Raw genomic sequence first — 138714 nt, 5'->3', positions numbered from 1 at the left:
TGCCTCGGCTTTCTCTCAGAATCACGATCCTGGAACAGACCTGGAAACCTCTCCTGGAGCCCCTTTAGGTACTCGAAGGGGCTCTGAAGTTTCCCGTGCCTGTCCTTCCCAAAGCCCCTCCATTCCAACACTCCCGGCAGCCATCCCACCGCACCTTCACCATCCCAGTAAAATCAGACTTTTCTTGGAATTAATTTTTCTCCCGTGATAACATGCAGCAGCAGAGCCGTTTGTGTAACAGCAGAAAGTCCAAAGATTTAACTTTTTACGGTTTTTTCCCCTCCATTTCGAGTTCTATCCCACAAAAAAAAAAAAAAACAAAAAACAAAAAAAAAAAAAAAAAAAAAAAAACAAAAAACAAAAAACCACAAACGAGGCGGAATTTCCCCACTTCCCAGCTCAGGGGTGAGACGGCGAGCTTCTGCAAGGCTGCCGTGCTGTGCCTTTGCACCTTGAACCCCACCAGAATCCCGGGATTTCTCACCAGGGCACTGTCCCCTCAACCCCCTTCTCCCGGAACACAAAACCCCCGCGGCTTTGCTCGCTCGAGCCCGATGAGTGATAGGAAAAAAATGCAAAATGGAGGGAGAAGCAACACCCTGAGGAATCATTCCTGAGGGCTCCCGTGTGGTTCAGGAGCTTCGAAAGTGATTTGGTCACTTGAGGGGTGAGCGATAAAACGAGAAAATAAGTGACGCTAAAAACCAAAAGTTCTGTGAAAGCCAGTTCAGCTTCTCGGGCAAACCACACCGCACATGAAAACCTCCTGCGGTTTCGTTCACGCGGAGGCTGCACAGAGGGGACCTGCGCTGGGACAGCCCCTTTTACCTCCTCTTCCTCGGTGTCCCGCCCCGCTGCTATAAAAATTCCCCCTCCTGTCGAGTTCTTCATTCTGCGGACGCCGTGGTTTGGAGCGGCTGTCTCAGAGCCGTGTCGGGACCTGACCCACTCCGTGCCCGCTCCGTGCCCGCTCCGTGCCCGCTCCGTGCCCGCTCCGTGCCCGCTCCGCGCCCGCTCCGCGCCCGCCCTGCGCCTCTGCGCTCTCCGCTGACGATGCGCCGGCCCCGACGGCGCTGCCTCCCTCTGCTGCTGCTGGCCACGGTGAGTGGGGACGGGACTCGTGGGGCCCTGGGGACCCTCCGGGAGCGCGGCCAGGGGGGTCCGGACCCGAGTCGGGGCTGCGCGGTGCTGTCGCGACATGCCCGGGCTTGCAGCGCCGTGAAGGGGCTCGGAGCGGCGGGGTGGGACGGGGTCCGGCGAGGGGCTGGGGGAGGGGGGGGAAAGGTGAGGAGGGGATATCGGGGTGTTTGGGGGCTGCCCTGGTGAGGGTTCATCCAAGCGGCGGGGGCTGTGTGAGTGAGGGGTGCCCCTGGATGGAGGTGGGGGGTGGGGTTACCTGGGGGGCAGCGGCGGATGGGAAGGCGCCTTTCTCAGAGATGGTGGGGGGAAGGGCTCGTGTGAGTCGGGGGAAACTGGAGCGTCGGGGGGCCTCACCTGCTCCGGGGGTCATGGGGGAGCTGGGGGGGGCTCACCTGGTCTGGGGGCGTCAGGGAAAGCAGCGGCGGTGGGGCTCACCTGGCCCGGGGGGATGGGGGGGTTGAGGCGATGGGGCCAGGGGGGTTCACCTGGGCAGGTGGGCACCAGGGGGGCTCAGCTGGGCCCGGCACAGGGGGGTGGGTTCAGGGTATAGGGAGGACGTGAGGCTGAGGCCGGGGGCGGGGGGAAGCAGCAGCCTGGAGGGGGAATGGGAAGCGATGGGAAAGGCGATCTCACGAGCACACGGCTCGGCGGGGACGGTGATTACAGGCTGCAGGCTGGATCTGGGGCTCGGCTCCCAGGGTAGGGGATTTCCACTCCCTTCGCTCCAAAGCCGAGTTTGCCAGCTCCTGTGGATGTTTTAGCACATCGGGTTGGGATGCGGGCGGCTCGGGGCTGGCCGGTGCAGGAATGCAACTCGCCCGAATGATGACCAAACCCGTGGCACAAAGTTTGAGGATCGCAAACTCCGCCTGGGCATATCATAGCTCCCCGTGGATTGGATGCTGGAGAGTCGGGAAATACCTGAAGTATTCACTTGAAGTCGGGAGGATCCTGCCCTGGGTTTTATCCCAGAGATCTTGCCCTGACTTCTCTCCCGGGGCTGGCCTGTAACCCCACGGCCCTGACGGAGTCCGGCGTGCTCTGCTCCCGCAGCGCTGGAATTACATCAGCACCGCCCATTAACAGGTTTTTAGTGGGAGCTTCTTATCCAATTCCTTCTCTGCATTTTTTAGCGGAGTTTATTTAGACTGGCCTGATAAAGTCAAGCCTTACTAAACCCATCACCGAAGGCCACGCTTGTAACAGCGTCGTTTATTTTACTTTTTATCCTCCTTTTTTAATAAAGGGGGAGGGGAGCTGCTCGGGCTGATGATTCACCGTGTCATGGTACGATATTGCGTCGGTGTGTCCTCTCTCTCTTGCATCACGACCTGGACACAGGCCACAGGTTTCTGAGGATGAGTGCCCTGGATCACTGAGTTTGCTGGAGCTCAAATTCCACATGCAGGAATTCCAGGGGAAAATCCCCGCCTGCATCAGCCCCATGTCCTTGGAGCAGATGACATCAGGTGTCTGCCCAGCATCTCTTTTAGCCCTGGTTCTCTCGTGCTGCCTTCAGGGGCTGCAGGATGTTTCATCCATGTTCATGTCAGGAGCTCAGCGAGGGGTCTGTCCTCGCCTGCAGGGTCCAGCTCCTTTTGGGATCACCTCGGGAGAAAAACAAATTGGGGATGGAAGCAGAGAAAGCTCAAAGCTTGATGCTTTCCCGAGCTGTTTCTCCAGACTTGATCCCCCAGAAGGAAGAGGCTGATGAGGGATTCCCGTGGTGCCTCTTAATTCCTCTGCCTCCAGGCTTTCTTGGGTTGTTTACTGTGGGTGAAAACTCCTGAATTCTACCATGGCTGGCCTGTGATGCCTCAATGTGGCTCCTGAAAACAGAGGCCAGACGAGAGTCAGAGAATAAGAGCAGGGATTGATTTGCGGGGCCTTCAAAGGTACACCCTGGGCAGGCCAAAGGCTCCACCCAAGATGGACTCCGGGTTCCTCAGCCTTTTATAAGTTTGACCCATTTGCATATCAGGGTTAATTCTCCAATTCTAACCTCCGTTAATGATGTAATTACCCCAAGTTTGCCTCTCCTCTTCAGAGGCTTTTAGTTCACACATTTTGGGGGCTGGGACAATGGAGGTGTCCTTGGAGAGCAAACCTAGCGAGGGTTTGTTATGTGTGACCAGCACGAGAGAGCAGCAGCTGAGAGGCCACAGGAAACCTCAGAGTGACCCAGCAGGCAGCGCAGGATTGGAGAAATGTAAAAGTTCAAACCGAAGGCATCACCCACAGCTGGATTTTCCAACCGGTGGTTTGGTCAGGGATGGCAGCAGTGGTGGGTGCTGTGGGCTGATAACTTTATCGTGCACTTGTTGCTGCTCCCTGTAGAGCCGTGAGATCCCACGGCCGAGGGGCCTTTCCAAACTGCCGAGAGCGCCGTGCTGTCGCTGTGATCACCCTCACAGCGTGGCACGGTTCAACAGGCAACAAACATGGATTTTTTCCCCTTGGGGACAGCATGGAAGTGGGACAAATTGTCCCTTCGCTCCCAGGATTTCCAAGACCAGACTGGGTGAAGCCCTTGTGGCTGAAGCTCCTCAAGTGGATAAAAAAAAGCACTTTACAAACTTGCAAACGTTCCTAGCTGGGGAAAGAGAAGCAGAGCCAGGACCTGGGAGATGTAGAGCCAGAAGGCGTTGGAGGGACATGGATTTGATCCCTCCAAGTCAGAGTCCAGAGCTGGCCCCGTTCCCGGGCTGGCCGGGGCGCGGGGGCTCTGTGGTGGGCTTTGTCCTCGCCGTGGCCTGGCCGGTGTCACTGGTGGCTTTGTGGCTCTGTGTCACCCTCTGCAGCCCCGTGACCGTCCCCGACCTGCCGCAGCCAGTTTTGCCTTGTCCTGGCGCGGGAAGTGTCCGGAGAGGAGGCGGGACCGGTGCTGGGACAGGGGACAGGACGGCGTCTCTATTGTTTGAGCCATTCCAGGCAGCTCCTGACTCACGGGGGAAATATTTGCTTTAAAAGGCAGATTTTACCCTCCGTGTTGGGGAGGGGATGGGGGGGAGGGGAAGTACCTCCTGCAGCCCATGTCAGTCCCTGCCACCCGGGGTGGAGGGGCAGGTGCTGGAGGGCAGGTTTATATCCATGGATATCCGTGGGGCAGGATCATATCCATGGAAATCCGTGGGGCAGGTTTATATCCATGGATATCCATGGGGCAGGTTCATATCCATGGATATCCGTGGGGCAGGTTCATATCCATGGATATCCGTGGGGCAGGTTCATATCCATGGATATCCGTGGGGCAGGTTTATATCCATGGATATCCATGGGGCAGGTTCATATCCATGGATATCCGTGGGGCAGGTTTATATCCATGGATATCTGTGGGGCAGGTTCATATCCATGGATATCCATGGGGCAGGTGCTGTAGGGCAGGATCATATCCATGGACATCTGTGGGGCGGGTTTATATCCATGGAAATCCATGGGGCAGGTCCATATCCATGGATATCCATGGGGCAGGTTTATATCCATGGATATCCGTGGGGCAGGTTTATATCCATGGATATCCGTGGGGCAGTGCTGTGGGGCAGGATCATATCCGTGGGGCAGGTCCATATCCATGGATATCCATGGGGCAGGTCGATATCCATGAATATCCGTGGGGCAGTGCTGTGGGGCAGGATCATATCCGTGGGGCAGGTCCATATCCATGGATATCCATGGGGCAGTGCTGTGGGGCAGGATCATATCCATGGATATCCATGGGGCAGGTTCATATCCATGGATATCCGTGGGGCAGGTTTATATCCATGGATATCCGTGGGGCAGGTTTATATCCACGGATATCCGTGGGGCAGGTTTATATCCACAGATATCCATGGGGCAGGTTTATATCCACAGATATCCATGGGGCAGGTTTATATCCATGGATATCCGTGGGGCAGGTTTATATCCACGGATATCCATGGGGCAGGTTTATATCCATGGATATCCGTGGGGCAGGTTTATATCCATGGATATCCATGGGGCAGGTTTATATCCATGGATATCCATGGGGCAGGTTTATATCCATGGATATCCGTGGGGCAGGTTTATATCCATGGATATCCGTGGGGCAGGTTTATATCCATGGATATCCATGGGGCAGGTTTATATCCATGGATATCTGTGGGGCAGCCCTGTGCTGGCTCAGACACCAGTGGCATTGTCCCCGTTGGGGACACTGAGGTGCCCAAAACCCCCCCAAAGCCTGAGGGGACAAATGCTGGCATCGTCCCCCCGCAGTGACCCGGCCAGGGCGGAAGGAGCTGAGGCAGCAGAAAAAGGGCGTGGAGAGCTGGCGGAAATGTGCCTTTTCTTCCTGATCCATGGCAGGATCAGAGGGAAAACGCAGGAACACGAGGCCGTGCTGTCCCCTGGGAGCCCAGAGTGACAACCCAGGGGTTTCTTGTGGGCACCTTCCAGCCTTGACACGGGGCCGGTTTCCTCCCACAAACCCGTTCCTCTTCCCGACTCTCCCCTTCCACTCAGGGCTGTTGGTGCGCTCAGAAATTGGGGAAGGAAAAGGGGTCATCAGCGCCTCTTTGCCCTGCTGATAACCTGGCACCTGGAATTCCCCTGCAATCCTCCCAACCTCCTCCGGAGGCTTTGCCAAGGAAAAACCGGCCCTGGTTTGGAGGAAGTGCCTTTGGCTGAGTCAAGGGGAGGTTTGGCCGCTGGCTCCGGCAGCTCTGAGCCATCCCGGAGCTCCTCTCCCACTTCACTGGGCACAGCAGCTCTCACCCTTCCCTTTCTCCCCTTGCCCCGTGGATTGGGGTGGTTTTTAACCCAAGTTTTTTCTGTATTTTTGAACAGGCGGCTACATTGGGAACCAGTGCTGTCACACCGAGGAGCAGGGACAGCTTGGATCTCCTGGATCAAGGCTGGGGAGGGAAGGACGATTACTACCTGGCGGCCAATGGCCTCTCTTGCCAGAAGTGCCCTCCAGGTGAGGTGGTCCCAGCGCTGATCCCACCTCTGCAGCCTCTCTGTGCTCCTGTTCCGTGTCCTCGCTCCTCCTGAGGGGCAGCACAGCTCCAGCTCCCCCCTGCTCCACTGTCAGGGATCTCGGCACTCATTTTGGGAATATTTTCCTTTTGTTGGCTCCTCATTTGCCTCCGAGCTTTGCTGGTGGTGGAATCACAGAATCCTTCAGCTTGGAAAAGCCCTCCAAGGCCACCAAATCCAGCCTGTGCCCGATCCCCACCTTGTCACTGCCACTTCCATCATTCCTTGGACACTCCCAGGGATGGGCACTCCAAACCTCCCTGGGCAATTCCAAGGCCTGAGCACCCTTTCCATGAGGAAATTCCCGCTGCTGTCCACCCTGAGCCTCCCCTGGCCCAGCCTGAGGCCGTTCCCTCTCCTCCTGTCCCTGTTCCCTGGGAGCAGAGCCCGACCCCCCCGGCTGCCCCCTCCTGTCAGGGACTTGTGCAGAGCCACAAGGTCCCCCCTGATCCTCCTTTGCTCCAGGCTGAGCCCCTTCCCAGCTCCCTCAGCCTCTCCTGGGGCTCCAGCTCCTTCCCCATGTGCTCAGAGTTGCCCTTTCTCCTCAGGCACCTACGTTGCAGAGGAGTGTAAAGAGCAGAACAGCTCTGGCAGGTGTGTGCCCTGCGAAGATGGGGAGTACATGGAATATCCAAACGCCCTCCGGCAGTGCCGGGACTGCAGGAAGTGCAGGGAAGGTACGAGCTGGAGGGGGGGAGGTGGGACCAGGGCTGATGGCTCAGGCTGGGTCCAGCTGAGCTCTCTAAGAGCACAGTGTCACCTGCAGTGTCCCCAGAGAGTGGCTGGGGCTGGAATTTGTGCAGACCTCCTACATCTGTTGTGCAAAGCTTGGACACGAGACCTCCGCAAGGAGCAGGAGGACGAGGCTCCCAGCAGCACTGGAAGCTGCTGGTGGAGTTTGATCCAGGCACTGCTTTTCCCTTGGTACGGGCAGCTGTGGGGCAGGAAAGGCTGAAACTCAACAGCAGGGAGTGACCTGCTCCTGCCCGGCCCTGCGGCTCAGCTGGGGTCGGAGCGGAGGAGCCGGGATGGAGCCGTGTCCCCTCTGTCCCCCAGATCAGCTGGAGGTGAATGGCTGCCAGCCCGTCAGGAACACGGTGTGTGCCTGCAGGAACGGCACCTTCTGCCCGCCCGACCACCCCTGCGAGATGTGCCAGAAGTGCCAGCCCAGGTGGGTCGGGTGACGCGGTGGCTGTCGGGTGACGCGGTGGCTGTCGGGTGACGCGGTGGCTGTTTGGTGACGGGGTGGCCATCAGGTGACATGGTGGCCATCGGGTGACGCGGTGGCTGTCGGGTGACGCGGTGGCTGTCGGGTGATGCGGTGGCTGTTGGGTGATGTGGTGGCTGTCGAGTGATGCGGTGGCTGTCGGGTGACGCGGTGGCTGTCGGGTGACACGGTGGCTGTCGGGTGACACGGTGGCTGTGGGGTGACACGGTGGCCGTCGGGTGACAGGGTGGCTGTCGGGTGACACGGTGGCTGTGGGGTGACACGGTGGCCGTCGGGTGACACGGTGGCTGTCGGGTGACGGGGTGGCTCCCATGTGACGGGGTCCGTGCTGGAGCGTTGCCTTTTTGCCAGCCTGGGAATGAACCTCTGGGTGATTTTAGTGAGGAGATATTATAAAAATGGGTCTTTATTTGGAGGCCTCCAGGGGCAGTTATGGAGGAGCTCCACAAAAGTCTGCTCACACGGGGCGAATACAGTTTTTATAGGTTTTAGGAAATTAGTGTAATTGATAAAAAAGCACCAATTAGGAGGACGGGTGGTGGTGCAATTCCCCCTCAGGTCAAGCGTCTTCTCTGGAGCCCCCCCTCAGCACTGGCTGTACTTTGTCAATGAAATGTATCCCCAAGAGTTGTTCTCAACCTTGGTAGCCAGGAAGAACCAGGATAGGATAAAGGCCTTGTGCTCTGCGGGGCTCGGAGCTCTGGAATTCGTTTTGTCTTTTTGCTTAGGGAAAGGCCATGGAAAATTCCTGGGAAAACTGGCCACTGATACAATGATCCACAAACACACGTGTAAAGAACACAGGGAATATATCAGGAAAAAAAAGCAAAAACCAAAATGGCATCAGAGCTGCAGCTGCTGAGCCCGCCCTGTCTCCCCCTCTCCCAGGTGTCCCGAGGGTCAAGTGGTGCTGAAACCCTGCACACCCTACAGTGACCTCCAGTGCGGTCCTGCCACCGACACCGGCTCCGCCCGTGAGTGGGGGAATGCTGGGGGAGGCCAGACGGGCTGAGGGGTGGAGGTGGCAGCTGCTGCTGAGGGGAAACCCCGAGCAAGCTGCCCACACCCCTGTTTTATCTGCTTTAGACTCCTGGACCATCCCAGTGGTGCTCACGGTTGCGATCCTGCTTCTGGCTGCAATCTGCTCCTGGTGGTGCTGCTGCCGCTCCCCAGGTGGGTGCAGGGGACCCCTGGAGCACCCGCCTGGGCCGGGGGCTCTGCACCGGTGTGGGCTGGGTGGGAAGAGGGCCCTGCCTGGGGGAAGAGGGATCACAGCCCTGTTTCCATCTTCCAGGGGATGGGAGACGCTCGAGCAGGAGGCCCTACGAAATGGTGGTGAGTTCCCGGGGTGGCAGTGGGGGATGGCTCTGCCTGTGGGGTGGGGTGAGGTCCCCCTTGCCCTCTGCTCCCCATGTGGCCAGCAGCTCCTGGGAGGGCTGGAGGAGCAGGGGATGAGGCTCATCCAGGAATTCCTGGGAGGGCTGGAGGAGCAGGGGATGAGGCTCATCCAGGAATTCCTGGGAGGGCTGGAGGAGCAGGGGATGAGGCTCATTCACAGCTCCTGGGAGGGCTGGAGGAGCAGGGGATGAGGCTCATCCAGGAATTCCTAGGAAGGCTGGAGGAGCAGGGGATGAGTCTCTTCCAGCTGTTTCTGGGAAGGCTAGAGGAGCAGAGGATGAGGCTCATTCACAGCTCCTGGGAAGGCTGGAGGAGCAGGGGACGAGGCTCCTCCCTGTAGGGTTGTGGGAGAGCTGGGCCAAGCAGAGGAGGCTCTCTGGGAGTGCCCTGGGTGCTTCCAGCCTCCTCCTCAGAGCCATTAACCCTTCCCTGGCGGCAGTGCTGGCACATGTAGGGTCTCCAGTGGAGATCCCAGGGTAGGGGAGGGCTTCAAGCTCGGGATGAGCGGGCAATCCATGCCCTTGGATCCCAGGGTCCTGCCTTCCCTGGGTCACCCACCACGGTTTGTGCTTCTCCCCTGGCACAGACCTCCATGTTCCGGAAGCTGCCGTGGTACACGGGGACAGAGGACAATTCCATCAACGAGCGCCGGCAGAGCCAGCAGCAGCACCCGGTGGCAGAGCCCTTGGTACGTGAATGGCACCCTCTGCCCCTTCGTGCTCGGCCACGATCTGATCAGCCTGGGGGGCTTCCAGGGCTGGACCACTCAGGGAGGTGGTGAAGGCTCTCTTGGTGGAATGAGGGTGGTGAAATCCGCTCGTTGCAGTCGAGTGCCAGAGCCCTCGGAGGGTTTAACGCTGATGCTGAGCAAACGCAGCTCGTGTGTCCCCCATCTCGGGGCCTGCTGCCGTCCCAGAGCCAGGAAACACGGATGTCCTGGGGGTGGGGGGGTGGTGGTGTCCTGCCCCAACAGCCCCAGGAGAGAGGGAGAGGGTCTCCAATCCCCACAGATCACACACTGGTGCTGGGGCTTGGTGGGTGCTGCAAGACATCGCCATTCCGGGAGTGACATCGCCATTCCGGGAGTGACATCGCCATTCCGGGAGTGACATCGCCATTCCAGGAGTGACATCATCATTCCAGGAGTGCCATTGTCATTCCAGGTGCCGCAGAGCGGGAATGAGAGACCCCAGAGGAAGCTGGTTCCAGCGCCAGAGACTGACCCCCTTCACGGTAAGTGCTGGGGCCCAAGGGATGTGTGTGGGGCTGAGATTCCTGCCCCGGCTTGGCCCCTTCTGAGCTGTCCCCTTTCCCTGCAGTGCTGCGGCTCTCCTTTTACACCTTCGCCAAAAAGATCCCCATAGACAACTGGAGGAGATTTGGCCGCAACCTGCACCTGGAGGAGAACGACATCGTCCTGGACAGGACAGAGGAAGCCTTCTACCAGATGCTCTACAAGTGGCAGAATAGGGAAGGCACCAAGGCCTCTGTGAACACGCTGCTGGAGACCCTGGACCGGCTGCACCTGGGTGGGGTGGCAGAGAACATCTCCTCCACGCTGGTCAACAGTGGGAACTTTCAGTACGAAACGAACTGAAGGGAGCGGGGCGGAACCTGCGCCTCCCTCCTTAGAGTTAAATCCATGAAATACCTCCCAGAACACTTGAATTTTAGCTGTTGATAGCTCTGCTGTGGCTCCTCTCCTTCTGAAGCCATCACAGAGTTCAGCTGAGCCAGGAGGAGCTGATCCCCACACCAAGTACGAGCCTCGGGGTCCCCCCTCTGCTGGAGTTACAGGTTCGACGTTGGTGCTTCCTTGGTGATATCCAAGCTGGTTTCTGGATTTCACTGGGTCAGAGCGAAGAGTCTCAAACCATTTCAAGCTGCTCCTGGGACCACCTCGCTTGGAAGCACCGGTACTACCCGGATATCCTCGGGATCAGCGCAGAGAAGGACTTCGGCAGGGTTTGAGGCAATCCCTGCGCTTTTTAAACTGGATCATCCTCGTTCCTCAAAGGATTCCTGGCATTATGAAATGGCTTCTGCTTCTAGAACGTCTCTGAGTAAGCTTCATTCTGCATGCTTGGTGGTTCTGCAAGCTCAGCTGGGGCCTCGAGTTACTTTCTGTGGACTAAGCTGTGTTTTACGTGGTTCTGATTGCTCTTAGGAACCAGTTTGAAACTGGACTTGGAGGGGAGAGTGGGAGCGATTGACTTGCACTATGATCACTGGGGTTGCCTGAGGAAAGGGACAGCGCAGGGACGGTCCAGCCCAGCCCCTGCCAGGAGCAGGGACGTCTTCCACTCCACCAGGTTGCTCCAAGCCCCGTCCAGCCTGACCGTGAATGTTTCCTGGGATGGGGCAGCTTATCTGGGCAGCCTCTCTGCCAGTGTTTACCCACCCACAACGATTTCGTTGTGAAATCGTTCTTCCAAATATTTAATCTAATGTGACCCTCATTCCGTTTGAAGCCATTCCCGTGTCCTGGCACTCCAGGCCCTTGTCCAGAGTCCCTCTCCAGCTCTTCTGGAGCTCCTTTAGGCACTGGAAAGGGCTTGAAGGTCTCCCAGAGCCTTCTCTTCTCCAAGCTGGACAATCCCAGCTCTCTCAGCCTGGCTCCAGAGCAGAGAGGCTCCATCCCTTGGAGCATCTCCGTGGCCTCCTCTGGCTTTGCTCCAACACCTCCACATCCTTGTGATGTTGGAAGCTCCAGAGCTGCAGGTGGGGTCTCACCAGAGCTGAGGAGAGGGGAAAAATCCCCTCGTGGCCCTGCTGCTCCCGGGTTAGTTCGGGTTGGTTCCGTGGCCGTGCTGTCCCTGTGTCCCCAGGCAGCGTGGAGGGGTGAATGCACTGAGGTCCGAGCGTGACCGTGGGTACCTGCTGCCCATCCCAGCCCCGTGGGCAGCTTCTCAAAACACTTCTCACCCAGAGCTCAGGGACAACTTACAAATGGAAAAATTACTTGAGCTGCCACCCCAGCCCACCAGGACCTTCCCCAGTGTGGTGGGAGGGTGCCCAGCACCCCTCCTGCTGCCCTCCAACGCTTCAAAAATCCCACACCCACAAGCAGTTTTGTACTTATTTATTTAGCAACCGTAAACATTACATATATTAACTTAAAAGTTATATAAAAATATCGGTTTTTTGTTATGCATGGTTGTGTGGTTTTGTACAGAGCTCTGGCCCAGCCAGTTTGCTATTTCCAGTTTTTTACATTTCTCTGTTTATGAAGGAAGAAGTTAACTTTTAAAAAAAAACAAAACCAAAAAAATCCTCCTGGTTTGATTTTTTTTTTATTCCCCCCCCCCCCCCCCAAACTCTGGTGAGGGTCCCAGAGGACACCAAGGTCCAGGGTCCCAGTGGACACCAAGGTCCAGGGTCCCAGTGGACACCAGGTGCTCCATGTGGCACTGAGGACTCAGCCCATGGAATCAATGCTCAGCCACCCTGGAATCCCACCAGGAATGGTCCCCCAACAGTCCCCAAGGGTCCCTTCTGCCAGGAAAAGCCCTCAGCAGCCACCCTGGCCTTTATTTACCCCACACCAGAGTCCCGTGCTTTGTCCCCTGCCATAGCAGGAGGTGACACCTGTCCCTGTGTCCCTCTGTCCCTCTGTCCCTCGTGCCGGGGGTGGGAGCAGCAGCGCTGACCCGGAGCTGCTCTGGGGGGCTCCGGCCCACCCGGCCAGGGCTCTGTGTGCTGCAGTAGCTGTGGTGCAAATCCATGCAGTGCTCAGTGAGAAAAGGGCTCTGCTCACCCCCCAAAAAAGCCCCTGGAGCTGCTCCCCAGCCCTTGCACTGCGGAGGGGATTTATCAGAGCGCGGGGCCGGGCTGAAAAGCAGGAGCTGGCGCTGACCTGCCCGGAGGATTCGTGCCCGGGGGCCTCTCCCGGGGGTTCCCCCGTGCCCCCCGAGCGTGCAAAGCCGGGCAGGAGCTCCCACAGAGCCAGGCACATGCAGGGCTCAGTGCCAGGCTCGGGTCCTGGCCCGGGGAGGACGAACAGGACTCGGAAGCAGCGGTGAGTGCCCGGATCGTTGGAAAGGGAAAGAAAGCCGTGGTCCTACCTGCTCGCTGGGGCTGCCAAGGGGGAGAACACCGAGGGTGAGGACACCGAGGGTGAGCTCGCTGGAGCTGCCACCTCGCTCCTGCATCCGTGGCTGAGGGCGGGCGTGCGGAATGAGAGGCTCCAAGGCGCTCCACGGGGCCAGCTGGGAAGAGGAGCAGTGTGGAGTGGGACACCGGGAGCATCCCCAGGTGCTCCTCCAGCAGCAGCCTCTGCCAGGGATGGGCTCTGAGGAGTTTTCCCCATCGCAGCTGGGGAGGGCTGGGGAGGTTTGGGTGCCTCCTGCCCTGCCTGGCAGCCCTGCAGGGACACAGGTGGGACATGCAGAGTCAGTCCGATGGAAAAGCCACCTCGTGTCGTACCAGGGGTTTGGGTCCTGCAAGGCCTCGCTGTCCCTGCCCGTCCCAGGAGCGCTGGCAGGGGGTGATGGCATCACCCCAAGCCTGGCACAAGGATGTGCCGTGTCCAGCTGCTCCCCCCACACACACAGGGACCACGCCGGGCTTTTAAAACACCATTTATTACAATGGAGCCTTCCAGGCTAAAATCCCAAGCAGAGGGCTCGGGGTTGGTTTCTGCTGTGGCAGGTTGAGGGATTGGGATTGGGGTTGGGATTGGGTCAGGGTTTTTTGCTTTAAATTTTCTGTCTAAACAAAACTGAAGAGTTAAGAACAGGCAGGAGAGGACTCCGGTCCCCTCCGTGCCCTGAATTAGGACAGACCCCTCTTGTAGGGGAGATGCTGCAGTGCCTGGGGGCATTTGGGGACTGGGGTCCCCTGCCCTGTGCCTGACCCTGCTGTGAGTCGAGGGGGGTGGCAGGACCCCCACGGTGGCTCCGGGTGGCGAGATGCCATCAGACACCCAAACCACATCGCAGAGCTTCTGGTTCCAAATCAAAGTGGAAGCGGGATTGCGCTTCTTCTTCTTCTCCTTCTCCTTCTCTCCTTCTCCTCCTTCTTCCTCATGCTGCTGATGTTCCAAAAAAAAGAGACAAATTTTCCAACAAAAATTCCAAAATGAAACCACAACACAGCCCTCGTGCTCCTGTAAACGCGAGTTCCTCCTGCTGCTCGGGCTCTGCCGCGGGGAGAGCAGCGCTCCAGGAGCGCCGGGGGCTGGCCCCGAGCCCCTCCCCAGGGACCGCCCCTGCGGTGCCGCGTCTGCTCCGGGGCTTGTGCCGCTCCTCGCATGGCGCTGGGGCAGGGCATCCCCCCCTTCCTCCTCCTCCTCCTCCTCCTCCTCCTCCCCGTCTCCTCCCAGGGACGCTGGAGCCAGGGCAAGGACGGGCTTTCAAACCACAGCCGAGGAGGAGGAGGAGGAGGAGGAGGAAGAGGAGGCTGTGGCTGCCGACGATGAAGGAGAGGAAGAAGGGGAGGAGGAGGCGTTCCAGAAGAGCCACCGCCTCTTGGGCTGCCGTTTGAGGTGGAGGTAGTCTTCCTTCTCCCGCTCCTTCTTCGCCCGCTGGTAGTGATCCTCCTCCTTCAGGTACCACACCGGCGGCCAGCGGTGCTTCTCGAAGTACTCCTGGTTTTCTGTGGGCACACGGGGGAGGTGAGGGCGGTGCCAGGACCGCCGGGACCCCCTGTCCCCTCACCCCGGCTGCCACTCACCTCCTGACATGGCCTTCATGTCCCGCGGGAACTTGCGGCAGACGTTGTTGTAGTTGGTGCAGATGTGGTGCAGGCACCAGTCGGCGAGCTGGTAGGCGCAGTGGAACTGGGAGAGATGGGACAGCGGTCAGGGCCGCCAGGAATGGGCCAGCACCAGGGATCCACCTCATTTCTCCAGGGACATCCAAGGCCAGACCTGGTTGTCCAGCTCCTGGAGCTGCCAGACCCCTCTGTGTGTCACCCTGAGCACCCCCAGCCCTGCTGAGCCCTCTGTGTGTCACCCTGAGCACCCCCAGCCCTGCTGAGCCCTCTGTGTGTCACCCCCAGCCCTGCTGAGCCCTCTGTGTGTCACCCTGAGCACCCCCAGCCCTGCTGGACCCTCTGTGTGTCACCCTGAGCACCCCCAGCCCTGCTGGACCCTCTGTGTGTCACCCTGAGCACCCCCAGCCCTGCTGAGCCCTCTGTGTGTCACCCTGAGCACCCCCAGCCCTGCTGAGCCCTCTGTGTGTCACCCCCAGCCCTGCTGAGCCCTCTGTGTGTCACCCTGAGCACCCCCAGCCCTGCTGAGCCCTCTGTGTGTCACCCTGAGCACCCCCAGCCCTGCTGAGCCCTCTGTGTGTCACCTCGAGCACCCCCAGCCCTGCCAGCACGGGCTCCTGTCCTACCTGAGCCAGCTCCAGGAACACGAGCACGTCCCCATCGATGTCCACCATCATCTGCGCCGCCTCCATCAGGCCGGTGACCGTGTACTGCTCTGTACAGGGGGACACACGGGGCTCAGGGGGCGGCTGGGAGGGGGTGACAGTGCCCCTGCCGTGCTGCAGCCCCCGGGACTGACCTGTCAGAGCCACCAGGTGCGGCAGGCAGAGGCGGTTGGCGAGGATGATGAGCTTCATGTCGTCCAGGTCGGGGCTGGAGCTGAACTGCCCCGTGTACAGGTACTCCAGCACCGCCCGCATGCAGCTCTTGCTGGTGTGAGGAAGTGCCACCTGCCAGACACACACGTTGTCACCTCCTGGCCGTCCCCACGCCTGTCCCACCCTCCCAGGGACCTCTCCTCACCTCGTTGGTGGAGCTCTCCACAAAGGGGCCGCCGAACATAGCGGCCATCCAGTCGCAGCTGGAGATGAGCAGGGGCTTGTGGGCACTGATAGCACCATCATCCAGCACGAAGGTGACATCTGGGGACAAGCAGAGGGGTGCTGGGACCGGCCCTGTCACCTGGGGCTCAGCCACCGCCTGCCACAAAACACCTCACCCCGGGGACAGCAGAGGGAAGGGGATGGAGCCTGGGATATCCTGTATTTTTCCCTAAAATATCTCATTTTTATCCAGCATTCCCTGACAGCTCAGAGGAAAGAGCCTCAGCAGTGCTCTGCCTGTTCCAAGGGGTTTTCCCAGGTCACTCCACAACACATTTGCCAGCGAGGGGAAAGCCTGGGAAGCAAATGTCACACCCAAACTCGAGTCCTTGGAGAGCTGGGAAGGCGGCTGAGGATCTCTCTCTCGGGGTGTGCCGAGGGCCAGCACACATCTGTCCCTCACGGGGACAGCCTGACCGTGTTAGGATCCATCTCCATGACACAAATCCAGCCAGAGGGAGGCTGGGACATTCACGTCCCCCTGGGATGTCACCTCGTACTGGTGGCTCGTGGTGCTCACTGGAAAGCTGGGGAAATCCTACTAAGGGCGCTTGCTGCTCATAAATCAGGATGACCCCGTGAAAATCTGGGCTGGGAGAGAAGGAAGTCGCCTTTGCAGCTCTTCCGTAAATAAACAGAGCTGCTGGGCCAGCTGGGAAGCAGGAAACCCCGGGGAAGGGCTTCACATTGACTTTCTTGGAGGAAAACAAGCAATAAAAATCCCTAAACAGCAAAGTGTGACCAAAACCCCGGGGCAGGCACAGCCACCCCCTCACCCACGGAGCAAAGCCAGGAGCTCCGAGCCCCCATCCACCCTGTGAGCCCCCCACAAGGACCAGGCTGCTGCTGTACCCGAGAAAGTCCCCTTGGCCAGGCATTCCTTCACCCGGTTGGTCCTCCGGACGTGGAAGGCTTTGGTGATCTCCTGGTTCATGAACGCCTCGTTGTTGAGGATGTTGGCCACCATCATGCGCAGGTCGAACACCTCCAGCAGCTCGGCGATGTGAGCGATGTGCATGAGGTCCCGCTCGTTCTCGTCCAGCTCGCCCGTGTACAGGTACTTCAGCACGGCCCGGAAAGGACCCGGCTGGATGGACGCGTCCATCTTCACCACCACCATCAGCTTGGACTTGTAGGTCAGCGGGTCCTCGGCCATCTCCTCCTGGATGCTGGTGAAGGCCCGGCTCCACGAGGAGAGGTTCCGGCCCCGCCGCAGCCCGCGCTCGCCGTTCTCGTAGTGGTTGCCCCGCAGGATCCCGTCACTGGTGGAGGCTCTAAGGCACGGTTTGCGCTGGCCGGGTCCGGCCTCCTCGGCGCTCTCGCAGATGTCGAAGCTGGCGGCCCGCAGGAGGAAATCCCGCCCGTGGTGCCTCTCCTCCTGGTGCAGCATCCGCTCGGCGGCCGCGGTGACGGCCACCCCGAAGCCGTGCCCTGCGGTGCTCTGCTGGTCCTCCTCGCTCAGGTCCATGAGGAACAGGTCGTAAAACTTGGAGGAGGAGGTGGAGAGGTAGATCTTGTGTGCGTAGATTTTGATCTTCTCTTGCAGCACCAGGATGACGTCCGCGCACAGGGGGTCCTCCAGGAGGTGGGCTGGACGCTCCTCGTTGTTGGAAGGGGGGTCCGGGACAATGATGATGGGAGGAGGGGGCTTGGGGGGCAGGAAGGGGGCTTGGAGCAGGGGCCGCTGCACGTTGCGCAGGTGGGACTTCCAGAACTGCAGGTGGCGGCGGGAGATGAGGGCGGCACGGATGGCGTTGTCAAAGACGTCCTTGACGCCGAACTGGGCCACCACGCTCGTCTCGTAATAAGGGATCCCCAGCTCCTTGGCGACTTCCCTGCCCTTCTCCGGGGGAAGGATCTCGTTAGGTTTGATTGGCCTGAAAGAGACGGGAGATAATTAACGAAGAGACCTCTGGAGATAAGGAGGGCAGCCAGGGACATCTCCAGGGCACCAGGGTCCCACCTGGCCAAGGGTCGCCGTGCCCGGTTGACGGCCTCCAGGTCGGCGTAGCGCAGGTCGAGCTGGCAGCCCACCAGGATGACGGGGGCGCGGGGACAGAAGTGTTTGATCTCCGGGTACCACATGGTCTTCACATGGTGCAGGGAGTTGGGGTTGGCGATGGAGAAGCACAAAACCACAACGTCGGACCTGCGAGGGGGACAAGGGGTCAAGGTCCAGTTTGGGTCAAGGACAAGGTCCAGTTTGAGGACTCCCTCCTTGCCCGGAGGAGGAGTAACGCCAGGCTCTGCCTCTCCCTACCTGCCGTAAGCAAAGCGCCTGTCCTTGTGGTGGTCACCAAAGGTGTCCCAGAGGCGCAAGGACACGCTGACATCGTCTACCACATCCCGGGAGCGCTCCAGCACCTGCGGGAACAGAAAACCACCCCACTCCTGAGTCCCTGAGCCTTCCAACAACAACAGGACTGTCCCCGCCGTGGGGAGTAAATCACAACCCCCATGCAGGGAGAGCGCGGCTCCACCTCCTCGGGATTCCCACGGGGTATCCGTGAGCCCCCCCAGCACCCCTCACCTCCTGGCAGACGCGGTACTGGTCGATGGCCCACACCGTGGGCACGTGGGTGGCGAGGAGCTGGTACTGGGTCAAGGTGGCGTTGCAGGCGCGGGCACAGATGAGCCGGGTCTTGCCCACCGCGTTGTCCCCGACCACGACGCACTTGATGGTTTCTACGTTTGGCCTCTCATAATCCATGTCAGAATCCATTAATTGGGACCTGCGGGAGCGGGGAACGAGGGGTCAAACACAGCCAGGACCAGCCGGGGGGTGTCTCCAGGGCACCCAGAGGGGGACAAAGCAGGAGGATGCTGACACTCGCTGGCAGCCCGGGGAAGCTCTGCAGCAGCTGCCCAGCCCTTCCCAGCTCACTGTCCCTGCCAGTCCCCTTTAAAATTTCATGTTCTGGTGGCAGCGTGGCTGCTGTGCCGCGTCAGACACATGGCCTGCGTTGGATTGTGCCCTCCTCCCTCCAGGCTCTCCGGCTCATGCTTGTTCATGTGAGATGAGGCTTTTTTTTTTTTTCCTCTCCCTTCCTCCTCTTCCTTTTCTCCTTCTCCAGCTTTCGCAAGAGAAGCTTCCAGAGCCGCCTGACCGAGCGCACACGCGGGCACTGCCAGGCTCCGCTGCCTGGCGGGGGACACCGACCTGCCCCCCTTTTCCCACCCTGTTCCCGAGGGGATGTTTGCTCCCAGCTAAGAGCAGCAAGAAGAAACTCCTGAGGTTTCCCAGAGGCTCAGCAGCCATCGGGATTGGGAGAGCTCCCAGGAGCAGGTGTGACCCCAGCACTCTCGAGAGAGAGACGTCGCTGCAGTGGGTGCTGCTCGTCAGGTGTGCCCAGGTGTGTCACCCACTCCCTGCTCAAAGCCAGAGCCTAAAGCAGCCAGAATTAACTCATCACAGCACGAACCCAAGGGTCTGTGTGGTTTCCAGGGGGAAAAGCACTGAGGGGATTGAGGGATAGCAAAAAGGACATAAAAACCCCACATCCCAATTTCTCCAAACTTCCCAAGGCCACGGATCTCTTCCCCCTTGTCGCTCCCTCCTGGCAGCGGCCTCCCGAGCTGCTATAATAAACCACCAGCGCAGTGAGCGAAAATACCCGGTAACGATGGCAACCGAGCCCTGCACGTGGGACCACAGCTCCCCAAACCGGCAGCCTGGCAAGGACTTCCCAATGTTAGCACCTCCCTCCGTGCGCAGGCTCCCTGGGCACACCTGGACCCACAGGGCACGACCGAGCCACGAGCCCCGTGGGCAGCTGGAGGCGAAGGCAGGTGGCACAAACCCAGGTTGCTCCGGCTGCCAGCGTTTCCACATCGGGCTGGTCCCAAGGCAGAACTTCTCCGAGTAGTTGTCGCCGCATTCCACGCCCCCTCCATCCTTTGGGATGCAGGGAATTCATCCCGAAGGGCATTGAAAACCAGGAGCAGCAGCCTCCTCGGCGAAAAGGAGGCAGGGCAGGTGGGCTCCTTCCCTGATAACCCCTCGAAATCCATTTCCATCTCAGGCATCCCCATCTGCTGCCATCCCCGGACCCTTGCTCCTCCCAGGGATCAGCTGGGCTCCGTAGGACCAGGAGATCCAGGAGATCTCCGGGGTGAAGGGGTGTGAGTGCTCAGGGAGCGTTGCTGTGGTTATTTTTAGGCCCAGCTGTGCTCCCGAGTCAGCCGAGCTCGTTGGGATGGAGGGGGAAGGCACAGGGAATGGCAACGGCAGCTGGCACTTGGGATGTTTGTCCCTCCTGGGGAGCTCAGCCCACCCCCAGCCCAGCCTGCTCGGAAAGTCCTCATGGGAATTAAGGGCTAAATCCTTGTGGGATCAGCGCCAGCCGTGAGGAGAGGAAGAGGGGGACAGCAGCGGGGACAAAAAGGGGGTTCTCGATAAAGCAGAACCTCATAGGGGGGCTCTGTTGGCCCCACAGAGGGGGGAGTCACAGCCCCTCACCCACGAGAACAACCCCAGGAGGGGCTGAACCTTTTCAAGCCCCCTCCCCACCTTCCCCACCTTCCCCACCATCACTTCTCTCCAGGGAACAGCTCCAAACCCCACCGGAGAGCAAAAATAACCCAAGATGCTGAGAAATTGGAGTTCCCCCCTAAGGAAAAGCTCTTCCCAGAGCCCTCCAGCCCTGCTCTCCCTGCCCGCAGCCTCTCACCCAAACCAGGGGCACCCAATTCACACCCACACCCCCCCCAAGGAGAACCCCAAAATTGTTCCTTTCAAGCTCCCAGCCCGCGGTTGCCAAGGCAACTGCACCATCACCCCGGGAGCCGTCGCTTAGCAACTCCCAGGCTCCAAATCCTCCATCCCGCACCTCGCCAGGGGAGGAGAACCCCCAAACCGGGGCGAAACCGCCCCGAAACGGCGGCGATGCACAAAAATAACGGGGCGCTTGTGGCGGCCGCGGGGTGCGGGAGGAACGGGGCCCGGGCGGCCCCGCGGAGGCACCGGGGCTGTGGAGGCCGCGGCGGGAGGCGGTGCGGGAGAAACGGGGCCCCGAGCGGGGCTGCAGCACGGCCGGGGCCGGGGGATGCGGCGGGCAGGGGGCCCGGAAGGAGCAATTTTGGGAGACCGGGAGCGGGGAGCACCCGGATCGGGGGTGGGGGGCATCTCAAAGGGGTCAGGGAGCACCGGGAGAGGGTGCGGGAGTTTGGGGAGGGAGCGGGGAGCAGCCGGATCGGGGGTGCGGGGAATTGCAAGGGGTCTCGGGGGTGATCGGAGCATCCGGATCGGGGGTGGGGGGCATCGCAAATGGGTCGGGGAGCACCGGGAGCGGGTGCGGGACATCGCAAAGGAGCTGGGGAGGATCCGGAGGGGGTGCGGGCTTTGCAAGGGGTCTCAGGGGTGTTCCGAGCACCCGAATCGGGGGTGTGGGGCATTGCAAGGGAGACGGGCAGCACCGGGACAGGGTGCAGGGCACCGCAAAGAGGTTGGGGAGGAGCCAGGCCAGGCGTGCGGGGCATCACGAGGAGATTGGGGGTGCTCGGAGCACCCAGATCGGGGGTGCGGGACATGGCAAGGAGACCAGGGAGCACCTAGGCCGGGGGTGTGGGGCATCGCGAGCAGTCTCAGGAGAGCTCGGAGCACCCGATCGGGGCTGCGGGGCATCGCAAGGAGCTTGGGGGTGCTCGGAGCACCTGAATCGGGGGTGCGGGGCACTGCGAGGCGGACGGGAAGCACCGGGAGGGGGTGCGGGACACGAGAGAGGGGCTGGAGAGCATCGGGAGCAGGCGTGGGGCATTGCAAGGGGGCTCGGGGCGGCTCGGGCCACCCGGATCGGGGCTGTGGGGCACGGCGAAGGGGCCGGGCCCTCGCCTGTGCCCTGCCCGGCAGCCGGGCCGGGCCGTGCGGCGGGGGCAGGATGCGCGGAGGCGGAGCGGGACGCGGGGCGGAAGCGCGGGGGGGGTGCCCCGGTACTTACACCAACACAGACGAAGCGGCGGCTCCCAGGGGCCGGGGCCGGGCTCGCCCCTCCGGACATGGCCACGGCGCAGCTTGCGCGGCTCGGCTGGGCACGGCTGGGCGCCGCGCTGCGCGGCTCAGGGCCGGGGCCGCGGGGGCCCATGGCGGCACCTCGGCCACCCCGATCTCCGCATCCGCGGCCCGCTGCGCTGCGCGGAGCCCTGCGCGGATCGCGGCCCTCCCTGCGCGCTGCGCCGAGCGGTGCGCGCTGCCCTGCGCGCTGCAGTCGCGGCCGCCCCGCCTTTCATTCACAAAAAACAAGCGGCCCCGGCCGAGCCCCGCCCCCGAGCCCCCCCCGCTGCCGCGCATTGGCTGAGAGGGACTCGGGGGGGGGGCACCCGCGGGGGTACGGGCGCATCCTGCCGCGTATGGGGACCCTCATCGTGTCCCTTGCAGGAGGCTCTGCTGTGCCCCCCCCAGTCCTGCCGTGGGACCCCCATCCTGCCCCTAACCCTCCCTCGCTGGGGGCTCTGTCAGGTCCCCCCCAGTCTGCCTTGGGACCCCCATCCTGCTCCTAATTCTCCCTTGCAGGTGATTCCGCTATGCCCCCCCCCCCCCCGATCCTGCTTTTCATGCGACCCCATCCTGCCGCTAAACCTCCTTCTCAGGCGGCTCTGCTGTGCCCCAAATTCTGCCTTGGGACCCCCATCCTACCCCTGACCGTCCCTCGTAGGGGTCTCCGTCCTGGCCCCCAGTCCCACACTGCATGGGTCCCTATCCCCCCTCTGCATGAGACCCCCACCCTGCCCTGCATCATCTGTGACACCCATGGGGGCAAGGTGACACCCTCATCCCCCCCTACACCTCACCTCCACCCTTCCTCTGCATCCGACCCCCCCGTGCCCCCCAATCCTGATCCAGGGAAGGGGTGCACCCTCTCCTACATCCCTTTGAGCGCCTTTCCCTCTCCCCAAATTTCAGGGAGGTGCCAGCTCCCAGCTGGGCCATGTGTGGTGCTGCTGGTGGAGGAGACCCCTCACAAGCCCCACTTCCCCCCCCCCCCCCCCGAGCACCCCCAAACCCTCGCAGGGCTTCTCCCGGATGGGGGGGGGGGGGGCAGGCAGGAAGGAAGCGAAGCTGCTCCATCCCCCCGCGCCCTCCAAGCACAGGCCACACGCCGCTGTCCTGCCTGGTTCTCGTTCTCTACAGGGCTTATCGCATCCCCCTCCTCACCCCCAGGGCAGCCCCCCGAAATCTGAACCCTCAGGGCGTAAAAAGCTCCGAGTCATCTTTGCAGCGCGGCTGCCGGGAAGGCGCCGGGCAGCGCCGGCCCCGCTGCTCTGACCCCGTACATCCGCATCATGTGATTGATCCTCGCCATCCCTCCCCGAGGCTTTCAGCCGCCCTCCCTCCCCATCGCCGCCGCTGAGCCGCGCTAAGCTCGGCCCCCTGCATGGCCTGATCCCTTCCCGCTTGGAGCAGCCCGTGCCGAGGCTGACACTGCTGCGGCACCGCAGCAAACGGCGTCAAAGCCCAGCGCTGGCCTCGCCCCGGCACAGCCCCCCCGGCCCGGCCGTCGCCCCCCGCCTCACCGAACTCGCAGCACGGGGATCTGTCTCTCCATAGCAGAAGGAGATGGAGCCGCTAATTTGGGGAGGGGAAAGCCCTTTTGGCTTTTGAGCAGGCAAGAGGCGGCTCCCGGTGCTGCCTCGGTGCTCGCACCGGGACCGGGAGCCGGCGGCGGAGCTGTCGAATCCCTGCTTCGGGAGCTGCGAGCAGCCGAGCCGCAGAGCCTGGAGCTTTCTGCTTCTTGGAGTGGGTCACGGGGAAAGAACACGTAAAGCTTGTTTGCCAGCCGCATGATTTGGCTTATTTGCTCTCTTGTAGCAGGTGCTTAATTGTGGCAGAAAGGGTTCCCGGCAGCTTTCTGGGCAGCCAAATTCCCGCCTGCCCCTCGCGCAGCCAGGCAAAACAAAAGCACGATTGTCACTCGCAAGGCAGAACGCTCCGGCTGCGGAGCTCGCACGGGCCTCCTTCCCGGGAGAAAGGGTTTCCCGGGAGGAGAGAGAGCCGGGAATGGAGGCACCGGGGTGGGCACAGGCACGGGGCAGGGGAAGGGGCTCGGGAGCAGCCGTGCAGCACGTGGGTGCTGCTCACAGCCCCTCTCCGCCGTGGGAGGAGGAACACAAAACTCAGCTGACTGTACCCCAGCGAGCCCACGCTGTGGCACAGCTTGGCACGGCATGGAATGGCACAGCATGGGATGGCACAGCTGCCCGTGGCATGGCACGGCTGCCCAGCGACATCCCCGCTCCCTCAGCCCCGCTACCTCCGGCAGGGCTGTAATTAAAAGGCCTTTTCCTCGCCTCTCCCATCTCTCCAATTGGAGCCTCTTGAACCTATCCCAAGGAATTCCATCTGTCCGGCTCCGTGATCACCTTTGCTCCCAGCAAGAGAGCACCAAACCCAAGGCTGAGCTCTGGGGGTCACCCCGCTGGCACCAAACACCCCTTTTCACCCCACAGCATCCTCCTCCCTCCATCTCCCACTCCCCAGCCAGGAATGAAGAAGCTCTCGGGATATCCAAGACATGAGCGGACATTGCTCCAGCCCCAGTAAAATTGGTGACTCTCCAGTTTAATGCCAGGGGTGTTTCCGCCCCTCCCAGGTGCTGCCAGGACCCTGCCCAGCCTCGCTGGGGGCAGGATGCAGCGATCCGAACCCAAACCCATTTTCCTTATGCTCCTTGGAGCAGCAAATGCTCTGCGAGCACTGCAGCTTTCCCGGCTCTGCCCCCCAAACCCAGCATCATTCACCTTGCAGGGGGCTGGAAGGCTGGGACAGACCAAGGCAATGCATCCCTCACCAGAAAAAGTGGATTTGGGATGGGGAGACATCCCCAAAAACCTCTGGCAGCCCCGGACCACACATTCCCAAAGCTGCCAGCGCCAGGACCCTGCTCTGCCTAAACCCTGCCAGGGGTTTTCCACCTCATCCATGGGGAACGGAGGCGTTACCATGGCGCGTGTGGGATGGGAGCAAAGAGCAAAGTCCTGGAGAAAGTGGCCGGAGGAAAAGTGCCAGGAGCAGGAGGCAGGAGGCGGCAGGAGGGTACTTACAGGCTGTGAGCCATGGCAGTCATCTTCCCGGCGGGGCTGCCCTTCCCGGGGCTTTCCATCGCTTTCTCTTGGCGGGCTCTGGAAGGAAAGGGTGCAGGGACTCAGTGAGGACACCCCAAACATGGACTCACATCCTAAAGCCACCCCGAGCTCAGCGTCACCCCCCGGCCCTGGGGACAGGAAGGCTTTGGGAAAGCAAGTCCTGGGCTGGCCAAGCGGCGTCCTGGTGTGGGGACAGAGCTGCCCCTCATCCCCCCACTGTCCCCGTGTCTCGCTGCCAGCTCTGCCCTCCTCGTGCCGCCCTACAAAGCAGCTGAAATAAATCAATCCATGGAGCACACGCAGAACTGTCCCCTGCACAGTTCCACAGTGACAACCTCCCCTCAGCCCCAGCGAGGCTCTCCCAGCTCCCACCCCCCTCTCCAAGCACCTCACCCTTGGGCTAAGAGCCTTCCCTGTGGATCTGAGCCCCCCAGGCAGTGCCTGGCTCCCGGGGTGGCCAGCAGGCCACCGAGTCCCCTGGCATGGTGGCTTTGGCCAAGGCTCTGGAGCTCGGCAGGGCGCGGGGCTGTCCCTCCTTCCCCGTTGCTGGATCAGCAGTGCCTGCACACGTCAGGAGCAGAGTCCAGCCTGGGATTTGCTCCTGGCAAAGCCAGCAGAGTCCTGGCTCCTGGCAGGCAGCGTTCCAGGCACTCGCCGTGGGGCTGGATCCGTCCATGGGTTCACCGGGAAGAGCAGGAAGGGTCACCCCTCTGTTTTGCTGCTCTGAAAATCCCAAATCCTGCAGGTTTTATGGATGGATGGGGCTACTAGGGCTCTCCTTGCTCGGGACAGCTGCTCCAAGCACCCCCAAGGGCCTCCCAGCCCCCTCAGCAGCCAGGGATGGAGGTGGCAGCTCCTAAAAAATGGGATTTATGGGCTCAATATCCAACTGGAGCCAGGAGAAATCCTCAACCAGAACTTTCCAAAAATGGCCAAACCCAACCTTGATGGGGGAACAGTGGGGACGAAGGGACCCACTGGGATGTGCCACCACACTGGTGGGGAGCAGGGCACAGGAAACAGCTGATACCAGAAGGAAAGGCCTAAAACGAGCAAAAAAGAACATTTTTGCACCTTCCATCCCCTGTCCTGCCAAAGCCAAAGAGCCAGGAGTTTTGGGGGGCTCTGGAAATTCCCGGCATGCAGGAATTCTCTGGCCCAGCTGGATCCCATCTCCCAGCCCCGGGAATCAGCCACCTGACACCTGCCGGGTGACAGCTCACCCTGCCATCGATACGGCTGCAGAGCTCCAGGGATTCAGCGCTCAGCTTATAAATATTTAAACCCAGAAGGAGCCGTGTACTCCTGTAAAATGCGACTCCTTGCACAAGCCCAGCATCCCTCTGCCCCGGCGCTGAGCTAATGAACATTTGGGGCTCTCCAGACGGGTCTTTTTTGCAGCTAAAAACCAGGTCAGGGCGAAATTCAAGGTCTCGATCCATCCATGCGGGATTTCTGCACCCTCCAGCTGGGATCTGCTGGATTTACCACCCCGGGGGTGCAGGGAGCGCTGCTGGGATGGAATCACGGCCGAGGCTGCGCTTCCAGCTGCTCGATCCCGACACCCCGGGTGGGTTTTTTGGGGGGCACGGCCGGCCCCACACTCCAGGGAAGGCTGCAGCTGCAGCCTGGAGCACTGACAGGCTCCCGCCGGCTGCTCCAGGCAGGATTCACAGTTTCATACAGCATTAAGAGCTGCTGACGCCTCGTGAAAAAACTGTGAAAAGCTTCTATTTTGGGGAAAGTTCCTCTTATAACGGCGCATCCTGTGGCTTCTCTGTTTCCCTTTTTTCTCCCGGTTTCTCTTGCTACGGAGAGCGGTGCAGGAAATAGGCGGATAATGTTGCCAACCAGCCTGGGCTCTTCGTCAGGAAAGGAAAATAACCCTCCAGGCCACCCCCAGCCAAGGAATTCATTCTCATGCCGCACCTGGGTGGGGGCCTGGGGAGAGAAGGGAGAAAGTGGGACCTTCCTGGGATTTCTTCCTGGGCACGGAGCATGGGGGGCTTGGTGGGGGGCTGGATATTTCTTAATGGGGGAAAAAATGCTGGATTTGCTCGTTTTAGACCTTTCCTGTTGGTGTCAGATCTTCCCTGGACTCTCCTCCCCATTCTGCTCCCTACCAGCGCGGTGGCACCCACTGTGCCTCCTTTTGCCCCCACTGTTCCCCCATTTAAAAAAAAAAAAATACATGGATTAAAACATCAAAGAACCAGGAGTCTGTCTCCAAGCAACTGTCTCCAAGCAGGGATGGAGAGCAGAGAAGGAGAAGAAGCAGCGTTGAGTGGGGAGAAAACTTCTGGAGATCCCAGCGGGGAGAAGGAGGGAGGGAAGAGCAGGAAAAGAGGGACACGGGGGGGAGGTGACAGCCAGCACTGGGAGCAGCCCAGGAGCCCCCGGGGCAGGAGGATCTCCCTCTTTCCTCATCACAGAGCCCGGCCTCAAGTCCGGGCCCGCGGGGGAGCGGCCGCGCCTCTGCCCTGGCTGGTGAGGGAGCTGCCGGCTCCCCAAAGCCGCTTCCCACGCCAGCGGCAAAGGAAGCGCAGCAGCGCGGCCTCTCCCCCTGCCCTGCGGGGCACTCGGGCGGGGAGCTGACGCCAGCATTCGGTGGCTTCACGGCCCTGCTGGTGACTTGCCAGGAGCCACCAACACCCCCCCACCAAGCGAAGCAGCGAGCAGCGGCCGGGGGGAGCCGCCGGTTCCACCTGCGCTGTCCCCGTGGGACATCCCGTGCAATTCCACGCTGGAAAACTCTTTGCCCCCACATCTCGGTGTCTCCTCACGCGTGGCTCTGCTTGAGCCGCCTCCTCTCTGCCCACGGGGCGCTTGTCAAACCCTGAGGGCCACCGAGGCACCCCACACGGGTCCCGCACCCCAATTCTCCACAGCTCCAAGGGAGCTGCGAGTGCCACCCGCTCCGGAGGGGCTGCGCCGCCCCTGGGCGCTGGGAACAATCTCGGAGGCACCTGGAGCTGCTCCTGGGGCAGGATCCAGGCCCTGTTTTCCAACCCTCAAAGCCTTTGCATCCCCCCACAACTTCCCGGCGGACAAACCCTCACCCTCTCCATGCCCCACAGCCGCTCCCTGGGGGAAAATCGGGATAATTTGCTTCGGGCGTGGTTACCTGAGCGCAGTGGCCCCGCTCTGTCCCGCGGCTCTTCCCTCCGGTCCAGCAGCACCTTCCCTTTCCAGGTGCAAACTGGCCTGGACAGGCAGGACCCATTTTTATACGCTCGCCCATGTGATCTGAACAAATGCCCTAGGGATGAGTTTTTGCACTGACACAACTAAAGGGGCTGGGACTAAAAACCTGTTGGACCACAATCCCAGCTCAACGGACAGGAATTTTCCACTCGGAGCCGTTCAGGCCGGCTCTGGGTGCGCCAGCACGCGCCGGGGCCCGCGTCTCCCTGCTCCCCCCCAAAATCCCATTTCCCTGCGCTTCCTGAGCCTTTCAGACTCATTCCTAAATGATTCCTCTACTGCAGCTGGAGAAGACAAACCATGGGATGGTTCCACGATGGAGGAAGGGGTGGATGGGAATTGGAAGGAATATGTTTGAGGCACTGATTGCATCTAAATTCTGCAAATCTTTTATTACTTTTCCCATGGTCTGTGAGAAAAAACCAAAACAAACAAACAAACAACAACAAAAAAAAAAAAACCAGAAAAACACAGCAGAAGATGCCAGCCGGGGTGAGAAATGGGGGGAATCCTTTTGCTCCTGGAAAAGGAAACTCCCTGCAGCCTGGAGGCCTGGGAATAGCACTCCTGCACAGGTTGGAAGGTGATTTTTAGGAGCTGCCCAGCCCGAGGGTCCCGCACTGGGATGCCCCTCAGGGATGCAGGGATGGAAGGCAGGTCCAGGTGAGTCCGAGTGACCAGAAATGCCCGGGATGGGAATTGGAAGAGAGAGGGTGAGCTCTGGATGGGTGAGTCAATGGGAACCGAGGCACCGGGGAAACGGCCACGGGCCACGGAAAGGAGCCACGAGCGTGAGTCAGTGGGATCAGCTGGTGACTCTGTGGGAAAGGAGGGAGGCGATGGGATAATGGGCACCACGAGTCAGGAGGAGCCCCTTGAACGCGCTCCGCTCGGGCCGTTCCCCTTGGAGCAGCGCTGGAGAACGCTGCGGGCGCCGCTGGAGCTGATCCCGCTGGAGCTGATCCCGATGGAGCTGATAAGAGCAGGAACGTGCTGCTCGGCACACACGGGGCCAGCCCAGCGCTTGCTTCACCTCCTCACCGAGGTGCCGCGGTGACCCCGGACACCGAGCGGGGCTGGCAGCGGGGCTCGCTCGCACCCCCAGGATGTCCTGGCCTCGCTGCAGACACAGCCGCTTGCTCCGGCCTGGCTTAGGGAGGGAACTCAGGGGGGTTTCCGCCTGATTTGGTGGCAGGTACTAAAAAGGCGCCGGTTTTGCTGGGTCACAGAGTAAGGGAGATGTTCCCCGCCCGGAGCAAGGGAGGGTTTGGAGCTGCTTTGCCCCGTGCGTCCCTCGGAGCATCTGCAAATGGCCCAAATTGCTCCCAAATGATCACCCTGGGGGGATCTCAGCCCTCGCTGGCTCCAGGCTCAGCCATGCCGAGCCGGCTGGGCACAGGCTCCTCTGGGGATGCTGGTGCTGGGAAGAGGGCCAGGTGGAAAAGGGGGCCCTGGCTGGCCCTGCTGGAGGTCCGAGGCTGTTTTCTGTCACTCTGCAGCTGGCGGGTTTGTTGGGGTGTACGGGCGAGGGATCTGTGACCCTGCTGGTGTGGGGAACTGGAAATAGGGGAAATTTTGGGGTCCCCTTCAGAGTCAGGGTGTCAAAGCGTTGGGAAAAAACACCCGGGCAGAGGAGAAGCTGGAAAATGTTCTGGAAAAGGTGCTCATGCTGAAGGGCTCCCCCCAAATATGGGAAGTGCCCTCAGCTCCTTCCAGCCCCCAAACTGGTTTTGGGGAATCGTGGGGCCGTGATGGGGACTCAGGGCTTCCCAGGAAAGCACCACCGCTGGGACTCGGCTGCGGGCTCGTTAAAGCTCTACCAGCCCCTGCTGCAAACCAGTTAAACCCATTTAGGGAAGGGTTAAGCCAGTTCAGTGTGGTTTGGGAGTCCACTGATGCCGAGGTTAATCTGCTGTAAGTGCATCAACATCGGGGATTTGAACCAATTTAACTGTTCCAGCTCCAGGTTTTCCCTGGAGGACTTCGGCAAGGGTCCAGCCCGCGCTCCCCTTCATCCCAGGCTGCGGAGAGCCTTGGGAAGAGGGAGAAAATAAACCAGTGACTGAAGGGAAGAACTTCATGCAGGCTGAATCTGAAACGCTGCTATTTTTAGCCCATCCCTGCCCAGCCGGCCTGAATTCCATGCGGGTCCCGGTGCCCAGCTGGCACAGGCGAGCGGCAGGGTGGGCAGTGAAACCCTCCCGGTCCATCCCAGCTCGCCGGGGCGGCTCGTGGGACCAGGCTGAGCCCGAGCTGAGTCAGAGCAGAGGATGCTCCTTCCTCATCCCAGCTCCTCATTATCCCGCTGCCCCAGGGCTTTCCCACGAGCCTCATCCAGCCGGGCCGTGGGACCTGGAAGAGGTGATTGTTTATTTTCTGCTGTCATCCCTGAAGGGCTGTAATCACAATTAGAGCGTCCACGAGGCACGGGGCAGAGATTCATCTCCTTCCCGAGGCCTCAGCGCCCAGGAGAGTGGGAGGGAGAGAGGGAAAATGTGGAAATGCTTCCATCACCCAATCCCTGCGCCCACACAGCATCCCCGGGGAGCACGGCGAGGTTGGCAGAGGTCACCCCTGAGGGTTTCTCAATGCTTCCCCTCCACGCCGCCGTCGCGTGTCGATGTTGCAGCAATTCCTGGTGGCTTTTCCCGTCTCCGGGAGCTGGGCTGGGGAGCACTTCATGCAGGAATTCGAGCCAGGAATTTAAAGAGGAGCTAAGCAGCTCCCCAGTGGGGTTCAGCGGGGTGTGAATGGAGGGATGGGAGTGGGATTGGATCCTCCAGCACCTGGAGAGGAGCGGGCTGGGCACCAGGAGCGGGCTGGATCGGGATCGGGAGCTGCCAGGCTGCGGAGCTGCCGGAGGAGAAGCGGCTCCCGCACCGCTCTGCGCTGCCTTGTGACTGCGAAATGAATGCGCTTAATATAGGCCAAGTGAAACCATTCTGCCCGAAATAGAAAATTCTTCCCCAGAAAGCGCCGCAGCCCTGGCAGGAGCGCTCACGAGGAACCTGCCGAGGCAGGAGCGCTGTGCCAGCTGTGCCAGCTGTGCCGCGCTGCGCATCCCGCCCGAGCTGCGGGCCCGGCCGGCGGCCCCCGCCCGTCCCCAGGGTCACCTCCCCCGGGGGCAGCTCCCCCTGAGCCTCACCGAACGTGCCAGAGGGGTTTAGGGATGGGGCAGGCGCCCCTGAAATTGGGATTGGAATTGGGGTGGGGTGAGGGGGTGGGTGGGTGGGTGGCCGCATCCCCAAATCCAGTGATCCCGCGGGTGCTGCGGGCTCGTGCTGGGCTCGGACGTGCTGCAGGGGAGGGATGGGATGGGATGGGATGGGATGGGATGGGATGGGATGGGATGGGATGGGATGGGATGGATGGGATGGTGTGGGATGGGGTGGGATGGATGTGATGGGATGGGATGGGATGGGATGGGATGGGATGGGATGGGATGGGATGGATGGGATGGGATGGGATGGGATGGGATGGGATGGGATGGGATGGATGGGGTGGGATGGGGTGGGATGGATGGGATGGGATGGATGGGATGGGATGGGATGGGATGGGATGGATGGGGTGGGATGGGATGGGATGGGATGGGATAATTCCTGCTCGTGCTGCTGCTGGAGCCGAGGTTTGGGATGGGAAGGGGCTGGAAGGAGACAGAAGGACGTGACCTCCTCTGGGGCTCTGGGGGCTGCTGCCAGGCTCGGGGAGCTTGCTCAGCTGTGTGCTTTTCCCTGGAAAATATTGGAAAATCCCGAGTGCTCCTGGAATACCCAGCTGAGAACCAGGGAGTGGTTCTGGTGCCAGGGGAGGTTTTGGGGTCGCAGCAGCCCCGGCTCTGCTCTGCTCTGGGTTCCTGCTGCTCTGGCAGCTTCTCCCGTTGGGATCCAGGATCCGAGGCGCTGCCAACCCCAAAGGCGAAAAGCATCGCACGTCCTCTCCCTGATCCCACAGAGATCCCTGCTCAGAGGGCGCTGTGAGTCCAACCCCCCTTTTGGGGGCTCTGACCCGTCCCCTGCGGTCACTCGTGACCTTCCCAGCACCGCTGGTGCCGGGCTTTAATCCAGCTTGACCGGCACAGCTGCCGGCCAGGAAAATGGGGCAGGAGGGGGTTCAGCGCTGGAGCTCTGCAGGTGTAAGGAGAAAAGCCAGAAATCCTCCCCTGTTAATCTCAGGCTGCACCAGGGATCTGCATCTGGTGTTTAAAGCTCTGCTGTTCCATCCCGCGGCTCACAGCGAGGTTTAGGGGGGGATAAATTCAACCCCCCTCACTCCATATTTTGCCCCAGCATCTTATTAATGCTGCAAAGACCCAAAAATCCCGGCTCAGCCACTGAACTCTGGCCTTTTACGATGTGAGGTCTTTAACCCCTGACCCCAACGTGGCTCCAGACAGACCCAGGGGAACTCCGGAGCCCAATAAATCTGTCACATCCCCTGAAATCCACTTAAAAATCCCCCAAGGAGCAGAGGCAGCCCCGCGAATCGGTTCAGATGCAAATTTATGGCGTGTCCCGGGACAAGCGGGGGGGTTTTTGATTCACAAAGCTCTTGCCCAGGGGCTCGGCCGGGGCAAGGTGAAGGCGACCTTGCGGTTGTTGGGTTGGAGCAGGGACTGGAGCTGCTGGCCGGGGAAGGAGGGAAACGTGAGGAAAACCCACGGAGAAGGGAGATAAGAGGCACGGCAAGGCCAGGGCACGGCTGGAGCTGCTGGATGGGGAGAGGGGATGTGGGTTTTGTTTCCTTTTCTGATTGCAGAGGAATAAAAGCTGGAAAACGGAGCTTCCTGCAAGGCCAAAGTGGAGGGAATTCCCCCGGCCACCGAGGCCCTGCCAAGTGCTTGGCTTTGTGCTGCCTCGCTGGTTGGTATCAGCCGTGTAAATAGATTTCTGTAGCGATTTTTCAGCCTGTAGGCATTGGATTTTTGGGGTTGCTCGGGTGCTCGGCTCACTGGACCCTCGGGGGAAACTGAGGCATAGAGGTACCACCTATAAATATTTGGATTTTTTCCCAAATCAGAGGGAAATGCTGGATTTTTTTTTGCCCTGCAGGTGTTGGATTTTGGAGTTGCTCGGGTGCTCTGCTCACTGGACCCTCGGGGGAAACTGAGGCACGGGGGTACCACCTATAAATATTCGGATTTTTTCCCAAATCAGAGGGAAATGCTGGATTATTGAAAGAAGAGATGAGCTGGGCTGATGCTTGTGGATCTTGCCGGGAGTGCAGGGAGCATTTTCATCTCTCAGCAATACTTTTGCTGAATAAATCCTTATTTTCCAGAGCTGGCGAGGACAGCCTCGAGTTTTTCATGGCTTCGACGGCGACTTAAAAGTTGTATCCAGCCGCAAACTGGGAGGAAAAAAAAAACCCCAAACCTCCCACGGCTTCCTTGTCACAGGGCTGGGGACACCGGTGTCACCTCGGTGTCCCCGCGGGCCATTCCTGCCTGGGGACAGCTGAGGCCGCTTAGCCAAAAGGGATGGGAGCGAGCTTCAGATTCCAAGGAAAAGGTAAAACGGCCAATTTTGTGCCTCGGGGAAGAGGAATGAAACCCCGAGGCGCGAGCTGAGCACGGCGCTGCTTTATCTGGATTTCACATCAACAGGAAGCCGGCTCCGGGGCGGAGGGGGGTGAAATTCCCAACAATGCTTTCCTGGGAAGTAAAAGCAGGACTGTGAGGAACTTTCCGGGTGAAATTCTGCTCGGGAAGTGACTGCTCCGCGTTAAATAAACAAAGAGCTGGAGGCTCTGCACGTGTGGGGGAGCTCTGAGAGCTCCTCACGCTCAGCTGATGGTCATGGGGAGCCTCGAAAAATTCCTATTTTTGCCTGACCTCTCTCCTAAAACTCCCGGGAGAATATTTGGGCCCCTTGGCAGCGGTTTCTGGGCCACGGGGGAGTGCCCAGGTGGGATGTGCTGAGGGGGTTTTGCCTCCTCTTCCCTCTCAGAGCCGCATTTGTGGCCCCCTGGCTCAGCCCGGGTGGAAGTTGGCTCCCAGCTCGGGTGATTTGGCTTTCGCAGGTGCTTTGTTGCTGTTAAAACGAGCCCCAGGCTTCTCCCTTCCTCCCCTGCCTTTTATTAAGAGCTTCTTCACCTCTGATGTTAACAGGAAAATAATTTCCTCACCTACATCTCGGTTTCGCCAACTCCGAGAGGTATTTCAGCAGCTTTTGGAGCTGTTTGCTGGGGATAAAAATGCAAAATATATTTATTTTTGTATCTCTCTTTAAATATCTGCTCCCAAATGGATTCAGGGGATGTTGGGACTGCAGCACTTTTCTTCCTTGGGATTCACGTTGATTCGATTCATTAAATTCATCTTGTGCCGGGTGCTCTGAAAGCTTGCTTTTATTTCCAGAACATTGGGAAATATTCCTCATGGAGGCTGGGAAGGAGGAGGGGTTTTAAACAGATTTTCAATGATGTTTTTGCCTCCCAAAAAAGTGAAAATTTCGAAGGGCAGGGGCAGCATCGCTTTGTTCTCATCCCACCCTGGAGTGTGTGGGGGGAATTCCTGGAAGACCGCACTTCCCTGGGCTCTGACCCTCACACCCAGCACCGCGCCAGAGGCTTCCCGGCTGGAAAAACGAGATTCCAGCAGTCCCGCAGGGCTTAGTCAGGACAGGGAACCTGGGAACACCCTGGGACGGCCGGGAGAGGACCTGGTTTGACACCACAGCTGCCTTTTCCCACGGGAGGATCCTTCTCCAGAGGGAAAACAGCTGCGTGCGGCCTCTCCTGGGATCTTTTTCCACTTCTCCCCAGCCGGGAGAGCTCCAGGCTCAGGCAGGAGGAGGAGGAGGGTGACGCCCCTGGAAATCGCTCATCCCTGGGGTCGGTTTTCCAGGAATGTGGTAAGGGACAGCAAAGCCAGAGGCTCTGGAGTCACCCTGCTCTGGGTTTAAAAGTGAAATATTCCAGTGGCTCTGGAGCTGCCCTGGTCTGAGTTTAAAAACCTGGTTTGGGTTTAAAAATCTGGTCTGGGTTTAAAAATACAGAGGTTTAAAAGTGAAATATTCAAGTGGCTCTGGAGCCGCCCTGGTCTGAGTTTAAAAACCTGGTTTGGGTTTAAAAGCACCGGGCTTTAAAAATTAAATATTCCAATGGTTTCCTGCCCCTCGGGATCATCACACAGGAGGGAGCGACCGTCTGGCCTTGGCAGCGCTTTTCCAAGGATTTTTTTATCCTGGTAGAAGCTGGACAAGCTTCCCGCTGCCTTTTACACTGTGTCTCCCGAGTAGAGGAAGTGAAATCTTTGCCAAAAAAAGGGAAAACGCTAAAAGTATTATGGTTTACTTTTTTTTTTTTTTTTTTTTTTTTTTTTTTTTTTTTTTTAGGGAGGAAGCCACAGCTCATCTTCCATGGGATGCTGTAAAATCGTTGCTCCCGGGAGTTTTTCTCTCTGGGAGATTCCCCTGCACCTTTTCCATGGGCAAAGCCTTTTTGGGATGATCTTTGAGAGGTCTCCAGGTGAGCGGGGCTGATCTTGGCCCTGCAAAGGGCTTTTCTCAGCCGCTGGGCTTGGAAAAAAAAAAATCCCAGTTCCGAGTTCATCGCATTTCTGGCGTTTGCTGTTGTTTGAGGAACCCCAAAAAAAACCACTGGAAAGGGACTGGGGAGGATCCTGAGCCAGACCTGGGGCCCATGGAGCCGTTCCAAGAGCTGGAGCCCCTCTGGAGCCGGGCTGGGAGAGCTGGGAATGTTCACCTGGAGAAGGGAAGGCTCCAGGAACACCTCAGAGCCCCTTGCAGGGCCTAAAGGGGCTCCAGGAGAGCTGGAGAGGGACTGGGGACAAGGCATGGAGGGACAGGACCCAGGGAATGGCTTCCCAGTGCCAGAGGGCAGGGATGGATGTGATATTGGGAAGGAATTCCTGGCTGGGAGGGTGGTGAGGGGCTGGGATGGAATTCCCAGAGGAGCTGTGGCTGCCCCTGGATCCCTGGCAGTGCCCAAGGCCAGGCTGGAGCCCCCTGGGACAGTGGGAGGTGTCCCTGCCCATGGCTGATCCTTAAGGTCCTTCCCAACCCAAACCATTCCATGTTTTACCAGGAAAAATGTTTCCCTTGTCCCCATCTCCCCCTTTCCCGGTGTCCACCTCCCTGCCCTGCTGCCTCGTTCAACTTTTCAGCCACATCCCCATTTCTCCAAGGAAATTCCTGCTTTTCTCACCATTTCTGGGCATTTCCTGCTCATCAGCAGCTTCACCTGGCGCTGGGGACCCCGAATTTTCAACGCCCCCCCCTCCATGTGACACCGCCAGGCTGCAAACCCCGCTCCGGGCGCTCCTGACTCAGCCAGCGCGGCATTCCTGGGAAAAGCCTGACTCACGTGAGCCCATTTGCCGGCTCAGGGCGCTAATTACGGGCTGTGCCCATCCCGGCAGCGTGGGAACGGGAGCCATTAAGCCCCTAAAAGCTCCCCGATCATTCCCAATCCATTAATGTTCCTAATTAGTTAAGCCCGGCGCCTCTTTCTCTCGCCGGGCTCGCTCGTGTTCACGGAGCGCGCAGCCCCAGCTCCATTATGTAATGATCCCCTCGCTGCTCTCATCCCCGCTCCAAACTCACACCGGGCTTTTTAAATTCGATTTTATTTATTTTTTAAGATATATATTTTATTCGCTCCTCATCCCGGAACCCACGAGGCGATGGAGGCGACGGGCAAATCCAAGTTGGGGTCACATCCTCCTCCCTCGTTAGCCCGGGTGGGTGCGGGGGTTGGGCTGGGCAGGACCCGGCGCCGTTGGGGGCGGGTGGGGGCGGTTGCCGGGGGGGTTAAAAGCCGTTGGCAGCTCCGGAGCACCCGGCTGCCCCTTCCCCGGGCTTCGGCTTTCATTCCCGGTCCCTCCGTCCCTTCCTTCCAAGGAAACCATCTCCACGGCAACCTCAAACCTCCGGGCTCTGCCTCGGAGCTGCTCAGTCGTCCCCAGGACCTTGGTAAGTGGCTCGGCAGGGCCGGCCCTGGTGGCCCCCCCCCCCCCCGGCGGCCGTGGTGGCCCGTGGCTACCGGGTCCAGCGGTAGGTGAGGAGGTGAGGGCTGGCGCTGGGCTTGGCAGGGGGGTGGGGGACCCAACCTTGTGTCCCCGCGTCCTCCTCGAGGCTTTGTGTGACTTCAAAGTGGGCGGCCAGAGTTGTCCCCGTGCGGGAAAAGCGCCGGAGGGGTGGCTGGGTCAAGGTGCTGCTCCCCTGAGAGGACCTTGCCTCGGGTCGGGGACGTGTCCTGGCGTCCTGGCTGGTTGTGAGTCCTTGGTGATGGCCTTGGACAGCCCACGTCCGCTCCTGACCCCGATTTTCCATGGTTTTTGGGAGAGCAGCGGGGCCAGCCCGTGGAGTTGGGGACTGTCCCCACCTGGAGCCGGGTTTGGAGCGCGCTGTCCCCGGGATCGCCGTGGTGGCACCACGTGGGCACATCCCCGGTGCCACGTGGAGGGGGACGAAGCCCCAGCCTGGTGGAAAAGGCTCCTCTGAGCTGTGGGGCCGTGCTGGGGGCTCAGGCCTTCCCAGCAAAGGAAACCCAGCCCATTCCTGGAATAAACGGGATTAAAGTTGCGGAGCTGGAGGAGGAAATGATGGGCAAGGATGGGGATGCTCTGCCTGGAACTGGTTTGGGCTGGGAGCTGAACTGGGCGGTGCTGGGGGGGAAGCGCTGGGTGCCAGTGGGGTGACCCTCGCTGTCCCCGTGTCCCCAGGGCAGGATGAAGCTGCTGGCAGCCGTGCTGGTGGCACTCAGCCTGCTCCTCCCCGGAGCCTGGGCCAGCGAGGCCTCCCGGACCTGCATCTTCCAGACCCTCAGCGAGTCCGACAGCGAATTCTGCAGGTGAGCGACACTCCGTGGCCTCTGCCACCCCCTTGGTGTCCCTTGTGTCACCTCCCGGCACGTCCCAGTGTCGCCTTCGCTGTTTTCCTGCTTCTGCCGGGAATCTGGGATGTCTCTGGAGTTGTTCCCTGTCGTGCAGAGGCTTTGGGGGTGACTTTTGCGGCATCAGGGATGGCTGATGTTTTCCATGGAAAACTTCAGGGGAAGGAGGCTGCTTTTCCACAGAATCCTGGGATGGTTTGAGTGGGGAGGGGCCTTAAAACCCATCCGGTTCCAACCCCAGCACCTCCCACTGTCCCAGGCTGCTCCAAGCCCAGTCCAACCTGGCCTTGGGCACTGCCAGGGATCCAGGGGCAACCACAGCTCCTCTGGGAATTCCATCCCAGCCCCTCCCCAGCTCACAGCCAGGAATTCCTTCCCAAAATCTGCTGAACCCCTTGGCAGAGGGAGCAGAGCCTGAGCTTCTGCTCTTCCACCTCTGCATCCCGCAGCTCCTTCCCAGCACCCCAACCCCATCCCGAGCCTGACCTGGCTCCCACCTGCATTCCCACCTCCTCCTCCTCATTTTGCTCCCTCTTCCCTTTTTCCAGGGGGGATTTGGAAGTCATCTACCCCAAGGTGGGCGACGTGAGCTGCTCCTACATCCCCAAGTGCCACGGGTACCGCCAGCAGCTCAGCCACGAGTGGGGCAAGCCCCGCGTCCGCTACCCCTGGGCTAAGAAGGTGAGGCCCCGCTCCGGCTTCTCCGCGTTCCCAAAGGTGGCACCAGGAATTTCCTGGGATCGGGGTGACATTTTTTAGCTTTTTTTTTTTTTCCCCCCTGCATGTCCTCATGGATTCAGGGGTTTGGTTGGAGGCTGAGCTGTGGATAAATGGGATTGCCTTTTTTTTGCTGACATTTTTGTCATTTATTTTTATTTTTTCCTACACTGTGGCCATTAAATCACCTTTTCCCACATTCAGGTATTTTTTTTTTTACTGCCCTGACACCACTTTTATATCTTTTTTTTTGCTACGTTGGCCATTTACTAAATATTTTTTCCACATTGCACCCATTTTGCAGCTATTCCAGCCATGCTGTAGCCACTTAATAATTTATTTTCACCATATCCCCACTTTTCAATTAAGAATATTTCCTGCATCATAACCATCATTTCCCCTATAAGTGCAGCCGTTTATAATTTTCCCTACATTCACTTTTAAAACAATTAATTAAAAGTTTTTATATACTGTATATATTTTTATATACTGTATATATTTAATTAAGTGGCCAGAAGGTAGCAAAGAAATTAATTTATTTTTTTTCTGCTACACGTGGCCACTTAATCATTTAATTTTTTTTCTATTTGTGGCCTCCTAATGATTTGATTTTTTACTCCATCATGGCTATTTTTACAAAAGGAATTAAATGGCCACAATGAAGGAAAAATAGGAATGAAGTGGCCACATGTGGAGAAAATTTTAATTAATTTTATTTCTACGTTGTGGCCACTGAATATTTTTATTTTTTTCTACCTTTTGGCCATTTCAATTTGGTTTCCTCTATTTCGGCCACTTAATTTTTTGGATATTCTGACCACGGATTTTTCACTCCATTGCGGCCGTTTCATTTTTTACCCCAACTCAGCCCCAAAAAATTTCAATTTAACATTTTTTCCGCTGCGGATTTTATTTTTGCAATTTTTTAGTCATCTTTCCAAAGCCATCCCGCTCTCGGGCCGGGCTCTGGGCTCTCCTGCCGATGGATCCCGATGGAATTTGGGATCGGGGGGGGGAGCTGCTGCTGCTGCTGTTCCCTCCTGTCACCACCAGGTGGCAGCATTGAACCGCCCGAGCTCCAGCGCCGCCCGCACTGGGATGCACTGGGATTCACTGGGATTCACTGGGAACGCCGGCATCTCCCGGGGGCTGTGCTGGCGGTGCCGCAGGCAGGGGGAGGGGACAATAACCGGGGTGACACGGGGATCTTTTGGGGGACACCCTGCGCCGTGCTGTGGTCCCAAAGCCGTCCCGGGATGCGGCGGCGTCTCGTAGCGTGTCCGAATCCCAGTGAAATCCTCGCTGGCACCCCAAAAAGCGCCATATCCCAATCATTTCCATAATTCCCATGGCCAGCTGCAGCACTGGGAGCTGATAAGGGAGGTCTCAGCTCTGGTGGCGTTACCTCGGAGCGGGAGCAATCCGTTTTTCCGGCTCTTCCGCGCCGTCTGGGAAGTCTCTTCCCCCTGCGGATCACATGGTTGGAAGTAGAACTTTTCCTTAAAGACATCTGATTCTTCCAAAATAATCCCCCTTCCCGGCGGAGGCTGCAGCACGCGGACCCATCCCCAGCTTTCCAGGAGTTTGAAGTTTCCTAGGAACGTGGGCAGTTGTTTTTCCTTTAATTTTAGTCCTGGAAAGCCAAACAGGGCCGGGAGAAGGGAAGGGACTCTCCGGGATGGTGCCGTGGGCTGTGGGAAGGATTCTGGGGACAAGAGCCAGACCCTTCCGGGCTGTGCCAGCGGGATGTGGGCTGTGCATCCCGGAATCCGCCCGGAGCAGGGAAGGGAATCCGCCCTGGAGGAGCTGGGGGGTGTCACCTGTTTATTTTGGGGTGGGTTTCCAGCTGTGGCTCAGGGCGGGGGGTGGCAGGTCCCCGGGGAGCCCCTGGCACGGCCGGCGGCTCCCGCTGGCATCGGGAATGGCTCCGCTGATGGATTTGGCAGCGTTTCCTTCCAAGACATCTCGGCACATCTTGCGCTGAGGCGGCATCTGAGGACACGGGGCCCTGCCGCTTCCCGGGCTTTGTGGTGGGATTCTCCTCTGGCCGTCCCCAAAACCAGCTCCACACAGCTGGGAATGACCCAGCTGCAGTATCCAAACTGGGAATTCATCTGGGGAAGGGGCTGGGTCGCCTTAAACCCATCACAGCCAGCTGGCTCTGAATTTCTTCAGGGTTTTTTTTTAAATAGGAATATACAATTTTGATAGGAATATGCAATTTTCTTACTCCTGAACCTCTAAGGATGCTTTGGGATAATATTTTTCCCTCCTAAACTCACCCTAAATTGAGTGGGAACAAGAGCTGTGCCAGGGCTGGGGGGTGAGAGTTGTTTTTATGCTTTATGGGGGTATTTCTAAACCCAGGAAATTTGATTATTCCTCATTTATTCCCAAGTGAGAGCGGGAAACTCTGGCAGAGCGAGGTTCTCTCCATCTCCCTGCGGTGCTCCAGTGGGATGCTCCGGCTCAGTGATCCTGGATGGGGTGGGCAGGGCTGGCTGAAGGGCTGGAGTTGCTTTTCCCAGCCAAATCCGTGGCAGAAAATCTCGGGGTTTGAGGATGCAAACTTGTGTAGGAAGTGTCGGCTCTCTGTGGAACACTTTGTCTCTTCAAGAAAAACAACCACCAAAAAAGCCAAATGCGGAGTGTTTGTTTTTCTCTCCAGAAATATTTATCAGTTTTCTGAAGGTGGGGGGAAGGGGGGGGGGGGGATGGGAGGTTTCCCATCTTCATCCCAGACCTTTGGGGTGGGTTTGGGGGTCACCTTTGTGCCCCAAAGTCCCTCCCCGCAGCCTCGATGCTCCTCATTGAAGGAACATCGATGGTTTGGGGTGAAGGAGTTGAAAGTGGGGTGGCATCTTGCAAAGCTGAGCTCTGATGGCAGCAGAGCCTGGCCTGGGGGACTTTAATGCATCATTTTAGGGTGGATTTTAGTATTTTGTGGTGTTTATCCAGTTTAAACTCCGAGCTGTCTGACCCAGCTTTAGAAAACATCAATTCACTGCTCAAACCCCCATTTTTGGGCAGTTTTTAGTGCTGTGAGGGCACCTGTTGTGTGTGGCTGCACCTCTGCGAGCAACAGGCTCGGGAAAAGGTGTCAGGGATGCACTGCCAGGGATGGGAGAGGGGTTATGGATGGCTTGGATACCCTGGAAAAGCTTTAATTGCTCTGTCCTGGTGGGGAGAGGTCTGGGAATGTCTGGAGATGCAGCCCTGGGGTGTTCAGGATGCTGAATCCATGGGAGATGAGCCCTGGGATGTTCTATCCATGGGAGATGAGCCCTGGGGAGTTCAGGGTCTTTGATCCAAAGATCAGCCCTGGGAAGTTCAGGATGCTCCATCCATGGGAGATCAGCCCTGGGATGTTCCATCTATGGGAGATGCAGCCCTGGAATGATCAGGATATTTTATCCATGGGAGATCAACCCTGGGAAGTTCAGGGTCTTTGATCCACGGGAGATCAGCCCTGGGATGTTCCATCCATCGAAGATCAGACCCGGGAAGTTCAGGATGCTCCATCCATGGGAGATCAGCCCTGGGATGCTCCATCCTCACTGGGAAACTCTCCTGAGCACATCCCAATCCCCCTTTGGGTCCCACTGGACCTCGATACCCCAAACATCCAAGCACACCCACAGCACCTTCCCAAAATCCCCAACCCAGGAGCTGCCGGAGGCCCTTTCCCAGGCCGGGGAAGCGGGACAACATCTGGAGCGACGGGAAGCGCGTCCTCCTCGTCCTGCCTCGATATTGCTTTGCTCAAGCAAAAATAAATTGGAAAAGAAAATTGGGCCCTCGCACCAATTTGGGGCAGTTTCTCGATTGTGCAGCGAAGCAAAGCCCCCAACGGTGATGGATCGCTGCATTAACCCGAGGCCGCGTGCCCTGATTCCCTTTTATTACCACTCATGGTGGCAGACAGAAAAACAGATTACGCCGGAGATCAAATCGATAGGAACTTTATTTGCTGGCCTTTTAAAAACATATTTCGGGGCTTTATAAAAACATACGGCAGATGCCAGGGATGGGCCTTGTCTCCTCGTTAAAAAGCAATTTACCTGCGCTGGAGCCGCTACCTTTTACCTGCTCCTCCAGGTTTGTTTTCATCCTGAGGTTTGACAGCTTCCTTGGAGGCTTCTTTCGGCTGTGCCATCAGTTTTTTAAGGATATGGGAAGGAATTGGATTTTTTTTTTTTTTCCCCCCCGACAAAATCTAGAAATAAAATGGGTTTTTTTAGGGTTCCTACCCCAAACCTGACTTTTTTTAAACTTGGTTTTGGAAGAAACCAATCCGAGCAGCCAATTTGCACAACCCTGAGCTGAGCTCCTTCCTGCTGCTCCACAGCTCACTGGGATAAAAGCATTCCCATGCTGGAATGAGCTGGGGCTGGAGCTGGAAAAGCTCCCCCCAGCTGTGGGAGCCATGGGATGAGACCCTCGAGGGCGGCTTTGAGCTTCACCCAGCAGCTTTTTGGGCCTGGACCCATAACCAGCACCCAGGGCTGCTGCTGTGGGGCTGGAGGGGTCCTCCTGTGCCTTTGGGAATCGGAGCTCAGGGAGGGAAGAGCAGGAGAAGGAGCTGCTCCCAGGAATCCACGGACAGTCCACCCTGGTTCTGTCGCAGCCTTGTCCCCGATTGTCCCCCTTTTGTGAAGCGCTTGGTGGCCTGGCTGGGGACAGGCCTGATTTATGAAGGGTTCTGTGCTCCGGGGGCTGGATCCCATTATTTGGGCAATCACTGGTGTGAGGAAATTCATTAATCTTAACAAAGGCAAGGGCAGCTCTGCTCCATCTCCTCCTCCCCGGGCTGGAGGTGCTGCAGCGGTGGCAGGAGGGGACAAGGCGCAGCTGGCTGGGGAGGGACCTTTCCGTGGCACTCAGGTTCCATCCCAGCCTGGTTTCAGAGGGTGGTTTTGAAGCAGAAGATTCCTGACAGTTTGTGTATCCCTGCTGGCTCGTGGAGCCGTCTGGAGCTGAGGAGCCACCAGCGTGGTTTTCTCCCTCTCTCAATCCTGTCTGGGCTCCTCAGAAACAATGGGCCAACATTCCTTCCCGCTGCTGTCAGCCCGAGATTCCCGGGATTAGCCCAAGCCCCCGGTGATGAGCCCCTCCCTCGCTCTGGCCCCACTGGGCTGGGTTCCCATGGCCCGGGACGGCTCGGTGGCATTCCAGCATCCCGCACTTCAGAGAGGGAATGGTGTGAGGGATCTGAGCTTCCAGAGGGCCTCTCTGAGGGCTTTAGAGTTGGGTGGCAAAGCCAAAATAAATGTGTGTGCCGAGGGCTCTCTGTGCTGCCTCAGCCCTGTCCTCTGCTGAACCCCCCCCCCGCCGCCGCTTCCATGCGGGATTGACTCGGGATGTGACCCCTCTGAGCCAAGCACTGCTTGAATTCCCACCTTTTGGAGAAGCACAGGAGGGTTTTCCCCTCGCTGGCAATGGCCGGAGTGGTTTAACAACATCACAGGAGGTGTCATCCCCCAGCGGGCCCTCGTCCCACCGGAGGGGACCGGCGGGCAGCTGGTGCCGCGCGCCAGGGGAGCCGCGTTCCATGAGCAATCCTGGCAGGAATGTCACTTCTCATCCGTCTCCTGACCTCGCCGTTCGCCGGACCTTTAACCATCCCGGACAAACAACGTTCCCCTGGAGGCAGGAGGGCCGGGAAGCACCTCCAGGTCATCCCCGTGCGCCGGCATCTCCCGCTCGCTCCTCGGTTTTTCGGCAGCAAAAAAACGTTTGAAGGCGCCGCAGATTTTTTTCCCTTTGATCCCTGTAAACACTATACAGTAATCAAAGTTTAAGCTGCTTTGGGTGAAATAATTGCTTAACAATCATATAAGACAAAGTGATTCAACAAATGACAATTAGGACTTGTGATCTACGGAACAGATGCATTCAGTGTAGCATATTATAATGTGCTAATAGGAGATTGACAGCACAATAATAGGAGAGAACAGCCACTCAGCCTATAATTCCCAACCAAATGTGAGGCTGTCCACAGAGCTCAAATCCGAACAGGCTGTAAAATTAGAGGTAAGAAGGCACAAGTTTCACAAAGACTCATTAGCAGGTTGGCTGTGAATTTCCAAGGAAGGGGGGAAAATTCCTGCTGGAGGATTTGCTCGCGAAAGGAAGGAAGGAAGGAAGGGGAGGGAGGGGGGGACCTCAACCTCCGCACATTGGGAATGAGTAACCTGTGTCACACTGGGCTCCAACAGGCTGGAGCTGCCGCTGTTGCCGGATGCCAGCCAGGTTTTGGAGCGGAGGGTGGCTCCCGTGCCGTGGCAGCATCCGGATCCCGCTGCCAGGGGTTGGGAAGCGTCGCTCGGTGTCACCGTTCCGCGGGGGACGCGCGGAGCCGCCGACGGTGTGAAGGACCAAATGAAATTAAGGCTGATATGAGCACGGAGCTCCACCGGGCATTCCCGACGGGAATTGGGCACTTCCCAAGCCTTAAATGATACTGATGGGTGACAGGGGCACCCTTTAGCCCTGTCCATGGGAATTAAGGCTTGTGCTGCTCTTCTCTTTGGGGACATCGGGGGACGGGGACGTGTGCGGGAGTGGAGCTGTCAATCTCCACAGCCCCGGCACATGCAGAGGCAGGAGCTGGGATCCATCCCTGAGCCCCTCCGCACCCTGGGATAACGTTCTCTGTGTGTGCTGCTCTCTCCTCTCTGCTTCCCCAGCAGCTTTGGAGGCAGAGAGATCAAAGGAACTTAAATTTCCAGCTCTGGTGACAAACCAGATTTTTCAGCTTGTCTCGTCCTTCCCGTGCCCCGTGCACGTGTTCCACCAACATGGAATTTGGCCATGGTTTATTATGAAATAAACATGCCAGGAAATGCACTTTTTGTGCATGGGGGAGGATGGGAAGGTTTGGTAATTAAAACTTCCATCCATCAACGCTTTGCTCCCAGAGATAATTGTGCTGCTCCCGCAGATGTATGTTTTGTACGGAATTAACCGGTGGAAATTGGAGCTGGTGTGTCTGAGGGCATGGGATGTGCCACGGGCTGTCCAGAAGTCCACTGGAATATCCTGGGGAAGGTGTGATCATGCTCTGGTTGGGAATTTGTTGGGAATTTGGCCTTTTTGTCCCCGTTTATTGCATGGGCAAGTGCTTCATATCCACTTTATTTTCGCCTGCTACTCCCAAAGCTGCAGGGATGCACCTGCCAGGTGGGGCTGGCATAAAAAATAGGGATTTTCCACGAATTTTATTAATTGCAGAGCCAGACTGTGTTGTAGAAACAGATGAATCCATTGAAAACAACCTGATTCTTCTTTCCCCCTGCCCCATCTTCGGGATTTTCCCGGGATGCCACAGCCAGTGATGTGCCAGCGTGGGCGTCAGGCACTCGGAATTTCAGAGCCTTTAGCCGAGGTGACACCGGAGAAAAAGCCACAAAGATCCCTCCCCTCATCCCAACTCCACGATTTATTTTTGAGGAGACCCTCGGGAAGCGCTGCCCCCACAGAGCCTGGAGCCAGAAGGCAGAGCCCGTCTGGGTTTCAGAGCTCCCACGGGGGGCTCGGTGGCAGATCAATGAGCCCCGTGGGGACCTGTCACCCTCGTGGTGTCTCCTGACATCCCCCGGACCCGCCTGGGCTTTTTCAGAAGGAATTAACGGCGCTTTGGGTGGGCAGGAGGGTTGATAGCAGCAGGCAGGTTCCTCCCGATGCTCCTGGCGCTTGAAAATTGAATTTGTGGGGTTTGGAATTGTGTTTAATTGTGGGGGAGCTGGGCATGGCTCCTCTTCATCTTCCTCATCTCCCTGGCATCCTCCTCGTCCCCCCAGCAGCCTCCCCAGCTCCTCCTGATTCCGTGGTGGGCCCCTGCTCCACAGCTCTGGCCTCGGACTTGGCTTAGGCTGGAAAAGGCTCTGGAACCTCTGGAATACCGGGCTGGGTGGATTGGGAGGGGGGCTCTCTCTCTGCTCAGTCACTCTCCCCGTTCCAGGCAGGTGTTGCTCTCCCCGATTTTCAGAGGGCTCTGGGAGCAGCCAGGCTCTCCTGGGTTTCTCTGGGATGTGACAAGGATGAAAATCTGGGAATTGGGAATTGCTGGGTGGAGGGCAGTGAGGTGTGGGATTGGTGTTGGCCTGGCAAACACACCCTGACCCTGCTGCCACCCTCCCGTGGGATTATCCCAGCAGCTCCCAGCCCGTCTCTGGCATCTGGGATGCCTCCAGCCTGCTCTGAGCCCGAGTTTTGGCAGTGGCCGCCCTTTGGCAGCCCTTGCCAAGGCCCTTCCTGGCAGGGAATCCTGCTCCGTCCTGCTCTGCCGCTCCAGCCGCACTTCCCAAACATCACCTCCCACTCCAGGGAGCATCCCGGGGAGCTCAGCCTCACCCCTGGCCTCGGAGCATCATTCCCGGGAGCCTTCCCTCCTCCCCTGCAGCTTCTTCCCGGTGCCTCCCCGCCAGCACAGGAGCCTTTTTTTTTCCATGGATGAGTAATTCCTCCCAATTTGGGGGCTCCTTCCTGCGCTGTAACAACCCCGAGCTCGCGCCTGCCTTTTTCCAGCTGCCAATCTGCAGCAGAAATTCCCTTTTTTTTTTTTTTTTTTTCCTTTCCCCTTTTCCCTTTTCCCGGCGGGGGGGGAGGTGGGGGGATCTCGGTTATACAATCCGGGCTTGGGGCGACTATTTTGGATCCCTCCTTCCTGCCTCCAAACTGCAGCTCCGAATGTGACAAGTTACAAAACACTTGAGTCATTTCTCTCTCTCTCTCTCTCCTCTCTCTCTCTCGAGCGCTGCCTTTTTCCCCCACCAGGGTTTGGGTTGGTTTAAAGGGAAAAGAAGAAGAAAAAAAAAAAAAGCAGCGGGATGAGGATGGGGATGGGGATGAGGATGAGGAAGGGGGGGGAAAAGGCGGCTCCCAGCGTTCCCTCCCAGCCCGGGGGGCTGCGGGCAGCCCCCCACGCAGGGGAACTCGCGGGGTGTTTATGTAAGATGCTCATGTTCTGCTGAGCTGCAGCGAGAGCTGTTGTCGATTCCCAGGAAAACCCACGCTGCCCACGTAGGATCTCCCGAGCAGGGTTGTGTAACGGGGAGCCAGGCAGCCGGGGGGGGCAGGGGGGGGTCGGGAGATCCTGCCTGAGGCGGGGAGGGGGGGTTGGAAAGCGGGGATAGATGGAATTTGGAGGAGTGGGAAAAGTCCGGCTGCTGGGATGTGCTGCGGGTGCCTCGCCAGGAGGGTGCGGGGTGCTCAGGGGGTCGTGCCCCGGGCTGGTCTCACCTCTCAGCACAGATTTGGAATGAATTGAGTCACTGGGTGACTTCCCAGCAGCCCCGTTTCCTTGGATCTCGGGAGAAAAGGGATTTTTGTGATGAGATTCGGTGTTGGACTCGAGGAAAACATCACTGATGTCGGCTTGATGGAGGAGGTGGCCTGATCCTGAGCGCTCCCGGAGCTCGTGGGATCATCACAAGGGGAGGGTCAGGCTGGAGATCGGCAGGAATTCCCTCGTGGGAAGGGAGGTTTGGAGTCCCCGTCCCTGCAGGTGTCCAAGGAAGGGCTGGATGTGGCCCTCAGGGCCCCGCGCTGGTGACAAGGTTGGGCTCAGTGATCCTGGAGCTCTTTTCCAACCTGAATGATCCCACAATTTGGGGGAAATTCCCTCATTTCCCACTGTCCCCCGTGGATTCACATCACCAGCCTCAATATCCGAGCTGGGGCCACATCCGCAGCTCCAAAATCGCCATTTCAGTGCTTTTTTCCTCTAAATACCAAAAATCCAGGAGCGCTGGTGGCTTGTGCTGCTCCAGCCCTCTCGGGGTGCTGGGATCGGAGTTGTGAGTGCAGCGTTACATTTTTATCCCTATTTATTCATGCAGAACAGAGGCGCGGGGCGAGGCGCCCTGCTCGGGAGCGCTGCTCTCCATGAGAACGCTCCTTCATTTCCATCCTCCCTCCTTCCCCACAACTGAATTTACCCGGGTTATTTTTATTCCTCATGTGTATTTTTAATTTAAAAAAAAAAAAAATTAAAAAAAAATGTTGGGGGAAGGGGAGGAGAAGAGAAAAAAATAATAATAAAAAAAAACCCCAACCCAGCCATCACCACCCGTCTAAATTCACCTTATTTTTACTTCCATTCAAATTTCCCCTCCGGAATTTTGATAAGCCGGGGAAAAAAAATGAGGCGCACAAGGGAGCTTCACCTGAGGGGAGAGCCGAGGCCCGGGGATGAGGGGGAGGAATGTGTTTTGGGGCAAAGAGTAAGTTTAGAACTATTTTTCTCTTAACTGGAGCACTTAGCTGCGCTGCAAGCCATTCATCTTGTGCTTTAATAACTCGTTCTCCCTGCAAGATGGGCTATCACAGCCCTGGATATTGCTTTTCTTGGGATCCAGGATCAAAGATGGATCTGCTTCCTCTAATAAAACACGTTTTCATTGGAATTGAGATGATTTTCCACGCACTGCTTTTCCCCTTTAGTTTGGGTGCTGAGCTCTTTGCCCCGAATCCCCCTTGCTGGCCTGGAATTTGTTTATTTTCCCTTCCCAAACGACAGAAACAGAAATTCCCTCATTTTCCCCCATCCCAGGGGAGTTCCAGGTGCTGCCATTTGCCTTGGGCCACCTCTGATCAATGGATAGATCAGATATTTACGATTTATAGAGGATATTTTCCACCCAGGGGGTCTGTCCTGCTGTGGGAGCTGATGCATTTTTGGGCTATCACGGCGTTTGTGACCGTTTTATCCTTTTCCTGCCACTTTTTTATCAACAACTCATCCCCCGGAGCAAACATTTCCCCGTGCAGCAGCTTGTGCTTGTCCCCCGGGGGCTCTGACGAGTTTGCAGGGCCTCGAGGCCGGGCCGGGGAAGGAGGCTGGGAGCGTTTGGAATCCTGGAAGGTTTTTTCCGGGAGCAGAGGGAGCTCTCGGCTCGCGGCTCCGCCGCTTCCCCGGCGCCGCCTCGCCGGGGTTCAAATCCTGAAACAAAACTTGTCCCTTTCATGTTCCCCTCGCCCGACTGTCTCTTAACTACGCATTTGATCTCGGCATCTCCGCGAGAAGGTTCAGAGCCTGAGCAGGGATTAATGGGAAGCGGGAATTAATGGGAATTAAGCGGCGGATCAAAGCGGCCGCGTCGCGGGCGGCGTTCGGGGGGCCGGCAGCGGCGGTGGCCGTGGGGGCGACGCTCCGGGGTGGCTACCGGGGGACACAGGGGGCACGGGGAGGTGGCTCCCGGTGCCTTCGCCTCCAGCGGAGCACGGGGTGAAGGCACCCGGCAGAGGGTCCGTGTCCCGCTGCAAGGGACTGTCACCTCCACGCCACGCCTTGGGGGGGGCTCGTGGCTTTCCCTCCAGGGGTTTTCCAGAGTTCGGGAATGCTGGAGGCTGCCACGCTTCCCGCAGCGCCGGAGCCCACGGGCGAGCGGCGGGAATTCCCTGGTTAAACAAATATTTGGGGAGTGGGAAGGGGGGGGGGGGGGGAGCAGCGCTGCCGAGGTTCCCAAAATGCTGAGCCCCCCCAAAATGCTGAGCCCCCCCCCCAAAATACTGCAGCCCCGCAAAATTCTGAGCCTCCCAAAATGCTGAGCCCCCAAAATTCTGAGCCCCTCAAAGTGCTGAGCCCCCCCAAAATGCTGAGCCCCCCCAAAATGCTGAGCCCCCCCAAAATGCTGAGCCCCCCAAAATACTGCAACCCCGCAAAATTCTGAGCCTCCCAAAGTGCTGAGCCCCCCAAAGTGCTGAGCCCCCCAAGGTGCTGAGCCCACCAAAATACTGCAACCCCACAGAATTCTGAGCCCCCCAAAGTGCTGAGCCTCCCCAAATGCTGAGCCCCCCCAAAATACTGCAGCCCCACAAAATGCTGAGCCTCCCAAAATGCTGAGCCCCCCAAAGTGCTGAGCCCCCCAAAATGCTGCAGCCCCTTGAGATACTTCAGCCCCCAAAATTCTGCAGCCCCCCCAAGACACCGAGCCCTCCCATCCTGCTGAGGCCCCCAAAATGCTGCAGCCCCCCATGATCCTGCAGCCCCCCAAGGTGCTGAGCCCTCCAAAATTCTGCAGACCCCAAATGCTGCAGCCCCTTGAGATGCTTCAGCCCCTCAAATGGCTGCAATCCCTTAGGATTCTGCAGCCCCCCCCAAAATTCTGCACCCCCAAGATGCTGCCCAGCCCCTTCCCCAGCACTCACAGCCCAGAGGGAGGATGATGGCAGAGCCAGGATGAGCCTGGGGTGGGAGCAGCGTCTTGCACCCACCAGATTTGCAAAATCAGAGTTTTTCTCCACTGAACTCCCACCTGGACCCGGCTGTTTTGGGGGGATAATCCCGGGTGGGAGTGGGGGGCACGTGCCAGCTCCGGGGTCAGGATTGAGTTCTGCTCAAGGCTTTGCCCTGGTTTGTGGTGCGGCTGCTGGACCTCGTCCTGTCCTCGCTGCTCCCGGGAGTTCTCCCAGCTCAGGGAGGGGCAGGTCACGCACAGCCGAGGGATTTGCCAGATTTCTTCCAGCTGGAGTGAAAAGCCCGGGAATTTGGGTGGGGAGCTGGCCGTGAGGGAGAAGCAGGGCTCCCGGTGTTTGGGAGAGGAGCAGTTTGGCTGCTGGGCTTGTGGTCAGAGTCCGGCCTTTCCCGGGATATCCATGAGATGAGCTGCTGCAGGAGAGGCAGAGAGGGAGAGAGGGAGCTGCCACCTGGCACCTTTCCCGTTGGAAAGGGAAAGAATGTTTGGAAAACAGGACTTTTGTTACCTTTTGGTCTTCTCTTGTTGGAATGTCGCTGCAGGGACAGAGGAGAGAAGTGCAAAGCCACTCTGGCCACTGCAGTGACCGCGGCCTTCACGTGCGTGGTTTTCCCAGCAAAATCCAGTGTTGGGGAGAGGGAGAGCTGCAGGTGGATGAGGGGGGGTCCCCGTGGGGTCCCCACCTGAGCGATGCCACCTGTGCCCCATCCAGGCACCTGCCAGAGGCTGCATCCCTGATCCCTGAACATCCTGATCCCTGAGCATCCTGATTCCTGAGCATCCTGATCCTTGAGCATCCTGATCCCTGAACATCCCGATCCTTAAGCATCCTGATCCTTGAGCATCCTGATCCTTGAGCATCCTGATCCTTAAGCTTCCTTATCCCTGAACATCCTGATCCCTGAACATCCTGATCCTTGAGCATCCTGATCCCTGAGCATCCTGATCACTGAGCATCCTGATCCTTGAGCATCCTGATCCTTGAGCATCCTGATCCCTGAACATCCCGATCCTTAAGCACCCTGATCCCTGAGCATCCTGATCCCTGAGCATCCTTATCCATGAACATCCCAATCCCTGAGCATCCTGATCCCTGAACATCCTGATCCTTGAGCATCCTGATCCCTGAGCATCCTGATCCCTGAACATCCTGATCCTTGAGCATCCTGATCTCTGAGCATCCTGATCCCTGAGCATCCTGATCCATGAACATCCTGATCCCTGAACATCCTGATCCCTGAACATCCTGATCCTTGAGCATCCTGATTCCTGAGCATCCTGATCCTTGAGCATCCTGATCCCTGAGCATCCCAACCCCTGAGCATCCCGATCCTTGAGCATCCCGATCCCTGAGCATCCCAGCCTCCGAACATCGTCACCATGTCACCCATGTCCCACCCAGGCACCTGCCAGTGGCTGCACTTGAAGTTTAAGCCCCAACAGATGCCACCTTTCCAGGAAAATCCTTTATAAACCGTTTAATCACCCGCATCCAGGGTAGGAATTGCTCTCCAAGGGTTGTTTTTCCTGAGGGCCCGAGGCCATGAGGCAGAGCTGTGGCCGAGGAAGGGGGTGAAAGTCTCTGCCCCCTCTTTGCACACCTCAGCACACCGAAAAAACCTCCTCCACGAGGGCAGCCGTGCAATTCAAACCCCACCACGCACACACACGAACCCGTGGCAGGCTCCAAACAGTGAATTAAATGAGGATGAAAGGCAAATGCCAGCTCTGGCAAAACCCTAGGAAAGGAGCCATCAGCTCTCCACAACGTCCTGGGATTTTCAAGCCACGCCAATGGAATTTGGCCGCTTCATTTCATTCACTGTCAATCAGCGTCGCTGCCACTGATGCTTCCTCCTCTTTTTAGATCCCCCATTTCTTTTGGCGATGCCCAGAGCGCAGTTGTATCCCAGCCAGGCAGCCCTCATCACCAAGCGATTAAATCATCGGGAAAAAAACCAGGAGAGACGGCTCCTCTCAGACATAATAGTAAAAAGGGGGTGGCGGGGACAGGGAGGGGGGCGACGGCTCCGGGTCTATTTCTGCTCTGATGTGTCCTGGCGCCGCCGGAGCCTTCCCTGGATGCCGAGCTGTGCCGGCGATCACCAGGTGGCAAAGAGGGATGTGCAGGGAAGGCTCCTGCACCGAGCTGGGTTTTCCCGGTGTCCCAAAGTCCCTGGTCCAAGGGGTTGGTTCTGTTTTGGGGCCGGCTCCTGTCGGAGCCGTGCCGGGTTCCCGTGGGCACCGTCACTGTGTGGAGGGATTGGAGTGTTGGGGAATGTGGGTGTCACGCCTGGGCCTGAGCATTCCGACATCCAAGGGTCCTGATCCCTGAGCATCCTGATCCCTGAACATCCTGACATCCAAGGGTCCTGATCCCTGAGCGTCCTGATCCCTGAGCATCCTGATCCCTGAGCATCCTGATCCCTGAACATCCTGACATCCAAGGGTCCTGATCCCTGAGCATCCTGATCCCTGAACATCCTGACATCCAAGGGTCCTGATCCCTGAGCATCCTGATCCCTGAACATCCTGACATCCAAGGGTCCTGATCCCTGAGCATCCTGATCCCTGAACATCCTGACATCCAGGGGTCCTGATCCTTGAGCATCTGGATTCCTGAACATCCTGATCCTTGAGCATCCTGGTCCCTGAACATCCCAGTCTCTGAATATCCTCACCCCTGAGCATCCCGGTCCCTGCACATTCCAACCTCCAAGGATCCTGACCTCTGAGCATCCTCACCCCCAGGGCATTCTGATGCCTGAGCTTTCCATCCTCTGAGTATCCCACCCTCTGAACACCCCAGCCTTTGGGAATCCTGGTCCCTGAGCATCCCAGCCTCCAAGCATCCCATCCCCTGAGCATCCTGACCCCTGAGCACCCTGGCTCTGATCATCCCAGCGCCTGAGCATCCCTCTCTCCAAGCATCCTGACCCCTGATCATCCCGACCTCCAGTCATCCCAGCCTCTGATTGTCCCAGGCCCTGAGCATCCCGACCTCTGAGCATCCCGACCCCGTGCCTTCCCCCAGGGCAGCTTCCTCCCAGCCTCTAAAATCGAGTGCTTTAATAACGGGCTGTAAAGGGACCGTGGAGAGAGGGGGGAAATAATTGTGTGATCCAGGGTTATCAGTTCACCAAGTGTTTCCTGCCCTGGATTTGGCCATTCCCAGGATAACACAGAGCTATGAGGGCTGCCTTAATGAAAGCGCCTGTCCCTGGGAAACACCAGTGCGACCATTCCAACCCTGATGTGTCCGAGTGTTTCTGGGCCCCTTTTTCCTGCAGGAATTTGCAGCAGCAGCAGCGTGACCCTGGCTTTGTGTGTGCCAGTGCTGGGCTGTTGGAAGCTGCTTTAATTGATGTTATGGTTGTTTTTATTTATTTTTAAGGATTTTACGTTGAAACATAAAAATTTAGGAAATCCCACCTTGCTCATCACATCCCTGGGGCTGCTCCAGCCGCTACCACCACACCTCTGTCCCGAGTGCCAAAGTTGGGCTCAGATCCCAGCTTTTCCCACACGGAACAAAACCCTTCGGGGTGGGAATCCAAAACTTGCCATCCCAAGGGACTGTCCCCAAGTGGCTGCACATCCCGGCTGGGGAGCGCTGGCTCCGGGGGATTGTTTGTTTGGGAAATAGGATCAGAACTAAGCCGTGGAGTGCTGGCATGACCGCCGAGTGGGGCAGCGCAGGGCTGGGCCAGCCACTGCTTTTCCATTCCAGAAATGTCACTGAGTCACGAATGACTCACGATTATAATGGGAGACATTTCCAACCCGGCGCATGACTCGGAGACGTCTTGCAGGGATGTTAGAGCTGTTTGTAAAGTCCAGGCCTCGCCCTGGCTCTGTCCCTCCCTCCCTGGCTGCTTTGTGTCCCCCCCGTTGGCCAAGGTGACACCACCCAGCGTGTGGTGGCAGCCGGGATGTGCCTGAGGATGCTCATCCGTGTCCCGTGGGATCGGGGGGACATTCCATGGGATCAGGGGGACGCATTAAGGCTCCCCATCAGGTGACAGGTGTCTATTAAAGTGACTCCCATCACCGCTGCCTCCGGCCTGCCCTTGACCCGGGGCTGGCCCAGCAGACAGCTCCGTGTCACGCGTGACCTCTGTGGGTGACCTCAGCGCCGAGGTGGCCGTGGCTCCCGGGATTTTGGCTGCCAGAGGGGCAGCAGGGGAGGGATCTGTGTCTGAGCATCATCTGGGTTTGCTCTGCCGCCGTTCCCTCCTCTTCCCACACAGGGAAATCGTCCTTCCCGCTCCTGGGAAGGTGGATGAGGTGTCCCCCCCTCGGGGATGCGGTGGCACCCAGCGGCAGCGCTCCCCTCGCAGATTCCTCAGCACCTCCTCTTCCCACAGCTCGCCTCATCCCAGCCTCCAGAGCCAATTAATTAAGTAGGATTGGTATGAACGAGATGAGGGAGGTGTTTGATCCAGTCAGACCAGTCCAGGGCTCTGGGGTGACCGCTGTGGGTCGGTGCCGGCGCCGTTCCCGGTGCGATGCCGCGAGCTGGGCTCGGGGAGCCGCGCGCTTCCCTCCTCGCTGGAAATACTTTCTCACCAAATAGCATTAAATATTCCTGAGCTGTGAACATCTTGGACTGATTTTATTTTCCATAAATAAACTTGTTGGGAGATATTTGGAGATGGGCCTAAGCTGCAGAGCTTGGACTGGCTCCCAAATCTCGCTGCTGTTTGGGCTCGAGGGGTTGGTTCAGGATTGTTTCGAGCTTTATTTCGCTTTCAAGGGGTTGGGATTGAAGAAGTGCCCTCAAACGGGACCCTCTCCGTGCATTCCCAAAATTCCTGATCCCCTCAAATGCTGTTGATGGTGGGAGGGGGGATCACAGGTGTCCCTTCACCTCCAGACACGGCTGTAGGGTTGTATCTATAGGGGCTGGGCATTTTGGGAGCGGCATTTCCAGTGGAACCAGCTGAATTCTTCCAGAGGTACCAAATCCCAGTTTTTTTGGAGTGGAACTGTGGATGCTCCACGTTTTAGGCACTGTGGGGTTTTGGGGTGCAAATCTTTCCTTGTCGCACAGACAAGGTGCCCCTTGCCGAGATGCCTCCAGCCTATCCCAGCTTCTTGCTGGAATTTCTTTGCTTTCCAGATTGGACAAAAGAAAAAGCAGAAAAAGAGAGATTTAAAAAAAACAAAGGAAAAAAACACAAAACAAACACCCCAAAATAAACACAACCAAACAATGACGTTTGTTTATTTTCCAATGGGGAAACCAAGTGGGAGAGCTGCAAGGACGTGTTTGCAAACCTGCTCCCGGCACGGCGCATCCAGAGGAGGCCGGATCCGGATCCGCGGGGCAGGGAGGTTGAATTCCCTTCCTTTCCCGGCAGGGCCGAGCGTTTCCCGCTCGTCCCTGTGCCTGATTAACAGTGACAAGGACAGGATTGCTCTTTTGGTGAGCGCACACGCTCCCCAAACCCCCGGCCGTCCCTCAGCCTCTCCTTCCCTTCTTCTCCCTCGGTCGCCAGGTTTATTCCAGAGGAAGAGGAGTCTGATCCACCCCCTAAACTCTGTCACATCCTCATTAATTTGGCCATGTCTGCCCTGCTCGCCTTAGGGAAGCGTCACATTTTTAACGAGGCTCCGGGGGGGCCGTCACGGGCGACGGCTTCGTTTTGACAGCTGAGGTGGGAAAGGTGCAGCGTCAGGGTTTGCTCCAACACCGGGAATTTTGTCTCGGCTTCGTTTCACCCGGGATGAGGCCGCTGCTCCTGGGGTTCCTGGGGGTTTAAAGCTGAGATGGGCGTGGACCCGGAGCCAAGGGGTGCTGCTGGTGGGATTGTCACTGGAATCCCGGCCTGAGGCACTTCCAAGCTTTTAGGAGAAGCCCAGGATTTGGCACCATGGCTCAGGACCAGCTGCCCTGGCTAATCCTGTCCAGTTCTGCTTTTTTCCCGACATTGTTCCCAAACTCGATCATTTTGCAGTGAAATCTCACGGCATGGTCTTATTCCCAAAGAATATAGTGAATATATCTATATTCCAAATGATCTTATATGAATTCCATATATTCCCAATTTAATTTTAAATTGATTTATAATTTTTAGTAATAAATGATGTCTTTTCCCAACACATTAGATACAATATTTTATTTTCCCACTATATTATATATAATACAGCTTCCAGTACATTATATCTAATAATACCGAAATGCATTATTTTACAGCTTATAAAATACTACTTTTATTTTATATTCCACGTATTTCATGCTCTATCTGGCACTGCATCCCTGAGCGTTTTTGTGCTCAGGGCAAGGATCTGTGGCTTTTCTGTGTAAGGCCAGTGGCTGATCCGTAGGGATCTTGCTCCATCCCAGGAGCTCTTCTAACCCATTCTAATGCAAATGTGCATTAGCTGATAATCGGAATGTTGAGTGGATTATTTCACCCCCCAGACGAGCTGCTGCAAGGCACATTTTTAGTTTGGTTTTTCGTTTATTTTTTTTTTCCCTTTTACTATATTAAACCAAAAGGGAAAAAAAATTAAAAATCCAAACCAACCCTCCCAGCCGCAAAGAAACCCACCTTGGGATCAGGATTGATCCCCAGGGATCTGGGCAGGAAGCAGGATCTCTGTTTTTCCCCTCTCGAGGCCAAAAAGAAATGAAGACCCCAGGACCTGGTGGCACCCTCGAACAGCTTTATGGCATGTGCTCCCTAATTGCATCGGCAAACATTTGTGGTGTAATTAAAGCCGGGAGCCACCAAACCGTGAGAAATCAATTAAAAGGAATCCTGGCTGTGGGAGCAGCATCCCATCCCTCCTGCCTGTCCTGTGAAGATGCTGCTTTATCCTTTCTCTCCCCCTCTCCCACCCCCCAAAAAAAATCCCACAGAATGGGGTTGATCCCCCTAAATGGGGTTTTGTCCTTCCGATCTCTGGGATGCTGGAGCGTCCCTGCCCTGTGGTGTCACAACGTCGCTGCTGGTGTCGATTTTGGTGGGTTTTGGGAATTGAGGAGTTGCCTTTGGTGCTGCAGGATGGGGAGAAGAGGGAGAGTCTCAATGTCAGCATGGGATGTGGGGTTTTTCTGGGAGCAGCCACAGGTTGGGTTGTAGGTTAAAGGCGCCAGGCTCAGCTCCTGCCAGGAGCAAATGGAAACGTGCAGGAAATGGGCATTTTTTCCAGCAGGGTTTGGATTTTGGGGTGTAAACAGGGAAGGGAGATCAGCCCTTAGGAACAGGAGCCTCCCGTGAGATCTCATTAAAAAATGTTTAGGAATAATGGGAGAAATCTACACCCATGTACCTCCAGAAAGGGTTTTGGGGTTTGGGTATAAACAGGGAAGGGCCATCCCACTGTGGGAATCATGGAATGCTGCTGCTGCCTCTGCTCCAAGCCCTCAGTATCTTTGCAAAACCCCCTCTCACTCCAGGAGCAGCTTTTGGCTCGATCCATCACCCCAAACACCGGGATTTGGCTGGAATCCGCCATCTCCCCCATCCTGCTCCAAGCACGGGACACTTCACCCTCAGAGACGAAATCCCCCCATGCTCCGAGAGCTTGGAAAAAAGATCTGAATCCACCAAAACAAACCCTTTCCCTGCACGTGCGGCTGCTTCCCCTGGGAGAGGCTGAAAGAGAGACTGGAGCGCATGTGACAGATGTTAATCGCATCATTTAATGCACTCCTGGAAGGCACTTGGATACAGGGATGGGGAGGAAGAGCAGAATAGACTATTGTCTCCCGTTTCCGGCAGCATCCCCAAGGGATGGAGAACCCCAGGGAATGGAGAACCCCGGGCTGCACAACTCACCCAGGGTTTGGTAGGGAGGTGGGAATGGCCACGCTGAAATTTGTGGGGTTTCTGCTGTATCCACGGTCAATGCGCCCGTTTCGGTACAAAGGAATGATAAAAAAAGGCATAAAAATGGTTTTGGGTTGTTTTCCAAAGGGCTGTTTGGGGGGGAAAACTGGAGAGGGGGGAATAGGGAAGGAGGGGTGGTGTGTGATCCACAGCCTGGACCAGACACAGATACAGGAGAGGGGAAACAGGGATGGAGGGATCGTACCTGATCCACAGCTTGGACCAAACACAGTCCTTATAGCTGAACAAACAAACCCTAATAGCTGAACATCCCTGGAGCAAGCAGGGAATATAGGAGAGGGAAAATAGGGATCTTGTCTGATCCACACCCTGGACCAAACACAGTCCAGGATACAGGAGAGGGGAAATAGGGATGGAGGGATCACACCTGATCCACACCTGAGCATCCCTGGAGCAGCACATGGATACAGAAGGGAAATAGGGATCACACCTGATCCACTCCCCAGAATCCCTTTAGCCAGGTCAAGATACAGGAAAAGGGGAAATAGGGATGGAGGGATCACACCTGATCCACGCCTGAGCATCCCTGGAGCAAACAGGGGATACAGGAGAAGGGAAACTGGGATGGAGGGATCGGAGCTGATCCACACCTGAGCATCCCAGGAGCAAACATGGATACAGGAGCGGGAAAAATAATGATGGAGGGATCACATCTGATCCACACCTGAGCATCCCTGTACAGAATGAGGGATACAAGAGGGAAAACCCTGGTGGAGGGATCATTCCTGATCCACACCTGAGACCCCCTGGAGCAAACACCTCCTGCTTGGCCTGGGGAACGATGAAAGCCCATCCAACATCCACCGTGGGTTGGAAAGGGGATATTTGCCGGCGGCAGGGAATTGCATTTCCAAGGCAGAAGCAGCATCCCATGGGCTGCTTCCCTGATTGAATTCCCCCTTGGTGACCCGGGAAGGTAATTGAGGCGCAGGGGAGCCAGGGCAGAGCGCACCCCCTGGAAATCAGCACCTCCAGCCACCCCCTCCCCGAGCCGGGCAGCGACTGAGGCGAGGTGCCTTCAAGGTGCCTGGAAGTAACCAACTTATTGCCTAATAGATTTCTCAGTCATGAATTCCCCGTGCTCCGTATGCCCCCCAATCAGAGCAATTATGGATTTAAATGGAGCTGGAATCCGTGGTGCAGAAAATGCCCGTTTTAGCGGGAGATTGGCCAGAGGTGAGGGACCTGGAACACCCCTGGTAATGAAAGCTCTTCACAGCTTGCCGTGTTCCACCCGGGAATAATTGCTGCAGCCTGTGATACGGATCCGGCTGCGTTAATGATGCCCTGTTCCTTTTCACAGGACTCATTTCAGCTTCCCCCATTTTTCTTTCCCCGGGATTTCAAAGCGCCGAGGCATCGTGGGAATTAACGCATTAACGCGGCCGTTGTGGCGCTCGGGGTAGTTCCAAATGTTATTCCCGGCTTTTCGGCCGGGATCGATTAACAAAGTGCCGGGGAGCCTCGGGAAAGGGTGGCTGGAGGGGGATGGAACGTGACACGGGTGTCATCCTCGCGTCCATCGCATTTGGAATTGATTCGTCGTGACAGGATGGAATTATCAGAACAAAACGTACTTCAGGAATTAAAAAAGAAAAAAAGAAAAAAATTAAAATAATAAGAGAAAAAAAAAAATAGATGTTTTGGATTGGAAATAAAACTCCCCTTAACTTCCGAATGAAAACCACATCCAAGGGAGACAGTTGGCTTCTCCTCTGAGTTTATTATTAAATATTTTACCAGGGAGGGAAGTTCTGAGCTGAGCATCTTTTCCCTCCTGTTCCTGGCAAGAGTAGTTTGTGTGGAGGGAGGGTGAGCTCTTGGTTGTTTTCCCGAAGCTCTTTCTGGGGGTAGATTTCTCCCATTATTCCTCGATTTAAACAGCTTTTTAATGAGATCTCAAGGCAGGGTCCTATTCCTAAGTGATATTGGGAATATATCTGTGCTTCCAATATATCTCTATCTGGAATATAGTGTGTATTTCCATATAGGACATATATAAATGTATGTATGGAATTAATAGAGAATATATAGAGAATATATAGAGAATATACAGAGAATATATAGAGAATATACAGAGAATATATAGAGAATATACAGTGACTGTATAGAGAATATATATAGAATATATAGAATATATATATACAGAATATAGAATATATACAAAATTATCTCGAAATATATATAAAAAGACACAAATGTACCTATTCTATATGGAAATTCAGGAGATATAAAATATTTATTCCCAATATATGATCTATTATATATTATCTGTATTTTATAATATATTTGATTTGGTGCATAGGGCTGGGAGAAAGGCCCTGGCTGTGCTTTTGGATACTCACAACTCGGAAGCAGCAAATTCCAAGTGCTGGGAGGGGGTTCCAGCAGGTAAATGGATGCCGTGGGTGGGTCGGTGCTGCATCCCCAGGGATGGAGCCGGACGGAGCAGCTCCCGCCGCTCCTGAAATGCTTTAATTTCCCCCCAAATGGAGCCGAGATATTTTTTTTCCCTCCCTGCTTTTGCCATCGCTCCAGCTGAAGCTCCCAGGGGGCTCCGGGATTAATTTCCTCGGGTGACCCTGGGAGCCGCAGCCGCCTGACCCCGGCGCCGGAGGGGCCGCGAGGTCGCGGCGAGGGAGCAGAGGGGACCCGCGGCCGCTGATAAGGAGCTCGGGGCGCTGCGGAGTTTGGACAGCGAGGAAATGGCATTTCCAGTTAACTCAATCCCGGAGCGGCCCCGGCCGAGCCGCAGCGCTGAGATTCAATTACCGGCGCCGTCCCTGGGGACAGGAGTGTCACCGTCCCCCCCAGCGCCGGCCGCCAGCTCCGAGGCCACCCCGGGACCATCGGTGGCCTCGGGGGCGGCTCGGGGTCCCTGCGGAGGGGTCGGGGCTGGCGAGGGGTCGGAGCTGGCAGCGAGGGGTCGGGGGGTGTTCGGGATTGATCAGCGAGCAGGGGGAGAGCGCCGGGAGCTTGTAGGAGTGGGGTTTTATCTCGCTCTTCTTCCTGTAAGGAGTCGGGCCGTGGGTTTTCTCTTGGAGCAGGGGAATGGAGGCAGCGCTGGGGTTTGGTGGCTGTGGGGGGGGTGTGGTACCCGCTGAGCATTGTCCCGTGTCTCCTACACAGGGCATGGAGCAGAGCCAGACAGTTCCCATAGGGGCCTGTCCATGTCTGGATGGTTTTAGGGCTGATCCCAGTGGAGGAGGGGATGGGAGAGAGGCTGGTGAGGAGCTGGGGAGGCTCCTCTCAGCCCCGTGTGCTGCGGGGTGTGATAAGATTCCTCACAAAGACCACGGGGATGTCTGCTGGGACAGCGGCCACATTCCTGAAGTGGGGCATGCTCAGATCGCCTGGATTTCCTACGGCCAGGATCTGTCCTTGTCCCCAAATCCTCCTCCCTCAGAATCACAGAGTGGTTGAGGTTGGAAAAGCTCTCCAAGATCATCGAGTCCAGCCCGACGCCCACCTTGTCCCCAGCCCAGAGCTCTGAGTGCCACCTCCAGCCCTTCCTGGGACACCCCCAGGGATGGGCACTCCAAACCTCCCTGGGCAGCCCCTGCCAAGGCCTGACCACCCTTTCCATGAGGAAATTCCTGCTGCTGTCCACCCTGAGCCTCCCCTGGCCCAGCCTGAGGCCGTTCCCTCTCCTCCTGTCCCTGTTCCCTGGGAGCAGAGCCCGACCCCCCCGGCTGCCCCTTCCTGTCAGGGGCTTGTGCAGAGCCACAAGGTCCCCCCTGATCCCCCTTTGCTCCAGGCTGAGCCCCTTTCCCAGCTCCCTCAGCCGCTCCTGGGGCTCCAGCCCCTTCCCAGCTCCGTTTCTCCGTGGCCAGTTTGGGACAGGTGTGCCGGGTGTTTGGCTCCATCCACAGCCCCGAGCCCAGCAGGGAGCCGGGACTGTGGCAGTGGGATAATTCCACTTGTGCTGGAGCCTGTGAAAACGCTCTTTCTTTTCCCAGAGCAAAATCTAATCCAGAAGAGAAGAAAACACTCATTATTTAATTTTCCCCGGTATTTTTGTGTGCTCATGGGATTTTAATGGGATTAATTATTATTTAATTTGCGCTTTGGCAATTCATTTGTGCTGAGCTATTCTAGTATTGGAGAGCCAGCCATGCTCAATCCCTTTTGCATCTCCATCCGTGCTGCCAGCCTTCTTCCCAGATACCCATGCATCCCCCAATCCCATCCACCTTTCTTCCAGGTACCCATCCTGTCCCATCCAAAGCGTCTCCTCATTGCCAGCTTCCTCCTTTATTTGATTTTCTTTGTAATCTCTGGCTGCCAGACCCCAGATGGGAAAATCCGAGCAAGGATCATCAACTTGGGGTCACAACGTGGAGGAGCTGGTGCCTCCCAGGCATTCCTGGTGCGGGAGCATCCTTGTGCCCCACCCCTGGGACCAGCATCCCTCTGTCTCCATGGGAACATCCCTCCATCCCCATGTGAGCATCTCTACATCCTCATGTGAGCATCCCTCAGCCCCCATCCCCCCATCTCCGTGTGAGCGTCCCTCAATCCCTCCATCTCCGTGTAAGCATCCCTCAATCCCCCTCTCCCCATCTCCGTGTGAGCATCCCTCAATCCCCCTCTCTCCATCTCCACACATTCCACAACATTCTTCCATTCCATCCTCCCATTCACAACATCCTTCCATCCCTCCATCCCCACGAGGGAATCCCTCCACACAAAGCATCCTCCATTCTCATCCCTCCATGTCCACAAGAGCATCCCTCCATGTCCATGTGAGGATTCTTCCATTCCCATCCCTCCATCTCCATGTGAGCATCCCTCCATCCCAAATCCTCCCTTTCCATGTGAGCATCCCTTCATCCCGTGCAAAAACCTCTCCATCCCCATCTCTCCATTTCCATGGGCGCATCCCTTCATCCCAGGTGAGCATCCCTCCACCCCTCTCCATTCCCATCCCTCCATGTCCACAGGAGCATCCCTCCATCCTGTACAAAATTCCATCCCCACCTCTCCATTTCCACAGGAGCATCCCTCCATCCTGTACAAAATTCCATCCCCACCTCTCCATTTCCATGCCCGCATCCCTCCACCCCATGCCAGCCTCCCTCCATCCCCACCTGAGCCCCTCTCCACCCCCATCCCCGCATTTCATCCCAGGCGAGCCTCCCTCCATCCCCCTCCATCCCCGCCACTTCCCCAGATAATGAGAGCGAGTTTAAAAAACTTAAAGCCTCTTCCTGCCCGCGGTGAGTGACACAAATGGAGTTCATATTTAATCATCTGTTAACTCGTTGTCTATTATAGCTCTTTAATAGCACCAGAGATATTCTTAATGAAGCATGATTTAAGGTATTTACAGCTCTAGGACCGACAGACATCACTCACAGTGTGCAGGTAATGAGGCGTAAAACAGCTCTGGAAACCGTAAAAATGGGAGAGAGAGAGCGAGGAGGGAGAGAGAGCAGGCAAGGAGTTCAGAGCTGAATTGTTCCAGGGTTTGTTTTAAAATGTTTAGGCATTTAAAGTCATTTCAGCTTCGCTGAGGTGTCTGGTAGCACCGAGTTCAGCAATTCCCAGCGCTGAGAACCCCTGGCTTGCCAGGAGGGGTCTGGTCCCCTGATACTCCCGAGCTGGGACATCTCAGGAATCACGGGAGGGAACAGGGAAAAAGCTTTTGAGGGTCCCCAAGGACCATCCAGGAGCAAAGCCTGGAATTTCTGGGTGCATTTTCCCCTTTGTTTTTCCACTCGATGGCACAGCCATGGAAGGGAACAGCAATGACCCTTCCCTTTGCTTGCCTGCAAATGCCACCCCTGTGCGACACTTTAAGTTTTGTATTTTTTCCCCCAGAAAAAAAAAAAAAGGAAAAAAAAAAAAAGAAAAAAAAGAAAAAAAGAAAAAAAAAAACCCACCAGAACCCAAGCCAAGTTTTGGAAAATAATTTGTGACGGAGGTGCCATTCTGCATCAAAATATTGTGTAGAAAATGTCAAATGTCACCAATCCATGTGTCCCCCCGTGTGATAGTAATTGGGCTGGACGGCTGCGCTCTGCCACCGCAGCCGCTCGCCGCCTCCTCCTCCTCCTCCTCCTCACACACCGCTCGGGAAATGTGTCGCTTCCCGAGTCCATCCCGGCTGCCCTGCCTGCGGAGCGGGGCCGGCCGCGGTGTCCCCAGCCCGGGGACGAGTGCGTGGTGCTCATTAGGCTCCAGCAGCGATAAACAGCTCCTGGGGAAAAGGGGGGCAGCTGGAGCGGGGAGATCTTGGGGTGTTGATTCCCTCCTGGATTTCTCTCCTGGCTGGGAGATGTGGCTCCATTTCCCTGATGTTTTGCCCTTGATGATTTAGGTGGAACTTGATTTGGGGAACCCAAAGCAGAGCCACAGTGGGGTCCTTGATTGAGGAATCACAGCCTGTTGCTCCCCTCCTTCCCCAGAAGTGCTCCAGTCACCTGCATTTCCAGCACCAGGGACCCTTTGGAATATTCATCCCACTTTCTGCCTGGTTCTGTTGGGTGTGTAACATCCCCATTGCAGTTTGACTGCGCAGAGCTGCTCGAATTCACTCCGAGGGAATTCTTCCAGAGCAAATAATCCATTCCTTAGAGCATCCCAAGCCCTTAATCTGGGAACAACCCTTTCACACACACCCCTCAACAATCCCGGGTGAATCAATCCTCATTAGGACATTAGGCTGCATAAATATTTGGCCGGTGAGGGAGCCCCGAGGGAGAGCAGAAGGATGGGGAGAGAGTTGCAGTTGGAAATTCAATGAAGTTCCCTTCGGCAGCGGGAGCCGGCGGGGGGGGAGCCAGGCCTGGGAGAGTTGGGCCAAGCCTTCAGCCGGTGCCTCTTGTCCCCTTGGGCAAGTCCTGCGGAGCAGGGTTAATTCTGCTGACCTGGTTTTTCTTGCCCGTGGAAGTGGCGAGGCGCAGGTGGAAAACGAGGAGGTGAAATCCTGCCCGCGCTCGGCAGCTCCTTCCCGAAGCCACAACACAACTCGGTCGCAAACAAGTTCTTTGCCGCCGAGGAAGGAGCTGGAATTTCTCTCTGGCGAGGCAGCAGCAGCAGAATTGCAAAGTCGGTGCCTGTTATAGAAACTTTTTAGTACTGGGGACAAGCCAAGAAAAAAGCCCAGATTGATCTCAAATCTCAGCTGGTGCTGGCGGCGCTTCCACCTCCGACTCCTGCACTGGTGGCACGTGAGCCGGACCCTCCAAGCATCCCCGAGGAGAGCTGGGTTGATGTTTCCCAGCGTTCTGGGTACTCTTCCCAGCTCCCTGCCCAGCCAGGAGCTCCTGCCCTGCTCTGGAAGGTGGTTTTGGGGTTGATTGAGGTTTTCTGGTTTGTAATTGCCTAAAGCCAGCTCTTCCCTGGCTCCAGCGTGGGCGCTGCGTGCTTGGGGTGCATCCCCCCCATCCCATCTCCTCACCGGTGGGTCCGGCCTGGATCATCTCATGCCATCGAAGTCCTTCACACTGGGATAATCCAGGCTGTGGCAACGCCAGGCTGCAGCTCCCAGGGAGGTGAAAGGTTTTTGGCTCAGATTCCATCACAACCTGCCCGTGCCATGATTTCCTTCGGCAGCCAGGGAAATTCCTTCCAAGCTGTCAAGGATGTGGGTGGCATTGGGGCAGCTGGGAATTTCACCTCATCCCATGAGTGGCGAGGGGCTGGTGCAGGGAACATCCCATGCTCCGGGTGGGCGCGGGCAGGGAATGGCTCCGAGGGATGGGTGAGCTGGGAGGATCCAGACTGGATCCATCCAAACCTATTCATTCCCTGTGCCGGGAAGCGGGCGCTGGGCTGGGGCCTGGCTGGGGCTTTGTTCCTTAATTTTGGGATGGAATTCCTACGGCAAAGCTGGGCACCATCCCAGAATAAAGCACATTTTAATCCGTTTTTCCTCCACACCATGGTAAAACAGATGCCAACGGGATGGATGCACCGACAACGGGCACCGCAGGGCTCACCCACCTCCATGCCCAACCCAAGCCGGGTATCCCTGGCAGGGCAGAGCTCCGAGGCCACCCTGGTGCTGCCGAAAACACCGGAGCACTGCATGTGTGCTGCTTCCATGTGCGCCGGTTTCCAAGGAAACCGCTCGCTCTACATGTGTGTCGCTTAACACCCTATTTGCTTTCATTTGGATAAGTCTTTAATTCCTGTGCAGCCCCGGCTCGGCGGGATCTGTTGAGCTCCGTGTGTATCCCCGGCGCACAAAATCCCTCTCCCGCCTGCCTGCCTCTTGGAAAAGTCCCTGCCTGCTCAGAGCAAGTTTCCTAAACCTGTGCCTAATTGGAGCAGCTAATGCTTTCCGTGGGAATAACTGGATATTTCCCTGCTGCTTCCCCTCTAGAAACAATCAGCGGGGAAAACGCGGAATGCGGCGCTCCTGTCACCTGCCACCAGCTCTGCTGCTCCGGCTCTGCAGTGGGTGGAGGAGCAAGGCAGGATGCCCCTTCCCAGGGGTGTGAGGGGCAGAGCTGGGCGGTGCAGACATGGATCCGAGCCCTTGGGAAGGCGGCAGCTCCTGTCAGTGGTTAAATGTTGGTTTTAAAGTGTCCTGGGGTGAGGAAGCAGGGAAGGGTGGCCTTGGAAGCGTGACCCGGTTGGTGTCACACATCAGCCTGGAGAAGGGAAGGATCCAGGGAGAGCTCAGAGCTCCTTGCAGGGCCTAAAGGAGCTCCAGAAGAGCTGGAGAGGGACTGGGGACAAGGGATGGAGGGACAGGACACAGGGAATGGCTTCCCACTGCCAGAGGGCAGGGCTGGATGGGATATTGGGAAGGAATTCCTGGCTGGGAGGGTGGTGAGGGGCTGGGATGGAATTCCCAGAGGAGCTGTGGCTGCCCCTGGATCCCTGGCAGTGCCCAAGGCCAGGCTGGAGCCCCCTGGGACAGTGGGAGGTGTCCCTGGGCATGGCAGGGGTGGCACTGGATGGGCTTTAAATCCCTTCCCACCCAAGCCATTCCATGATTCCATGACACTGATAGGACACGCTGTGTCCCCACTGGGCCCTGCGCTCCAGCACCTCCTCCTCGAGCAGGAGTGACCGACGAAGCTTTTGGGGGTGTTTTGCTCCCCCGAATTTTCATCTGCAGCAACCCAAAGTGGCTTTTTCTTCCCTGTCCCACTTCCTCCCTTCCCTTTGCACAGCAAGATGCCGCCTGCTCTTGTGGCACTGGAGGAATTTTCTGATCTAAAGCCACTTTCCTCCTCTCCCAAAATCCCCGGGGCTGGCTCATGCTTGTAGAGCTGAGCAGCTCCCGTGTCACTCGGGGCTGGCTCCCATCTGCAGCCCTGACAGCAGCTAATGCTGTTAGCCTGTGTCGAGGAGGGATTTCAGCATTAAAAACCCCCAAAATCACCACACTTGGGCCGCTCTGCTGCTCGCAAACAGTTCAAAAACACTTCCCCCGTGTTTGGGGTGCCGGGCATGGCCCAGGGGTGTCACACAGGGGGGTTTTGGGGTGGCTTTGGGGGGCTGGTGCAGCCTCGGGAGCAGCGCGGGATGAGCAGCCGGGATTAACTCGGCTCGGGGAAAGCTTTGCTATCTTTAGCTGGAAGGTGAGGGATTGTGGCTCTTAGGGTGGCCGGCAGGTGAGGAGAGAGAAAAATCCGCGGGGCCAGCCCGGCTCGGGGCGCTGACCCCAGCTCCTGTCCCCACGGGGGTCTGGCCCCACCGGCCCCCGGCCGCGTGCGCCGTCACCTTTCTAGGCCACAATCTGTCCCCAATTCCGAGCCTGCTGTTAGCTTCACTTGCACTCTATTCTCGTGTTTGCTGTTATTTTTTAACACTTTATTTTTTTTTCCCTCCCCATTTTTTTCCTTTTTTTTTCCTTTTTCTTCTTTATTTTTTTTTTAATTTTTTTTTTTTTTTTTTTTTTTTTTTTTTTTTTTGCATAAAAGCACTATCCTCTCCCCAGAGCCTGCCTGGAGCGAAGGCATGGTCTGTACAACTGCAATTATTTCGAAGAACAGATGGAGTGAGGAGCAGAAAGTCTGTTAATAGTAATAGAAATGCTACATGTTAACCTGGACAGCACACGATGACAGTCCCATGACTACACGTTCTGTTCCCACCAGCTGGGCTCCGAGCGGAGCCGAGAGATTCAGAAACGCCGAGCTCGGCTCCGCACCCTCCCCAAAGTTAGAGCTCAAATTCCTTCACACTTGCAGCGTAGGGTTTTTGGGTTGTCGGGCTTCTTCTCCCCCTCCCCTCCTCCTCCTCCTCCTCCTCCTCCTCCACCTCCTCCTCCTCCTCCTCCTCCTCCTCCTCCTTTTTCCCATTAAACACCGATTTTGCTGCTTCTCATCTCTGTTTTTTCCTTCAGCCGGCCGCAGCTGGGAGCGTGGTGGGGCTCAGCCTCGAGGTCCTGACCTTGAGCCTCACGTGGTGCCGCCAGCGCGGCCCCTTTCCCACGCTCACATCTGCAGGGTTGATGTAATTCCCCCACCCCAGATGATGCCACGCTGGGATTTAGGGAGCGGGGCAGCGGCCGCGCTCCCGGGCGGGGCGGTTTGCAGGAGTTTGGGATTTTCTCTGCAACTGTTGCAAGCTGGTGGTGGAATGGGTTGAAATCGGCGTTTTCTGGTTCAAAGTGGCGCTCCCTGCAGAGGTGGGGTCTTTGAGAGGTTTAAGGGGTGCCACGGGAAAGGGGCACAGGGGGAATTTGGTTATGGCAATGCTCCAGGGTTTGTTTTTTTTTTGCCTCATTTACCCCAACCAGAGGTTGGGAAATGGAGCAGAAATATTGAGTCAGCCCCACGAACCTCGCTGTGCAAATCCCTGCCTGGTTTCACAAGAGGCCAGGGATGCAGCCACAGAGCTCCAGCTAATTCCAGTGGGAATTGCAGGGCTAAATCCCAGGCTGCTGGTGAAAGCCCAGCCCCCGGGGCAGCTGGAGCGGAGCGTGGCACCGCTGGTGCCCTGGCAGGCGCACCTGGAGGTTTTATTAGGATATAGATCCCTTAATCCAGGTGCTTGTGGGATAATCTGGTGCCTGAGGTCCTGCCAAATCCCTGGAGATCAGCAGGTTTTCCCTGCAGAGGTCACTTCCAACCCAGCTCCACCCTCAATGGACCAAAATATCCACGTGGGCTCCGTGCTGGGGGCACCTTGGGGTGCTGAGTGCCCTCAGTGGGGACCTGGAGTGGGCTGTGGGGGTTTCCTGGGGGCTAAAGCGGTGTCATCCATAAATCCCAGCTCTCTTTGCCCAATTCCATCACCCAGGAGTGGTACCTGAGCTCCAGGAGCATCCCAGGAGCATCTTTTGGTTAATTTGGGATGCGTGGGGCAGAGTTTGGCTCCTCCCAGCCGCTCCCACGGAGGATGGGGCACCCAGCTTGTCCCCAGTCACCACTGGATCCCAAAAAATCCTTTTCTTTGGAGGAGGCAGAACCCACATTTTTCCTCTGGGTTCCAAAAACCAAGTGGGTTTTTGGCCTCCCCTGGCACCCGTTCCTCGCTCCCCTCTGGGGTGATACAACCCTCAGAGTGCACCTGCTGGGAAAGAGTGGAAAAAGAGGGATTTGGGGGATTCTTGCTGTCACCCTATGCCCACAGTGTCACCTTCTGCTCTCTTGCAGCACAAGAAATACGTCCTGGTGATGGTGGATCCCGACTCTCCCAACAGAGCCGACCCCCGGAACCGCTTCTGGAGGCACTGGCTGGTCACCGACATCCTGGTGAGTCCATCGGGGTCATTCCCAAGCATCCCGGGGAGGGCTGGATTCCCATGGAGAGCAAACTCCTCCCGGTGAAATCCCGGAGGACGAGTGTTTGCCAGAGAAATGTAAATGGTGCCGGGCGTGTAGGTAGGGAAGAGCTTCCTCAGGCTATATAGAGCCAGGCTGGTCCAAAAATATTGCTGCTTGGGGTTTGGGTTTTTTCCCCCCCCCCCTCCTTCTCCTAAGGAAATGTTGAAAAAAAACTCCCAAAAACACTTTGCCAACTCGCCACCACCGGTTTTCTCTGCAGAGACAACGCGTCCTTCCAAACAGCTCCTGCCGCCGGTTGGGTTTTGTGGTTAAAAAAAGTGGGTTTGGCGAAAATCTCAATTCCTTTTCTGGTTTTTAAATTCTTTTGGGGGGGTTAAAATGGTTTGAAATCGGTGAGAAAACACTGGGAAGAAATAAATTTGGGATGAGCGGTGGTGCTTCCCAGCGCTGTGTCCACGGGACGAGTCCTTCCCCCTGTCCCGGCGTGTCATGGCTTCGCTCCCAGAAATATTTTGGGGAAGCAGTTTGTTCCCCTCCTGCTTGCTTTTATCTCTTCAAAACACGAGATGCTGCAGCCCTAAATCAATCTAACTGATAATCTGGGTACTAAAGCCTAATTAAGATATCAATTAATTTGCAGCGTGCATTTAACAAGAAATATCGCGTCGTTCTCCTCTATTATTCTCTGAAATTACTGCTGAGGGCTCTTTGTACAGATACCTTAATTAGACTTTTTATTGTTAATGGGCATATTAAGCAAATTAAAACTGGATATTAATACTTTCCATGAATTCCATAATTGGCTGAAAAATAGGAAGCGTCGGGAATAATTGCGGGAATTTGTGTACAGGGCTTGGGGTTTTTTGGGGTTTTTTTTGGTGCTGTTTTGTGTTTTAATCCTTCCCAGAAACCCTTCTGCATTTCTAACAACAGGGTCCTGGAAGTCTCTCATTAATTTTAATATTTACCAAACGCAAAGGAGCCCAAGCTCCTGGGTTTCCTTCTGCACACAGATCCTTCGGAGCCGTTCCCTCTTGCTAATTATTAAATTATTGAGGTTTTCCTTTTTTTTTTTTTTCCCTTTTTTTTTTGGGTGGAGGGGGAGGGGGAGTATAAAATCCTTTAAGCGAAGAAGGGAATCGTGGGATTCAAACCTGCAGCACGAACGGAAGGTGGGGTTTTATTTCCCGGCGGTTTGTGATCTCGAAGGTCAAAAATTCCGTGTCAGGCCATGCAAGAGGGCGGGAAAAAGGAGATTTTTGGGAAGGGAAAAGGGTTTTCCCCATCTGCCAGGGATGGGGCTGATCCCAACTATTCCTCAAGCTTTCTTATCACAAGATAAATACATTTATAAATATAAACACACATATCCGAGCAGGGATTTGGCCTCGATGCTCCTGATGGTCCCTTCCAACGTGAGACGCTCCCTGATTCCATGGAATATTCTATATAAAACATATATATTGATATGATCCCTATAATGATGGGATAAATATATCCCCTCTATCCCCGTGGGTGTGTGTATGTGTATCTCTCCTCTACACACACAGCAATGCGTCTAAATCCCCCAAATCCCACAAAATGCACAAGAAACCGCCAAAAATCAGCCACGTTCTGGCAGGACACCACGACAAAACCACCTCGGCTCGGTCCCCACGGCTGGGGGTGCAGTGGGGGGGGGATCCTGGTGTGTCCCACCGGGGCTGCAGGCGGAGTTTTCCCGATCCCCCAGCCCCAAAGGTGGGTGCGGAGCCGGCGGGCTCAGCCACATGGTGTCTCGTTGAGATGCAGATCCTCGGGGGGGATATGGAAGTCTTGGCTCCGAGGAGCTTCAGCTGACAGGCTTATTTGCACACTGGCTCTAAAATAACCGTGTAGGCTTTACATGACACCTTCTGTTGCTTTGGTGCAGAGAGGGCCTTGCAAGTGCCTTTCTCCGGGAGGGACGGGGTGGCCGGCGCCGTGCCGGGGGGCAGGCGGAGCCCCCATGCCCACCAGTGCCCTGGTGTCACCCCAGCATCGCCCAGCATCACCCCAGCACCGAGCCAGCGTCACGCCAGTATCGCCCAGCAGTGCCCAGCAGTGTTTGGGTGTCACCCCAGTTATCATCCCAGGGTTGCCTGCCCAGCACCGCTCGGGTATCACCCCAGCATCGTCCAGCAGTGCTTGGGTATCACCCCAGGATCACCCCAGCGTCACCCAGCATCACCTGGGTATCACACCAGCATCACCCAGTGTCAGCCCAGTATCACCCAGCATCATCAAGCATCACCCAGCATCACCCAGCATCACCCAGCATCCCTTGGGTACCACCCCAGTATCACCCAGCATCACCCAGCATCACCCAGCATCACCCAGCATCCCTTGGGTACCACCCCAGTATCACCCAGCATTGCCCAGCATCACCCAGCATCCATTGGGTACCACCCAGTATCACCCAGCATCACCCAGCATCACCCAGCATCCATGGGGTACCACCCCAGTATCACCCAGCATCACCCAGCATCAGTTCGGCATCACCCAGCATCCCTTGGGTACCACCCCAGTATCACCCAGCATCACCCAGCATCCCTTGGGTACCACCCCAGCATCACCCAGCATCACCCAGCATCCCTTGGGTACCACCCCAGCATCACCCCAGCGTTGCCGATCGCCACCCCAGCACTGAGCCAGCATCATCCTAGTATTTCCCAGCATCATCCCAGCATCACCCAGTGTCACCCCAGCATCCCCCAGCGTCACTCCAGCATCGCCCAGCAGTGACTGGGTATCACTCCAGCACTGCCCAGCAGCCCTTGGGTATCACCCAGTATCACCCAGCATCACTTCATTATCACCCCAGTATCACCCAGCATCACCCAGTATCACCCCAGCACCAACCCAGCACCACTGGGTATTGCCCTGGCTCTGCCCCAGTATCGCATGGGTGTTGCCTTGGGTATCACCCCAATATCCCTTAGGTTTGGCCTGGCATCCTCTCAGCATCCCTTGAGTATTGCCACAGCATCCCTCCAGCATCTCTCCAGCATCCCTTGGGTACCACCCCAGCATCCCCCCAGCATCACTTGGGTACCACCCCAGCACCCCCCTGGCATCCCTTGGGTATCACCCTGGCATCACTTTGGTATCACCCCAGCATCCCTTGGGTACCACCCCAGCATCCCTCCAGCATCCCCTCAGCATTGCTTGGGTGTCACCCCAGCATCCCTCCAGCATCTCTCCAGCATCCCTTGGGTACCACCCCAGCATCCCCCCAGCATCACTTGGGTACCACCCCAGCACCCCCCTGGCATCCCTTGGGTATCACCCTGGCATCACTTTGGTATCACCCCAGCATCCCTTGGGTGTCACCCCAGCATCCCTCCAGCATCCCTCCAGCATCTCCCCAGCATCACTTGGGTACCACCCCAGAATCCCCCCAGCATCACTTGGGTACCACCCTGGCATCCCTTGGGTATCACCCCAGCATCCCCCCAGCATCCCATGGGTACCACCCCAGCATCCCTCCTGCATCCCTTGGGTACCACCCTGGCATCATTTTGGTATCACCCCAGCCTCCCCCCGGCATCCCTTGCGTGTCGCCCTGGCATCCCTCCGGCATCACCCAGGCTTTGCCATTCCCCGGTTTGGAGGGAAGCGGCTCCAGCAGCACTAGATGCCACTCCTGGGTGCTGCAGTACTTTGGCACGCCACCAGCTTTGGGGTTTGGCTTGGGATTTGCTCTCCCAGGTGGGTTTTCGGGATGGAACATCCCATCCCCTCGGCACCGCTCGCCGCTCCTTATCTGCCGCTGCTCCGGCGCCGCTCCGATTGTCAAACACGAGAGATGCTTTCACTCCTATTCAAAATAATTTAAATAAAAATGTTGCTACAAAGTGGAATAATATCTTTTGATGAATGTTTTTAAAGCCCTTTAGGTTTTCATGGTAATTTGCAGTGTAAAATTATTTAGAGATAAGAGCCAAATTAGCTCTTATAGGCGGAGGTCGATATGTCCCGTTATCCATGGAAGCAGTGTTTAAATATAATCAGCCTTTACTCTAATGCAGCATAATTGTTCATTTGAAATAGCTTTTTTTTCCCCCCCTTTTTTTTTTTTTACTCCATTCAATGAGTCATTAAAATATTCAAAGGATAATGCAGTGAATTGGAAATGAATTTATCACATTATCCTGTACATACTGTAGAGCATCAGGTAACCAGGCAAGAGTCGGAACCGGTTTACAGCGAATCCCCGGTAAACAAGGTTTTCCATTTTGTATTCAGTGGGGAAAGGAAAAGAAGGGAGAAAATACTGCCCTTCAAATGGAAAGCTTTCCGTCTTTATTCCCCCTCCTCGGGGAGGAGGAAGGGGGAGGGCGAGAGCAGCGAATTTGTACTCCACCAAAAGCCTCGCCGCTTTAACTTTATTTTTATCAAAATATGTTTGTAACAGAAAGTCGTTATGGAAACGGGTTCTGCCAGCCGGGAGAAATCCTGCGCCAGGCTGGAGCCGAGCGGGACCCGCCGGGGGCTGCTGCCGCCGGCACCGCTCAGATCACCCAAAAACCCCTTCCCAGGGCAGGCCTCGGGGGAAACTGAGGCACGGAGCTGCCACAGTCAGCTCTGGGGTTGGGTATGGGAAGTGCATCCAACGTTTTTGAAGGAAAACCATTCCCACCCATCGCCCATCCCGGCTTTCCCCCCGCTGTGGGTGCAGCTCCAACCCCTCCCATGGCTTTGTAGGGCGGAATGGGGATCCCATGGGTGGGGACTGGCGCATTTGGGTGCCGAGGGATGGTGGCACCGCTGTCCCCAGAGGTGCTGGCAGCAGCGCTGGCCTTCCCCGGCGGTGGCCGCGTCTGTCACGGCGCTCGGCACCACCGTTGATAAACAGGCTCCGGGTTGCAAGTGTCACCATAGAAACAGGTGCTGTCTTAAGCAAACAAGGGCTTTATTAACCTTAAAAATTATGGGGGTTTTGCACAAGGAAAGGATGGAAATGGAGCTGCGGGGGGCAGGCTGCTCGCCTGTGCCCGTGGCCCCGTCCCCCGTCCTTGTCCCCATCCCAAAGGGACGTGCGCTCTGCGGGAAACTTTTCCTCTGTAGAACGTGGAATGCGGCTCCAGCTTATCTGGAATGCTTGGATTTATCAAAAATCAGAGAGATCGGCTGTTAATTGCTGGCTGCTGTCCCTCCTGCTGCTCGGCCGCTGGGTGAAGAGTTGTAGGGACACCTTGGGGACGCTTTTGCAGAGCGTTCGTGATCCAGGTGCATTCAGCATCCCAGCAGGAGAAAAACCTTGTCAGGGCAAGGAATGATTTTTAATCATTAATTGATGCCAGAGGGCAAAAATAAATCAGCTTTTGAGTACCCTGCAGGTAGGAGGATTCCACATATTGGGAGATACTGGAGGTGCTGGGGCAGCTTTCCTTGGCTGTGCCGTGCAGGATCCATGAATCCCGCGGATCCGTGGCATCGTGGGATCGCTGATCCCCGGCTCACTGCGGGGGAGAAGGGGCAGCTGGAGGAGTTGGTGCCCGGGTATTGTTCCTCCTCGCTGGAGCCCTCTCGACTCCCCTTTTTGGTGATGAAACCGAGGGTTTGAAAGGGAAAGAACAGAGGGAAATGTTGGTTTAATTGATGACTTGGCTCCTCGGAATACTCAGTTCCCTGGTGTGAGTTTCTGTTGCTGCTCGTTAATGAAGCCTTTATTAATAAAAGAAATCAAAAAAAACCCCAAATAAGTAAAGAGGCTGCTGCTCAGGGGAAGTTTTCTTCACGCTCCAAGCTCCTATGGAAGGAATTCTTCCCTGTGAGGGTGGTGGGGCCCTGGAATGGAATTCCAAGAGAAGCTGTGGCTGCGCCTGGATCCCTGGAAATGCCCAAGGCCAGGTTGGAGCAGCCTGGGACAGTGGGAGGTGTCCCTGGGCATGGCAGGGGTGGCACTGGATGAGCTTAAAGGTCCCTTCCCACCCAAACCACTCTTGATTCCATGAATTTCTCATCCTGAGGAATGTGTGAAAGGAGATTCTGTGCCTGGGAGGAAGTTGGAGACAGGTGGGGGTCGGTTTCTTCTCCCAGGTAACAATGACAGGACAAAAGTTGTGCCAGGAGAGGTTTAGGTTGGATATTGGGAAGATTTCTTCCCTGTAAAGGTTGCCCAGCCCGGGGCAGTGCTGGGGTCGCTTTTCCAGCAGGGATTTCAAAGCCGTGTGGATGTGGCACTTGGGGACAGGGTTTGGTGCTGGCCCTGGCGGTGCTGGGGGAGTGGTTGGACTCAGAGGGCTTTTCCAACCCATACAATTCCAAGATTCCATGATTCTATCAATCCCGGGGGGCTCTGTCCAGCGGCAAGTTGTGTCCCGGGATGCCAGAGGGTTGATCCCACTGCTACGTCCCTGCAAATCCCGGCATTCCCGCCCCGCAGGAGCTGCTGCCGCGCTCCCTGCTCGGCTTTGTGCTCACCTGGAGTGTAATTAATGCTCCCGGGTAATTACACTCCCAGAGCTCCTGGAGAGAGCTGTCACCGAGCAATTCCCGCTGGGACAGCAGGAGCTGGAAGCACCCTGGGGACCAGCAACAGCTCTGCTGAATTTTGGGAATGCCCATCCCACAGCCGGGATGCAGCAGAGACAGGGAGGACGGAGCGTGTTGGCTGCACCCTTTTTGGGGCAGGAAAAGGGGGAAAGCATCCCAAAATCTCCTTCCCTCCTCCACGTGCTCCGCGCTGGGGAGGGCAGGGCCGGCCTGGCACTCGTGGCCAGGGCTTCAACCCCGGCTCGTCCCCTGGGAATGCCGCTCCCTCCTCCCACCCCGGGAGCCGCGGGGTGACAGGCTCGGCACAGAGGTGCATGAGAGGATTATTGTCACCATTACAGTGCCACGGATCCTCGATTTATCCACATCCCAGCCTTGTCCCGCGGGTGATCCTGACCCTGCCATTCCCAAGGGATGAATTCAGGGTGAAGCCACAGCGCTGAAGCGTTCAGCACCCAGAAACCCGCCAGGTTTGGGGGTTATTTGGGATTTTAACACGTGCCGGTCGTGCTGGCCTGGAGTTGCTCCCTCTGCTCGTTATCCAGGGATCGTCATCCAGATGGGAATTCAGGTTTTTTTTCCCCTCCGTGCTTGTGTTTCATTTAACACGCAGAGGCTACTAATTTGTCACAATTCAATAAAGCCGAGGTTACAAACACTCTGGCTGCTGTTTATTTAAACGACGGTTTGTTAATTAGCTCCTCTTAACGAGGAGAGAATAAATCAGATAAAACCTACCAAAAAACGGCAGGGAGAGATTTCGCAGATTAATTTTGTTTTCCAGCTGAAGTATTCCTGGCAGCCAAGCTCCCAGTTCCACCCCAAGCTGCTTCCCTGTGCGGGTACAGGTGTGCGAGGTGCATGAGGAGCATCGTGGCCCTGGGATGATGCTCGGCCTCGTGGCGTTTCGCTCACCAAGGGTCCAAAAAGAACTTTTCCAGCTCTTTTCCAGCTCTTTTCTGGCTTTTTTTCTGCTGTTGGGCTCTGTCTCTCCAACGTGGTCACGGTAGGGGTGACCCTCTGGCCGTTCAGTTTTCCCTGTGTTTAATCTAAGGAAGTTTGGGATGGAAACAAAAATCAGAAGGTGAATAAAGTTGTGCTGATGCAGTTGGGAGTTCAGGGAAGGTTTATCCACCACCATCAGCCAGCGCCGAGCCCCGATTCCATCGCTGGCTCCACGGGGAGCCCTCGGCTCCTGTCACCAACCTGCCCCGCCACCTTGGGAATATTTCATTTACAGCCTATAAAACTTGTCCGGGGAGGGGATTTCCTACAAACTCTCGCCTGCGTCCCCTATTTGGGGACACTTGTGAGCATCCAGGGACCTCAGGAGCATCCTGGTGGCCGCGGTGGTGGCCGGAGGAGAGCGCTGGAGCTGGGGGTACCTCGCGGAAGAGACACCGATCAATGATTAATCGGGCGTGTGTGGTTGTGTGGGAGCGATTTGTGTTGGAGGAGGGAACTCCTACAGCACCCCGGTCATGAATCATTTGAAGAGCAAATTTGTGCAGTTACCAAGGGAACGGAAGAAAGGAAGGGACTTCCCTTTGCCGAAATGACTCGCGCTCTGATGCGGCTGAGAAAATCGCTCCAAAAAAAAAAAAAATTCAAAAAAAAAAAAAAAAAAAAAAAAAGGGAAAGGGGAAAAAAAAAAAGAGTCGAAGCTGTGACTAAGCAGCAGAAGTTATGTAAAGTGCTCGCTGGGAAGTGCAGGGGAGGGACAGCACATCCTGCCGCTGCCCACGGCGGTGGCGGGGGGCGGCCGCCGGCCCCCTTCTCGCCTCCCCGGGGAGCGGGGGCGAAGCCGCCGGCTGGGCTGGGCCCGCTCCCGCCTCTTGCCCTGACTCCTAAAGCCGCTTTAAAAGGTTGGGGAAGAGTTCCGGTGTCCCCGAGGAGTGGGGCAGTGTCCCCGGGCTGGGAGCGCCGTGTGCCTCCGTGTCACCCTCGGCTGCGTCCCCCAGGGAGTGGGTGCCGCAGGCAGAGGTGCGGCAGGAAAAGCCCCGGCTCCGGCCGAGAGGGGCAGTTTTGGGGTGCTTGGGGCCCCGCGTGCGCTGTGCATCACCCTCATCTGGCTGGGTGCGTGGAGCTGGGCTTTTTCCATAAGGAATGGGAGGATGTGGGAAGTGATCTTTGCACGGGGCGATGATCTCGGAGTGGCCAATTTGTCACGTCTCTGTCAGGACTGGGCTCGTGGCCGAGGGTGGGATCCTTTGCTCTGCTCCCCAGGTGAGGGCCAGGTACTCATTTTGGGGCTCAGCATCCAAATTGAACGCTACTCGCCCAAATTTAGGGCTGCTCATCCAAAGGGCGCCAAAAGCACCAACCGCCCCTCCACGGCAGGAGACGCGCGGGGCACCTTAAAAACCCAGGAATGTAACTTTCCCTCGGAAAAATTACCCTGGGGCTGTGCAAGGCAGAGCAGCAAAGGCTGCGGCAGCAGCGAGATCCGCAGCAGAGGCAGCGGCGGCGGCGGCATCGCCGCGGAGCCCCAGCCACGCCGGAAAGATGCTTGGGATCTTTCCAACTTCCGCCCGGGAGCCCCCGAGCCCGGCGGGGAGCCGCAATATCTCCCGAAAAGGGAATGCAGAGGCAGCTGCACGGTGAAGGAAAACCCTCTGCCTGCCCTCCCCTGGTGCCACAGACACCCGGTGTCTGAGCGATTAGTCACCGCCGAGGCTTCCCTCCTCCACAGCAGAGCCTGTCCCCCCACACAGGGAGCCAGCGGAATGCTTAATTGGAGTTCCTCACACCTACCCGGGGGTAGCCTGAAACGAAGTGACAGCGCCGAGCAAAGCGCTGGAGTCAGACCCCGGGAGCTGCGGGTTGCTATGGAGTCCCCGGGTTCGGATTTGAGGAGGAAAGGAAAGGAATTGTGTGGATGGGTAGAGGTGGGGGTCCCGACGGCAAAGCTGCGGGTGCTGCCGGGATGATCCCGTGGGATGGGGAAGGTGCGGGGTTGGTCCTTGAGGGGTTCTGCTCCTTTGATGGGATGCTCGGCCCTAAAAAGGTGGTTTGCGGCCCATAAAATTGTCAGGATTTGGGATTGATGAGAAACTCCATAAAGCTTCTGCATCCTGTGTATGGCAGGGGCAGGGGAGCTCATCCCTGAATTCTGGGTATGGCAGGGAAGCTCATCCCTGAATTCTGGGTATGGCAGGGGCAGGGAAGCTCATCCCTGAATTCTGGGTATGGCAGGGAAGCTCATCCCTGAATCCCGTGTATGGGAAAGGGTAAGAAAACTCATTCCTTCTTTCTGCAGTATGGGAACGGGTCAGGGAAGCTCATCCCTGAATCCTGTGAATGGGGAAGAGGGTAGGGAAGCTGATCCCTGCATCCCGTGTTTGGGAAGGGGTGGGGAAAACTCATCCCTTCACTCTGCAGCACGGGAAGGGGGCAGGGATCCCTGCATCCTTCCTGAGCGAAGCTCAGCGTGGCAGGGAGCATCCCACGGGATCCGGGCAAGGCTTTTCCTTCCCGATGAGTTTTGGAACTGTCTCAGGTGCATCAGGAAAGCCCCCGGTGACTGTGCCCCAGGGGTGGGAAGTCTGTCCCAGGGGATGGCAGGACAGTCCCCACAGCCTGGGTCTGGAGGCAGCAGGGCTGGAGTTGGACCAAGGGATTCATGGATTCATTTTCCTGCCTGAAATTCCCAGGGAGGATTTTAAGCCCTTTAAAACCAGATCCTCCTCCCAGTGGGGCCAAGCACCACGGCTTGGTTTGATCAGCCAAGGGGACAGAGCAGCACTGGGACCCCCCCTAAATGCCCCATGTCACCCCCTCTCATAGCAGCCCATCACCTTCATCTTCCTCCAAAAAATGTTTGGGCTCAACTTCCAGGTGGGTTTTTTTGTCTCAAAGGTGGAGAGTGAGGTCCCAGGACCTGAGTCCCCACCAGTGCCCCTCACCTGGGGGAGCCTGGACATTTGCTTTCCCTCAGAAGGAAATTACAGCTTCATTCCCGTCAGGAGCAACTTCTTTTCCCCAAAACAGAGCAGGAAAACAGGATATCGTTTGTGGTTTCATGAAAAAGTCATCTTCTTTTTTTTTTTTTTTTTTTTTTATTCTCGTCACTTTAGGTTCTATTTAAAATTTGGGTATTCTGAGATGGAAAGTTATTTCAAAAGGGCAAAAACACGTCAAGCTCCAGAAAACGGTGAAATCAGCTCCATGGTGGCTTTTTTTTAAAATTTTTTTTTTTTTCGGAAGCACAGTTCTTCCTCAAAACTCCCCCAGTGCAGGATCCAGCCCCATCCTGCTGCATCCTCAAGGAGCACCCCGGTACCAAAATGCCATTTTCCACCCCAATCTCTCCCCCAGCTGATGGCCTGGGTGTATTCCTGGGGGATTTTCCACCCTGCGGAGCTTCTCCGTTGCCTTGAGCCCGACCCCAAACCCGCGGGGGTGGGAAGGGACGATGGTTGCAGCCCCATTGATCGCTGCCCCGGCTACAGGGCCCCTCATCGATAAGGCATCGACTCTCACGGGGCACTCACATCTTAAAAAGATCATCTGGAAGCGAGAGCTTTCGCTTCTCAGTGATTAATTAGTGTCTTGTAAACGACTCGGAAAGGACGTGGCCGGGAAATGCGAGAGCAATTAAATCCGTAGTGCCCCAACGCCTCCGACCCCTCGCCCGACACATTGATCTTCCTCGGCAGCCTCTGGGGTGGGTTGAACCGGGATCGGAGCCCCCAGGCAGTGGGGAAAATGACTTTTCCCGGGCTGGGAAGTGCTTCTGGCTCTCGGTGCAGGCTCAGCGGCCGGCTCGGCGCTCCCCTGCCAAACGCGATGGGTTCATTCCCTGCTGTTCCTGAACGAGAGCGATGGAACAAGGTAGGAGAGCGAGGGAAAACCCTCCGCTGGCTTCCCTTGATGAACTGAGCTAATTTCTCTCTTAATGGTTAGCTCCGGAGCTGAATGTGAGGCTTTCCTCCTGCACAGCAAACCCTCTCCCACACACAGACAAATAGGCTGAATATTTAATTGGAATTCCTCACACCTACAGGGTAAAGCCTTGTCAGTAGAAATAGAGCCCATCGCCAGCTGGCATCCCCGCACGCCACCCACCTTCGCTCGGAAAAAGAAATCCCTCCCCGTCCTCCCCCCTTTTCCGCACACCCACGGCCCCCCCCCACCCCGCCCCGACCGCGGCAGGATCTGCCCCCCGCTCCCGGGGTGCCCCCTCCGGGATGGGGATGCCGTGGGAGGGTGCCCGGGCAGCACCCGGCCCAACAGCTTCTCCCAGGAGAAGATTCCCGTGGCCCATCCGCTGTCGGGCGCTGCCCAGGCCGGAGCAGCCCCACGGGGATGGCCCAGGGAACCCCCCCCCCGGCAAAGTGGGGACCCCAGCGCGGTGCCAGGCTGGTGGCAGGGGACCGGGAGCACCAGAGGGCACTGCCGGGCTGTCCATCCGTGCCATCCCAGAGGGGTGGAAGGCCGGGAGAAGCATATCCCAACCCTCCGGAGCATGGTGGCTGGCAGAGGGGTGTGGAATCCCCCTGTTTGCCAGCCCTGGAGCCTCCCAGGTGGCAAAACCGAAGTGTCCACTCCCAAAAATGACTCTCCCTCCTGCGCCCGCGCTGTCCTGGCCGCTGCGGGGTGTGATCCATGCGGGAGCACTGCCATGGAGCTGATGGGATGCGGGAGCTGAAGCGCTGCCCACCAGGTGCCCCCCTTGGGGAGGGTTCTGGGGTCTCCCTTGGGGTTGCAGGTGCTGATAACCCAGCCCAGAGGAATCCCACAATTCCGATTTTCCAGGGCTGGATGAAGTGGGAGGAGGAAGGAGTCACCCCGTGTCCTCCCCAGCGCCAGGCGACCGCCAGGTGCCAAGGCAGAGCGTGGCACTGTCCCCGTGGTGGCACTGTCCCCGTGGTGTCACTGTCCCTGTGGTGGCACTGTCCCCGTGGTGTCACTGTCCCCGTGGTGGCACTGTCCCTGTGGTGTCACTGTCCCCGTGGTGGCACTGTCCCCGTGGTGTCACTGTCCCTGTGGTGGCACTGTCCCCGTGGTGGCACTGTCCCCGTGGTGTCACTGTCCCCGTGGTGGCACTGTCCCCGCGGTGGCACTGTCCCCGTGGTGTCACTGTCCCCGTGGTGTCACTGTCCCTGTGGTGTCACTGTCCCCGTGGTGGCAGGGCACAGCCAGACCCTCCCCTTATCTCCTGGGAAGGTGGGAGATGGGGCCGTGTGTTCCCAGCTGGACGCACAGCCCCGACCGCCGGGATTCGGGGTGGGAGAACAGCGCAGGGAGAGGCGCGGAGCTGCCGGGGACGGGGAAGCTCCATCCGGATTCTGCCTGGGATCACCAGGATGGAGGAGCTGCTGGGTGGTCCTGCCTGTCCTGCCCCTGCCCCTTCCCACCTTCATCCCGCGGGGCAGTTCTGACTCCCGAGCACCCCTGGGCAGGGAGCTGGGGTTGCCCCTCTTCCGAGGGATGTGGAACCTCCTGGAGGAGGAGGAGGAGGAGGAGGAGGAGGAGGAGGAGGAGGAGGAGGAGGAAGGTGTTGGGTCCCCCAGGACCCTCCAGCACCGTGCTCTGCCTTTTATGCTCTGGACTCTGCCTGGGAGAGCAGCGCTTGCATCCCCCTCATCCCCCCAAAATTTCCGATGGTTTCCAAAGAATTGCTCTTTTCTCATCCCCCTCTTTTCCTCTCCTGCTCTTTTTCCCTCTCTCTTTCTCGTACCTCTCTCATCCCAGGTTTCAAAGACCCCCCCCCCCCATCCATCCCCTGCAGGGACCTGCCACCATCTGCGGTTTTTCTTCTCCCTTTTTTTCTTTTCCCCCCTCTTTTTAAAGTTTCCTCGTGTCTTTGTCTTAACGAGCCAGGTTAAATATTCTGTAATCAGTGTAATAATACACCTGGACTCGCTCGCGAGATATCTGCCTTTTGTACTGCGACAGGACATTAATAGTAATTATTCTGCTTTGTAATTGGAGCTTTAAATACTAATTCAAACAGCCAGAGGAAAACCAATTAGTGCTAATTTATCTCTATGTGTTTTGGAGAGCCTGTGTCTGTCATACTGTGAAGAAATAGGTTGGTAATTAGTACAGTTGGGTGGTAGATAGAAGTAATTATCAGATTCTTTCATGTTCTTTAAAGGAAGGGAAAAAAAAAGCCAACTCTAAAGGCTGCATGACTCTTCCTTTCCGAGGAAGTTTGCACCTCGAAGGAAGGGCCCAGCCAGCGCCGGCTCCGCGCGACGCTCCTGACGCTCCTGCCCGGATCCATGGGCACCTGGTGCCGTATGGAGCGGGATTGACCCCGGGATGGGGTGCCCTGGGCATGGACAGAACCTCCGTGGCCTCGTGTGGTGCTTTAGCTCGGGCAGGGCAGGGGGGTCCATGGTAGGAGGAGCTGCGTCCTTGGGATGGCCGGAGGGATGGTCCTGAGGCTGCTGTGTCCAGTTCTGAGACCCTCATGGAGGGGCTGGAGTGAATCCAGGGATGGGAATGGAGCTGGCAAGGGGCTGGAGAACTCCTGAGGGAGCTGGGAAAGGGGCTCAGCCTGGAGCAAAGGAGGCTCAGGGGGGACCTTGTGGCTCTGCACAAGTCCCTGACAGGAGGGGGCAGCCGGGGGGGTCGGGCTCTGCTCCCAGGGAACAGGGACAGGAGGAGAGGGAACGGCCTCAGGCTGGGCCAGGGGAGGCTCAGGGTGGATATTGGGGAAATTCCTCCATGGAAAGGGTGCTCAGGCCTTGGAATTGCCCAGGGAGGTTTGGAGTGCCCATCCCTGGAGGTGTCCAAGGAAGGGCTGGACGCAGCACTCAGTGACAAGGTGGGGATGGGGCACAGCTTGGACTCGATGACCCTGGAGGGCTTTTCCAAGCTGAACAATTCCATGACCCTGGGATTCTGTAACCGCTGCTTTTGAGCTGTGACCTTTGCGTGTGAGTCTGACTCGATTTATTTGAGCCATAACTCCCGTTTATGAATCCTGCCCTGTGCTTTCGGGCCAGGCCCCACATTTATGGAACCAACCCTGCACATTTAGAATCCTTCGATCCCAGAAGGGCTTGGGTTGGAAGGACCTTAAAGCCCACCCAGTGCCACCCCTGCCATGCCCAGGGGCACCTCCCGCTGTCCCAGGGTGCTGCAGCCTTGCCTTGGGCACTTCCAGGGATCCAGGGGCAGCCCCAGCTGCTCTGGGAATTCCATCCCAGCCCCTCACCAGCCTCGCAGGGTGGAATTTCTCCCATATATCTGAGCTAAATTTCCCCTCTTTCAGTTTGAATCCGCTACTCCTTGTCCTGGCACTATAATTCCTGATGAAAAGCCTCTCTCCCTCTTCCCTGTACCCCCTTCAGACCCCCTGGAAGGCGCTGGGAGGCAGGAAAGTTGCTATTTGGGGCAGATCCTCTGTGTTTGAGCCATTCCTCACAAATTTCAGCCACACCTCGTGCTTTTGAGCCAGAGCTTGAGCATTTAGGGGGATATTTGTGATCAAACAGCCCCTGTCCCCCTCATCCCTGTCCCCACCGCCTCTTCCCGGCTTTCCCTTCGCTTCCCAGGAGGAAGCAGCAGGTTCCTCGAGGACATCGGGGCCTGTCACACGCTGCTCTTTTATTTTTTCCACTTTTCAGGGTGAGAGCATCTCGAGGTTTTCAGTGTGGGGAGGATTTATTCACGGTTACTTCCATCTCCCCCCTCCGCCCAAGTTGTGCTATTAAAAAAATAAATAATTCATGGAGTAGTTGTTCACCCCATCAGGAATTGGGGGCCGAGCCAGACCAGGAGTGCAGCAGGATCTGCAGCAATTCATTAATGGCCCATTCTGTGTTTCCTTTCCCCTTTAAAACCCCAGTGGAGTTACCTTGGTAATAATAAAGTGCACGATTCCAGGAGGGAGGGAACAGGTTCTTATTTGGATTAAACGGATTTCTCCTCCTCCCCTCTTTTACCCCTTTTTATTCCTGCCAATTTAAAAAAAAATTTTGTTTAGGGGGAAGAAAAAAAAAAGAATTATAAGCAAATGCTAAGGCTGGAAAGGAGAGGGAAAAAAAAAAGCACATTTTTTTCCAGGGAGGGGAGAAAATGCCTTTGGAAGTGTTCTATGCAAAGAGATGCCGGGGGGCACGATATATCAAAGAAAATATAATACACCCAGGTTAAAACTAATGATTGCCATATAATTAGATGTGAAGCATTGTGCTATAAATGTGTATTCTTCAGCGTGCTGTGATTTTACTGTAAAAGAGAGAGAGAGAGAAAGAAAGACAGAAAAACACAGAACCCAGCAACATACTATAAAAAGCACTCTGTTGACTTTTCGGCTGTTTAGTATTCCTTGCCCGTACTCCCCCGGGAGTATGTAATTAGTGCTTTATGAAGAGTGCATTTAAAGCAGTTTAATATTCACCTCATTCAGTCTGAAACAATGTGATCACTGCTTAGACAAATCACTGCTCCTCACTGACATCCTCTGTCAGAACATTACCTCTGAAAAGACCTTTCAAGAGGCTCCGATGTTAATTAGTTGTCTGTCATGGATAAACAGAGCAGTGAGCAGAAGGGCTGCGCCAGGCCACAGACACACAGGGAAATACTGGGAATGCTGTGGGATTTTTTTTTTTTTAATTTTTTTTTTTTCTTTCATCCTCTCTCTCTCTCTCTCTCTCCCCTCCTTTTTCGTGAAAATTCCTGGCTTTCTCCCCCGGCTTTGCAGAGTTTGGCGTGGCCTGGAGTGGAGCCTGGGTTTTCCCGGGGTTGGGTGAAATCCTTGGGATGCTGAGAGAGGCTGGCAGTGCCAGAGTGGTGCTGGCAGATCCCAAATGGATCCAAGAGCATCCTCTGCTCTGCTTGGGCACCTGCTGAGCTTCCCTGCTGTGCCTCAAAGTGGAAACATGCCAGGCAACATCCCAGGGCTATATCCCAGTGATACATCCCAGTGCCACATCCCAGTGCCACATCCCAGTGCCACATCCCAGTGCCACATCCCAGTGATATATCCCAGTGCCACATCCCAGTGCCACATCCCAGTGCCACATCCCAGGGCTATATCCCAGTGATACATCCCAGTGCCGTACCCCAGCCCTGTATCCCTGTGCCACATCCCAACCCTGCATTCTGGGCCCTCATCCCAGTACTAAATCCTGGCCCTGCACCCCAACATTGCATCCCAGCCCTGCATCCCAGCACTTTATCCCAGTCCCAAATGTGCATCCCAGCCTTGCATCCCAGCCCTCCATCCCAGCCTTGCATCCCAGCCCTGCATCCCAGCCCTGCATCCCAGCCCTGCATCCCAGCCCTTTATCCCAGCGCTACATCTCCTTTTTGCAGCCCAAAGCGGCTCTTTAGCCATTCCAAGACACTCCTCCCACTTTCCATCGTGTGTAAAATGTCAGGTAATGGTGGTCACCTCATCCCACCTGCTCCCAGCTTTAACTTCTCAGGAAAATCCAGCGGACTTGGGGCTGCGCTGGCCCTGCCGTGCATTGCTCACCCCCATCCAGCCACATTCCTGTGGGATGCTCCCCCTGCCACCCGTGGGCTTCCAGCCCTGATTCCTCCTCCCCTGGAGCAACTCCTTCCCTGTGTGCATCCCCGAGTCCTTCCTGTGTCCCCCAGTGGGTTCCCAGTGTCCCTTGGTGGTGCAAGGTGGGTTCAAAGCATCGTCCCAGGAGCTGCTCGTGGCTCCTCCAGACTCCATGGTGGGGATGGAGGGCTTGGAGCCACAGGGATCCCATTACCAGCCCCCATCTGGCCGCTCCCAGGTTCTTGGGAGCCAAATCCAGCAAATCCAACCCTTCCCAGGGCAGGGGGAGCCGCTCACTCCTCGCTGAGGTGTTTCAGGTGCAGACAAGGCCCAGCGCCGTCCTTTCCCTTTGGGAAGGAGCAGGCGTGGAATGCTGCTCACTCTGCTCCTGGCAATCACGGCCAAGGCCTGAAACCTTTGCTGGGTTTAGGGGGCAGCCCCCCACGCCCCTCGTGGGGCTCCACACGTGGATCCCCGTGCACATCCCATCCTGCAGCGGGAGCACACGGAGCGTCCCCACAGGCCACCTCCCTGAGCCTTCCCAGCCTCCAAGCACCCTCCAGCTCAGGGATTTTCCCCCTTTCACTCCCTTTTCCAGCAGTTTGTTTCCCTGGCTCTCTTAGTCACGAAGGTGAGGCCCTGACAGAGACACAGACATCAAAAACAAGAGGTGATGAAACGCCGGGAATAATTAAGTTGCACTAAATCACCGGCCCCAGCGGAACGCTGCCAGGGAGCTCGGGAAAACTGGAGCACCACGGAGCCGAGCTATTATTAATAATCACCAGCGCCCTCGTGAACAGCAACCTACTTTGCACCGATTTTTTGGGAAGGGGCCGGGACGGGCACAGAGCCTCCAGCATTGGGGGCAGGAGGGTGAGGTCCCGCCAGCTGCACATCCCAGGATATTCCAGCCTGGATCCATCCCGGGGCAGCCGGCACGGTCTGGGCTGAGCCCAGAGCAAGTCTGCTCCCGCCACGGATCCTCCACGCAACCCCGGGCCTTACGTAAGGGCGGCTTTATCCGCCTGCCATCGGGGCCCGGCCTGCAGCTCCCGTTCCCAGTGTGTGGGCGAGCCGCTCGCCCCGGGCTGGGAATTGCACAGCTCCTGCACCTCTGCCTTGCTCCACGCATGCAAGCGGCTGCAATTCCCGATGGGCAGCTGATAACAGGCCGGGCTGTCCGCCCCGGGTTTGTAGGGTGTTTGGGATGCATTTCCCTGGCATCCCACAGGGATTCGTCCTTGGGAATGCTTGGGAAGGGATTGGACGTGCAGGATTTGCTGCCCTGCAGCGTCACCTTGGTTATGGGATTTAAGGCCCAGCCGTGGCTGCTGGAGGTGCTGGTGGAGGGGATGCTCCAGGTCCCAACAACCTGGGATGTCACCAGGTTTTTTGAGGAGAGAAAAGAGATTTTAATGCAAAGATTCCTTCTGCAATGAACGCTGAACCGATGGCTTTACCTTGGGCAGCTTTAGGGTCTGATCCCACTTGGCTCCATCTCTGCAAGAGCCCAGACAGGTTCAAGGTTTCGGGCTGATTTCAGGTGCCACGTGGCCATGGGTATAGCCTGAACCCCAATTCCCACCAGGTTTTGTCAGGAGAACCACCCAGACCTGGTCAAAATCCTCCCTGGCGGGGTAAACCTGAGGGTGTCGAAATTTGGGAGAGCTGTAAATCTCGTGTGTTTGTAAAATCTTTAAGCCTCCGTCTGCAACGCACAGGTAAACCTTTAATTCCCTGACAATGCCGAGCTAACTCCCAGCTAAATCCTTAATTCCCGTGCACCGCAGCCCTGTGGATTCGCCCGTCTGCAGCCCAGGTCTCGTCTGTAGCATCCACACTCTTTGGATGTGGAAAAATCCCCCAAAAAAATTGCTGTGCCCAAGGTTCTGGGGCTGGAAAAAACCTCGAAAATATCTGTGCACAAGGTTCTGGGGCTGGAAGAATCCCCCAAAATATCTGTGCATGAGGTTCTGGGGCTGAAAGAATCTCCCAAAAATTGCTGTGCCCAAGGTTCTGGGTCTTTTGCTCTGTTGATCAAAACTTCTGAAATGCTTTTGCACCTCTTAAAATTAGGAATAACGATGGATCCTGCATCCCCGCAGAGTCCTCAGCCTGCCCTGAGGCCACAGCGTGCAGGGGGACAGGGAAAAGCCACCAAATTTGAGGTTCCAACCCTTCTGAAATACACTGGAAGTGAGACGTGGGAATGATCCCATTGCTGCTCCGGCATCACCAGCAGCCGCTGACAGACTTTCCCCCCTGATCCAACCGGATCCGATCCCGGGGCGATAGGGCCAGGGCACAGCTGTGGGGCCCCGTGCAGGTGGAGGGGACGCCGAGGAGCCCGACGGGTTTGGGAGCTCGTCAGCACCGTGATGACAGCCAGGCTGCGATTGGGATTGCTCCACGCGGGTCCCAGCCGCTGGCAGGACGTTTCCCAACCCGGAGAAACCTGTACGGACGACGACCACCCTTTCTTAGGCAATTTTCCTGACTCAAGATCCCATCCCAAATCAGCGGGAGATGGATCTCTGCTGCCTCTTGCAACACAGCTCCATCCAAACTGGTTCTCCCATTAATCCCTCTTCCAGTGATTTTTTTTTTTTCACCTTTTTTTTTGGGTCGCCGTGGGTGCTGTTGGCTCTTTGGGAGGGTGTTTGGTGCTGCCTTGGATGGGGAGCTGAGCCCATCCAGCACAGATGAGCCAAAATTGTGTCTGTTATGACACAATTCCTGAGGCAGGAGGGAAGGGGATGATTCCTCTTGGAACTGGGCAGGTGACACACAGGGAAGGGCTGTCCAGCAGCCGTTTGTTTTAATATCAGTGGCCCAAATATTGACCCAGAGCAAACCCACAGGACAATGCCATGTTCATGCCCTTGGATTTACAGCTGATTTCTGAAGGGTGAATATTTTTGTGGACGAGGGAGAAGTTGCTGATTTATTTCAGTGCCCAGCAAATCACAGAATCGTGGAATACCCAGAGCTGGAAGGGACCCACAAGGATCAGGGATGATGATCCCAGTGGGCTAAAAACCCTTAATTACACACCCCAAATACATACAGAAACATCTGCTGTGATCTCCACCTTGCCCAACCCACCTATAAATCAATTTTGGGGTCTTGGGCACCACCCACCGCCACCTCACCTGAGTCCTGCCAGGTCCCGCACCAGGTCCTGGCAGCTGAAGGGTTACTGAGCCCCATCTGCTCAGCTCCCCGTTTCACAAGGGCGGGTTTGGAGTTTTACTACAAGTTTCAGACAATGAAGGTGTGTCTGCGCTCCGAGCCTCGTTTGCCCGTTGTGTAGGCGTCGGGTTCAGCGCCGTCTTGTCAACACTTGAATATGTTGAGCATCACTCACGGGGCATTCTGTAAGAAACCTATTAAGTTAATTACCGAGGCTGTGTGTGTGAGAGAGAGAGAGAGAGAGCGTGTGTGCTGCTCCTGTAAAAAATTTGGCTTTCCTCGTTGCAAGACACTTGTGATGCAAGGCCCGGGCTCTCGGTGTGATGACATCTCGTCTGCTGCTGTAACTGAGCCGGGGCTTGGGCGAGCTCCCAGTGAGGCAGGGGGGGTCAAGGGGGGGACCCCAACTCATCCTGCTGTGGGGACACCCACCCGAACACCGGGACCTGCTGCAGCGCCCCTGGGTGTAGCCCAGGGGGGAATTGGGGTGTAAATCCTAAACGTGCGGGGTTTGAGCTCAGAGCAGCGCGGGGGGAATTTCAGAGTCTCCGTGGGGAAGAGCAGCTCCTTTTGTTGGCTTTTACATTTCTGCTCCATCCAAATTCCTGGGAAAATGCAGCTTCACAGGATCATGGTTTGGGTTGGAAGGGACCTTTAAACTGATCTCATTCCACACCTTCCAGCAGAGCAGGGTGTTCCAAACCTCATCCAAGCTGGCCTTGGACACTTCCAAGGATGGGGCAGCCACGGCTGCTGTGGGAGACCCCTCGGTTTGGGAAAAGGGCTGGGAAGAGATCTCTTGGTCTTTCTGTTTGCACCACCACCCTCAAGTGGCCCGAAATAATCAGGGGCTGGTTTGGGGTGCTGGGAGGTCCAAGCACATTCTGGGAAGAGGATGGAGCAGAAAGAGGCTCCATGGGGGGCACCCACTGTGTTTCTCCTCTTCCTGCTTCCCACCAGCCTCTCCAGCGCCTTTCCACCCCTGTGGAGAAGGAGCTGTGGGTCTGAGCCCCATCCCAGACGGGAGCAGAGCTGTTGGAGCGATGCTGGAACTCCGTGAGGAGCAGCACGTGCTGCCCCAGCCCGGCCACCCCCTTCCCAGTTCTTCCCCACACCCCTTCCCAGCCCGGCTGGAACGGGGCCACCCCACGCTTCACCGCCTCCAAAATAATTTAGAATTTAGGTTTTCCCTCTGCGGAGCCCGAGCCAGGGCAGGGAGCGGAGCGAGCGCTGGCTCCCGGCTCCCGAGGAGGTTTTATTTTTTTGGGGAGGCATTGCACAAACAGCCCCCGGCGCTTGCACGCGCCCCAGGTAGGGCGTCTCAGCCCCCTCCTTGCAGCATCCCACGGGAGCCCGGATCCGGTGGACTTTTATGGAAGAAAGGGAAGTCCATGGCACCGCCGGAGCGGCTTTGGCAGGCGAGCAGCAGCAGCAGCGCTGCCGTTTAACCCCTCGTCCTCCTCTTGCTGCTGGGATTGCGTTTTTGGGGGGAGTGGGGGGAGACCAGCAGCTCCTCTGTTGCTCTGCCGAGAACCTGAGGTCCATGGGATGCTCAGCAGCCAAAAAACTCCACAAAAAAAAAAAAAGGTGCGTTTGGCTTCTCGTCATCATCCGAATCAATGCAAACCACTCCTGAGCATCCCGTCCTTCCAGAGCACCCCCTCCCCGAGCAAAAATCCAAGCAGGAGGTGAAAGTGAGGAAAACTTCAGTTTCCGGCTGGAGTTTCTCCCGTCCCAAGGGCAGCTCTGGACTCTCCCTCCGAGCGCTGCCAATTCCAGCCGTCAGGAAGCGGCGTGGGGGGGTTTTTGGGGGACGGCGAGGCCGAGCCCGCGGCCGCCCGGATGCGCTGGCGGGGGCCGGACAGCGCGGCCCCCTCCCGGCCAGGACTGTCGTCATCGGGGGCCAAAGGGAGAATTTTTGGCCAGAGGAAGGAAGGGAAAAGCAGAGAAAAAAACCCACCCAAAAAAACCCCCCAGAGGAATAAATGAGCCCCCCAAGCCCAGGCTCCCGCTCCCATCAGATTAGGGAAGCCGAAATAGCCAAGTTGGCCCAGGGCGGGAGCAGGGCTGGCACGCGCGGGCTTTGATCCGCCCCCGCGCCCGGGAAGGTGCCTGGGACCGGGATCAGACACCCCAGGGAGGAGGAATTTTGCAGGGGAGGATTTTGCGGCGTGTGCGAGCACCCCCGGACCCCCGGCAGCCGCCCCAGCGTGGCTGTGGGGTGGGGTTTGGTGTCCGTGTGCGATCCGTGGGAGGGATGGGCTCAGAGTCGGACCCCAAATCCCACCGGGGTCTGTTGGTGGCCATGGCTGGGTGCAACCCCCCAAAATCCCCCACAGCACAGCTGGAAAGTCCACGGAGGGGATTCTTCCCCCTCTGTCCCTCTCTGGTGAGACCCCACCTGCAGCTCGGGGTCCCCAACACCACAAGGACGTGGAGCTGCTGGAGCAAATCCAGACGGAGCTGATCCAAGACTGGAGCCCCTCTGAAGCCGGGCTGGGAGAGCTGGGGGTGCTCACTTGGAGAAGGGAATGATCCAGGGAGAGCTCCGAGCCCCTTGCAGGGCCTAAAGGGGCTCCAGGAGAGCTGGAGAGGGACTGGGGACAAGGGATGGAGGGACAGGACACAGAGAATGGGTTTAAGCTGAAAGAGGAAAGGTTTAGATGGGATCTTGGGAAGGAATGAGGGTGGCGAGGGGCTGGGATGGAATTCCCAGAGCAGCTGTGGCTGCCCCTGGATCCCTGGAAGTGCCCAAGGCCAGGCTGGAGCACCCTGGGACAGTGGGAGGTGTCCCTGGGCATGGCAGGGGGTGGCACTGGATGGGTTTAAATCCCTTCCCACCCAACCCATTCCAGGATTGCAGCCCGGCCGAGCCTCGCACGGGGATGTGTGGTTCCGATGTGAGGAGTTGAGGCCCACGTGCCCCACGGCCGTGGTTATTGCTGCTGACCACAGCCTGGATGGTGGCAGCACTGGGAATGCGCCGGCTCTTCCCAGCCACCGAAGGAAATTATCCCGGTCCCCAAAAGCGGCACAGCAGCAGAGCCTCCTCGGGGACACATCCCAAGGGAAGGTTCCAGCGCAGGCTCCGCTCTCATCCGCACAGAATTCAGGCTACGGGCCTTTAAATGACTGAATTAGGCAAAATTTGGTGTTTCTCCAAGAATCCTCCGGAAATCTGCTGCTGGAAAAGCAAACTCATCTTAAAGCTACACGCGCGCAGGGCGAGCAAGTTTTCCACTCTCAAGGACTGGGATGGAAAAGACCTTTCCAGTCCTACCCAGCCCTTTTTTCTGGCCTGGTCCAGCTCGTTCCTCGTGCTGGAATCTCAGGGGCTTTGTGGAAACCTCTCATAGTTCACCTTTCCCAGGAGTCCTTGCAGCATTTTGGGGATGCTCCATCAGAACTGGGGCGTGAAGGGTGGGAATCCGGGGAGCCCAGATCCATGGGGTGGATGCAGGGAGATGCTGATGGAGCTCCTGGGGAGGACCAGGTTGGTGACAAAGCCCAGAGCACCAAAGGCAGGCGTGGTCTGGGTGTCGCAAGTGGCATTTGAGCGGTGCCACCCTGTCACAGCGAGGAGCAAAATTGCCCTTCTCCTTGTGCCCCTCGTGCCTGAGCCATCCTCATCCCTTCCTCCTCCTCCAGATCCAGCACCACTTCCCACCCCAGCAGAGCAGCATCCCGCTGAGGAGGCGGAGGATGCTCCAGAGGGGTCCTGGCCGGATCCTGAACCAGACAAATCCCACCCCAGCTCTCCCCTGGCCGGGCCAGCACGGGGCCAGTGGGTCAGGGTGATTCATCCAGCAGCCAGCTCCGCCAGGAGCTCGCCCGGAGTTGCGACAGCGCGGGGCTGTTAAAGCAGCCAGCGCCGAGCCCGGCATCCACACAGCTTCCTAACACACCCCTGGGGTTGCTATCAACATCCCTGTTGTTCTTAGCAATCGCATCCAGCATTTATCATCCCGGCTTTACAGCAGAGGCCCAGGGGCCGGGAGCCAGGGTGTGACCACGCAGGATGCGATTGCGGCGCTCCCCGAGAGGGGCTTTGGGGTGCAGCCACCCCCCGACTCCCCGGGGTCCAGAGAGCAACGCAAGAAGAGCGTGCACGGCCCTTTCCCCAGCGTGGTGCAACCATCATTGTTCAACCATCATTTTATTCCACCTTCATTTTATTCCACCTTCATTTTATTCCACCTTCATTTTGTTCAATCTTCCTTTTATTCAACCATAATTTTAATCACGTTTTATTTTATTTGATCTTCATCTTCCTCAACTTTCTCTCTTCAACGGGCCCCTGGTGCTTCCCTGCCGGGGATGGAGAGGGAAGGGGGAGCAGGGAAGATCCTCCATGAGGTTTCTTGGCAAAGCCACCAGCCTCGGCTCCCAAATGCCAGGATACTCCACACCAGGAGTGTCCTGGCAAAGCTGCATCTCCCGTGCCCTCCCACAGCAGCTCGGCTGCACTTTTGGGAAGCGAGCCCAGCATCCTGCATCCCATTCCTCCCCCCGCCAGCTGCCTCCGCAAACCCACAGGTGTTTTATGAGAAAAACCAACCAAATCCCTCTCCTTTTTCAACACAAATGTTTTGTCTGAGGTTTCAAAACCCTCCCAGTGTCATCACAGCCTCCGCCCCGCTGGCTCGGACCCCTCACCTACATCCTGCAGGAAAGGTGCAGATGGGCACAGCAGCCGCGCCAGCAACGCCTAAGCCGGGCTGGGATCTGTCTCTCGCTGGAAATCCACCCAGCAGAGCCTCCCTCTTTGCACCAGGAGATCCTGGCGCTGGGAATGCCATCCCTGGGCTGCCAGGAGGGAGGCAGCAGCCCGGGAAGGTCCCTGCCAGGGATGGTTCGGGTTATGGAGTGCAGGGTTTTGTCTCTAGATTAAAAAAAAGCCTTGCAAAGAGCCAGGCACGGAGGTGATTTATGTTTATTTTGCTCAGTTAATAACCCGTGGCATGTCCTCCCCTGCGGCGTTAGGGTGGATCAGACAAAGCTGCATTTAAATTACAACCGTGCCCGATATTTATTTTTTAATATATTTTTATGGTCGCCTTCCCCATTTATCGTGAGCTAGAAAAATGTCCTGGCCGTGCCAAGAGCTGCCTAAGAATCCTAAAGGCTGTAGGGGTAAATCCTTGGAGTTCAGACCCTGGAAAAGTGGGAGAGGCTCTTCAGATCCGTGTTGGAGCGGTGACATCCCTGGGCCTGCTCCAACCTGGGCCTCCCAAGGGTGGCAGTGGGACCCCTCCTGCTCCTTGGGGACCCTCAGCAAGTTTTCCCAGGGGTTCTGATGAGCCTCAGAGAATTTCTTGGGGTGAGGGTGTGCAGTCAGTGTTGGTCAGTTGGTCAGTGCCTGCTGGGATGGGGTGTCCTGACACAATTTTGGGGTTAAAATCACCCCATTCTGGTGCTTGTAGCTCTGTCATTCCCCAAAGAGACAAATCCATCAGCTGTGAGATCCCAGCCCACCCAGGCTTAGCTTTCCTGAGGTTCTGGATGTGCCCTGAAAAGAAGTTCCCTGTAGAAGGAAAAGCACCTTTTCCCCTTTTTTCCTGCCTGGATGTGGCTCAGATCACAGTCTTTTATCAATTTTTCAGGCGCAGATGGACAGGGAACGAGTTAAATATCACCTGGCGTGGTGAAATTCCATTAATATAGAATTTAATAAATTAAAATAAAGGATTTTGGCTCTGGCTAAGGGGGTTGGCAGCTGAAGGTGGGATGATTCCGTGTACCCCACCTATCCCACCTTGTGTTGTTGGACAGGTCCCCTCCTTGGGGACTGCAGGGCTGGACTGGACATTCCTGGAGCCTGTGAGAGGAGCAGGAGGCTCTGGAGAGAGGATTAACTCCTGCTCTTCCACATGCATGGGAAGCAAAGTGTCTGGGCAGTGAGGATCCGGCAGGAAGTTCAGATGGAGACGTGGGGTGCCGGTGTTTGGGAGCAGGGAAATGCTGGGAATCATTCGGAAATGCTGGGAATCATTCGGAAATGCTGGGAATTATTCCTTCCTCAGGTCCGGGATGGCCTGGGCCACATCCCCAGCTGTGCCCTGGGAGCGAAACTGGCTCCGAGCACAAACCAAGGGTCCTGAGTCATCCCAGGATCCAGGAACTGGGGCTGCGGGGAAGCACCAGAGCAGGAGGCTGAGGATGAGGTTTGGGGTTGGGAAAGCTGGGCTGCTTCCAGCAGGAAGGGGAGGTTTCTCTGGATTTGGGGTGTGATGGGATCCAGCCTCCGTGGGGTCTCATCCCTGTGTTAATAAGTCATTCCCTCCCCTGGGAATGCCGTCAAAACGTTTTGGAGTAGCAGAGCAGCCAGGAGAGGCCCTTCCCCAGGAGGCCTTTCCCATCCTGGCTCTTCCATGAACTCTTTCCGTGTTCCTCTGCGTTTTTTCCTCTTTCTCCCAATTTCTTTCCCAACGGAGCGACCACGACAACCCAGTGGCATCGCAAGGCTGGCATAACGGGATGTGACACTTCTCCTCACAAAAGGACTGGCAGGGTTGGGGCTGACAGGCTCCTTCGGGCACCAAACCCCGGCGTGACGGTGATGGGCAAAGCGAGGGTGGGCTGGAGCCGCGCCGGCAGCGAGAGGGTCCGGGCGGCGTGGGCGAGCCGGAGCCGTTCGGGAGCATCCCATGCCCCAGATCCAGCGCCAGGATCCCGGTGGAAGCGAGCTGCTGTGCAAACAGGCGGCCGAGCCGGGAAATGCCAGAATTTGGGAGTGCTGGGAGCTGGCCGGGCCCTGCCCTGCTCTCTCCTGGCCTCCCTGCGCTCGGGGATAATTGGAGGGAGAGTTTCTCTTGGATCGGCTGCTTGCTCACATGCTTTTTGTGGGAAAGCAGGACAAGCCTGGGTGTTTCCGGGAGCTGGGGGAGGAGTGGTCCTCCCCACCGCTGCAGGCTTTGGTGTGGAGGAGGAAACCCCAAAACCTTCACCTTCCTCGGCAAGGACACGGTGGAACAGATCCACATCCACCTGCAATTAGCATCCCATCCCTTTATTCCCCGCTCCAACCTCCGCTCTGCTCGCAGGGAAGCCGAGTTGCCATCCCAGCGGCTCTGCCCTTCCCGGGATGCTCCCCTGCGCTCCCTGAGCCAATTCCTCCATCCTGACCTCATTACAAAGATCACAGGAATTGAGGAGAACAAATCTGCGCTCCATCGGGGCTGGCTTTGAAGCCGCTCGGCCCCGTCAGGCCGTGAGGAGCAGCGCAGGAGGAGCCCCGGGTGTTTGGGATCAGGTTCCCCCCTCGGACCATTGTTGGCTGACGCTGGGCCGGCCCCTCGGCGGCTTCCCGTGGGATGCAGTCCCCGCACCTGGCTGAGCCCACCTCCGGTGTCCCGGGATCCCCGGGGCCCGGTTGGGAGGCGCTCCCGGCCAGGCAGGAGCAGCCCAGCCCTGCTCGGCTGCACTTCCCTGGGTCCCATCCGTCATCTGTTTGTCCTGGTCCCCTGCCAGCGATTGTGCCGATTCCCACACCCACTTTCCATAACCCTCCGTCCTCGCCCGGGCGAATCGCTGGCGAGAGCTCGCCACCCATCCCTTTCCCCTCCTCTCCGATGGGATCAGACACGTTCTGGAGAGGGGGAAGAAAGGGAAGGGGGTGAAAAGAAAACAGAAAGATCAAGAGGGAAAACGCAACGTGACTCACTGCCTTTAATTTATTTGTGTTTATTTATTTATCCCCCCCACCCTGCGCTGCGACGTGCAGGCAGCACCGAGGGCCGGCCGGGAGCTCCCAGGGAGCCTCGCTCGGTGTCCAGGGCACCAGGAATGAGAGGGATAAAATTCCCCATTCCTTTGGCCGCGGAAAAGATCGCGGAGAGGAGCTCCTGGCACTCGAACTGCGTGGCACAGATTTTTCAGGCCGCCCAGGTCTCTGCACGAGCATCCCGTGCCCCGCCAGCTCTCGGCACCACCCGGCACAGACCGGAGGGTGGGAATATCTAATTCCACCTCCTACACTGTGTCCTCGGCAGGGGAAAGAGAGAAAGAGGAGATAAAAGGCTGGGAAGCTCAAATGGTGTCATTAGGAACTATTAATGCTCTCATAAAAGGGCATTAATAAACGCGGCAGCTCATCAGTGTCCATTAGCTCCGCTCGTGGCAGGGATCTCTGGGAGCTGCCGGAGTGTGATGCTCCCCTCGCCCTCACCGGCGTGTCAGCAAAGGGGAAAGGGGCTGGAGGGGAGGTTGTTCCTCCTATAAACGGCAAAAAAACCAAGGAGAAAATGCCGCAGGAGCGAGCAGGGTGTCACACCCGACCCCTCCAACCCCTCCTGTATCCCGGCAGCCGTGCCCAGAGCTCGCTCCTTGCTCCCAGGATGGCTGTTTACTATCAGAGAGAAAAAAAAAAAAGGCAGGGTTTGGAGCGCTCATCCCGACTTTCTCCCTCCCGCCCTCTTCCTGTTCTCGCCTCTTAAAAAGGAACTTTATCCTTTGACTCTCCCATGCCCGGGGCTAGCGAGGAACCCGCAGCATCTCGGGGCGAGCAGGCAGCCCACAGCAGCGGGCAGGGAAGCAGGGAGGAGGCCCGGCCTCTCCCGATAAGCCCCTGGCAAAGCCAGGAATAGCAGCGCGGTCCCCGCACGGGAGCGTTCCTGCCAGGAGCAGAGAGAAACCCGCAGTCCCTGCCTTTGAAGAGCTGGGGCTGGCAGCCGGCCCGGCCCGGCCGCGCCGAGAGCTCGGGATGAGCTCGGGATGCGCCGGCAGCTTCCCCCCGGCCAGGCAGCGGCACATCTGGGGGAGCAGCCACAGCTGGAGGGCCCGGGCACACGTGCACATCTGGGCGGGGGGAGGCGCGAGCCCGTGTGGGTGGGCTGGCGGCGCACATCTGGATGGGCGCTGCCGAGCATCTGCACGGAGCGGGTGAGCGCATCTGGGGCGGGCGCGCACATCTGGATGGCGCGGGTTTGCGCATCTGGGCAGGGACGCGGCAGCCGGCACGGCCCCACGGCCCCTCCAGCACCCCCCGGTGCTTCTCCCCTCACACCCTGCGCTCCGCCTTCCCCTCCCGCTGCCATCCCAGGCACCCGAACCTGCCCAAAACCTTACTCATCACCCCCCCCTCCCCCGCCATCGGGATATTTTCGGCTCCGGCTGCCAAGGTGGCGAGCCAGCGGTGGGCAGCCGATATCCCAGGATCTGAGCGGGCTCTTGGCTCGCCGGTGACCTTTGGTGTGCCAGGGGCAGCTGGCAGGAGGCTGTCACCAGCTGTGACTCAGAGCAGAGCAGGTTCCTTTGGAGGGAAAGGGAAGCTTTGATCCCGGGGAGCCGAGGCACCGAACCCTGTTCTCCACATGCACTTTTGCTGGGACTTATCTGAGGCATCTTTTTTCGGGATAATAACTCCCAGGGCAGGTTAGGACGGAGGAGCCCTGGCAGCGGAGCGTGTGTGGGCAGGACTGGAATAACGGGTGTCGTAGGAGAGGATTTATGAGCGCTGGCAGCAGCGCTGGGAGGTTGGGAATGGCCGGGAATAACACAGCAGGTCAGGGGTGAGGTGGGATGTGCAGGGCCGGGATGTGGATGCAGCTCTCGTTGTTGTCCCTTTGTCATCGATCCAGTCCCCACAGGATGCTCAGTGTCCCGGGAAAGCCTCCCTGCTGCCGGGAAGCATCCTGGGATGGGGATGGGAAGCCAAGCCTCCAGCGGGACTCGCTCTGTGAGCAGGAGTTTCTGTTGAGAGCGAAGCCAAAGCTTTGCCATGGGAGTGCTGGTGGAAATCACCACAATCCCACCTGGAATGGGCCAGGTCTCCCAAATTTTGGTGTGCCCAGCAGCACCGAGGCTTTTAATGAGTTATTGTGGCTTTCCCGGTGTGCCACAGCCTGGATCCCTGGCCTGGATCTCCAGCCCGTTGCTGGTCTCTGTGTGCAGGTGACAGCAGCATCACCTGCGTGCCAGGGCACTGTGGATCGAGCCCCTAAATCCCAAACAGCCAAAGAAAATTCCCGACACCTTCCTTCCCACCCGTCCCAGAGAAGTGGCTCCAGAATGATCTTTACAAGGAAAACACACAAAATGTTGGAAAACGAATCCCTGGGGAGAGCTGGGGGGGCAGGAGAGGTCCATCCCCACGTGGGTTTCTCTGGAGAGTCCCAGTTCCATCTCACCTCCCTCTTTTTGTCCTTTCAGGGCTCGGACCTGAGGGCTGGGAAGATCAGAGGGAAGGTCCTGACAAGTGAGTGCAGACCCCAAATGAGGGGATGGGACAAGGAGGTGGCAGTGCTGGCTGGGATGGGCACAGCAGGACATGAGGGGGGGACACAAGGGAGGGACACGAGGAGCTCTGCAGGGCACAGCTGTCTGAAACAGGAGCCACTTTTTCTCTTATTTTTTCTAGAGGCAAAGGTAGTTTAAAAACTCCCAAGCGGTTGGAAAGGCTCCAAACCAGCGCAAAAAGAGGGGGGAGGGATAAAACCCAGAAGAAAAAACCCAAGATAAAAGCGGGTGAATCCCGACAACTCCTGTGATGTTGCACGAACAAAGACTTTCAGTTCAAAACGGGCCAGACGTGGCTCGGGGAGGTCACACCCCAGGGGAGAGGGGCTGGGGGCTCACCTAGCTGCAGGTGGGCGAGTCCTGCAGGAGCTTCAGCCTCTTGTCCCGTGGTGTCACATCCTCCTGTCCCTGATGGAGGCCAAGGGGTGGCTGTGCTGTGCATCACGGGTGCTGTGCATCCCATGGATGTCCCTTTCCCAGGGACAACCAGTCCTCTCCATCCTCACCGGCTGGAGATGCCCCGAGCCAGCTGCAGCCCCCACATCTGGGCAGCTGTGCACTGCTCCCTCCCAGCCTGGAGCACAGTGTGCACCCCAAAGCCCCCCTGGGGCAGCCCAAGGGTGCTGGCCATGCAGTGGGTGGGGGGCTGGGGGGTCTGGGGTTTGTTACCCCCCAGCAGGTCCCATGCCCAGGGGAGGCTGCACCCAGCGGGGAAGGGGTGCAGAGATGGGAAGGGGGATGGAGGAGAGGTCGGGGTGATCCGGGAGGTGGTGAGGGGCTGGTTTTGGGTGGGCAGAGTGGCCGCTCTGCCCATGGAACTCCTGAGCTGTTCCTGATGTGAGGGCCCGCAGCGCAGGGAGCTGGGTGGGAGAGCGGATCCTGGCCTGGAGGAGGGCGATGGGTGCCTGGTTCCGGTGGGAATTTCTGCTCGGAGGGATGCTCAGCCCTTCTCCTCTGCATCCCAGGTTACAGCCGGCCCAAGCCCCCGCGCCACAGCGGCTACCACCGCTACCAGTTCCGCCTGTACCGGCAGCCGGCGCACGAGTCCATCGCCCTGAGCCCCGAGGAGCAGGACTCGCTGGGTAAGGACCCGCTGGGCCCCCGATCCCGGCCCCGAGGGGCTTTTCCAGAGGGTGTGGATAACGCCGCGTGTTCTGGCAGGCTGGGGATGCTCTGGTGCAAAGGGATCCTTACAGGGGACACGGATGAGGTGTTGAAGCCTTGCCAGGCAGCAGAAACTCTTGGAAAAGGTCTGGTAACGGCCTGGCTAGCGGGATGGGAAGCAGGGAGAGATGTGGGCTGTGAAATGCAGCCCTCGCTGGCACATCCCCCCCAGCCCGGGCCGCGGGAGTTGCATCACCGGCACCTCGGAGCAGGCGGATAAGGATCAGCCGTGGAGAAGGTTTAGCAAGGGATTGCTCAAACCGGGCTGACACAACGCCCGCCAACTCCCAGCTCCCCAACTCCCTTCCACTGCCTCCTCCCAAAATCCTGCACGGCAGGGATGGAGCAGCCGAGACCCCCGAGACACCGGGGCACGGTTGCTGCAGCTCCATTCTGGGGCAGCCTGCAGGACCCCGGGCTGGGCAGGGATCCGTCCTGCCCGGTGCCAAGCGTGGGCTCCTCCCTGCCCTGCTGGAACACGGGGCTCTGCGGCTCATGCGGCCTCCACAAGGGAAATTTCAAAACTTTCCCAGCTGGGACCACATGAGCAGGGCTCGACGGGCAGGTCAGGTCGGTGCGTCTGGGCTGCTCTGCCTGACTCACGCCGTGCTTCTTAACCCACACCGCGCAGCCCAGAGCGGGGGGCTGGCTCCGGGGGGGGCTCTGGGACAGACCCCGACCCCCCCACCCCCGGCACGGGGCCGTGGTGCTCATCCTGGGGCCGGAGCGGGATGCGGCTGCCGCGAATCTCCCTGCGGGTTCTCCCTGCCCGTGGCTCTGTTTTCTGGCTCATTAGCTCGGCTTCTTAATGACACCGCTGATGTCACCCTCCCCCCCCCCCCGTCAGCGGAGCCGGCCCCTCATTCCTGCTCGGAGGAGGGGGCTCCGTGCTGTCCCCACATTCCCATCGCAGCATCCCGGAGCTGGGAAGAGACGCTGAGACACCCAGCAAGGAGCTTTATCCGGATAAACCCTCTCATTAGCAGGATATGTGGCTGCAGCCCCCCAGATTTCACCCCCAAAGGGGTTCAGCCACCCTGTGGAAGGCCCCCCCCCACCCCCTGTCCCCAAGGCGTGGGGTGGCCGGGCATTCCCCAGCCGGGGCTGTCTCCAGCCCATCCGAGTTTCCCAGCCCTTCCCACTCTTCCTGGGAAAGACCCAGCGGATATTTTTCCGCAGCATCCGATGCTCAGGCATCGTTTGTCAGGCAGCTGCGGGGTCTGGCGGGGGCTGTTGTTGAAGGAGCTGGTTAAAGGTTATTTTTAACCATTTCCCTGCTGCATCACATCCTCGGCCTGTCCAGGCGGTGCTGCTGCATTGAGACACTGAGAGCCCATCATCTTTATTCCCAAGGAATGAGCCCTAAAAGCAGCCAAAGGATGAGATTTTGGCGTCTCAAGGGTTTTAAATAAATCCGTCCCCAAGGCAGTGGGATGGATCCGCTGGTGCATCCAGCCCTGCATGGCTGAGCCCTGCGGTGCAAAGGCAGCGCACGGGGGAGAGGAGCAGACACCTTCGGCAGAAGGTGGGGACAAGGAGGGAGTGACCCCAATCCCAAAGGATCCTGGATGAGAACCCAGCCCGCTCCTCCGTGGCTCTGCCTTGCTCCTCTCCTGCAGCAGAAGCAGGGTGGGTTCTCCCGGCGATGCCGCAGGCACAGTTTGCATCCCTGCTCGGAATTTCCCATCTTCTTTGGCCTCAAATGAACCCCTCCTTGCTGCTTTTACTCTGTCCCACCTCTGGTGACAGCGACATCTCTGTCTCACCAAGGATGGGGACACCCGACATCACCAACCCCAGAGAGGGGACATGTCCTGACCGGGCGCAGGGAGCGGCGCTGGCCCATCCCAGCCTCGGGATGCATCCAGCCTCCAGCGCTGCATCCCTGTGCCGGGCATCCCTCCCTCGGGCACCCCTCCCTCCCACCAGAGCGTTTCTTCTCGGCTCCCAGAAGAAATTCCCTCCTGGCACGGGATGTGTTTTGGAGGCCGGACCAGGCAATGTCCCCGGGCCGAGCGTGGCCGAGCCGGGGGAGGTGACAGTGCCAGGCGGGATGGCAGGAGCCCGGCCGGAGCCTCCAGAAGAGGGCACTAAACCAGGACCTGCCCGCGTCCCCTGTCCCTGCTCCTGGAAAAGATCCCAGGGAATTTAAACCGCGAGGGGCGGCGGCGAGCGGGGAAAAGAAATGCGTGTTTCTTCTCCCTCCTTGCCTGGCCGCTCAGAGGGAGCGAGGCCATTTCCACGGTGGCTCCAGTGCCCACCCTGCCGTGGGGATGTCCCGGCTGGGATGGCACCGATGGGCACAGCTCGGGTGCTGGAAGGGCTGCAGGATCTGGACGCGTCCCCCTGTCGCTCGTGGCAATGTGGAAATGAGTTGTTTACGGCCGAGGTGTTTCTGCAGGGCAGCTCTTGAGCAGAAAAGTTGTTTCATCAGGGGAAAAAAAACACCCTGATCCTTCCCCGTGAGGTTTTCTGCTCAATCCCGGCACCAGCCGGCTCTGTGTGAACTCGGGCAAATAACTCAGAGCCTCAGTTTCTCCTCTGGAACCTGACTGACCTCAGTTGTTGGCAGTGCCACTGAATTGTCACCGAGCACCAGGACCGAAGGTGGGGACATTTAGGGTGTCCCCACGGCTCTTCCTGCCACTCGCCCCACTTCCCTCGCAGCCAGGAGTGTTACAAGCCGTGCTTGTGTTTTGGGGAGATGCAAGATAATAATTTGTGGTCTCTGAAATGTCACAGCCGCCGTCGCATCCCGAGGCGGCAGCGCTCACCGCAGGCTCTCCATCCATGGGAAATCCCTCAGCCAGGGGAAATTCGGGCACCCACCAGACCCCGGTTGTGGTGCTGGGGGATTGAAGTTCTCCCCCCCTCCAGCTTTCAGCGAGGGGGATCTTTAATTTGCACAAAATCTTGAGGCTTAATTGCACCCGAGTACATCCCTCTGCTTCCAGCTTTTCCCATCAGCTCCAGTGAGCTGGGGAGATGCTCCGGCATCCCCACAGCCCCTCCTGCCCCTGACAGATGTTTTACAACTGGGAATGGATTTTTTTTTCCTCCCAGAAATTTTGCCTGGGAGAAACAAGAAGTCGTTTGGGGAGCAGGGAGCGGGGTGAGCCCGGCCAGCCGCCCTCCCTGTGGCTCCACATCCCTCTCCAGCTCCGGCTCCGGATCGGGGCCGCGGCATTGACTCATGAGCCGACCTCGTGCGCCTCCAATCCGATCCACCCAGCTGGAAAATCGGGTTGGACTGGGCCCCGGCGGGGAGGGAAAGGCTGCGGCTGGGACGGGAGGCGGCGAAGGGCTGCGGGGAGAGCACGGTGCCGGCCCAAGTCCCCGGGTGTCACTTAATGGTGACCAAAGCAGCTGCCGGCCTCCCGCCCACCTCCGCTGGGACATCATTAATCTTGGCAGAGAAGCATCAGGGCTCCCATCAGGAGAACATTCCCGCTGATGAGGCTGATAAATTACAGCCGGGGGGGCCGGGGGAGGAGGGGACCGGCGATTGGGGGGTGGGCAGGAGACAACGGCAGCGCTGGGAAACCTGTGGGATCAGAGGGATGCCGAGCTCCCCGAGCCCAGCGCTTGCCTCGTGCCTCAGTTTCCCCATCGGGCGCTCCGGGCTCAGGCGGCCGCGCACGTGTGGGTGTCAGCGGGCACTCCTCTTCCTCCGGCGGGTGCTCAGATAAGGGCCGAGTGGGATGATTTAATCCTTTGGGAAATGAGCTTGAAAACGGACCAAGCCACGGATGAAACGCCGTATTGTTGCGGCAGGGAGAGGGGACCGTGGCACCGCGACCTCGGCTCCCCGGCCGGGCCCCTGTTCCCTTCCCGGCTCCGTGATCCCAGTGACTCACGGTCCCCAGCCCTGGGAACCCAGCCGGGGTGATTTGGGATGGCTGGCACAGGGATGTCACCCTGTGCCGGGAGTTGGTCACGCCGGGATGGGGCACCCGCTTCGGGGATGCACCCGAGGGGTTGGATTTGGTGTTGGGGGACCCCAAGTCCGGCATCCCTCCGGTGCCTCCCCCCTTTGCCGCACCCGCGGCTGCCCCGGGGCTTGCCCTTCCCCGATGGGCCGGGCACAACCGGTGCCAGGGCAGGTAGGAAAGTAGGTCAGGAAAAACCCCGGCCCCACACGCGGGGCGAGGGCCGGGGCCGGCGCCTGCAGCCCCGCAGAGGCTCTGCCTCCCCCGGCTCCTTTCATCCGCGCCTCTCCGGAGGCTCGGCGAACATCAGTGACAGCTCCGGCACCCCTGGGAGTCGGGGGTGCCGCGTCTCGCTCTCACCCCGGTCCCGCGTGGCAGGGGCTGCTCTCTCGAGGGGTTTTCCAAGCGCTTTGAAACCCTCCGGATGAAAGGCGCCCGGCGAAGGCTGCGGGCGCAGCGGGAGCGGCTCCCCCCGAGGCTCCTTCCCCCTGGTGCCACCTTCACCGGGACCCCCAGCGCTGAGGGGGTTGGGCTGAGACCCCGAAGTGAGGAGCTGCCCTTCCTGCCGGGGTGGAATCGGGGGATGGAGGTGCTTGTGGCTCTGTGTCCCGGCTGGCGGCGACCCCAGTGCGGGACACTGGGACCGTCCTTGCTCTCAGCTTGGTTTGGGTCCTCGGAGGGTGGCAGGGGACACCAGGGACCCTCCAGCAGCAGCCTGATGCATTCCAGCATCTCATCCCGGCTGGAATGCGGGATGCAGGGTCCTTGCCGAGCTTCCCGTGAGCTCCTTCCCGGGCCCTGGAGAGTCCCGGCCGCGGCCCCTCGCAGCTCCGGGAGGTCACAGGCTGCGGTGCCGTCACCGCGAGAACCTCCGGAGCTTTGTTTGGAGCTCAGAGCCCGAGGTGGGGAGCAGGTGGGAGCCCCAGCAGCTCCCTGAGCCATCACCACCCCACGCAGGTGATGCAGCAGCTCAGGTTTTGCTCAGCACTTTTGCAAGAGCAAAGGGGACGCTCTGCTCAGGTCGGGGCTGAGATGTGACAGCAGATAAGGGCTGCCAGGAGGCCGCGTGACATTAAAGAGCAGCCAGGAAGAGGAGAGGGCGGGTTTCAGATAAACAATGGGCCCCTTTTCCCCGGTGTCCCACAAGGAGGGGCAGCGTGAGCTGTTTGGGTGCCAGGGAAAGCCCCTCCGGTCACAGCAGGATGCTCCACAGCCGCCAGCCAGACCCAGGCTCGGTGCCTGACCCTGGCAGGGCACAGGGGGAATTTCTGGCCCACGGGGGCCGGGTATGAGGGAATCCCTCCTGCCCTTGGCCCTGGAGAGGCTTTCCCTGCCTCCTACGTGGGAAAAACCACAGCTGGATCCAGCACGAGCTGCCCCCAGACCTCCGGGATCCTGGGGTCAGGGCAGAGTGCAGGGGAGGAGGGAATGAGGAACCCCCTTGGCTCCAGCCGTCGGTGGAGCAGCAGCTCAGTGAGTGCCAGTGAGGGGGCCGGGGGATCTCCTGCGACGCCCCCGGGGGGATTTCCAGCCAGGCCACCCCCGGGGTGGGCTCATAGGAAGCCGTAGGAAGGTTTGCTCCAAATGTCAGGGGGCAGGAGAGGAGCCAACCCTGTGAACCCCCGGGACAGTCAGAGCCGGGGTCCCCGTGACTCCCCGCTGTCCCCAGGGCCTGCCGGGGTGTGCAGGATGTGGTTTGGGGCAGAGCAGCAGCCTCACAGGGCTGCTCCCCTCTCCGGCCCTCCTCCAGCCCGGCTCACCCGCTTTTCCTCTCTCCCCAGGCACCTGGGACTTGAAGGACTTCGTGGAGAACTTTCACCTGGGCTACCCCGTGGCCTCGACCCAGTTCCTCACCAAACACCACGAGGATTAACTCTGGATCCCTCCCTTGCCCTGCATATCGCCACACCACAGAGCCACCTCTGCCTGGAGCAGAGGGGACCCCAGGACACACCAAGGATGAACCCACCCTGCTCCCAGCCCAGACCCACCGCACCGACCCCAACCCCTCCACTCCCAAAGCCAAGTTCTCTTTCTCTCTGGGGAACGTGCCAAGAGCTCTCCCAGCTCGCCCGGGTATCCCAGGAATTACGGCATCTCCCCTTCTCCTCCCTCCACCCCATTTCTGACCTCACCCCCTGCATGTCCCCCTGGCACTTTGGGGACTTCAAGTTTGATGCCTGCAGCTTCCCAAATAAAATTTGGATGGAGCACTAAGGGCTCTGGGCAGCAGCGAGCACTGGGCTGGGCCAGCACCGGCTTAATCCGGAATTTTGGGATCTGCATGGGATGAGCAGACCCCTGTGGGCAGTGGGAGCAGGGGGTGGCCAGCCAGACCCCCATGTAGGTGATCCCAGGAACACCCAGGAGGGGACAGGGACAGTGGTGCCTCTCCAGGGGTCCCTTGGTGGCACCGCGTGGGAACCGGGCACGGAACTGGGCACTGCCCTGCCTTTGCCCTCAGCCCGTTTCTCTTGGAAAGCAAAACCAAAATTAAAGGCACAAATCAGCAGAGCTCTGCCTACTGGCCACTTAGCCGGACCTCCCTTTTAATTAGCTCCTTAATTAGGCTTTCATCTAAGACTCAGTTTTCTCTGAGGCTGGGATTCACCTGCCTGCAGGTCCTGCTTGCAGCACATCCCGGTGTCTGCGCTGTGACAAAGCTGCCTCTGTCCTGCCCATGGCCAGGGATAATATTCCCCTTGGAATAACCATGGGGAGCAGGACCCCAGGACATTTTGCAGGTGGGGGAAACTGAGACACGAGGGAATGACTCGCTCAGGGCTGCGCAGGGAGGCCTGGGATGCTTCAGAGGGGTTGTGATGCTCTGGTTGCTGCCTCTCAGCTCTGCATCAGTGCCTGGGTCTGGAACAGAGCAACCTGATTCCGAAAAAACAGCTCTGTGCCATCCTGCTGGTCACCTTCCCTGGATCCCCGGCAGTGAGAGGGCATTTCAGTCCTGCCCTGAGGGGTTAAAGATGGATTTCAGTCCTGCTCTGAGGGGTTAAACACAGATTTCAGTCCTGCATTGAGGGTTAAACACAGATTTCAGTCCTGCCCGGGGGTTAAACTTGGCCGGGACTTTCCCTCCAGGAAGTGGCTCTTTGCCTCGGAGGGGCTGAATCACAGCAGGGTCCTGCAGAGCTTGTGTCCCCTCAAGGAACGATCAGGGCATCCAAGAGGGATGCAGGAGCAGGATCCCAGCTCTCCCTGGGCACACAAGGCTGGGTGAAGCTGCAGGAGCTGGCGGGAAGGAAAGCAACAAAAAAAGGAAGCTGGGTAACACCACAACCCAGGGAAAAAAACACGAACCCCGCTGCCGCCGGCGCTAAGATTAGCAGCAGAGGAAATGACACCGTGAGATGTCATGGAAGTCTGCTAAAGTTGGATTTCTCCTTCTCTTTTTCTATCCCTGCCCTCGAAGCAGGGTGTAATTGGCCCGGCAGGTCGGAGCGAGGCTCCGCTGTAAATGAGAGGTCACGGCTCCGCTGACATCCTGCAGCCAAACTCCATCATCCCTCCCTCCCTGCCCTCGGCTCCTTGTGGCTGGGGTGGTTATTTTGGGTGGAGAAAAGGCAATCGGATGTTTATCCTTCGAGGAAATTGTCACCGTCGTTGCTGGGTTTAATTGGAGATGAGAGGAGTCGGATGCACGGCAGGGCCGAGCCAGGATTGGGATCGCTGGGAGCCAGGCCCAGGGGGATCCACTGCCCTGTGTGACACCAATGGGACGGGAATGGGATGGAGAATGGAAATGGGAATGGGGACAGAGATGGAGAATGGGGATGAGGAGACAGATGGGGATGAGGATGGAAGTGGGGATGTGGATGGAACGGGTGGGAAATGGGATGAGAACAAAGATGGGAATGAGGATGAAGACAGAGATGGGGAAGGAGAGGGGAGTGGAGATGAGAATGGGGATGGGGACGGATAAACATGAATGGAGATGAGGATTAGGATAGGATGGACGTGGAGATGAGAATGGGGATGGGGATGGATAAACATGAATGGAGATGAGGATTAGGATAGGATGGACATGGAGATGAAATGGGATGGGATGGAGAATGGAAATGGGAATGGGGACAGAGATGGAGAATGGGGATGGAGATAGAAATGCAGGTGGGCATGTGGATGGGACGGGCAGGAAACGGGATGGGGAACAAGGATGGGAATGAGGATGAAGACAGAGATGGGGAAGGAGAGGGGAGTGGAGATGAGAATGGGGATGGGGATGGAGAGTGGGGATTGGATGAAGGTGGAGACGGGGATGGGGATGGGATGGGGATGGAGAATCGTGAGTGGAGATGAGGATGGGGATAGGATGGACACGGAGATGAGATGGAGATAAAATGGGATGGGATGGAGACTGAGAGGGAATGAGGATGAGGATGGGGATGGAGAATGGAAAAGGAAATGGGGATGAGATGGAGAACGAGAATGGGGATGAGGATGAAGGTGGGGATGAAGATGGAGATGGGGACAGGGATGGGGATGATCTGGATCAGGAATCTGCCCAGGTGGCTGCAATATCCCTGTGGTGGGATGATCGCAGCTGTGACACAGCACCAGGCACCAGTGGCCTTGTGTCAGGCCCTTGGGCCCGCTCAGGGCTGCAAACGCAGCAGCCCTGGCCGGCCCTGAGCCACAAACTCTCACTGGGATGCACACGAGGCCTCCACGGCGTGGAAAATATTAATTGTGGTTTTCTGGTTCGCTTTTCGATTATTTAGAAAGAACGAAGGAAAGAACTCAGAAGGAGGAAGCCACGTACAGTCACTTCGTGCTGGCCCCACCCCCTTTATCTCTCCTTCCATTCGCTCACCATCGGTGCGAGAGAGAAAAGAGAAGCTGAGCCTCTCAGCTGCCTAAATGTAGAAAGTTTTGCTTCTAAATCAGTTTGTGATGGAAAGGAAACACGTCACGTCCCTGGGGAAGTGGCTGGTTTTGAGCAGCCACAACCCCAGCGCCGAGCGCTGCAATGGAACAGCCCAGCACTGAAATAGCTCCACGCTCTGTTATTGTCACCCAGAGAAGTTTTTTCGCTGTCTACGGGTGTCATTTTTAGCCTCCAGAGGAAGTTTTATTTGTATTTGTTACCTCGACTTTCCACTGTCGTGGCTTCGTGACTTTTTCGTGTGAAGGGCCGGGAGAAAACAGAGTGGGGTGAGCTCAGGTGTGGGGTCAGAGGGGTGAGAGGTGGGACCTACAGCAGCAGTGCCATGTCCCCGGCATTCCAGCATGGATTCACCAGAGCCCAGCTGAATTCCAAGGCCACAAACCCTTGGAAACACAGAGTCCCCAGGATTTTGGGGGGCTGTGAGCTGAGCTGAGCCCAGGCACGGCCCTGGGATGGACACAGGCCCCCTTTGCTCCCCCAGGATGGGGCTCTGAGCTAGGTTTGGACGCTTCCAGCCCCTTCCCAAAGCAAACCCACCCACTCCATGGGATGACTGAGGGAGAGGAGGACTTGGAATTTCAAAAAATAATAACGAACTCGTGAAAATTGAGTGCTCCTGGTGAGCAACAGCAGCGCCCAGCAGCACATGTGGGGGGGTGTTCCTTCCCAAAACTGGGCTGGAGGCCAGGAGAAGCTCGTGCTAAACACGATCCCGAAGTCAACGGGAGAACAATTACCTATTTTTAATAATCACCGAAATAATTACTGAGAGAAAGTCTCAGCCTCTGGCTCAAGGGGGGGGCAGCCCTGGGCCTGGTGCAGAGCAGGAGGAATCTCCCCTCCGCTGGGAAAATGCAGATTTAAGGCCGGGGGTTTTAAGGAGCAGGGAGCGGGGGACACCCCTGGCACCCCCAAAACCTCGGTGGCACCAAGGGACAACGCAGCTGCCGGGAGCTCGGCGACGCCAGGCAGCAGCTCCCCCTCAGCCGGGGACTTGCTCAAGAAGGGATTAGCAGGATCAGCTGATGATGATCTAAGCGCATAACTATATCAACCTGTGAATTAATTACTGATATCTCACACCTCAGAGCGCCTCTATCTACACATCTCTGCGCTCCTCAAGCCTTCCCTGAGCTAAGCCCGGCTGCACCCCCGGGAAATAGGTCAGGAGGGATCATCCCCACGTGCTGCCGGGGACGCGCGGCGTGGGGACGAACGGCGCTGCCCGTTTTGGGAGCCGACGTGGGAGAATCCCCCGGGCAGCTGAGCATCACCAGCCCCACGGGATGCTGAGGCACCCGGCTCTCCACGTCAGCCAGGGGGTGGGCGAGGCTGGGATGATCCAGTGAGGCGCTCCCAGCCCTCATCCTCGTGCTGGGGACACGCAAAGCCCCCCGGGCTGGGGGTCCCCTGGTGCCACGGGGATGGGGGGTGGGGGTGGGAGCCTGCACTGGCAGCTGGTGCTTGGCTTTGCTGGTCCAGGAGCCGGCAGCCGGGCGGGCCCTGGGAGAGGCTCCTGGGCCGTGGCAGGAATTTAGGGCTCCTGAAGTAATAGGGAAGGCAGGCAAGGCGAGGACAGGGAAATGTCCCCACCTCTGTGTCTGTGCCAGCACCCAGAGGGGACCGGCAGGCAGCAAGGGGCACGCAGGCTGGTCCTGCAGTGATAGTTTCATTAATTAGCAATAATTAATTGTTATTTGGCCTCCAAAATGCTGTATAATATCAGAGGAGCTTTGTGGGGCTGTCTGGGGGCCCAGGGCCCTGTTAGAGCTGGTTGGATTTGAGGGTCCTGGACCCCCATCCTGCTCACTGGGGCTGGACCATTCAGCCAGGCTCTGAAAGCATCCTGGGATGCAAATTCCATTTGTTCCTGAGGGAAAGCAGCAGCTCAGCTGTGCCCAGAGACGCTGCCAGGCATCCCGGGATGAGCACTCGGGGGATGCTCAGTGGGGAGAAACTCAGCCCAGGTTTTGTTTCCTCTTTCAGCTGCTCCCCGAGTCGGTTTGGGCTGGGTTTGGAAGCTCCCAGCCTCTCCCACTCCTCCGGGAGCCACGAGCACCTTCAGATGTGGTTTGCCCCAAAACGCTCCCGGGTAGAACAACAACAAAAAAAAAAACAACCCCAAACCAAAGCGTTTTTGATACGGTGGTCCCAGCCCACCAGCTCCGCTCCCGCCCGGGAGCTGCCGTGCCCGGGTGCTGCCTGGCGCTGCCCTGTTTATCCCAGCTGGCTGCGGGATGAGGCGGATGCCTCCGGGCTCTGCAGCCCAAGGTGTGGTGGAAAGAGCCGGATGGCTCTGCCAGCCGCCCCTGCTGCTCCCCGGCCAGCGCGGACGGACTCGCCCCGCGGCCCCGGCCCGGCCTGTCCTCACTTGTCGGCTGCTCTCGCTTCCCATTCCCTGCGCGCAGCCCCGCGGGTCCTCAGCCAACCTCACATTTCCTCATTGCGAGGAAATGGCGAATTCCCCCCGGGCTGGTTTCAATGGCTCACGGATCCCTCGCCTTTGGCTTCTCCCCAGTTTCTCCTGCGCTGGCTGTAGTGCAGCCCTCGGGAGCAGCGCTTTTTCCCAGGCACGCAGCCTCTGGAATTCTCTGTCTGGGAGCACATCCCTCCCCTCACAGGGGATACCCCCATGCTGGATTCACCCCTCTGCACTCACACAACGCCGAGCCCTTTTTCTGTTGGGTGCAGCGGATTTGGGGGTCCTGACGTCCTTCGCTCGTCTCCGTCAGGGAATCGCTCACGTCTCCAGAGTGTTGTGTCATGGCACAGCTCTGGGAGCTGTGATTCCAGTGGCCAGTTCCTCTTCTGTTTCTTGGTTTCACACTAAAAAAAACCTTCGTGGTCCCTCTCTGCGAACCCCTCGTGGGGTCACTCCAGGGCTCCTGCCTCGGGCCACCACACCAAGGTTGCTGCTGGTCCCATCAAATCATTCTTGGGTTTGCAGCCGCCCTGTGCCTGATGCCTGGCTGGGATCCCATCCTTCCCACCAGAGCTGCTCCCTCGGGACCACTTTCACTCTGGACCTACTCTGCAGTTTTCCTGCTAATCAGCTGTCTCCTTATCTCCAGGTCACACTGTGCCAGCTGCCACCGCTATTGTTCCCCAGCTGGATAATAACAGGAAAGGCTTGGAAAACCAGACCTGTGTCGGACTCAGATGACCCAGAGGTTCCCAGCTCCCCCGGTGCACTCAGCAGCTCCTCAGAGTCACCCACCCACCCCTGGGAGCAGCGGGAAGTTGTGGGATGCTCTTTGGGAAAGCCTCCCCCCCACAGCACCCCGAATGCTCCTGCAGGTGCATCCCTGGGCCTCCAGCCATCTCCCAGGGCTGTTCCCTTCAGGAACCAACCCCGGCCACCCAGAACCCATTTCCCAAGATCAGCAAGATGTTTGGAGCTCGGCTCCAAAGGGCTTTTCCTCCCCATCCCAAGCTTTTCATCCTGCTGCCGCACAGGGTGAGGCAGGGCTGATCCCTGTCTTGCCACGGGGGAAACTGAGGCAGGAAAAGGCTTCCCACAGCCACCCACAGCACTCCCATGGTTCCCCCCACCAGCCACCCTGGGGTTTGGCTGATTGGGATCCATCCTTTGGGATCGACCCAGGGACACCCCTGGGCAGCAAGTTCTGCCTGCAGGAGGAGGGAGATGCCCGTCTCCTTTTCCAAGACAGAGATGCCCGTCTCCTTTTCCATGCATATTTCAGTGTGAGTGTTTCCGAATATTTCCGGAGGAGGAGGGTGTGGAGTTTTCACAGGTAAATCAGGAAAACCAAGGTGAGGCAGGAGACGGCGTTGGGAAGGATGCAGGCCGTGCCGGGAGGGGTTGGTCCGGGATCAGGAAGGCTGATCCTGAAGTTCCCTCAGCCAGAGTTTGGCCTGAAACGAGGATTTCCCACGCCCAACAGCAACGGAGAAAGTTTCTCCTCGCCCAGAAATTACGGATTACCCTAAATCCCATCCCTGCCAGCGCTGAGCATCTTTCATGGCCGGGCCACGGGACGCTCAGAGAATAAACTGCTGCTGGTGCAGCCACATCTGGGCAGCTGTTGTTTGCCAGAGGGAACCGACAGCCCTGAAGTGCCACATCAGCTCAGCACTTGCAAACAAAACAAAGCTCACAGCCCTGAGAAACCACCGCGGCTTGATGAGATGCCTCCGCGGCGCCCACCCCGTGGTTTGGGTGGCTCGGCGTGTATTTTTTTTCCCTCTCGAAGCTGCTCGAGAAGAGTTTGTGTTGTCGACCATCCAGGCAGCCGCCCACACACGTGGCCCTGGCTCAGTCGCCCCCCGGGGTAGGAGGCCGGTGACCTTTCAGGTCCCCACCAGCCACACTCTGTTTACGACTCTGTGACCTTACCAGCCCCAGATCTGCATCTGCAGCGAATCCAAGGGCTGGGGAGGAAAAGCTCCGTGCTCTGGTTCGTGCCTCAGGCTCCGTGTCTGAGCATCCTTTGTAATCCAGGATGAGGTGACAATGACGGTGATCATCGCCATCATTATAGATGATCCCTCTCTCCCTCGGTGGAATTAAAAGCCTGAAACCCAGAGCCACGCACCCGTGTGGAGCTTTCCAGAGCTCCTGGGACACTCAACAGGGCGGTGATGAGCACTCTGTGATGTCCCCCAGCCCTCACGGCTCAGCTCTGTCAATGCTCGGCTCCCAGCCCCAGCGAGGTTTAGGGAACGAGAGCAATCCCATCCCATCAGCCTCGCCACAGGGCGCGAAAACCGGGCTCGTGTTCCCCTCCCTGTAAGGACAATTAAGCTGTCGTTAATTACGTGAAAAACCCTGACGAGTTCCCCTTTTCGAAGCCCGGGGGTCCCCCGAGGATGTGCGGCGTGGCACCTGCAGCGCTCCCGGCACACGAATCAGGGCCCGGTCGGTCACAAGACCGAGAGGAGCGGGGAGAAGCCACGCGTCAGGTGACAGCACCCAGGGGGACACGGTCCCGGCCCATTGGGGGCCAGCGGGGTTTTGGGGATGGGGTGTGGCTGCTCTCAGCATCACACAGACCCCGAGGGAGGATCGGGGTGGGGGCAGCGGGAGCTGGGGGCTCTCGGTTCCTGGCTGAGGGGAAGCTGCCAGCACTCGGATGGGTGTCACAGGGAGCGGACACGGTGGGACGTCGTTAAATAATGTCACGGTTTGTCACAGCCCCTGCACAGGCTGCGGTGAGGTGAGGGGGGATGGGGCAATGCTGGCGTGGGACGCTTGGAATTGAGGAGGGATGGCGGCATTTCGTGGAATTCTGGAAGGGTTTGGGTTGAAAGGGACCTCAAAGCCCATCCAGTGCCACCCCCTGCCGTGGGCAGGGACACCTCCCACTGTCCCAGGGGGCTCCAGCCTGGCCTTGGGCACTGCCAGGGATCCAGGGGCAGCCACAGCTGCTCTGGGAATTCCATCCCAGCCCCTCACCACCCTCCCAGCCAGGAATTCCATCCCAATATCCCATCCATCCCTGCCCTCTGGCAGTGGGAAGCCGTTCCCTGTGTCCTGTCCCTCCATCCCTTGTCCCCAGTCCCTCTCCAGCTCTCCTGGAGCCCCTTTAGGCCCTGCAAGGGGCTCTGAGCTCTCCCTGGAGCCTTTCCCTTCTCCAGGTGAGCACCTCCAGCTCTCCCAGCCCGGCTCCAGAGGGGCTCCAGCCCCGGAGCAGCTCCATGGTCTCCTCTGGAGCCCTTCCAGCAGCTCCACTTCCTTCCTGTGCTTCCCAGACCTAGACCCAGCACTGCAGGTGGGGGTCTCACCTCAGCGGGGCGGGGGTAAACTTGTGCATGAAGCACGGATACCAGCAATGATTATCCAGGTTACTGAAACCCCCGGATCAGGATGGGGTTCACACGAGGCGGGTGTGTGGGATGGTGAAATAAAAGTGAAACCTCTCAGCTGCAGACTCCATCCAGCCTGGGCTGTAATTTAAAGCCATCCAGAGCATCCCAGGTGAGACTTTCTCTATTTTTTTCCCCTCCCGTTGGGTAAAGAACTTTGCTCAGGATGCCCCGACCCATTAAGCTGAGCTGTAACTAAGCCAGTCCAACCCCCATGCGGCCGTTTCCGAGCCACTCTAAGTCTGCCTCGGTTTATTTTGGCTTAAGGCCGTTCCCGATCAAACCGCTGTCAGTGCCTGAGCTGTCCCGCTCTCACCAGCCGGGTTTAGCGGCAGGTCCTTATGACTCAGGAGCTTTAAACCCAGCCTAAACCCCACCACGAGGGTTTGGGGGGCACCCACAGCCCCAGCCGCCCCGACTGGGCAGGAAACAGCTGCATTCCCAGCAGGAAGCAGGTGCCCCTCGTGTCGGGGGTGGGGCCAGGTGTGCATTGCACACCTGTGTCACTGTCACCCTCGGGGGGCTGACGCCCACCCGGCTCGGTGTGAGCCGAGCATGGGGCAGGCACTCGTGGGGATGAGGAGTTTTCCGGTGCAGGGCGAGGCGCTGCTGGCTCCGCAGCAGAAATTCCCCACGGGACCTTCACCCGAGGGTGCCCATAAGGCTGAGCAAACCCGCACCCCCTGCCATGAATCGGGAGGAACTGGGTGGGGGTGTTGTTACCGGACACAATTAACGGTTGAGGAGGGACCTTTTAATTTTGGGGGGGGGTCCCTGCTCGGACCTGAGGGGCGGTGGGAGCCGGACCCGCGGCGGGGGCCCCGCAGCATCCCCGGCGCTGCGGCTGCGGCCGCGCTCCCACCGTGGGAATGCGGTGACGGAGAAGGACGGGGGGCACACCTGGGGGACGGGGGTGTCGGCGAGACCCCCTCCTCAGCCCCGCGGGCCGGGGCGGTGCTGCCGGGGGGGCGCGGGCCGTGGATCCCCCTCCGCGCCCCGCGCCCGCCCCGCACCTCGGCAGCGCCGGGGGCGCCGGAACCGGCGGCCAAAGAAGGGAGCGGAGGCGGGGCCGGATCCAGGCCTTGTATGGCGCTTCCCCTCGGCCGCCCGCCCGCCGCCGCCCCGCTCCCCCCCCCGGCCCCCCCGCCGCCGCCGCCGCCGCCGCCGCCGCGCTCCCCCCGGGCCGCGCCGGGCCACGGGCGGGGCGGGCGAGGGATGCGCTGGAGAGGGGGGGCTGCGGCTTGGGGGGGCGGCGGGAAGGGTGAAAGGTGGAGGGAGAGAGGGGGTGCAAAACAAGGAGAGTGCCCTGCAGAGGATGGGGGTGATAAGGGTGCAAGGGAGGGGGGGCTCTGTGCAGGATGAGGGGGGTCTAGGAAGGGTGGGGGGTTCTGCACAGGTTGGGGGGGTTCTGTGCAAGATGGGGGGGCTCTAAGAAGGATGGGGGTTCTGCACAGGATGGGGGCCTCTGCACAGGGTAGGGGGGACTTCTAATGAAAGCGGGGTCCGTCAGTGGGGGGGCACCGCTGCCGTGTTTGGGGTTGCAGTGGCTGGGGGGCTGCAGTGAATGAGCGGCCCTGAAGTGGATGCGGGGGCCCTGAAGTGAAAGTGGGGGGCCCTGAAGTGAAAGGTGACCCTGAAGTTGGTAGAACACACGGGCCCCTCCTCCCCCCGCGGTCACACACGGGCCAAGTCGGGGCTCGCTGCCCCCCACCCCCGGTACCGCTCCCCCCGCCCTGCGCACCGCAGCACCCCCCACCCACCCCCCCACCCCGCCCCGAGCGGCTGCCGGCACCGCGCAGCGACAGTGCCCGGGCCTCGCAGCACCTCCACAGCCCCCGGGGTGTCCGTGCCCCCCGTCCCCGCAGCGAGTGCCCGCTCCCCTCCCGCCGCAGCCCTCCCGTAGCCCGGATTTCACTCCCATGGCAAAGCCGGCCCTGCAGGAATTGGGTAAGTGGAGCTATTGCAACACAGCATTTTTCCATACATTTGCTATATAACTCGGAGGGTTTTAAAGATAGCATCAGTTGGCACACTTAGCACGAAACCACCTAATTACTGACGCCTTGGAAGTGCCAAACTTTTAAAGGGGGGAGGTGAGGTTAAATTCACAGGCGACCAACAAGTGTTACCTGTTTTTAAAAGTATTCCAAGCGCTGTTCTCCACGGGAGCCGGGACATGGGGAGGGGGCGGCTCGGAGCAGAGGGTGACCCCCTCTGTCACCACTGCCACCACAGCGAGGGGCTGGAGGCTTCTGCACCCCCCCCCCTCCCCGCTGACCCTCTCCTTCCCACCCAACTCCACTGCCTGGCGCTGTGGCTTTCCCCGCACAGCTCCCATCCCGCTCCTGTGCCAGCCCGGGCTTCGGGATGGGGTTTGTGGCCGGTCCTGGTCTCCAGTGGAGGAAAAAACCTCCCGGTAAGAATCTGGCTCTGAGCAGCCCCGGGGGCGGCCGCAGGGTCAGGCACAGCGGGGGCGGACTGTCCCCACGCCCCCGCTGCTTCCCGGGGGGAATGATCCGGGCTGGAAGGGCTGGAGCCGCCGCCACCTGCCCTCCCCGCAGGGGGACGGCATCGCTCGGCGCGGGGCACGCAGTGCAGAGGGGGAGACCCCCGGTCCGCTGCATTGTGCCCGGTGTCCGGTGCCCGATGCCCGGTGCCCAATGCCCAGTGCAGAGTGCCCGGTGCAGGATGCCCGATGCATGCCCGGTACCCTGTACTCGGTGACAAGTGCAGGATGCCCGGTGCCCTGTGCCCTGGGCAAGGTTCCCGGTGCTTGGTGCCCACTGCCCGGTGCAGGGTGCCCAGTGCTCGGTGCAGGATGCCCGGTACCCCTTTTCCGGTGCAGGATGCCCGGTGCTTGGTGCAGGAAGCCCGCTCCCCCTCATCCGGTGCGGGATGCCCGGTCCCCATTGTCCGGTGCACTGTGCCCGGTACCCGGTACCCCTTCCCCGCTGCAGCATGCCCGGTGACCGATCCCCTTTGCCCGGCGTCCTGTGCCCCGTCCCCCTTGCTCGGTGCAGGATGCCCCGTTCCCGGTCCCCCTTGGCCGGTATCCGGTGCCCGGTCTCCCTTGGCCGGTGCAGGGTCCCCGGTCCCCCTTGCCCGGTCCCCTGTCCCCCGTCCCCGCGCGCGCCGGCCCCGCTTCCTGCTCTCTCCAACGTTCCATTGTGCGGAGCTTCCATTGTGACGTCTCGGCCTCGGCTCGGCTTTGTCTGTCCATATATGGGCAGCTACGTCACGGAGCCCTCCCGCATAAAGGCCCCGCGGAGTCCCCGGCGGAGCAGTCGGGCGGCAGCGAAGGAACCGGCGAGCGGAGCGGGGCCGAGCGCGGGGGGAGCGGGGCCGGGGCCGGGAGCCGGCGAGAGAGAGAGAGAGCGAGAGGAGGGGTTAAATCCTCCCCCCCCAACCCCCCCAGCTTCTACAACCACATCTGCCAGCCAGATCGCCCCCTCCCCCTCGAGGAAACACCACCAAGGGACCCACGGAGGACCGCGCCCCCCCCGCGCCCCCTCCTCCGCGGCCACCCCCGGCCCCCCCCCCGCCTCCTCCTCCTCCTCCCCCCCGCCGCCCCCGCCCCAACTTTTCTTCTTGCATGATTTCCCTCGCACGGATTTGCCACTCGGATGTTGTTTCCTCGGGAGCTGAGCTCGGAGCCACGTTGAACCAGCCTTTTCCTCCAGTGCTATGACAGGCAAACTACTGGAGAAGCTGCCGGGGACCATGAACACTTTGATGAACCAATTGCCTGACAATCTGTACCCAGAGGAGATCCCCAACTCTTTGAATATCTTCTCCAGCACCAGCGACTCGGTGGCTCACTACAACCAGATGGCTGCAGGTAAAGGGAGGGGGGGGGAAGGAAAATGGGGAAAAGGCAGGAGGGGGGGGGAGCCGGTGGGGCGAGGAGGAGGATGCTGTGGGTAGGGTGTCATGGAGCCTCGGAGGGAAGGGAAGAGCTGGGGCTGGGGAGCGTCCCCCCCCCCGCACCCACCCACCCCTTTCCTCGCCGTGTCTCCGCGCGATCGCTGCAGGGCTCCGCCGAGCGCTGCTGCCGCCGAGCCGCCGCCGCAGGTACGGGGACGGCGGCCGGGCTCCGTGGGGAGGAGGACCCGGGTGGAAAAGCTGGAGGGCCGAGGGGCCGAGGGGAAGGCCGGGCACCCCCGTGTCGCGCAGGGGCCACCCGCCCGCGCCGGGATCCGCGCGGGTGCGGAGGCGCCGCGGACGCGCGTGGCCGTGGCAGCCGCCCCCCCACACCCCGCAGCGGCGGCGGCGGCAGCGTGGGCTCCCCGGGACGCGGCGCCGACTTTCCCGGAGCGCGGGGTTGGGGGAAACGGGGAGGAGGGGGGGGACAGGAGAGAAGGAGGATCTGGGGGGCACAGGTGAGCGCCGAGGGCGGCGGGGGCGGGTGCTCCCCGCGTGTCCCCGCTCCCACGCGGAGCCCCGCCAGGCTAAAAACACCCCCCCCTCCCCATCCCCGTGTTTCTCCTCGCCGGGGCTCGGCGCAGGGAAGGCGGCGAGTTGGTAACGGCGTCGGCGGCCGCAGCCCCGGCTCCGCGGAGTGCCCAGCGCTGCCGGGGCTGGACGGGGAGGAAGCCTACCTGTAGCCGCAGGTACCTCCTTCTCCCGGCGGGGCGGCGGTGGGGTGTCCCCCCCACCCACCCACCCACCCAGGGCAGCTCCTCGAGGGGGCGGCGCGGGCGGCCCCGCATCGTCGGGACCCCCGGCAGGCAGCGCCGCATACGCGGGGTGGAAGCAGCGAGGGGAAGGGGGGGGAGCAGGGCGAGGGGGAAAGCGGTGCATCCCCGCTCCCCGGAGCATCCCCCGGTGCGTCCCCGGTGCTCCCCCCCGGGCCCTCCCGGCTCACCCTGCCCCGCTTCTCTCGCACTTTGCAGATAATGTTATGGACATTGGCTTAGCGAACGAAAAGGCCGGTCAGGAATTGTCCTCCTACTCGGGCACTTTTCAACCCGCCCCGGGCAACAAGACTGTCACCTACCTGGGGAAATTCGCTTTCGACTCGCCCTCCAACTGGTGCCAGGACAACATCATCAGCCTGATGAGCGCCGGCATCCTGGGGGTGCCGCCGTCCTCGGGCGCGCTCACCAGCACGCAGAGCACGGCGGGCAGCATGGGGCCGCCGCAGGGCGAGGTGGACCAGATGTACCCTGCGCTGCCACCCTACTCCTCCTGCAGTGACCTCTACCCAGAGCCCGTCTCCTTCCACGACCCCCAGAGCAACCCCGGCCTCACCTACTCCCCTCAGGATTACCAGGCGGCCAAGCCCGCCTTGGACAGCAACCTCTTCCCCATGATCCCAGACTATAACCTCTACCACCACCCCAACGACATGGGCACCATCACGGAGCACAAACCCTTCCAGAGCTTGGACCCCATCCGCGTCAACCCGCCCCCCATAACCCCGCTGGAGACCATCAAGGCCTTCAAGGACAAGCAGATCCACCCGGGTTTCGGGGGGCTGCCGCAGCCGCCCCTCACCCTCAAGCCCATCCGACCCCGCAAGTATCCCAACCGGCCCAGCAAGACGCCGCTCCACGAGCGGCCCCACGCCTGCCCCGCCGAGGGTTGCGACCGCCGCTTCTCCCGCTCCGACGAGCTCACCCGCCACCTCCGCATCCACACGGGCCACAAGCCCTTCCAGTGCCGCATCTGCATGCGGAGCTTCAGCCGCAGCGACCACCTCACCACCCACATCCGCACCCACACCGGCGAGAAGCCCTTCGCCTGCGAGTTCTGCGGCCGCAAGTTCGCCCGCTCCGACGAGCGCAAGCGGCACGCCAAGATCCACCTCAAGCAGAAGGAGAAGAAGGCCGAGAAGGGCTCGGGCGGGCAGCCCCCCGCCGCGCCCCCCACTGCCACCGCCACCACCTCGCCCCCCGTCGCCCTCGCCCCTGCCGTCACCACGTGCGCTTGAGGGATTGTGGGGGGCGGCGCGGTGGCACCCCTTCTCCTCCCCTTGCCCTCGGCACCGCTCCGGGGGGAACCCCGCGGTGTTCAGGATACCGGGGTTGTGCTGCGACGGGTCCGCTCTGCCCGCACCCGGATTGACCGGGTCCAGGCTGCCCGCACCTGGATCCTGCCTGCACTTGGATCGACGGGACCCGCACTGCCCGCACCCGGATTGCCCGGACTCGCGCTGCCCGCGCTGGGATTGCCCGCACCACCTGGATCCCGGCTGCCTGCTCCCGCACCTTCCACATCCCGGCTGCTTCCACCTGCACCGCCCGGGGCCGGGCCGCCCGCACTGCCTGGATCCCGGCTGCCAGCTCCCGCAACTCCCGGATCCCGGCTGCCCACACCCGCACCTCCCGGGGCCGGGCTGTCCGCACCCTCCTGGCCCGGCTCTCCCGGATCCCTGCTGCCCCCACCCTGTGTCCCGGATCCCAGCTCCCGCACCTGGATTACTCGCACCGCCCGGATCCCGGCTGGATTGCCCCATCCCGACTCTCCCGGCTCCGATTCTCCCGCACCCCACGGCCCTCACCCGGCACGTCCCGGGTCCATCCCGCCCGGCCCGGCTCCGGGCTGCCCGCGCGGCGGATCCCGGGAATAATCCCGGCTGACCTGGATGCCAGGGCTCGGTCCGACCCGCCCGCCCTGCCGGGGCTGGGTGCTCCAGGATCGGGCCCCTCCCCGGTCCCGTCCTGCCCGGCTGCCCCGGGGCTGGGCGCTCCAGGATCCGTGAGGGGATGGATGGATGGATGGATGGATGGATGGATGGATGGATGGATGGATGGATGGATGGAGCCGATCCGGCTCCTCTCCTCTCCTCTCTGGGCCTGGAGCCCCCGTTCCCCCCCCCGCCCCGTGTCCCCCCCTTGTCCCCAAGCACCGGCTCCCCGTGTTGGAGGTAAGAGGGCTCGGCCCCCCAAGCCGGGCTGGCGGGGCGGGGGGCGGCTCTGCGGGTCCCCCCAACTCTGGGGGGCGGCGGGGAGTGATGTCCCGGCAGCAGCTTTTGGGTTTGTTTTCTTATTTTTGTTTTCTTTTCCTTTTTATTATTTTTTTTTTGTTTGTTTGTTTTCAGCAGAAGGGAAATTCTTTACAGAAATACAGGAAAAAAAAAAAAAGCACCCCAATATTTTGCTGAATACTTTTTATAATGTGAGATATTTTTATTTTATTTTATTTGGTCACTTTAAAACAACCACCCAACTACGGAGGAGAAAAATCAATTAGTCCTCGATTTTATTATTTTATTATTTTTTTTCTTTCTCCTTCTGGTATGTGCATGTCATTGCATGACTGCTCTGATTTTTTTCTTCTTTTGTTTTAATAAAACTGTGCTCAGACATTTAAGCTAAACTAAGCAAAAATAATAATGACTTAAAAAGAAAAAAAAATCTTTGTTGCCAAAAGGTCGTGCTATCCAGGTTTGATGTCTGCATGTGAAAAAAAAACCACAAAAAAATACATTAAAAACGTACAAAAAATAAAGAGAAGAGGAAGAATGCAGTCTAATTTATGTGAACTGAAAGGAACAAAAAAAAAAAAAAAACAAAAAAACAAACCACAATCAGGTTTAACCACACAAACCTAAGGGAATGATATTTTTTGAAAGACTTTTGTATAAAGTTGAGTACTTAGAGAAAAAAAAAAATCATACCAGATGTAATATATTTTGTGGATGTTTTTATTTCTTGGATTTATAGTACCTTATACTAAGGTTAAAAAAAAAAATATGCTTGATATTGTGAAAAGGTGATAATTTTCACACACATTTCATTTGCTCATTTGTCATGTTGTAATGCAAATATGATAGTTAATGCATACAGCATTTTTAAGGGAAAAAATCAGAAATATTGAACTGATGTATTGTTGTACCATTTGCACTGTGAGCAAATGCTAATGCAGTAAATATATTGTGTTTGCTGACAATCAAAATCTGTAGTAAATATCTTTATTTGCTTAAAAATGATCTATATTGGTTTGGAAAGTAAAGAAAAAGGTTTTAATGTGTAAGGGGAGTGTAAAAAGGGTTGAAATGTGCAGGGAAGTGGGTGCTGTGTCTCTTTACGGGCGACTTTGAAACCTGTCTGTACAGAATTTTTTTTCCTAGTGCTGTATTTCCTTAAATATTATTTTTTTATATGGTTTTTTTAAAAAAATAACCCACTTTTTTTTTTCTCAGTCCCCCTCCCTCTCCTTCAGTTCTATCCACAGGACAGCACAGCGAGACCCGGCTGGGTGACCCCGAAGGCGACCGGCTCCGTCCCCGCGTCCCCTCTTTCCCAGGAGAGGGGGAACCCAACCGGGACGGGGGCCACCTAACCAGGATGGGGGGCACCCAACCGGGACGGGGCCACCCAACCGAGACGGGGGCCACCCAACCAGGATGGGGGCCACCCAACCGGGATGGGGGGCACCCACTCTCTCCCCAAAATCCGCCATGTCCTTGCGTTGACCTCCCATCCCGTTTTTCCCTGCTCGTGCCGCCGCCGCCGCCTTGACCCCGTCACCATTTTGCCGGCGGCTTCCGTGGCTGCCGGGATAACTTTGGGCCACCAAAGAGGATCGTGCCGCTTCAGCCGGTAATGCCCCCGCGCCCTTCGCCCGCCAAATCGCCCCGAGGGCAGCACCCGCAGGGGATTTTTTTTCCCAGCCTGGATCGCTCGGGATAAAAATAACCCGCTGGGTTTCAGCGCTGGCGCTCGCACGGGCACGAGGAACGAGTGGGAGAAGGAGCTTTGGAGGCGCTTGGATGTTTGGAGTGGTGGCATGTGGTGGTTGGATCCTTCCCCAAGGATGGGGATGGAGGCCTGAGGCTCCCGGAGCTGGGATTGTGCTGGAGGATCCCAGACCAGGGGTCCGGGGGTCCCTTGGTCCGTGCGGGTCCAGCTCTGTTGGGGTGGAGCGTGACCGGTTGAGTACCCCACAAGCGTCCCCTTTCCCAAGGCCTTGCTGGCAGTGCTGGCGGCTGGCGTTGGCACCGTGGTGTTTCCTGGTGTTCCCAGGGTATGAAGGCGTTGGCATCGTTGTCAGATTTCCTGCTTTTTGATTTGGATCTGCAGCTGGGCCTGGAGAAGCTGCTGCTCCGGCCATTCCAGGGCAGCTCTGCCCATTCCAGGGGGTTTGTTGAGCTCCCTGGCCTGGAAAGGCTTTAATTTGGGGAGAATCTGAGGCTGATGGTGACTCAGGGCACAGCTGGCCCAGCCAGGGATGGCATCTCATGGCGCTGGGGACTTGGCTTTGGAGCCCACGGGTGCTGCACCAGGTGGGGCCCGGTGTCTCCGCGTGGATTCCCAGTGGTTGAGAGTTTGGTGACCACGCGAGGCTGGACTGGCTGCTGGATTGGGATGAGCTGGGATTGTCCTTCCCGCTGTGCTCTGGAGCTCCTGCAGCCCTCAGGGGCTGTGGGATGGTCTGGGAGCCGCCGGTCCCCACGGTGTCCCCGCGTGTGGCTCGGATGGGCCGAGGTGGATGGCAGGAACCAGAACCACCACGCACAGGGAGAGCCACCACGGCCCCCAGCATCACCTGAGGGTGCTGTGCCGGTGCTGGAGGTGCCCATCTCCACCGGTGGCTCGTGCTGGAAAACGCTGGAGATCCTGGGAATGGGCCCAGCAGAGGAGCTGCCCCAGCGAGGAGCCAGCCAAGGTTGCACCAACTCTCTGGCCTCCTTCTGCGGGCGAGGAGGAGGAGGGAAGGAGCCCACCAGGCCCTGGGGACCCGCTCTACCACCTGGGCCCAGGCATCTCGCCGGGCAGGACCCCCCCTCCCCGGCATGGAGCAGGAAGGTGAGGAGCACCCTTGGGTGGCAAAGCGCGGGGAGTGCGTGCAGCACCTTGCACGAAAAATGTTGGTTGCTACGGAAACACGGCACTTTCCATCCCCGTTCTGGGCTATCTGTGTTCTGGGGAGGAGGGAAGGGCTTCCAGTCACGTACCAGCTCCACAGAACTTGCTGCCTTTCCCTCCTCAACGGGAGCGCCGGGGTCCTGAGGAGGTCACCAACGCCTCGCTCCTCCCTGCTGAGGGTCTTCGGGGCTTTGCAGGATGTGGTTGGACCCAAGAGCTCTCCACGGGATGGGGTTTGCTGCTCAGGAAGAGCACCAAGAGCTGAGACCCCATCCTTGGGGTTGGGAGCGACGAGGACCTGCAGCCAGAAGCTCCTGGGTTGCAGCTGGAGTACAGATGTTGGTGGGATCCCTCCCTGATCTTCTCACCTCTGGCTCAGCTTCTGCCACTGCCTGGCAGGAGGCATCATCCGCAGGAGGCCTGGATGGTTCTGGATCGCCCTCATTTCCCACCCCGTGGCACCGTGTGGATCCAGCCCTCCTTCCTCCCCATCCCTGGATGAGCCTTTTGGAGGAAGGGGTCACACTCGTCCTCCCAGCACGCGCCCAGGACAGCGGGACAAACAGCAGAGCCTCCATGGAAGACGCTCCCTGAGTCCTGTGGTCATCGGGATGACAGATCCAGGCTTGTCTCAGCTCCGCCTTGTCCCGTCCCCTGCGCCCCGAGGTGACAGCGTGGGGCATCACGGTGGGGCCAGGGCCAGGAGCAGCAGCTGGAACCGCCGGCAAAACCTTCCTGGCCCTTCCTCTTCCTCCTCACCCCGCCCACACCCGGATGGGGACGTCAGGGACCCTCCTGGCTGCCTCCCCTCGGGGTTTGCTCTGACACCCACCAGCACCCCAAAATCCATCCCTGTCCCTCGGGCCGCTTTGTGACCTCCCCTGTCGGCCCATCCTGGCTCCTCCTCCCCATCCCAGCACAAAATGGGACAACCGGTGGGGGTTGGCACCCTCCCCACTGGTCACCCCCCCGGATCTGCCCCCCCCCTGCTCCTTTTGGGCTAATCCCTGTCCTCAGCGGTGTCGGTAACACCTTCCCAGTTTAGCATCATCCTCCCTGGCTGTAATTACCGCGCTGTTTACCTCCACCTGCTAATTGATAAAGCCACCGCTGGCGCCCAGCCCGAGCCTCCGCCCCGTGTGCTGGCATGTGGCTGGTGTCACCAGCCCGGTGTCACCAAGCCCGTTCCCAGCCCCAGGATGTCACCCTGGGCGGACAATGGGGGTCCGAGGCCACCCAGATCTTGGGGGGCTCTGCTTCCTCCCGGGGTCACGGATGGTGGTGGCCGACGGGGTCAGTGCTGAGGACACGGGGGTTGTTGGTCACCAAAATGACTGTGCTGCCCCTCCCACCCATGTCCAGCCTCCTCAAGATGGATTTCGGGGGGCTCTCCCCAAAACTGGGTGCTCCTGCTCTTCCAAAGGTGACACGCATCCCTCTGCCTTTCCCTTGGATTTCCTCCATCGGGGCACTGCTGCTCCTCTCCATGCTCTCACCCACTCCAGGATGTCCCTGGGCACCCCCTGCCCACATCCACCCCGGGATGCTCCTGGGAATCCCTTCCCTGTGCCCTCGCCCACCCCAGGGAATACCCCTGGGCATCCCCTCCCCGTGCCCTCATCCACCTCTGGATGCTCCCAGGCAATTCCTTCTCCTCGCCCACCCCAGGGACGCTCCTGGGCATCCCCTCCCTGTGCCACCGCCTGCTCCGGGGTGTTCCTGGGCACTCCATGCTCCTGCCCTCACCCACTTTTGGGCTGTCCCTGGGCATCCCCTTCCCGTGCCCTCGCCCACCCCAGCGATGATCCAGGCAATTCCTTCTCCTCACCCACCCCAGGGATGCCCCACAGCTCCCAGAGGTTTAACTCCAGCCCCTCCCGCCCCATTTCCAGCCTTTGCACCGAAATCGGACGAATTTCAGGGTCTTTTCCCCGCGCGCCTTGCCCGTGACGTCACGCTCCCTCCCCGTGTGACGTCACGCGCCCCGGTGGCGTCACCGCGGCGCGCGGCGGAGTGAGCGCTCCCGGAAGGGGCGGGGCCTAAAGCGGCGGCACTTCCGGGAGCGGCGCGGGGCGGAGGGGGAGCATGAGCTGGTGAGTGCGGGGGGACCCCCGGGGCACCGGGACCCCCGAGCGGCGCAGGGCGGGGGCACCGCGAGCACCGGCAGCCGGGCAGGGCAAGGGCACCGGGACCAGCGAGACCGGGAGCGGAGGAAGGCGGGGGAACCGGGACCGCTGGCACTGGCCCGCCCGCTCCCGGCTCCTCACCCTGGGCACTGCGGCTGAGGAGGAGCCGGGGATGGTCCCGGAGCGGGCCCCGGTGCTGAGCGGCCCTGTGGGAGCCCCGCTGGGGGCCCGGGAGCCGAGCCGGTGCTGCCGGGGATTGTCCGGGTGTAGGCCCTGGATGCGGCCCCGGTGGGGTTCACGGTGCTGGCCGGGCTTGGCCCCGGTGCTGGTCAGGCTTGGCCCGGTGCTGGTCAGGCTTGGCCCCGGTGCTGGTCAGGCTTGGCCCGGTGCTGGTCGGGCTTGGCCCCGGTGCTGGCCGGGCTTGTCCCCGGTGCTGGCCTGGCTTGGCCCGGTGCTGGCCAGGGGTGGCCCCGGTGCTGGTCAGGCTTGGCCCGGTGCTGGCCTGGCTTGGCCCCGGTGCTGGTCAGGCTTGGCCCGGTGCTGGCCGGGCTTGGCCCCGGTGCTGGCCGGGCTTGGCCCATTGCTAGCCCTGGAGGACCCGCGGTGCTGGTCAGGCTTGTCCCAGAGCTGGCCCCGACGGAGTCCCCAGTGCTGGCCAGGGGTGGCCTCGGTGCTGGGCCTGGAGCGGACGCTGGTGCTGGCAGGGCTTGTCCTGGTGGAGACCCTGCAACTGGCCCTGGTGGGATCCCCAGTGCTGTCCCAGTCCTGGCCAGGTTTGTCCCAGTCCTGGCCGGGTTTGTCCCCGCTGCTTTCCCTGCAGTCACCCACACAGGTGTGCACCCCTCACACCCCACACACCCCTCACACCCTTCACCTGTGCCCCCCACAGCACCCCCTGACCCCTTCGCCCCCTCCCAGCTCCTCCCTGCCCCGTGCCCCTGCTGCTGCAGGGTCCCCAAATGTCCCCATGGGCTCCATGGTCTGAAATGCTGCAAAACCACCTTCAACTCCATGAAAACAAAGCTTTTTCCTTCAAAAAAGAGGAAAGAAGAGTTCCCACCTGTGTTTTTATCAGGTGAGGGCTCAGTTTGGATGCGCTGGTTCCTTTGGTGCTTATTTAATTGAATTATGTTGGAAATTAATAATATTAGAAATTAATCTGGACTGGTGTGCGTGATTTCTGATCCCGGGTAGTTCTGGAGATCCAGCACTGTTGTGAGAGATGAAGGCTGGGATGGATTAAGGACTAAAAGGCCTTTTCCTTGACTGGAACGTTGAGTTCCGTGGTGAAAATGGAAAATTTTTTGGGTTGGGAGCTGTGGAAGTTGTGGTTTGGAAATGTACTGCGAGAGTGTCATGAGGAACACACAGGTGCTGATTAAAATTGGGCATTTGGGCTAAAAATACACATTTATCCACTGGAATCACTTCGTTTGTGCTTTACTCATCTCAGAACAGCAACAATTACGGACGCTGTTGGCTAACGAGCTCTTGGAGCCGCCTTTTCCCAGGGAGTCTGAGGGAAGGGACTCTGGAAGAGACCCTCTGGTCCAGGAGGAGCTCCAGAGCCAAAATGCGAGGGGTAAATGAGATAAATGATCCCTTCATGTGTTGGCTGTGGGATAATTTGGATGCAGAGTACCCACACCTCCACCCGGGGATCTCACTGGGGGCCGTCGCTTGTCGCCACAACGCCGGGGCTTTTTCTGGGAGACCTTTCACTGGGAGGCCGGGTGTTTTCGCCTCTTTCTGGGGAGGAATCCGAGGTCGTTGCCGGGCGAGGGGGGAACTGGGGACTCCAGGGAATTCTGAGTCTCCTCTTTCTTCTCCAGCCGCGTCAGCCTCCGGAGCACGGCGGCCGCGCTGACGCACGAGGGGCTCGCAGCCCGCGGGGTTCCAGCGCCGTGGCAGCCACACAATCGCCCTCAGTCCGGCCCTGGACCGTCCGCCCTCCCGGCCGATCCTTCCCGGAGCTGCCCACCCGGGATGAATCGGGCCATTCACGGGGGGCCGGGGTTCAGGGCCGGGCGTGACGTCCACGGCAGCGCTGACACACGTCGGGGTCGTGCCCCGCTGCTGAAATGTCACAGTGAGGCGCGTCCGGCCCCGCTGCTGCTGCTCTGACATCGCTTGGCAGTGGGAGAGCTTTGTTCCAGCCCTGGCTGCTTTGGGAAGTGGGGACTTTGCTCAGCTTCTGTGTGCGTCTCTCTGGCCTTGGGCACCGTTAGTCCTGGATTGATCCCTCTTTTTCCAGAGGTTGGCTGCTGCAGACAAGGAAGAGGATGGAGCTTCCTCCTCAACTCTGTCCTGCAGAGCTGGGAAGTGGCACAACACTCATATCCTTAATTTTTTTGCGAAGGAGATCCCCAGAGATTTAAGGGCTGTTGGCAGGTTGATGCCTTGTTGAGTTGTGCGGGGTTAATCCTGGGCCATCCCTCGCTCTTTGGGAGCTCTGTGTGCTGCGTGAGGGCTGGGAACACGGGGAGCACTCTCAGGAGCATGGAGAGCACTCTCAGGAACACGGGGAGCACTCTCAGGAACACGGGGAGCACTCTCAGGAACATGGGGAGCACTCTCAGGAACACGGGGAGCACTCTCAGGGACACAGGGAGCACTCTCAGGGACACAGGGAGCACTCCCAGGAGCACGGGGAGCACTCTGAGGAACACGGGGAGCGCTCCCAGGAACATGGGGAATGCTCCCAGGAACAGGGGGAGCACTCCCAGGAACAGGGGGAGCACTCTCAGGAACATGGGGAATGCTCCCAGGAACACAGGGAATGATCCCAGGAATACGGGGAGCACTCTCAGGGACACAGGGAGCACTCCCAGGAACATGGGGAGCACTCCCAGGAACACGGGGAATGCTCCCAGGAACACGAGGAATGCTCCCAGGAACAGGGGGAGCACTCCCAGGAACAGGGGGAGCACTCCCAGGAACACAGGGAATGCTCCCAGGAACACAGGGAATGTTCCCAGGAACACAGGGGTCACTCCCAGGAGCACGACGATGACCCTTGTGCCGACATGGGAAAACTCCTCCAGAGGGCTCGGAGTCATCCACTGGTGACAGAGCCTGGATTAAACCCCCAAATTCCCGATTCCTGCACCCAGGCAGTGAGGCAGCGCTGTCTTTCTAGGCTGAGCTTTATTTAGAGCAGGAGTAGGCTTGTTTTGGGACACAGCCTTGCATGGACAGCTGAGATGTTTTGGGAATCTCAGCCCAGCTCTGTGTCTTCCTTTAGGCTTTGGCGCTGTGGATTGGGATCTCTTGGAGTGTCCTCATCCCCCTCTTCCTCCTGTGCAATCCAGTGATTCCCTTGGCCATCACTCCTTCTAAAAATAAAGGGAATGGAGTGCTGGATTTCACTGCATCATTCCCTTACTGCCCCGAGTGCCTCGTTTTTGACTTTATAAAGCATTTTTTAAGCTTCCTGAAACCACATCAAACCAAACCTCGTCACCAGCCTCCCAAATACCCCCTGCTTCGGTTTCCCACTCCCCCCAGGTGAATTCCCACAGGGAAAAGAGCATTTTCAGCAGCGTGCCAGCTCCCGGCACCGCTGCAACAGCTGGTATTTACTGGGAGGAAAAAACACGGGAAGCGAATGTTGACGGGGAGCGCGAAGCTCGTGCGCTCGTTGTGCTCGGGGCAGGGCTGGGGGACCATATGCCTCTTGGCAGGGAGCTCTCCGAGTGGACTCCAGAGCTGGCATCCATGGCAAGGCAGAGTGGGAACGGCTGGTTACGCAATGTTTAACTCCCCGGAGCGCTGTTGAGTGGCTGGGAGGGATTTCTGGGATATTTAGGAATGGAGGTGAGGAGGAGCCGCCTGTGTCCCAGAGGGATGGGAGGCTGGATGGATTTGCAGTGGGTTTGTTGGTTATTCCGGGTGTTTTCCACGTTCTGGAGCAGTGGTCACGCCGGGCAGGTGCGATGCAAACGCAGCCCCGGGCGCTGTTTTCTTCCCTCAGAACCAATATTGATGTTTTTTGGGGCCTGGCGTGGCCGATGGCAGCGCTCCCTCCTCCCTGCAGGTCTCAGTGATACTGGGATCGGGAGATGAGCCCGGGATAAAATTAACTGGGATGAAGCAAGTGGATACCAGAGCGGTGAGCACGGCTCCCAAACACCTCCCTGCTACCTGCAGCACCTGTGCAAGGTGCTGTGCACTTCCCAAAGTTTTTATCATGGTGAAACTGGAGCGCCAGCCGGGCATCTCCCAGGGTGGAGCAGCCGGGAAGAGCCTCCTGCCACCTCCCTTGCTGCCATCGTGGCCCTCGGAGTGGTTGTTCCTTAATGGCTCGTTTTTCCACCTGGTTTTTTTGGTCCAGGTAGCTCCAAGCCAGTGCTCTGGTTGAACCACAACCGTGTTTCACAACCGTGCTTAAAATGGATATTTTTGTAGCATAGTCAGGGCCTAAAACAGCCCTGCAAAATTCTGCTCGCCCACGCGCCTGGCGTGAGTAATTTTCTTTTGATGGGTGAGTAAAATATCATTATTTTTTTCATGCTCCTCTTGGAATGGGTGGGAGAGAGGATTCTGACATTATTTTTGATTTGCTTAACACTGACACCGCGCCTGGCTCCGTGCAGGATGCAGAGGGTCCCGCTCCCAGGAGCTCACCCCTCCTCTGCCAAACTTCAGGAAGGTGCCTCGTTTTCCCTGGCCTGACCTAAAATCCAGAAAACCGATGTTTACACCTCTTTTTTTCCCTCTTTTTACACCTCTCTTTCCCTTCTCCCCCGCTGCAGCGGCTCGCCCTGACATCCCTGCGTGGCTTAAAGCCTCCAAGTTTCCAGGGACGGGCTTGAAATCCAGGTGGGAACGCTCACCCGCGGGATGGGCGCGCTCATTCCCGAGGGATCCCATCCCCACACCCCTCCCATCCCCACGCCGTGACCTCCCCTCTCATCTCCACGAGGAGAGCACCCAAACGGGGATTTGGCGCAGAGTCTCGCTCGACAGAAGCTGTTTGTGATCCGTTGGAATAATTTTTTTTTTCCCTTTTTTTTTTTTTTTTTTTTTTTTTTTTTTTTTTTTTTTTTTTTGCCTCCGCGCTGTGTTTGGAGCGGTTGCCATGAGTTCCTGCGAGGCGGGGAGGGGGGAGCGGGGTGGGACGGTGCCTGCGGTTTCCATGGACACGCCGGGAGCACAGCGAGGAGCCATCCGGGAGATCAATGCCTAACCTGGGCCTGCCTGGCTCACCTGGGCACGGCTGGGATCCCCTCCTGGCCTTTGGGTGGTTTTAGGGAGCTCGGGGAATGTGCAGGTTTCCAAGATTTTGGCGTGCAGTGTTCCCTCTCCTTGTGCAGGCTGGGATTAGACTCGGGAATGTTGCTGGGCAGAGCCCTCCCAGCTTCCTTTGAACTTCCTGCCCTTCCCATATCATGGAAAAGTCCTTCCCTAACACCTCTGTTCCGTAGGGAAGCTTTACCCGAGCTCAGAGGGAGGAGAAGCTCGACCAAATTCACTCAGAAAGTGGGGAAATGAAGGTTCATGTCCTTCCCGGTGTGCTCCCGACCTTCCTGTCAGTGTTTGATCCCTCTGGGATAGCGGCCAATCCCACGACCAGGCAGCTTTTGTGGATGCAGCTACACCTTGAGCTGAATCCACTCCCAAACCAGGAGCTTCCAAAGGGAAGGGCTCAGGGAAGGGCCCTGTCACAGTTTCTGCGGAAGCTTCGGGCCACTTTCTGTCTGCACAGAGGATCAGGGACGGGTTTGTAGAATCCCTCATCATCCCACATGCCAAAATCCTTGGGAAAACCAGGCTCGGGGGGTCGGGGTCACCCTGGCAGCGCGGGAGGCTGGGTGTCATCCTCCTGCCTGCAGGCACAGAGAGGTTCCTTTCCGGTGAAGGAATTGAGATTTTTGGTGGAAATTCAAAGAGTGAGAAGCTCTGGCGGGGATCCAGGCTGTGCTGGCGCTTGGGGTTTCGATGAGAGAGAGAGAGAGAGAGAGGAAGAGGGAAAAAAAAGCCCTGAAACTTTCCACGGGAAGTGGGCACTTCCCACAAAACATGGATTTAGTTGGTGGTCTGGCAGTGGTACCAGTAAAAACCAGTCGTGGCCACCAGTTCATACCAGAGCGGGACCTGCGGGTCCCCAGCAAATGCCACTCGTGCCCACCTGGGGCAGGAATATTGAATTCCGAGGCTCAGTGCCACTTTTCCCAAATTAATTAACATCCAAACTGCCCCAGCCCCTGCTGTCCCTGTCCTTGCTTGTCCATCTGTCTGTCCATCCTCCCTTCCCTCCCTCCCTCCCCAGTCCCTGCCTGGCAGCTCAGCGTCCCCAGGGGCAGCGTTTTATCAGCTGTGGGTGAAAATATTCGGCGTTTATCCCTTGCTTATCTGCCAAGGGTCTTCTGGGGCCTGATTAGGGGTGGCGAAGAAGCCACGTTCAGCTGGAATGAGCCGGGAGAAAAGATCCCATCCCGCGGGGATTCATCCCCTGGGCACGCTCTGAGCTCCATCCCAGCTCCCCACGGCCAGGGGTGATGCCAAGGTTTGATGTCCTGCTCGGTCCACCCTAGGACAGGACCATTCCTCCCGAAAGTGGCAGGGATTGAGTGATTCCTGCAGGCAATTCCTGCGTGCCTCCGTTCCGGGGGAGTGGGAGGGGGAGCTCCACGTTTTAAGCTGCAGCTCCCCGCAGACCTCATCGAGCTGGATCCACCCCCCCCCCCGCCTGGGAGGTTTGTTTCCAACTCTCCTGTGCATCCAGAGGAGAATTAACTGCTTTTGGTGCGTGTGGCCCTGCGTTTGCACATGGAAAAGCCGAGTAAATAGATGAGATTGCTGGGGAAACTTCAGAGGAAAATCAGCCACAGCTTCTCCCACCTTCCCCTCCCTGGGGTTCCTGAGCATCCCCGAGTAGAGCTCGCAGGATTCTCTCCACCCACACTTTTTTCCCCTACTTTAAGCTCTTCCCACCCTCTCCCTGCAGTGCTTCAGCCTCCTCCCTCCCCGCTGAAGCCCGCTGCCTTCCCAAACTCCCGGTGCCCTCGCGGGGAGGGGGCTGCGAGGGGCCGGGATGCTCCCCCAGCCCCGCGGGGTGGGAACGCTCCGGCTGTGACTCAGCGCGCTCGGCTCTTCAGGAACGGGATTTCAAGGGATTTCACACCCCAAACACAACCCCAGCTTTCTCTCGCTCAGCAGAAACGAGACATCAAAAAAAAAAAAAAAAAAAAAAAAAAAAGCCCCGATTCTGGTTTTTCTTTGGTGTTTATAGAGCCAGGCTGAGCTTTTAAGGTACCAGGGAGATCCGTGCCACGCTGGGAATTCATGGCAGCGATGGCTATGGATCCATCCCCCCCCCCCCAGTTTTATTTATTATCCCCCATCATACATTTTAAACCAAAAAAAACTCTTTCATTTTGAAGGAAATGGTTGTGATGCTGCTGTGGCAGCTGCACTTTGTGTGTCCCCCCCAGTTTTGCAGGCAGGGCCACAAACTCCCAGAGGGGTGAAAATTCGGTGCCAGCAGCAGTTTTGAGGCGTGGGGTGAATCCATTTGGTTGAAAAGCTCCAATAGAAATCCATACTTCTCATCTTTATTTTTTTCCTTACTGCTTGCTTCCCTGCTCATCCACCTCCCCCCCCACCCCAACCCTCCCTGAGAATCACATTAAAAAGCGGTGATTTAGAAACCAGGAAAATTATGTAAAACTGTAAAACAGAACCAAAAAAAACCCAAAAAAAACCCCAGTAATTGAGGAACAGACCTGACTTGCACAGGGTTATTTTTTAGAGGTTTTACTGAGACAGACATAATTACCAAGCGGCATCACGATGCTGATAGAGATATTTACTGCTGCACGGGGGCTTTGCAGCGCTCCACTGAGTTCCTTTTGTTTCTGGGTGAAAAGAAGGGATTTTTGGGGTTCCTTGCCCTCCGTGGGGGGGTGGAGATGGGGAATGAGGATGGGACAGAATCCCCTGGGCCCCCACTGCCTTCCCTCCCTGTGCTCCCAGCTCTGATACCCAAGCGATGCTGATTCATGGCTTTTCCTGCCCCACATCCCTCTTTTTACCAGAATTCCATCGATTTAACCATTTTTCCAGTGTTCAACACCAGTTTGGGATGCTCCCTGTGCCCCCCCAGACAAGGCAGAGGGGCAGGTTGTGCACAGGTAATGCTTTCATCCCCTTTTTACTTGTCCCTTCCCACTGGGAACCAGCCTGGCTCCAGCTCCCTGCTTATTCCCGCCCTGCCAGAGAGCAGCAAACTGGTTTTAACTGGGATAACACTCCCCTGAGTAAAAACCCCATTTTTTTTTAATCCTTCCACTGCCAAGTTGATGCCATCTCTTCCAAAAACATCAAGTGACAGCACCTGGCTGTGCCTGGCAGGCGAGAGGTGCCTCATTTTAGTTTATATTTGACCTACGGAGGAAAACACAAAGGAGAAAAAAACCAAAAAAAATCCATATATTTTTGTTTTCTTCCTGTAAGGCACCACACCCCCAGTCCTTGACAGGGAAATTATACAGCAGAGTGGTGTTTGTTTATAAAAGAAGGGTGATTCACACAGCGCCACAGGAGCTGGAAAGGGTTAAACCCAAAATTACACCGGTCCCAGCTGAGAACCATAAACAGGAAGTTCTCCCCCCCAAAAAAAACCCTTTAAATTTAAACCTGGTGACTCAGGTTGGCTCCAGAGCTGCTCAGGGAGGGACACGGGGGGTGCAGGCCTGGATTATTCCCGGTGGGTAATTACAGCGTTGGTTTGAAAACAACGGGAAAGGTGGGAAGAGCGAGGTTTGGAGTTTGGATAATCCGGGGTGGTTTTTTCCTGATCCTGCGTGTTCTCCCATGGCAAACCCTTTCTCCCGAGCACACAGTTGGGTTTTAGAGCATGTTACTTGGATAAAAATATTTCCTGGGGGTCCAGCTGTTGGATGGAGCGGTGCTGGGGGCTTGGAAGTGGAGCTGGTGGGAAGCAAATGGAAAACCAGCAGTGGGAAAAGCCAGACTGGGAGGCAGCGGGAAAACACAGTCCCAAAATCTGTGGGTTTAGCTCAAGTTTGGTGTAGCAGCGTGAGAATTTGGGCTGGTCTGGTCCAAATTTTCGGGAGGGGACTGGGACACTCCCTGGAAGCTCCTGGTGCAGATTTGGGATGGGGTGGGATGGATGAGATGGGATGGGATGGGATGGGATGGGATGGATGAGATGGGATGGGTGGCATGGCATGGCATGGCATGGCATGGCATGGGATGAAGCTGAGCTGTAGGTGAAGCATCTCTGGCAAACACCACTTTCATGTCATTACGACCTCAATTTTTTCTACTTTTTTAAATCACCACAACCCAGAAAACATCGGGAGGTTTTGGCTGAGGTGCTTTAACCAAGCAGCGCCTCTTTAACTTAATTAAATCCATTGACAACAGCAGTCGAATTCCCGGATTTTCATTATACTGATAGGTGAAAGAAATCCAATTATTTTCAGGCTGCCTGCGTGGCTGCTCCCAGCTGACCCAGCCACCCTTACATATGTTGTGTAATTTATTTAGAGTAATCTTCACCTCCAAGGAAACCATTGAGGTAACCCAGATTTTCCTGGGAATTAGGGATTTTAAGAATGAAGGCTGTGCTGGCAGGTGAGCCTCTCCTCCAGCTGTGGGAGCGGAGGAATCCTTTGAAGCAGCTCACAGCTCCAGACACCGGGCTGTTGCTTTTTTTAATATCCTCTTTCTAAATATTTACAGGGTTTGTTTGGGGTTTGGTTTGGTTTTTTTTTAAGTATTTTATCCTCCCCATCAGATTTGGTTTGAAGCAGAGAGGGTTCTTCAGCTGCTTGTGGAGCATCCTTGCATTGGTTTGGGGTGGAAGGAGGGTGGGGAAGGATGTGTGGGGCTGACCTCAGGGGTGGCACTCTTGGAGAATCTGGAAGGGATCCACCAGGATCATCCAGCCCAGCTCCTGGCCCTGCACGGGCACCCCCAAAATCCCACCCAGGGCATCCCTGGGAGCGGTGTCCAAACGCTCCTGGAGCTCTGGCAGCCTGGGGGCCAGGACCATTCCCTGTTCAGTGCCCCAACACCTTCTGGGGGAAGAATTTTTCCCTAAAATCCAACCTAACCCTCCCTGGCACAGCTCCAGTCCTTCCCTGGGTCCTGTCCCTGTCACAGGGAGCAGAGATCAGAGCTGCCCCATGGGAGGGAGTTGTGGAATGCTGAGAGGTCTCCCCACAGTCTCTCCCACCCTTTCCCTCCCCAGGGGGTGCACGGTGCCTGGAATGAGGGGCTGCCATCCCGGGACAATCCCTGCTGCCCCCAAACCCACCCCCAGCACGGGGCCGGGCCGCCCAAGCCCGGCATCATCAGCGCCGCTCACACATTC

General features: G+C 58.1%; 5 protein-coding genes across 6 annotated transcripts in view; 4 read left to right on the top strand and 1 right to left on the bottom strand.

Annotated features, from left to right (window-relative positions):
* Positions 1 to 580: 580 nt before the first annotated feature.
* On the top strand, positions 581 to 11964 carry LOC309582807 (tumor necrosis factor receptor superfamily member 10A-like). Of its 2 annotated transcripts, none has more exons than XM_082298187.1 (10): positions 581 to 1101; positions 5947 to 6079; positions 6687 to 6815; positions 7195 to 7309; positions 8255 to 8340; positions 8453 to 8539; positions 8661 to 8698; positions 9351 to 9452; positions 9928 to 9997; positions 10084 to 11964. In XM_082298187.1, exons 1-10 carry the CDS (start codon positions 1054 to 1056, stop codon positions 10359 to 10361), a joined length of 1086 nt encoding a protein of 361 aa, XP_082154313.1. In that variant the 5' UTR covers positions 581 to 1053; the 3' UTR covers positions 10362 to 11964. The 2 variants fall into 2 exon arrangements, with proteins under 2 accessions (XP_082154313.1, XP_082154312.1); XM_082298186.1 differs by having other exon boundaries at positions 8661 to 8701.
* Positions 11965 to 14117: 2153 nt separating this feature from the next.
* On the bottom strand, positions 14118 to 18311 carry RHOBTB2 (Rho related BTB domain containing 2; the record flags this gene model as incomplete). Its single annotated transcript, XM_082298419.1, has 8 exons — positions 18110 to 18311; positions 17840 to 17943; positions 17543 to 17728; positions 16432 to 17456; positions 15500 to 15618; positions 15103 to 15426; positions 14438 to 14543; positions 14118 to 14359 (listed from the first exon to the last, which is right to left on the bottom strand). The coding sequence occupies exons 1-8, from the start codon at positions 18299 to 18301 to the stop codon at positions 14118 to 14120; spliced, it is 2298 nt and encodes a 765-aa protein (XP_082154545.1). The 5' UTR covers positions 18302 to 18311.
* Positions 18312 to 37552: 19241 nt separating this feature from the next.
* Positions 37553 to 107581, top strand: PEBP4 (phosphatidylethanolamine binding protein 4; the record flags this gene model as incomplete). The annotated part of the gene is made up of 6 exons (XM_082298413.1): positions 37553 to 37674; positions 38265 to 38397; positions 70060 to 70158; positions 100529 to 100574; positions 101581 to 101697; positions 107490 to 107581. The coding sequence occupies 6 exons, from the start codon at positions 37553 to 37555 to the stop codon at positions 107579 to 107581; spliced, it is 609 nt and encodes a 202-aa protein (XP_082154539.1).
* A 12534-nt stretch (positions 107582 to 120115) lies between these two features.
* On the top strand, positions 120116 to 122363 carry EGR3 (early growth response 3; the record flags this gene model as incomplete). Its single annotated transcript, XM_082298394.1, has 2 exons — positions 120116 to 120269; positions 121324 to 122363. 2 exons carry the CDS (start codon positions 120116 to 120118, stop codon positions 122361 to 122363), a joined length of 1194 nt encoding a protein of 397 aa, XP_082154520.1.
* Positions 122364 to 128302: 5939 nt separating this feature from the next.
* BIN3 (bridging integrator 3) overlaps positions 128303 to 138714 on the top strand; it is a 41833-nt gene continuing 31421 nt past the window's right edge. Inside the window, exon 1 of the mRNA XM_082298216.1 lies at positions 128303 to 128336. Coding sequence (XP_082154342.1) covers positions 128329 to 128336 — 8 coding nt within the window. The 5' untranslated portion in view covers positions 128303 to 128328. The remainder of the gene's footprint in view (positions 128337 to 138714) is intronic.

This window comes from Coloeus monedula (assembly GCF_965178545.1).
Source record: "Coloeus monedula genome assembly, chromosome: 28".
Lineage (NCBI taxonomy): Eukaryota > Metazoa > Chordata > Aves > Passeriformes > Corvidae > Coloeus > Coloeus monedula.
Note: the sequence above shows the minus strand (reverse complement) of the source record. Positions and strands in the feature narration are given on the sequence as shown.

What these genes read in the sequence shown, in the direction of transcription:
- LOC309582807 (XM_082298186.1), top strand. Translation starts at nt 1,054, where the DNA reads ATGCGCCGGCCCCGACGGCGCTGCCTCCCTCTGCTGCTGCTGGCCACG. An exon ending in TTGCCAGAAGTGCCCTCCAG is followed by an intron (nt 6,080 to 6,686) that starts GTGAGGTGGTCC and finishes CTTTCTCCTCAG; the next exon opens with GCACCTACGTTGCAGAGGAG. An exon ending in CACCGACACCGGCTCCGCCC is followed by an intron (nt 8,341 to 8,452) that starts GTGAGTGGGGGA and finishes TATCTGCTTTAG; the next exon opens with ACTCCTGGACCATCCCAGTG.